Below are 144,179 nucleotides of genomic sequence, written 5' to 3' on the forward strand. Positions count from 1 at the left end.
AAGCACAAAATACTTTTTATTTTGTTTTACTTTAGTTTATTATTTCAGTTATATCACATTTTAAATTATTTTTTCTCTTTTTTTTTTTTTTTCCTGTGTATGGTTTATTTCCAGGGAGGTATTCACATAAGCCTTTTTTTGGCTTCAATCCTCTCCTCTTGCTGTTTTATGATGTGCAAATAAATAAATAAATTAATTAAATAAAATAAAGAAGATAACATTGCAATAAATTTTTAAAAACCGCTTAAGGACAGTACATACAGAAAAAAATGATCTAGATTTTATTTTAGATTGATTTTATTACTCAAAATTAGGCTAAAGTTGAAATGCATTTTGTACTTTTTTTTTTTTTCTAATAAGGCTTTATTAAGAAGGTATTTAACCCTTTCATGCATGAATTATGAGAACCTTAATCATGATTTTTGTCCCCTGTTTTTATTCCTCTTTAGACATAAAAAAAAAAAATGCAATTGACAGCTTTTTATGAACCTAATTTTTCATGGAGCTGCAAAAATGTCCACTCAAATGGATACGATGCATTTAATTTTTGAAGCAAAGAAAGATGTATTTACTGATATACAGTGAAAACTATGAAATATAAACACTTTTAATGCTGCTAATCTGATGTTTTCTCATATTTAAACATACTCTAATACTAGTTCTTACTCCCTTCATGGAGATAATATACAAAAAAAAACATTTTGTTAAAGAAAAAATGATAATTACAGTCTAATAACAATTGATTTACACTCAAACATATTACTGCAGATCAGGTTTATCAAGAACAGCAAAGTTACATATGCATAAGTGTCCACTGTGTTGGCTGATATGGAACTAAAACAACAAAACCCATGAATATACAAGACAACAGCTGGAGAAGAACTGTCCACTGTAGTGACCAGTATGCATGAAAGGGTTAATATCTATCCTTATTTATTTAATTTTTTTTAATTAAATAATTGCCTGTATTGGAAACATCATGATATAGTTTTTTTTTTCAGACACATTTTAAAAAATTTTTATGGAATGTCCTTTGCGATGGACAGCTGTTTTTTGTTTGTTTTTGGGGTTTTTTTGTATAAAGATATGACCCCTGTCTACAAACGTGGACAGAAAACCCATAGATGCGTCTTAGGAGGATAACGTTATGAGATCACAGAGCAGTCCAAATTCTAAAACTAAGATGACACTTGTTTTCATTGCATTGCTTTGGGTCTATGGAGGGGAAACCCATGCGGTTTGGAGAATACTGCCTTTATAAGCCTTTGGAAAATGAGCTTAAACTATGTGTCCACAAATGTGAACGTCATGCATGAAAGGGTTAAATATAGAGAAAAATTCAATTAGGAACTGCGACAAATGTCACACTGGGTCCCTATGGGTTAAGCTGTGTTGTACCTTATACTTGGTGTGCTGTTTTATATCCATATCAGCTCATTTTTTTAGATATTTTTAATCATATTTTGTAGCTTTACATTGGTTTTAATCTTATAAGTGTTTAACTTTAGAGCCAAATAGTATGAAATAGTGCTGATGGGTCAATCTGATGTACACTAATAAGAACAAACCAAAGACTTTTCACTTGATGCATTCTTTCTTGCAGTTGAAAACACAGTGAACTAAGAGCGTGACATCCAGTGCTTGGTGATCATGACATAAGCAGACACATGTGGAGGAACAGCTGTGCCAAGCAGCTTATGAAACCTGCAGGGACAGCGTTCACAACAAAACAGATCAACAGCAGGACAGTGACACCAGGAGAAGTGTGAGGAGCTGCAAAATGTAGGAAGAAACCCTGAAAGCAAAGGCCATTCACTGGAAAGAATGACGGACGGAGAGAACCTTGTTAAATGCTGACAAATAGCTGAAGGAACATCAGGTTCCTCAAAGTGCTGCTCTGCACCCTAACGCCACCTGGTGACCACAACGAGTTATGGCAGTTAAAGAGGGATAAGGTTGAAAAAAAAAAAAAATAGAAGGGAAACTGAATTTTAGCATTTTAAAAGAAAAGATTTCATCTCTTTATTCCACAGGTGCCAAACATGCGGCCTGGGGGCCAAAACCGGCCCGCCAACGGCTCCGATCTGGCCCGTGAGATGAATTTGCAAAGTGCAAAATGCAAAAATTACCCTGAAAATATTAATAGTCAAGGGCATCAAACTCAAAAATAACAGCATAATAACCTAGAAATAATGACTCCAATTTTTCTTCTTGATTTAATGTGAGAAAAATAATATGACATTATGCCGATAAATAATGGCAACACCAGTTTTTTCTCTTTGATTTACTGCAAAGAACATTAAATTCTGATCCTTTAACAATCAAATGTCAATAACCTGAGTAAATATGAACAACCTGAAATGTCTAAAGAAAATAAGTGCAATTTTAACAATATTCTGCCTGTTTTGCACCGTGGTAGATCTGATCTGTAATACACATGTAGAAATCATAAGTTGAGGTGTAATATTGATAAAATTGCACTTATTTTTCTTCAGAAATGTCTTTTTCCCCCCCAGTTATTCACATCATTTTTTGTTTTGGATAGAAATAGTTTCATCATTCAATGTTATTTTTTGCACTAAAAAATTTGGAGTTGTCATTATTTATAGGTTATTCTGCTATTATTTTACTGGTTCCAGCCTGCTGGAGGTCACATTGGGCTGAATGTGGCCCCTGAAAGAAAATGAGTTTGACACCCCTGCTTTATACGATAACTATTAACCCTTTCATGCATGAATTTTGAGAACCTTAGTTGAGTTTTTTTTCCTGAGTGTTTTTATTCCTCTGCAAGCATGAAAAAAACAATGCAGTTGAATTTTTTTTAATGAACCTATTTTTCATGGAGTTACATGGCTTCATCAATCCTTTTTTTTTTTTTTTTTTAAAAGAATATATTTATTAAATTTTCATTTTTTCAAAACAAAACAAACAAACAAACAAACAAACAAACAAACAAACAAACAAACAAAACACAGCTCAGCACCACAGTTGAAACTGAAACAGAAATTCATAGCCAGCATGGAGACAGATACTCATCACATTCATTCATTCATTTTAAATCCCAAAAAAAAGTATAAATACAGAGCTAGTATATCTTCTGCTGATACTATTTCTGTGTATTTATACTCGATTTGCAGGTATCGATTATTTTTTTTGGAACTGAACGGTGTACCGATTATTTTCTTCAATTCTATTAAATTCTTTTTTAATTATGCGAAAATATATATATATAAAAATGTGAAAACATGACAAATAACTTGTCATTTATTCCAGAACCAGTTGAAACAACCACAAAAAGTATAAAAGTAAATGGATATATATAAAAATATCTATATAGAAATAACAACAACAGTATAAAAAAAAATCAATAAATATAAACAACAAACAAGACATCTACAAACAATATGTGCACTGATTTACACACATTTGTACCCAACTAACTATCAACTTGATCCAACATATATATAATTTTCTGTTCATCCTGGCATCATGCGCATCACAATAAGTGTCCCTGTGAAACACAACAGTGGAACCAATATTTAACAGCAATGAAAATTAGGAAACAAAGCTTCGATTTAGGAAAATTGTAATTGAATTTTTTTTTTTCTCATTGATTCAAGTCGATCATCATTTCATTTTAGCTCTAATTTATACTGAGTTAGCTTGTTTTGTTGGTGTTATGGACTAAATTCCCTTATATTTATTCATCTATTTTATCTGTATTATAGTATTTTTTAATAATTTGAGGTTTATCTTTGCTGTTAATATTGTTCTTGCTTTTGCTGCCATAAAATTTGCTTTTGCTGGATTAATATGAGTTTATCGTAAGTAAATATAGTCATTTGTCAGCAAAAATATCAAATTAAATTAAATTAAAGGTAAAATATTTACTTTTAGAACATCTTCAATATGTAGCTATCACAGTTGAATGGCTAATAGACACATTGTTCAGAAAATACAAGGCTAAGGTGTAAATCCTGCCCAAGTGCAATTGATTCATCGTTAATGTAATAAATCACGTATGTTTAAGATACATATAAGACGTGTAAGATACATTTAGGAAAAAACGAGTTTTGTTGTGTTATAATGGGCCTCATGAAAGAACATTGTCTCATTCATTTCAACTCAAAAAGTAATAAATAATTGCTTATTTATTAAAAAATAAATGTTAGAATCACAGCAAAAATAATTACATGATTCCCACAACAGGTTTAGAACACTTGTAAATTGCATTTACTCCTAAAAGAAAAGTCAAAATGCAAAAATAGTGAATGTGGTGAGTTTGTAAAATACTTGTACGAGGCATTTCAGAGCAAATTAAAGTCAACACAACCAGTCACTGACAAAATAATGAACACAGGCTTTATTGCATGAATGTTTTATTTCTATTAGTGCAGAGAACAAAACTCAAAGGCAGCTTTCATGGACATTTAGCTCGTTTTAAACATTTTATCTTCTTTTTTTTTTTTTTTTAAGACATGATTTCTAAAGGCACCTGATGGAGTACAGTTTAATATCTGGCAAAGCACATATAACTGCATGAACTGTCATGAAGTGGTGACAGAAATAATAAATAATGAACAATGAGGGGTGGCGATGAAACTCAGATGAACTCAACTGTCAGAAATCACAGAAATCAGAAAACAGAAGAGTGGCACAAACACACAGACACACACATATACACACACATACACACATTGTACTTGAACATAGTCTGGATCTAACTAAATGCAGATACATTTACATATATCTTCAATGCAAAACATCATATATATATATATATTTATAATGAGAAAGAAAAAGAGATTGTTAGGTCCAACACTCATATTTACACTTAAAACTGTTCAAATGTATATGTGATACCTTTAAGGAGGAACATGTGTTTTTATTATGGCTATCTGTAAGAGATAATGGCACTGGAAACACATAACATCCTGAGCTCTGTGTTTTCTGTATAATCTCAAAATGTCCAAAAAACAAAAATAGAACATCAGACAAAGATTAATACTGCAAAGAAAATACTGCATGTTCAAGAATAACACTGATGTTGGCGCAAACATGCGGCCCGGGGGCCAAATCCGGCCCGCCAAAGGGTCCAATCCGGCCCGCGGGATGAATTTATGAAATGCAAAAATTACACTGACGATATTAACAATCAATGGTGTCAAAATCATTTTAATTCAGGTTCCACATACAGACACATACAGTCCAATTAGATTTCAAGTGGGTCAGAACCTGTAAAATATTATCATTATAACCTATAAATAACACTGGTCAACAACAAATTTATTGTTGAAGTTTTTTGAGCTGATTTAGGATAATTTTGGTGTGCTGAATCCAAAAATCACATTAATTTTGCTCAATCAGGTCAACTTTCTGAACTATGCTACATATTGACTTTTTAACATTTTTGCTTACATTTATGGGCATTTTCACATCATACGATACAAAATTCTTTCATATTTCTTGCAATAAACGAGTTCTGAAGATTTTACTTTTGCCAATTTATGATTAATGTTTTTTTTTAATATTACAGGTCAATGAAATGGCTTCGACTAGAAGATCTTGCAAAAATAAGCCTGACGTATTCTGCTACATCTGCGGTGAATACATCATTGTACCTAACAGGAATCAAGTCACAAGTTTCATCAAGTGTGCTTGTGAAAATGATTTTTTTTCTCTTAAAACCTATTTTGGGTGAGAACTATATAAAAAAATCAACTGATAAAGTCACAAAAATGTAATCAATTTTGTGAGAAGATCAAATTTTTCAAAATCAAATTAGCAAAAAAACCTGACCTGATTGAGAAAAACAGATGTCATTTTTGGATTTAGCGGTGCAAAATGGTCCTAATTCAGTTGAAAAAACCTAGACAACTTGCAAAAAATATTTTTTTGTAACCCAGTGTAATGACAACCCCAAATTCTCTCTTTGTTTTTTAGGTGAAAAAAAGTAAAACTACATGAAAATGTTTACATTGCCAAACTATACTTGTACAAAAAACATGAATAACCTGAACAAAAATGAACAAACGGAAATGTCTTAAGAAAAGTAAATGCGATTTTTTCAATATTCTGCCTGTTACTAAATGTTTTGTGCGATTGTAACGCACATGTGTAAATGATAAACTGATAAACCGAGGCATAATATTGTTAAAACTCCACTTGTTTTTCTTAAGACAATTCAAGTTGTTCATGTTATTCAGATTTTTAAGGAAACTTTGTAGATGTAAACCTGATCATAATAGAATTTTTCTTTTTTTACACTTACAATTTTACTGGTTGGGCCCACTTGAGATCAAATTTGGGTGAATGTGGCCCCTGAACTAAAATGAGTTTGACACCCCTGTTCTACAGTATCCTGAAAATTTACAGCAAATTAATGATTTGAGATCATTTTCTGTATTACTTTCTACTCGGCTTCATTCAACATTCAACAGAATTACTTATCTGTAATGGGTTTAAGTGAAAAAACAAACAAAATAACAAAAAAAAACAAAAACATAAAACAAGTGTAAAGAGTAAAAGAAAAATGTCATGGTTTCAATACATGACTGTTTGTATTGTCAGCTTATGTATGGAGTGCATAATATTGAAAGTAACTCCATTTAAAATGATGGAACCTGTAACCAGTACAGCATCTTATTCACCCCCAAAACAAACTGGTTAAATGAAGACTTAATTGTAGACTTAAAAAACTGGAAACATCCTGCGTAAAGATGACCTAATCCCTGCCTGTCAGCCAGTAAGGATGTGTTAAAGACCAATACGAGTGAATAACGTCCTGACTGTGGTCTACAAATTGCGTACTGTGTCTTTATGCGGTCAGTGCTGTGCCAGTCCAGTGAATATTTACGAGCACTATGGAAGCAAGGAGGAGTAATAACATATTGAAGTTGATGACATTATTCTGAGCTAAATTCATCGTTTTTCATTTTAATTCCTTTAACCGTCTGTTTACCACACAAAACTCAAACTACTGAAATGTTTTCGTGTGATGAAATGAAACTGAATTTAGCCCTGAGAGACAAAATACAATGAAAAACATTAAAAAAAACAAAAACAAAGTAATCAGAAAACACAAAGAGGCAGTTTATCATCTTCTTAATACAGCATATATTTACCTCATCATCTATGTACAGGCTTATCAACTTTCCTGACGCGCCAAAAACTAAACTCAAAACTATTACAAAACCTTTAAATTACCTATCCACTCAATCGAATAATATTGGTCTATAATATCATATGGAATACAATGACAGAGCACACAGAAAATACTTTTTTTTTTTTTTGCAAACACAAAGCATGTTTATGTCTTCATTTGTGCCCTTCGACGAAAAGGAATGATAAAACTAAAATAAATAGACATGAGCCTCTGAGATAAAAAACTGCCTCTTTCTTTGCCAATAGGTATTCAGTGTTTTGTCGCCTGAGAATTTGTCCACAGTTATGTTGAGATAAGTAAATAACCAATAGCATCAAAAATCATTATCATCTAAACGGCTGTGGCAAGAGGTCTTCAATACTGAGAGGAATGGTTTGAGGAGGCCGTGTTCCAAACATACGAGGGTTCACCTCGCTTTGTGTCATAGTATCTCAGACCCAGTACTGGTTCTTTTTCAAGGCCGGGTTCGTTGTCCGACAGTGCTGCAACAACTCTGGGTCTGCGTCTTTGGAGTCCATGTTTGACATTGGAATGTTATTGGCCGGGTCAGTTTTCCGAAAGGTTTCTGCGCTGGCCACTTCTCCATTTTTGGGCTTGGACGCTGCTGTTTGGACGTTGTGCTTGCCTGTCTTGTTTTTACGGATCAGGTAGTAAGCCAAGACCGCTGCCAGGAGCAACAGGAGGAGGATCACAAGGATGGGGATCAGGATGGACCAGATGTTGCTGCGCCGGGAGACGACAGGTTTTCTGTGGGACCCGGTGTCAGAGGAGGCCGTGGTGGGGGCCTCTCCATGGGGCCAGTCCATGTTGCCCCTCCACCGGGGGCTTGCTGGGGTGGCGCGAGGTGACCCTCCAACACCAGGGAGGTCATTGCTCTCTGAAGGAACCCTCAAAAGAGTGACAGGGTAGATGCCGGAAGCATTATAGGGGGCGGTCTGGAAGGAAAGTACGCATTCTGCAGGAGGAACCCCATGAGCTTTAAGCAGGAATCGAGCCTCATCCTGAGCGACGCCACCTTTTGATCCAGAGGGGGTATTCAGGATTTCCATAGCTACGCGACCCTCATCAAGGTCCTGCTGGCTGAATGAATCTACTGTCTGACCTGCTCCACGACCTCCAGATCTCACAAAGCGAGCCCCTCGTGGCTGCTGGATCACAGTGAAGGTGGGTGAGCTCCTGGTCTTGTTTGCCAGGGGGGTTGCATCCAGGAGCTTCCTGTCAAGCTGGACAAGAGCTCCCTGGGGTACGACAGGATCCTGAGCAATGTTGGCCAGAGGCTGGACTGTGATGTTGAGGACAGATGAGACGTTAGCGGCTCGGCTGCGAGCGACAAATGCAACGCTGTCTCGAGGTGAAGTCGACTTGACAAAACGAACACTGACTCGACCTTGTCGGATCTGTTCCTGGGTAAAGGCCGATGTGGGTTGGCGGTCTACCATGACGGCAGCGTACTTCGGAACACTTGTGATCTTGTAAAGGACATCTTCTTTAACAGGGCCACCGGTCGTAGCCTTCAACATCTCTTCTGTCACTAAGGTCTCATCATCCCCTTGTTTCACCTTGATCTCAGGGGCCTTGTCGAGGAACAGGGTGCGAGCAAGGACACCGATGTGGAGTGTGTATGGCTCTGTTTGGTGTTCCCCATCTGACACGGTGAACTCAAAAAAGCCATCTGTGAGGCTGCCGTCACTATAAAAACCCACCTGTCCACGGTTGACCATGTCTTGTGTAAAATCAGAGATTGGGTCCATTGTGAGGGTGTCAACAAGCCGTCCATTACCGGGGGCTTTGGTCACCGTGAAGTGCACCTCATCGGGGGGACTGTCCTCGTCTTGAGTGTTAAGATGTTTCTGGGTCAAAATAGTCATGGAGCCTTGAAGAACCTCCAGGAGCATATCTGAAGTGACCAGTTCAGGGGGGTCAGAGCCCCGCCTTTTAATGGAGATGTTAAAGATCTCCTCCAGGACGACCGACTCAGCGGGAGACGAACTACCTTGACCTGGAGACTTCAGACGGGCCCTGAAGGCAAAGCTATCAAAAGAAGCCCCTGAGTCATCATGAAGATACTCCACCACTCCATTAGTTACATCTTCATGCATGAAGTATGGAGCATCACGAGGCAGATCCTGACCCCCAAGGGTGATACGCCCATGGTCGGGGAAACGTTTCATCTCAAAAACTACATCTGCTCCGCTCCGTTTAGACTCAGGGAGGCTGGCCAGAAGATTAGAGGCATCAAGTATGGAACCGTCGATGGCCTTCCTTTGGCCCTGAACAATTTCTAGACCTAAACAAAAAGAATAAACACAAGCAGAAATTGGAAATGTCAGTGTTGACTTACAGTTCTATCTCCTGGTGCTGTTTAATTATACAGCAATGTGCATTTAGACAGTTGGCTCATATGGAAGGACAGATGGAGCGGGGTGCTTGTTGTTTTAGAAGGGTGATAAATCCCTGTACGACTTTAGACAGTTCTGGCGATGATGAAACACACTGCATGAGGAGAGTTTCATTCTGTAACTCTATGAAAAACTGATGCTTTTTCACTAATGTCTATCAATGACAGTTTGAGGGTTGACTGGTCAAAGGATTCGATGATAATTATAATGACTAATGCACAATTCACAGCAAACAGTCACAGAAATTCAATTAACCCTTTCATGCCTGAATTATGAGAACCTTAATCCAGATTTTTTTCCTGAGTGTTTTTATTCCTCTTTAGGTATGAAAAAAACATGAATAAAGAACATTTTTTTATGAACCTATTTTTCGTGGAGTTGCAAAAATGTCCACTCAGTTGGACACCATGCGTTTAATTTTTGAAGCAAAGAAACATGTATTTACTGATATATTGTGTGAAAACTATGAAATAAAAACATTTTTAATGCGTATTATAGGTAATTCATTTGTCTGACAGGGGTAGTTGTTGGTTTACTTGCTTTAGTCGTTTGTCTGATAAATGAATTATCTACAAAAATTATATGTGGAAGACAGTATGAACTTTTAGCAGACATTTTTAATGCTACTAATCTGAAGTTTTCTCACATTTTTAACATGCTAATACCAGTCATTACTCATTTCATGGAGATAATATGCAAAAAAAAAAAGGTGGTTTTTGACTAATTTTTGGGTGGTTTTTATGTGGTTTTTGGGTAATTTTTGGGTGGTTTTTAGGTGGTTTTTGGGTAATTTTTAGGTGGTTTTGGGGTCATTTTTGTGTGATTTTTAGGTGGTTTTTATGTGGTTTTTGGGTAAGTTTTGGGTGATTTTTAGGTGTTTTTTGTGTGATTTTTGGTGGTTTTTAGGTGGTTTTTGGGTCATTTTTGGGTGATTTTTAGGTGTTTTTTTTGCATGATTTTTGGTGATTTTTAGCTGGTTTTTGGGTGTTTTTTGGTGTTTTTTGAATAATTTTTAGGTGGTTTTAGGGTCATTTTTGGGTGATTTTTAGGTGGTTCTTGAGTAATTTTTAGGCAGTTTTAGGGTAATTTTTGGGTGAATTTGGTGATTTTTGAGTAGTAATTTATCATTTGTACATGTAAAAAAAAATGACAACTTTAAAAAAAACAAACCTGTTAATTACAGACTTACAACAATAATAAGCACTTGATTTACACTTAAACATGTTACTCTAGATCAGGTTTATCAAGAACAGCGTAGTTACAGTAACGGTATGAATGGCAGTGTATGAGATGATGCATAAGTGTCCACTGTGTTGGCTGATACGGAACTAAAACAACTAGATCCATGAATATATGAGAACAGCTGTAGAATAACTGTCCACTGTAGGGACCACTATGCATGAAAGGGTTAAAAAAGGATTTTTTTAGTGACATGTAACCACAATATGTGTCTTTCCTCTTACCTCTTACCACTAGTCAAACCGCAATGTTTCATAATCCAAGTATGTTTTATTGTTTTTCTATATTCTAGAGTTATAATAAATTGCATTATAGATGAACAGTTCAAACAACATTACATTTCTTGGTATTTAGATGTTAACAGGGGTGGCCCTGAAGGAGAGTGAATGCAATTTAAACATAACTGTATAAACAAATGTTGGATAAAAAATAAAACCAGACTCTCACCTCACTGAACTGCAGCTGCAGCTGAAAGTAATACTTCCATATTGTAAGGCTTCATAGCTTCTCAAGCCTGAATTTGAGCAATTTTATTTCCACAGTAATTACAGTTTTACAGCAAATCAGTGCCAGAGTGGGTGTTTTTTTTTGACAGTTGTTTCTAGTGTTGTCATTTCATTTACATGTTAAATGGATAATCACAAACATGTCAGTTTCTCAATCAATACATCATTTACCTTTGTTTTTCCACAGCTGTGAGGAGATGTTGCTGTGGGCGGCATAATAAGAGATGGTGATGGGCAGGATGTGACGGACATCTGGGGCTGGTTGGGATGATAGATTGAGCTCTATGGAGTCCCTCATGACCCAGAAAGGCTCCTCAGGTAACTGGTGCTCATAGTAGACCGCCCCAGACTCCAGCTGTGGGGAAAAGCAAAACCAGAAGATACGGCAAATTCAACATATATTCACACTGTTGGGAGGTTACTGTAAATAAATACATGAATACTCCACAAACTCATTTCAGGGTCTTTAAACAGAAATCAGATAAGTTAAATTACATATACTGTCTACTCTTTTAACCCATAAAGACCCACACATCCACCGGCGACCAAAGTCATCTTCTGATCTAAACTGTTTAATACTTATTGATCCACTAATCCTATCAATACATGTAAATAATTGGTGTAAAATGCAGTTTGTCATCTTTTCATGGTCGTCAGATATGACCCATTTGGACATTCAGGTTACAGTGGAAACCCCGTCATCGTCTACAACATGAATTCACCAGTAAATGACAGTCGATAGAAAAACTTGGTTTATGTTGTTACTGATATCTTTGCTGAAAAAGTCACTTTTTCTTCAGTTTTCTATGGTTTTGATATAATAACCCCCAACTTTAATTTGAGGTGTTATGAACATCCACATCAGTTTTTTTCAACCTTGGGGTTGGGACCCCACGTGGGGTCACCTGGAATTCAAATGGGGTCTCTGTAATTAACAGATTTAGTCAAAACATTCATTCATTCATTTTCTGAACCTGCTTTATCCTCACTAGGGTCACGGGGGTCACTTGGAGCCTATCCCAGCTACATAGGGGTGAAGTGACACCAACTGGTGACAAGTCGCCAGTTCATCGCAGGGCTGAACATATAGAGACAAACAATCACTCTCACATTCACACCTATGGGCAATTTAGATTAACCAATCAACCTATCAGTGCATGTCTTCGGATGGTGGGAGGAAGCCGGAGTACCCGGAGAGAACCCACGCAGACACGGGGAGAACATGCAAACTCCCCACAGAAAGGTCCCACCCCCCGTCGACTGGTGTTGGAATCGAACACAGGACCTTCTTGCTGTGAGGCACAAGTGCTAACCACTGCACCACCATGTTGCCCTAGTCAAAAACAGCTATTAGTAAAGAATTCAAAAAAAGAAATAGACTTATTAGTCACTTCTATATATTTTTAAAAAGCAGCAAAATGCCATTCTCCAAATATAAGGTGTACAACATAATGGAAAAAATATAGAAATATATGATGCTGATTAAACATGCTTTCATTATATTTCACACATACATTTTGGGAAACTGGTATTTGGAATTCAAAACGGACCTTCTGTCATTGTAGTTTTGTGTGTATATGAACTTTAAAATGTCCTTCAGTCAGGTGTACTGAAACTATCATTTATTGCAGTGGTTTTCAACCTCGGGGTTAGGGTCACCTGGAATTCAAATGGGGTCACCTGAAATTTCTAGTAATTGATTAAAAAAAACAAAACAAAACAAAACAAAAAAAAAAACTTACTAATAAAAAAATATATGGTGAGTTGAGAGAGACAGTCACAATATATAAAATACATGCCAAACTGTGAAGCTGAAACTGAAGCACTGTGGTACTGTTTATCATTCAAATGTTCATTGTGGTCAGTTTCAGATGCTGCAGCTCTTTCATAATTCATAGTTTGAGTTCTTGTTTGTTCAGTATTAATTGTCAGCCTTGTAAATCCAAGCTGGACTGACTGTACATATCCTGACCAAGGAAAATCAAATTCTCACTTTGTGCAGTAATCTACACCTGACTTTTCTGCCTCCGTCCATAATAATATACATTATATAGACTAAATGTCGTCTAAAATTAATGTTTATTTGCAACATAGTATAGCAAACTATTACATGATCAAAAACAAATTAATTTTAGCAAAAAACATCTCAGTTTTGAATGTCTGGGGTCACCAGAAATTCGTGATGTTAAAATGGGGTCACGAGCCAAAAAAGGTCGGGCACTACTGATATACATGATCAGTAAATTAAATATAGGAAAACACATTTCATAAAAAACAAAACAAAACAAAAAAAAGCAGAAAATACATAGGGTAATATTGTAATAACAGTGAAAAATTGCTTGAGAAAGGTTAAATAAAGAGAAAAATTAATGTAGGAACTGACATATAAGTGGCACTGGGTCTTTATGGGTTAAAATGTTATACGTTTTATATTGTATTTGCATCCACTAACACAACTTTTCCACTTTATTTATGCTTCAGCCGTTAATAACCCAGTTTTACTTGAGCGGTCTTAAAGACAAATACATTTCAGTTTGCTAAATTATTTCATTGCTGTTTTCCCTCTGACGTCTAAGCACCGCAGTGAAATGGAAGCTCTGCGGTGGTTTGGCTCGGCTGAACTGGGATACGAGTTCGGGAACTGGAATGTGACGGCCTGTATTCGCTCTCTGAGGTCACTGTGTCCTAATTTCAACTCTTCTTGCTCTATTTCTCTCTTGCTTTCCTTCTTTCTTAGACACAAACAAGCTCAGGCAAATTCACCCAAGGACACACACATATAGTACAGACACTGCCACACAACTCATCACATCGGGTTTTCAGCTCAAAGTAGTGTTAAATTCTCTGTCACACTCAAAATGGAGCAGTTTGAAGGGAAAGAATTCGCTCTCATGCTCATCCAAGTGTGGTCAGATGTCGGGGATGGAGACGAGCAGATGCTTGAAAAAGGACAAAGACGACTGCTGCAGACAGACAGTGAGTCTGAGGTGTATTTAATGGGGGAGAATTTTAGAGATTTTATTCGTTTCTTTAACCCGTAAAGACCCAAACAGCCACTGGCGACCAAAATCATCTACTGATCTAACCTACTCAATACTTGTTGATCCACTAATCCTATCAATCCATGTAAATAATTGGTGTAAAATACAGTTTGTCATCTTTTCATGGTCATCAGATATGACCCATTTGGACGTTCAGAGGCTTCGTAGTTACCACTGAAACTCCATCATCTTCTACAACATTGATTCAACAGTAAAACCCATGGAGTTGGACAAATAACAGAAGTTGTAGATGCTTGTTTTTATGTTTAGTAATTGATATCCTTGTTGAGCCGCATTATGTGATAAATTCCCATTATGTAATAAAAGTTCAAAATGTAATAAGAATGTCACGTCATCTTGTAATAAAGCCGCATTATGTAATAAACTGACGCATTTTGTAATAAACTACATCAACGCATTATATAGTAAATTTTTTCACATTATGTAGTAAGTTATCACAATTTGAGAAATTTATTACAAAATGCCCTTGACACATTTTTATTAAAAAAAAAAAAAAAAAAAAAAGTAATAAAATGGTTCATGATGTAATAACAATCCAAATTAATATAATTTCAGAGCAATTTAGAAGAAATTAGTCACAGGAGCTACAGGTAATGTAATCAGAACTTTAACCACACAGTTTAAAGATTAATTTAGCACATTGTTATTATATTGCCGTGTCAGTTGTGTCTAATACAGTATCTTATGATCTTGGAAATGAACCATGTTATTACATTTTCCTGAAAATAAAAATGTGTCAAGTGTATTTTGTAATAAATTTCTCAAATTGTAATAACTTACTACATAATGCGAAAAAATTTACTACATAATACATTGAGGAGGTTTATTACAAAATGTGCCAGTTTATTACATAATGCGGCTTTATTACAAGATGACGTGACATTCTTATTACATTTTGAACTTTTATTACATAATGGGAATTTATTACATAATGCGGCTCAACAATCCTTGCTGAAAAAGTAACTTTTTCTTCAGTTTGCTCTATTGTAAAATAATAACCTTTGACTTTATTTTGAGTTTTCATGAGCATCTACATTCTAAGTAAATTAAATATAAGGAAAAATACCTGATTTACAATGAAAAAAGCAAATTACAGATGATTATATTATAATAAATGGTGAAAAATAAATTAAGACAGGAAAAGTAAAGTGAAAAATTCATTTGGGAACTGCCACTAAAGTAGCAATGAGTCTTTATTGGTTACTATATGACAAATTTCAATAAAAACAGAATCCTCTGGCTAGTAAAATTCATCAGTAAAACCCACGGAGTTGGATCAATGACAGTGGATGGACACACTTGGTTTATGTTCAGTTAATGATAGATTTTACTAAAAAAAAGTCCCTTTTTCTTCAGTTTTCTGTGTTTTTGGTTTAATAACCCTCAACTTTAATCCAAGCTTTTATGAACATCTACATAATCAGTAAATTAAATATAGGAAAATATATGATTTACACTGAGAAAATGCAAAATACAGAGGATGATATAATAATAAATTTGATTTTGTTGAAAAAGTCACGTTTCTTCATTTTTCTCTGTTTCTGATATAATGACAATCAACTTTAATCTGAGCTTTTATGAACAGCTACATGATTAGTGAATTAAATATAGAAAAATACCTGATTTTCATTTTTAAAAAAAAGCAAAATACAGAAGATAATATTACAACAAAGGGTGATAAATAACTTAAGAAAGGTTAAATTGAGAGAAAAATTTATTTGGAAACTGGCACAAAAGTGGCACTGGGTCTTTATGGGTTAATATATAACATATTTCAATAAAACAGAATCCTCTGACAAGTAAAATTAAAATTCTAAAATATAACTAGTTAAGTTACAGAGCAATCTAAAGAAAAGGGAAAGACATAAATATTCACGTTACAGCAAAAAATGGAGTTCTTACCACTTTAATACTTATGTTTAAATGTAGAAACAAGCTGTAAAAATACACAAGGACATTTCATTATACCCATGAGATCTAGATCTAGGTCTAGAGAGGAATATTTATTTTCTTACTTTGAGGGCACTTTGCCAAGACTCCAGTTAAAATGGAAAATCTCATTATTATTATTATTGTACTTTATCCAAGTCTATAACATTTCATGGCCATCAAATATGACCCATTTGGATGATTAGAGGCTCCATATTGAAGGTAGAAACACCGTCATCTTCTACAACATTGATTCAGCAGTAAAACCCATGGAGTTGGATAAATAACAGCAGTCGTAGACACTTGTTTCTATGTTCAGTTAATGATAGATTTAACTGAAAAAGTCACTTTTTCTTCAGTTTTCTGTGTTTTTTGGTATAAAAACCCTCAAGTTTAAACTGAGCTTTTATGAACATTTACATGATCAGCAGATTAAATGTAGGAACATACCTGATTTTCACTGGAAATATAAAATATAAAATATAAAATACAGTGGATTATTTCATAATAAATGGTGACAAATCACTTAAGAAATCTTAACCCTATAATGCCAAATGTATCATATTTGCTACATGGCTTTTGAAGCCCTCTCCATCAGGGGTGTCAAACTCATTTTAGTTCAGGGGCCACATTGAGCTAAATTTGATCTGAAGTGGGCTGAACCAGGAAAATAATAACATAATAATATATAAATAATGTCAACTCCAAACTTTTCTCTGTTTTAGAGCAAAAAAAGCAAATTAATATTATGAAAAAGGTTTACATCTACAAATTGTCCTTTCAAAAGATGTGAATAACATGAACAAACTGAAAAAATAAGTGTAATTTTAACAATATTCTGCCTCAGTTCATCATTTACACATGTACATTATAACTTACAGATCAAAGTGGATCTACAAATACACAAAACATTTAGTAACCGGCAGAATATTGTTAAATTTGTACTTACTTTTCTTAAGAGATTTCAGGTTGTTCATATTTGTTCAGGTTATTCACATATTTTTCCAAATTATACTTTGTTTTAGTGTAAATACATGAAAATATTTACATTTACAAAGAGAAAAATTTGGATTTATATGTTATTATGATAGTATTTGACTGAATCCTGCCCACTTGAGATTGAATTGGTCAGAATGTGGAACCTGAACTAAAAGGACTGTTAATATCTTAGTGTAATTTTTGCATTTCACAAATTCTTCCCAAGGGCCAGACTGGACCCTTTGGCGCGCCGTATGTTTGACACCTGTGCTCTACACGATCAGTGTGATATTTTTTTTCTTGAAAAACCTGACGTATACAATTAGATACATGCAATACACAGATAATCCACCAGGGGGAGGAATTCATTCACCAGTGGCCTTTCCAGTGACACTACAAGATTGTCATTAATGAGGAAGGAGGCAGATGTTTGCCAATTTTGAAAAAGGAATTACCAATTTGTTCGACATGTTTGTGTTATATTATGTTTTTGTTTATTCAAAAATAATATTTGAACATTGAGACCCGATGTATCAAATATGATACAAAATTGAAACTCATGAATGGAAATTGATATCTGAAAAAAAAAAAAATGTTGGTTGTTCAGAAGGACCAATAAAGGCTCCAGTTTAAAAGAACTGGAATTTTCTGTCAATGATTTAATGGCTCAGGCTTTACAGGGTTAAATACAGAGCAAAAAATCATTTGGGAACTGTCACTAAAGTAGCACTGGGTCTTTATAGATTAAAAATGTAGGAAAAGAAATGAGTTAATTGTCTCCTAAAAGACAATAAGTCAATCCCAGAAGTCATTACCTGTGACTGTGAGAAGCGGGTAATTTCCTCATACTGGTTCCTGTCATTGGCCAGGATGAGTCTTCCCAAACGCGGTGGGCGGATGAGTGAGTAGCTTATCTCATTTCCATCTTCATTGGTTACAGCCCCCAGATTGGCACTTGTGATGTGTTGCCTTGTTCCTGTGAAAATAGCAAAGCATATAAAATTAAGCAAAGTCTAGAACTGTCTGAAGATTTAGTGCTTCCAGTAGCTCATGCATTACAGGAAAAGGCTCTACCTGTTAACCCATAAAGACCCAAACATCCATCGGCGACCAAAGTCATTCACTGATATAAACTGTTTAACCCTTTCATGCATAGGTCACTACAGTGGACAGGTATTCTCCAGCCGTTCTCTTGTATACTAATGGGTTTTGTTGTTTTAGTTCCACATCAGCCAACACAGTGATGCTTAAGCACCATCCCATACACTGACATTCATACAATTACTGTAACTGTGCTGTTCTTGATATACCTGATCTGCAGTAACATGTTTGACTGTAAATCAATTGTTATGTGTTAGACAAAAAGTTTTTTGTTTTTTTTGCATATTATCTCCATGAAGTGAGTAATTATTAGCATTAGAATATGTTAAAATGTGAGAAAACATCAGATTAGCAGCATTAAAAATGTTTTTATTTCATTGTTTTCAAATCACTTTCTGATATTGGGTTTTAAACAAATGTTTCTTTACTTCAAAAATTAAATGCATGGAAATTTTTGTAACTCCATAGAAAAAAAAAACTTGATCGATTGTTTTTTTCATGGCTAAGGAGGAATAAAAATACTCAAAAAATAAATCTTGATTAAGGTTCTCACAATTCATGCATGAAAGGGTTAATACCTACTGATCCACTAATCCTATAAATACATGTAAATAATTGGTGTAAAATACAGTTTGTCATCTTTTTATGGTCATCAGATTTGGACATTCAGAGGCTCCGTAGTTACCATGGAAACACCGTCATCTTCTATAACATTGATTCACCAGTAAAACCCATGGAATTAGATCAATGACAGTGGATGGACACACTTGATTTATGTTCAGTTAATGATAAGTTTTACTTAAAAAAGTCACTTTTTCTTCAGTTTTCTGTGTTTTTGGTTTAATAACCTTAAACTTTAATCTAAGCTTTTATGAACATCAACATAATCAGTAAATTAAATATCGGAAAATACATGATTTACACTGAAAAAATGCAAAATACAGAGGATGATATAATAATAAATGGTGATAAATTACTTAAAAAAGATAAATGTAGAGAAAAAATATATTTTGGATCAGCCACAAGAGTAGCACTGGGTCTTTATGGGTTCAACCACATTATTTAAATACATATAAAATGAGCCAGTGTTAGTTTATTTACAGTAATTCAATGGGCTTTACATAAACAACAGGAACATCAACAGGAAAATGAAAGCAAAGCAATTCAATAATAAAGAATATATGGATGGACACACTTGATTTATGTTCAGATTTGTTGAAAAAGTCATGTTTTCTTCATTTTTCTGTGTTTCTGATACGACAATCAACTTTAATCTGAGCTTTTATGAACATCTACCTGATTAGTGAATTAAATATAGAAAAATATACGATTTTCATAGAAAAAATGCAAAATACAGAGGATAATATTACAATAAAGGGTGATAAATAATTTAGATTCACCAGTAAAACCCACGTAGTTTGATAAATGACAGTGGATGGAGATGCTTATTTTACGTTCAGTTAATGGTATATTTTGCACAATAATGTATCTATTTCTTGAGTTTTCTTTGTTTTGGACATAATAACCTTCAACTTTAATCTGAGCTTTAATGAACATCTACATAATTAGTACATTAATTATAGGGAAATACCTGATTTTCACTTAAAAATGCTAAATACAGAGCCTAATATTAGAAGAAATGGTGATAAATCATTTAAGAAAGGTTAAAAATAGAGAAAAAAAAAATAAAAATTTGGGAACTGCCACAAAAGCATCACTGGGTCTTTATGGGTTAATGTGATATTAATATAAAAGACCCCATAGAATGGTCTTGTGCAGCAACACAATTTATTATGTAAACTGACCATACTTCCTGTGAGACTGTCTCATACTCATAATGAACACTAGCACCTTATATTGTACTAATAATATTCGTATTTATAAAGATAAGATAAGCAGCACAATATACATCAAATAAAATAGAAAAATTAAAAGATAAAAAATATAAAAAGTTAAATACAAATAAAAATGAAAATAAAAATAAAAATGATAATAATTAGAATAAACAAAGTAACAAATGTGCAGTAGGTGACGTTGACAGATGTAAAAGTCTGTTCAGATTTAAGCCAAGCTGCTGTTGTACAGTACAGTACGGTATAACAACATTACACATAATTACATAATTACATCTATTTACATCTACAGAAATCAGCTTTGCAAATAAATGCCTTGCAGCTATCTTCAGTGATTAAAATCATCACATAAACCTTAAGTCCTTAAAATCTGCAGAAGACAACATGCAATAGAAACTCTCCTTTCAATCCTTTACGGAATCTTTTGTTTAAAATTGAAGCGAAACCTCCAATGCACATAAATCTGAGAGTGCTAAATATGCAAATGTTTTCTATCAACAAGAGACATTTATAGATTTAATTATGATGATGTGCTCATTCATTTTTTAAGGGGAATAATACTTCAGTGTCATGATCTTGTAATGACCATATTTAGCCACTTGTGGCCCCTGTTGTACCAAACTTACATTGAAATTACATCCCAAAATAATCAGGAATTACTAGTATTATTATTTTTTTGGGTGTGTGTGTCAGGCACATACAAGAATCTTTAGTCATGTTATATTGCCATGTGTTAAAACCTGAAGGATCTTACCTGGAAACACCATGAGTTCCTCCTGTGTTACCATGGTGATGGTGAGAGGCCTGGCTGTGATGACAAATTGGTAGAGAGGAGAAGTGTGTTCTCCGTCTGTCACGGTGAAACTGAAACCGCCAGACTCCTCACCTTAAAGGAGAAAAGAGTTGGAAACATTCAGTTGGATGAGTGGTTTTTCAAGTAACATAACGGAAGAATACAGTGAATTTAATGGAAGAATACAGTGAAATTTAATGGAAGAATACAGTGAAATTTAACGGAATAATACAGTGAAATTTAATGGAAGAATACAGTGAAATTTAACGGAATAATACGGTGAAATTTAATGGAAGAATACAGTGACATTTAACAGAAGAATACAGTGAAATTTAACGGAATAATACAGTGAAATTTAATGGAAGAATACAGTGAAATTTAATGGAAGAATACAGTGAAATTTAACGGAATAATACTGTGAAATTTAATGGAAGAATACGGTGAAATTTAATGGAAGAATACAGTGACATTTAACAGAAGAATACAGGTGGAAATTAACGTAAATGGAATTAATGGACAGAAGACATGAATTTAATGGAAGAATACAGTGAAATTTAACGGAATAATACAGTGAAATTAATGGAAGACTACAGTGAAATTTAACGGAATAATACGGGTGAAATTTAATGGAAGAATACAGTGCATTTAAACAGAGAATACAGTGAAATTAACGGAATAATACAGTGAACATTTAATGGAAGAATACAGTGAAATTTAATGGAGAATACAGTGAAATTTAACGGAATAATATGGTGAATGAATTTAATGAAAGAATACAATGAAGTTTAATGGAATATACAGTGAAATTTATACGGAATAATACGGTGAAATTTAATGGAATAGTACGGTGAAATTTAACGGAAGAATACAGTAAATTTAACGAAATAGTACAGTGAAATTTAACGGAATAGTACACTGAAATTTAACGGAATAATACAGTTTGAACTTTACGGAGAATACTACAGTGAAATTTATCAGAATAGTACAGTGAACTTTAATGGAAGAATACAGTGAAATTTAACGGAATAATACAGTGAAATTTAACGGAAGAATACAGTGAAATTTAATGGAATAGTACACTGAAATTTAACGGAATAATTCAGTGAAATTTAACGGAATAGTACACTGAAATTTAACTGAATAATACAGTGAAATTTAATGGAATAGTACAGTGAAATTTAACGGAATAATACAGTGAAATTTAATGGAATAATACAATGAAATTTAACGGAATAGTACAGTGAAATTTAACGGAATAATACAATGAAATTTAACGGAATAGTACTGTGAAATTTAACGGAAGAATACAGTGAAATTTAACGGAATAGTACAGTGAAATTTAATGGAATAATACAGTGAAATTTAATGGAAGAATACAGTGAAATTTAACGGAAGAATACAGTGAAATTTAACGGCATAGTACAGTGAAATTTAACAGAATAGTACAGTGAAATTTAATGGAATAGTACAGTGAAATTTAACGGAAGAATACAGTGAAATTTAATGGAAAAATACAGTGAAATTTAATGGAAGAATACAGTGAAATTTAACATAAGAATACAGTGAAATTTAATGGAAGAATACAGTGAAATTTAATGGAAGAATACAGTGAAAGTTAATGGAATAATATAGGATAATTCAATGGAAGAATATAGAATAATTCAATGTAAGAATACAGGATAATTAAATGCAAAAATTTACACTTCTATTTGCATTATGTCTTTTATTTCTTTATTTAATTCAGCTATGGCACAAACAGCCATAGTTTATGTGACTGTATGTTTTATTCACTTTCGCAGGTACTGAATTCTTAAGGAAAGTCTTGCAGAAGAGCATATCGTTGCTGTCAGGCAGAAACCTCGTAAGTCCATTTTCGGCCTTTTTTTGTCATAAAACGATTCTATTGGTCAGTGTTCACGTTGGCCCGATGGTTATAGAAATATTTAACCAATGAAAAGTGTTGAAAATGGCTTGTGACTACATCTCTTAACTTCATTCATTTATTTAGAATATATATCATTGTTCCAGTTTCCTAAAAAATAACTGCTTTGGACATAAGAGGTTTCCACTCAACAGTGACGATATATCCTCCTGAGACCCAGCAATGCATTTTTGTTCTCTGTAGGGGACAAGAATTCATAGCTTTACTTATAAAAAAAAAAAAAAAAATGCTGCCCACTGCTAAGGACATTCCAAAAAAAAAATTAAATAAAAATAAAAAATTTGATCTGAAAAATTGTTGCACTATGTTTTTTCTGATCAAAACAAATATTTAATGTAAAAAAAAAAGCCAAAAAATTACTTTCCTGGGTCTCAGGAGGATATGATAGTTTCAGTACAGTTGACTGATTAACATTTTAATTCCACAAGACGTATGGTGAAATATAATGAAAACATATGTTGGATCAGCATCATATATTTCTATATTTTCCATTATGTTGTACATGTTATATTTGGAGAATGGCATTTTGCTCCTTTTTTTTTTTTTTTTTTTTTTTTTTTTTTTTTTAATATATATCATGGGAGTGACTAATAAATCTATGTCTGGCTCTGAATTCTTTATTAACCCTTTCATGCATGAATTATGAGAACCTTAGTCAAGATTTTTTTTTTCTGGAGTGTTTTTATACTTCCTTAGGCGTAAAAAAAAAAATTTGTGATCGAGTTTTGTTTTTTGTTTTTTTCATGGAGTTACAAAAATGTCCATGCATTTAATTTTTTAAGTAAAGAAATATGTATTTAAAACCCAATATCAGAAAGTAAAATGAAAACAATGAAATAAAAACATTTTTAAGGCTGCTAATTTGATGTTTTCTCACATTTTATCATACTCTAATGCTAGTTATTACCTCATATAATAAAATAAAATACAACTCTTTTTGTCTAACAAATAACAACTGCTTTACACTTAAACATATTACTGCAGATCAGGTTTATCAAGAACAGCAAAGTTATAGTAATGGTATGAATTGCAGTGTATTATGGGATGCTGCATAAGTGTCCACTGTGTTGGCTGATATGGAACTAAAACAACAAAACCTATGAATATACAAGAGAACAGCTGCAGAAGAACTGTCCACTGTAGTGACCAGTATGCATGAAAGGGTTAATAGTTGTTTTTGTCTAAATCTGTTAATTATAATATTATTATAATTCTAATCAGGTTCAGTGTGTAATATTTGTGTGAAGTTGCAGATTTCACTGCTCTGTCCTTCCCCTGACTTATGCAGATCACTAAAAAGTCCTTAATTAGAGCCAGTGTTTACTTCGTGTGTTCTGAGGTTTGTATTTAAAGGGTTAATAACGGACAGAAATGCCCCTTAAGCGTCTTTTCTGAGCTGCAGTGGTGGACTCATTATTCTGGGTGCAGGTGGGAACACTCATTGTAAGGTAAAGAAAATACAATGAGTCATTTAATGTAATCACATACTATTTAAAACATACTAATGAATATGATTGTTTCTTATTTCTGTAAAATATTCTATTTTCTATTATGTGTTTTATCCTCAATATTTGTATTGAATATAATATCAAATTAATTTACACTGTTGTATTTAAAGTGTACATTTTGATTGATGAGTCTAGGTAGAGGATAGAAACATTTGTCATTTTATTTCTACTGTATTTTAAATATTGTTGCTATGTAATTCTGAAATACCACACTTTTAGTAATTTTGATAAATCTTTTATGATGCATTTCTCTTTTATTAATACCATACTTAATACTTTATTTTTGTGATATTTTCTGATATTCTTTATTATTGAAATGTTTTGCTTTCATTTTCCTCTGGATGTTCCTGTTGTTTATGTAAAGCCCATTGAATTACTGTAAATGAACTAACACTAGCCCATTTTATATGTATTTTAATGTGGTCGAACCCATAAAGACCCAGTGCTACTTTTGTGGCTGATCCAAAATATTGTTTTTCTACATTTATCTTTTTTAAGTGATTTATCACTATTTATTATTATATTGTCCTCTGTATTTTGCATTTTTTCAGTGTAAATCATGTATTTTCCTAGATTTAATTTACTGATTATGTACATGTTCATAAAAGCTTGGATTAAAGTTGAGGGTTATTAAACCAAAAACACAGAAAACTGAAGAAAAAGTGACTTTTTTTTAGTAAAATGTATCATTAACTGAACATAAACCCAGTGTGTCTATCCACTGTCATTGATCCAACTCCATGGGTTTCACTGGTGAATCAATGTTATAGAAGATGATAGTGTTTCCACGGTAACTACAGAGCCACTGAACTGCATTTTACACCAAATATTGACATGTACTGATAGGTTTAGTGGATCAGAAGTTACTAAACATTTTAAATCAATAGATGCTTTTTGTTGCCACATTACAAAAATCTAAATCTTACCAACTGAATTTTTCTCATTTCAAGTCAAAATATCTCATCACACTTAAAATAAGATATAATCACCTGAAGAGTAACTTGTAAGTGAGATATACGAACTTATTTTTAGACAAATCTTACCAAAATAATTTTCACTTACTCCATTGGCGGAGTTTTTTGCTTAATTCAAGATTTTTTTTTTGCTTAACTCAAGCAAAAAAGCAAAAAAACTCTGCCAATGGAACAAGTGAAAATGATCTTGGTAAGATTTCTTGAAATAAGATTTTCAAGATCTATTGTCTAAAAATAAGTTCTTATATTTCACTGAAAAGTTACCCTTTAGGGGATTATGTCTTATTTTAAGTGTGATGAGATATTCTTACTAGAAATGAGAAAAATACACTTTTGATTTTTGCAGTGTATTGAATATTTGGGTCTTTATGGGTTAAGCTGGAATTTCAGACATATTCCTTTTTTTTATTGTTCCTTTTTATACACATCAATAATCACCTTTAACCCAGTGCAATAATTACATTTTACATTCCATTTTACACTCCATTTTACACTCCATTTTACACTTTATTTTTCAAAAATAAATTACATTTGCCACAATTATTTTATGAAAAGAGGTAAAAATATTGTATTCACTCTTTATGGGAAATAGTGTAAATCGCAGGTGTCAAACATGTGGCCCGGGGACCAAATCTGGGGTCCAGTCCGGCCCTTGGGATGAATTTGTGAAATGTAAAAATTACACTAAGATATAAACAATCCTTTCAGGTTCCACATTCAGACCAATTCAATCTCAAGTGAGCGGGACCAGTAAAATACTATCATAATAACGTATAAATCCAAATTTTTCTCTTTGTAAATGTAAATATTTTCATGTATTTACACTAAAACAAAGTATAATTTTGCAAAAAATGTGAATAACCTGAACAGATATGAACAACCTGAAATGTCTTAAGACAGGGGTGTCAAACTCATTTTAGTTCAGGGGCCACATTCAGCTGAATATGATCTCAAGTGGGCCGGCCCAGTAAAAAAATAATAGTGAAAAAAGTGAAATTAAATCATGATAATGTTAACATCTACAAAAATCTGAATAACGTGAACAACTGGAAACGTCTTAAGAAAAACAAGTGCAATTTTAACAATTTTAACCTCAGATTATTAGTTTATCCTTTACACATGTGCATTACAATTTACATTACAATTACAAACGCACGAAACATTTAATAACAGGCAGAATATTGGTACAATTGCATTTACTTATCTTAAGACATTTCAGGTTTTTCACATTTTTTGTAAAATAACAGTTTTTTAATATAAACATTTTCATGTAATTTTACTTTTTTACACTAAAACAAAGATTAAATTTGCTGTTTTCATTATTTATAGGTTTAATATGATAGTATTTTACTGATCTGACCCACTTGAGATCTAATTGGTCTGGATGTGGAATCTGAATTAAAATGATTTTGACATCCTCGATTGTTAATATCTTCAGTGTAATTTTTGTATTTCACAAGTCCATCCTACAGGTCGTATTGAATCCATTGGCGGGCTGGATTTGGCCCCCGGGCCACATATTTGACACCTGTGTCTTAAGAGAAGTAAGTACAAAATTAAGAATATTCTGCCTTTTACTCAATGTTTTGTGTATTTGTAGATCCACTGTGATCTGTAAGTTATAATGTACATGTGTAAATGATCAACTGAGGCAGAATATTGTTAAAATTACACTTATTTTTTCAGTTTGTTCATGTTATTCACACCTTTTGAAAGGACAGTCTGTAGATGTAAACCTTTTTCATAATATAAATTTGCTTTTTTTTGCTCTAAAACAGAAAAAAGTTTGGAGTTGGCATTATTTATATATTATTATGTTATTATTTTACTGGTTCGGCCCATTTTAGGTCAAATTTAGCTGAATGTGACGCCTGAACTAAAATGAGTTTGACACCCTGGTGTAAATGAAAACACTGCCCACAATAGGAGGTAAAATGTATGAAAACGACTCTTCCACCTCACCTTCATGAATGAACATGACTTCTCCTTTGTTTATGTGCGTTTGTGTGAAATTCAGGATACTCTCATCCGGCGCCTCCTTCAACGCCACAAACCCACTGATTGGCATCTCAACGTGGTAAACCAGTTCCTCTGCTGGGGTATCGTCATCCTCAGTTTTCAGCATGCTGGCGGTGATATCAGCTTCCTCACCAGCGAGAACCTGTGAAATATCAAAGACGTAGGGAAAGAAAGAGATGAAAAGACAATCCGTATTATTCAGGCTTAGCACTGTAATTCAATTCAGGGTTCAGCAGGTTATTGGATCAATGCGATGTCTACGAAAGAGGAACAAAAGAAGGAAACTCATGAGAATAAGCAAAAATAAATAAATATAGACAAAAATCAGCCTGTAAACAACCCCCTCCGTAGTATCAATCCAAAAGGTTAATTATTTCTCTGTGGCGGTCTAGACGCTCCTGTTATCAGAAGACGAAGCACAGCGGCCCAGGCTGAACGACTCTCACCGGGTAGAGGGGCTTTAATGGACTTCTAATGGTTGGCTGCCTGAACGGAGCATTAATTGAAAGAAATGGGCCAGATCCCCAGAAAGACATTCTTAAATAGCTGGAATCATTTGGGAGAGTGAGCTGAGGGTGCCCTGCAGTAAGAGGTACTTATCGATCTTGTAAGCCATTCGCTCCCTGATACCTCTACTTCTTTCTTCTCCGTTCTCAGGATAAAGATCAAGAAGCCTTAATCACTGCAAGAGTGAATTTATAATTAACTTATATAGCACGTATCATCAATCTGCAACATATACTCCAGGAGCTAAGACGGAAATTAACCCTTTATAGCAGGGGTCTCAAACATGCGGCCCGGGGGCTAAATCCGGCCCGCCAAAGGTTCCAATCTGGCCCGTGGGATGAATTTACAAAGTGCAAAAATTCCACAGTCAAGGTTGTGGAACTCATTTTAGTTCCACTTCCACATACAGACCAATGTGATCTACAGTAAAATAATAACAGCATAAAAACCTACAAAAAATAATGACTCCATGTTTTCTTCTTGGTTTGATGTGAAAAAAATGTTACATTATGTCTATAAGTAATGACAACTTTAAATTTTTGTCTTTGTTTTAGTGCAAAAAAAATAACATTAAATTATGAAAATATTTACATTTACAAACTATCCTGTAACAATAAAATGTCAATAACCTGAACAAATATGAACAACCTGAAATGTCTAAAGAAAATTAAGCACAATTTTAACAAATTTCTGCCTGTTACTAAGTGTTTAGTGTCTTTGTAGATCTGATCCATAATGCGCATGTAGAAATGATGAGTTGAGGCAGTAAGAAATTTCCTTTTTTTTTTTTTTTAGATTATCCAAATCTTTTTTGTTTGGATAGTTTACAAAAGTAAGTTTTTTTTTCATAATTTAATGGGGGTTTCTTGCACAAAAAAATCTTCAATCTTCAAAATCTTCAATGAAGCAAAAAAAAAAAAAAAAAAAAAAAAATCTTCAATTAACTAAAAAAAACTTCAGTTAAGCCAAAAAAAATCTTCAATTAAGCCAAAAAAAAATCTCAAATTTAGCAAAAAATCTTGAATTAAGCAAAAAATAAAAAAATAAAAAATCTTCAATTAAGTAAAAAAAAAAAAAAAAAAATCTTCAATTAAGCCAAAAAAAAAAAAAAAAAAAAAATCTTCAATTAAGTAAAAAAAAATCATGAATTAAGCCAAAAACAAATCTAGAATTAACAACTTACATTTTTTTCTTTTAGTGCAAAAAATAACATTAAATTATGAAAATATTTACATTTACAAACAATCCTGTAACAATAAAATGTAATTAACCTGAACAAATATGAACAACTTGAAATTTCTTAAGAAAATTAAGCGCAATTTTAACAAATTTCTGCCCTTTACTAAGTGTTTAGTGTCTTTGTAGATCTGATCCATAATGTGCATGTAGAAATGATAAGTTGAGGCAGAATATTGTTAAAATTGCACATATTTTTCTTAAGAAATTTCCTTTTTTTTTTTTTTTTTTAGATTATTCAGATCTTTTTGTTTGGATAGTTTACAAAAGTAAGTTTTTTCATAATTTAACGGGTTTTTTTTTGCATAAAAAATCTTCAATCTTCAAAATCTTCAATTAAGCAAAAAAAAAAAAAAAAAAAAAAATCTTCAATTAAGTAACAAAAACTTCAGTTAAGCAAAAAAAAAAAAAAAATCTTCAATTAAGCCAAAAAAAAATCTCAAACTTAGCAAAAAATCTTGAATTAAGCAAAAAAAAAAAAAAAAAAAACTTCAATTAAGTAAAAAAAAATCTTGAATTCAGCCAAAAACAATCTTTAGTTAAGTAAAAAAAAAAAAAAAATCTTGAATTAAGCCAAAAAAAACCCAAAAATCTTCAGTTAAGTAAAAAAATCTTGAATTAAGCCAAAAAAAAAAAAAAAAAATCTTCAATTAAGTAAAACAAATCATGAATTAAGCCAAAAAAATTATCTAGAATTACATTATACACACATATATATATATATATATATATATATATATATATATATATATATATATATATATATATATATATATATATAAATATATATATACGTGTGTGTGTGTGTGTGTGTGTGTGTGTGTTTCTTTTTCTGTTGTATTGATCATTTCTTTCTTGCTACTTTTATTATACTTGAATGGAGCGATTGTAATGCCTATTAATTTCCCCATATTATCAGAATAATGAAGTATTTTGATTCTGATCATGACTTTCCTCATTATGCCTGAAAAAACATTCAAATACACTAAGTAAAACTAAACTAAAAAAAAAAAAAAAAAATAAAAAAATAAAAGAAACAGAAGAACTAATACATTATAAGAAGTAACCGTCTGCTTTGTTTCTACAGATAATTCACTTGTGAAAAAACTAAACTACAATGCTTTATATATGTATATATTTTTCTTTTTCTGTTGTAGTGATCATTTCTTTCTTGCTACTTTTATTATACTTGAATGGAGCGATTGTAATGCCTATTAATTTCCCCATATTATCAGAATAATAAAGTATTTTGATTCTGATAATGACTTTCCTCATTATACCTGAAAAAAACAACAACATTCAAATACAGCAAGTAAAACTAAACTGAAAAAAAAACAAACAAACCTAAAATGATACAGGAAATAGAACTAATGAATTATAAGATGGAACCATCTGCTTTGTTTTTACAGATAATTCACTTGTTAAAAAACTAAACTGCAATGCTTTATATATGTATATATTTTTCTTTTTCTGTTGTATTGATCATTTCTTTCTTGCTACTTTTATTATACTTGAATGGAGTGATTGCAAAGCCTATTGATTTCCTCATATTATCAGAATAATAAAGTATTTTGATTCTGATAATGACTTTCCTCATTATACCTGAGGAAATACACAAAGTAAAACTAAACTGAAAAAAAAAAAAACTAAAAAAAACTAAAATGATGACGAAAATAGAACTAATGAATTATCAGTAACCGTCTGCTTTGTTTTTTACTGATAATTCACTGGTTAAAAAAACTAAACCACAATACCTTTAATGAGCCAGAACGTGGTCTTAACACAGAGAAAAACCATGTGAGGTTTCCAGTCTCTTCAGAGAGCTTTATCTCTGGCTCAAAGTATAGGCCTGATTTACTGACCAACAGACAGACGCTGCCATCTGTGGAGATAAGCTACTGCAAAGCTAAAAATAACACATCACCAATTTATCTGTTTTACACTTTCATGTACATTTCAGTCTCCTCACATAGATTCTTTATCAACTAAAACCAACTGCACTGGTGTATTTTTCAATTATCTCCAACACTTATAGTATTCCAGTCCCTTCTCGACTGCTTTAATACATCAAATGTGATCTGAAGTGTATAATGTATTTGTCTTATAGTCCACCGCTCGTAACATCCCACTCAGCTTGACACTCCATCCACACTCCATTGCCGCGACACATTCACAGTTCAAAGCCATAATCCGTCATTACACACTTAATGCTTTTTCACTGGTGATTGCGCACTTGTTTCTCTAAAATGATAACTTTCACAACTGGTGATGAGTTCACAGATAAGTAGACTTGTAGATGAAGTGATGGTCGTGAAGGCACAACTGCAGCTGATACACATTTTATTTCAGTGCTTTGGAGGAGTGGCAGTCAATAAATATGGTTCTTTCACAAAAGTCATGAAAAGATGCAAAAATATTATGTAGTTGTAGATTTAAGCCACATTCATTTTCTATTAATTACACTGGGTTTTTTGCAAGTTGTCTAGGTTTTTTCAACTGAATTAGGACCATTTTGCACCGCTAAATCCAAAAATGACATCTGTTTTTCTCAATCAGGTCAGGCTTTTTTTTTTGCTAATTTGATTTTGAAAAATTTGATCTTCTCACAAAATTGATTACATTTTTGTGACTTTATCAGTTGATTTTTTATATAGTTCTCACCCAAAATAGGTTTTAAGAGAAAAAAAATCATCTGATCACTTGATTCCTGTTAGGTACAATGGTGTATTCACCGCAGATATAGCAGAATACGTCAGGCTTTATTTTTGCAAGATCTTCTAGTCGAAGCCATGTCATTCACCTGTAATATTAAAAAAAAACATTCATCATAAATTGGCAAAATCTTCAGAACTCGTTTATTGCAAGAAATATGAAAGAATTTTGTATCATATGATGTGAAAATGCCCATAAATGTAAGCAAAAATGTTAAAAGCCAATATGTAGCATAGTTCAGAAAGTTGACCTGACTGAGCAAAATTAATGTGATTTTTGGATTCAGCACACCAAAATTATCCTAAATCAGCTCAAAAAACTTAAACAATAAATTTGTTGTTGACCAGTGTTAGCTTTGTATTATCATGTATAGAGAGCAGAGTGCACCTGAAGGGTAGTTTGGCTTTAACCCTCCGGTATCTGGGTGTGCTTTTTAGGCACACGTTTGCACTTCATGTTAAAACATTTCATATTATTTTTCACGATTGCACAATGGCCGCCAACTAAAACTACAAAAGCACTCAGAGAGCGCAGACCTCCGCCAAGGCTGATCAGTGGCCCCCCCCCGTGGGCCCCCCCACGCCAAGGAGGTTATGTTTTTGCCAGGGTTTGTTTCTTTGTTTGTTTGTCTGTCTGTTTGTCTGTCTGTTTGTCTGTCTGTTTGTCAGATTTTGCTGAAATTTTCTGGTCTGCGCCCCCCCCCGTGGGCCCCCCCACCCCCGATCACCACCAAAATTTAATCGTTTCTTCCTTATCCCATTTCCAACAAACCCTGAAAATTTCATCCAAATCTGTCCATAACTTTTTGAGTTATGTTGCACACTAACGGACAGACAAACAGACAGACAGACAGACAAACAAACAAACAAACAAACAAACAAACCCTGGCAAAAACATAACCTCCTTGGCGGAGGTAATTAGTACATTGTAAACAAAAGGAAATTACAAGACTAGCATCTGTCTCCCAGGTGTGCCTAAAACGCACTATTTATTCCATTATAACCACTGTTTTTGATCCAAAAGCCATTAAGGCATAAATCCTGCTTTTACTGATACCTGGGCTTCATTTGAGAGGTGAGGGTCTAAATTAATTTATTAACATTGTTAATGCTGCTGTTAATTATTGACATATGCCAGGCTGCTAAAATCAAATATGTAATCCAATTTTAGGTACTATTTTTAAAAAAAAAAAAATCATATTTTGTGTTTTTTGCATCAAAAAATGTAGTAACATCATGATCAAAAGAGATCATTTAAAGGGTTAAAAAATGTAAAGTGAATGATTATTTGATATGTATGATTAGGGCTGACCTTGATTTACAAAAATAAAATCAAATTAGAGCAGAAAAATAAATTAATATATAATATTTAATAGTTTGATTTATAGATGTGCCTTTTTGGCACACTTGGTGACACATGCTAGTATTTTTGAACATTTGACCTAGTGCCAAAAATAAATAATGTAAATTAACCAGTGTTGCTGTTAATCATTGACATATGCCAGGCTGCAAAAATCCAATAATATGTGATCCACTTTTACTGTAGTAAATCGAAAAAAAAAAAAAAATGTGTTTTTTGCATCCAAAAAAAATGGTTTGTTTAGATTACAAACACAGCATTTAAAGGGTTAAAAAATGTGACAATTATTGAGTATTTGGTATTTTTATTTATGGCTCAAGTTGATGAAATAGAAAAAAAGTGTGAAAGAATTAAAAACAAACTGTATGAAAATTTTTTTGACATTATTCCACAAGTGTGCCAAAAAGGCACACTTGGTGCTTGGTGCTGGACGGGATACCGGAGGGTTGAATAAACAATAATAATCAATATGATAAAAACATACCCATACAATAAGCTTTTTTTTTTTTCACTTTGTCCCTGGGAAGTGTGTTTTCTATGAAGAACTTCACTGACTGAAGAGGGTTTTTTTTTTCAACATAGATTTGTAGTGTTTGAGTCATTATATGTAAAAAACAAAACAAAACAAAAAAAAAACTGCCTCTTTCTTCTTTGTTATTACTTTTCCAATATATTTATATCATTTGAGTAGAGCTGTTACATTCATGACCTAATACAACATTCTATTCAATTCCATCATAATAACCTCTCTTGAGCACATTGTTTGAGTAGAACTGTTAAAATCATGACCTATTCTGTTCTATTAAAATTCATGATAATATCCTCGCAAAGTAGTGATTTTTTTCCCACTTTGTCACAACTTCATTGATTGAAGAGAGTTTGGCACTATGTCAAAAACTACTCATTTCTACATTCTTTTTTACTTTCACATATATTGTCGGAGTAGAGCTGTTAAATGTGTTGCCTATTAACATCTTCTACTGGTATTCATCATAATATCCTCATGTGAGCACAGTTAAATTCCTGACCTAGAGCCACATTCTTTTCATATCCATCTCTACACAGTAGGCATGCATGGATATATCAGGCAAACACTGATTCTCAGTAAAAAAAAAACATTCACACCATGTGCATGTGCAACCACAATGTAAATACGTAAATCATATTTAACTTTAATTCCAATTCTATATTTACTGTATATAAATATTTATATAAATATCAAATTTCTTATTTCTCTCTTTTTATTTCATTTTTCACTCGTTTCACTGTGAAATCTCCCCACGATGGTATAAATAAAGTCATATCTTATCTTAATAAAGTTACTGTGGGCATTCTGCTTTATGCAGATGATGTTGCTCTGCTGGCTGAGACAGAGGAGGACTTACAGACGTTGCTAAATGTGTTACAAAGCTGGTGTTATAGATGGAGACTTACCATAAATCAAGCTAAAACACAAATTATACATTTTGGGAAAAAAACATTTCCCACGAAGCACAAAGGCTATGTCACTTGGTAGTTTCAATGTAGAATACACCTCTCAATATAAGTGCTTGGGTTTTACGTTGGATGAATTCATGAATCTGGAGTTTGGAATTAAAATGTTAGCTGCTTCAGCCAGCAGAGCCCTGGGTTCTGTCATAAACAAGCTGAACATCTGTAAAGACCTTGGTTTTGGAACATATTCACAGTTATATGATGCATCTGTATGTCCTGTCCTAAACTATGCTGCAAGTGTATGGGGGGGGGGGGCAAACAATGTCCAGCTTTAGACGCGGCTGAAAACAGAGCAAACCGCTGCTTTCTTGAGGTTCATAAGTTTGCCCCAGTTTTGGCAGCGCAAGGTGACATGGGTTGGGTTCCTGGTGCAATTCAAAGAAAATGTGAAATGGTTAGATTATGGAATTGATTTATTAATATGCCAGATAATGGAATAACCAAAAAAGTATTTGGCTGGAGTAAGACAAGGTCCCCTTGGGCAGCAGAGGTCAGAGCTGTCTTTGCAGAAGCACAACTACAATATATGTTTCACAACAACCTTTCATGTACAGGGTGGGGAAGCAAAATTTACAATATTTTGAGGCAGGGATTGAAAGACAGTGTATGACCAATTAGTTTATTGAAAGTCATGAGAATCTATTTGCCACAAGAAAATTTACATCATAGAAAATGTTTTTATTCTATGTGTCCTCCTTTTTTCTCAGTAACTGCCTTCACACGCTTCCTGAAACTTGTGCAAGTGTTCCTCAAATATTCGGGTGACAACTTCTCCCTTTCTTCTTTAATAGTATCTTCCAGACTTTCTGGTAATAGTTTTGCTCATAGTCATTCTCTTCTTTCCATTATAAACAGTCTTTATGGACACTCCAACTATTTTTGAAATCTCCTTTGGTGTGACGAGTGCATTCAGCAAATCACACACTCTTTGACGTTTGCTTTCCTGATTACTCATATGGGCAAAAGTTTGTGAAAAGGTATGGATAATAGTGTTAGGTATGATTATGACATCAATATATGTTTGGTTTCAAAACAATTGACGTAGTGCCTGCTGAGAAAAAACAACTAAATGTTCATTGTAAATTTTGCTTCCCCACCCTGTATATATTTTTATTATTATTCTGAGAAAAAACTCAGAATTCTGACTTTAAACTCCGACTTCGGACTGTTTTTTCTTTTTTTTTTTTTTTTTCTCAGAATTCTGACTTTAAACTCAGAATTCTGTTTTTTTTGTTTTTTGTTTTTTATTTATTTATTTATTTTTTCAGAATTCTGACTTTAATCTCAGAATTCTGATGTTAATCTCAGAATTCTAACTTTTTTCTCTGAATTTTGACTTTAATTTCAGAATTCTGACTTTAATTTCAGAATAAGGAATACATATTGGACCCTAGTTTATTGTATTTTTTTTTCCATTGACATCAATATATGTTTGGTTTCAAAACAATTGACGTAGTACCTGGTGAGAAAAAACAACTAAATGTTCATTGTAAATTTTGCTTCCCCACCCTGCAGTATTAATAAGATCAGAACTAACCTAATGTCTGCTATTGAAGAAAAATGGATGAATGGGATCCTGACTAAACCAAAGCTGCAGACATACATTCAACTAAAACACACACACATCAGCCCAGTTCTGAGGTCTCTACACTGGCTCCCTGTCTCTCAGAGAATAGACTTTAAAATTCTCTTGCTAGCATATAAAGCATTGAATGGTTTAGGCCCAAAATACATCAGAGACCTTCTAGTCCAGTATGACCCATCCAGACCACTCAGGTGGTCTGGTGCAGGTCTGCTCTGAGTTCCAAAAGTCAGAACTAAACATGGAGAATCAATGTTCAGTTTCTACAGGGGTTGGACAAAATAATGGAAACACCTTAAAAAATCAACAAAATATAATTTAATATGGTGTAGGTCTGCTTTTTGCGGCAATTACAGCCTCAGTTCTCCGAGGTATTGATTCATACAACTTGTGAATTGTTTCCAAAGGAATTTTTAGCCATTCTTCAGTTAGAATACCCTCCAACTCTTTTAGAGACGATGGCGGTGGAAATCGACGTCTTCCTTGAATCTCTAAAACTGACCATAAATGCTCAATAATGTTGAGGTCTGGGGACTGTGCCGGCCATACGAGATGCTCAACTTCATTAGAATGTTCCTCATGCCATTCTTTAACAATTCTAGCTGTATGGATTGGGGCATTATCATCTTGAGGTGAAGGTGTTTCCATTATTTTGTCCAACCCCTGTAAGCTCTTTATATCTGGAACAAACTACCAGAAAATATCAGGTCTGCTGAGAGTCTGAGTTCTTTTAAGTCCAGGTTAAAGACTCACCTGTTCACTGCTGCCTTTGACTAAAAGGATTTTGACTTTTTACATTTTATATTCTCTTTCAAAACTCTGCACTGCAACTCTTACTTTAACGTGTGTTTTTATTTTATTTTATTTTATTATTTATTTTTTAATTTTATGTCTTGTTTTCTTACTCGCTGTTTTTAATCACCGTTTACATGTTTCTTTTATAATGTTTTAAATGTGTTTCTTTTTCCCTTGTCGTTGTATTTCAATGTCCTGTGTGAAGCACCTTGAATTGCCTTGTTCCTGAAATGTGCTATACAAATAAACTTGCCTTGCCTTAAAAAACACATATAAAACAGAATTTTATATCAGCGCAAATTTGACCAGGAACCAAAGGTCCCTAATTGCTCAGTTGTGAACAGAAATCCTTCCCTCGGCTTTAGAAACTGGGAGATTCACCCAAACCCCAGAAGAAAACAGACTTTGTGGACTGTGTGATTTGGGGGAAGTGGAAAATGAATCACATTTTCTTTTGTATTGTCCTCTACATGATGAACTGAGAGCCCTTTTGTTTGATGATATGTGTATCCTAAATCCTGATATGTTTTGGAGCACTGATGATGACAAGATGAAATGGTTGTTTAGTTCTAATGTATATAAATTAGCATTATTTGTTTGTAAAACCTGGAAAAAGCGGCAAATGTGTTTGTTTAAATAGGTCAGTATTTTGTTTTGTTCATATTGTAACCCTGAAATATTGCTTGTCTCACCAGGGCGGTGGGTAATGTGGGTTACAATGGTATTCTTGGTGTTGATATGTTTTGTTGTCTTCCGTGCTAATAATCACCAAACGGCAGGACAGTTTCAGCCAGCTTTATTATCAGCAGCTCAGCACAACATCCACTGCTCTTGCTCCATCACTGACTTAACTCTCATGTCACGCCAAAACAGGTCGTACTACAACCAATAGGCAGGAACCAAAATATTAAGAAAAGGCAAGAAGAAACATAATAAAAGAATATATAATATAAACTGACTAAATAATTAATGAAATAATATGTAAATTACAACATAACAAATGTCAAAATAATAAACAAAAATTAATGATTTGGAAATAAAATAATATTCAAATTAAATGTTACAATATCTATTGTGCCTATTGTCTGGTGTTTGATTTTTGGTGTTTTATAAGCCCATGTAAGGGCTGGGCATGTTCTTTATGCAAGACACAATAATAAAAACATTTATTCTTATCTTAACTTATCTTATCTTTTCTTTTCTTTTCTTTTCTTATACATCAGTGCTCAAAACACAATATATATGTGTTTTCTGTTAATCACTTTTGCCTGGACTGACCACCCAATACATAATGCATTAGGTCTGTTTTGTCTGCTTGTGTTTTCTTAAATTACTTTGTATTAGCTTGAATTTACTTGTATTTATCTGACAACAATTAATAATGACAATGTCCTGACACAAAAGGTTAATACAAGGGTGTCAAATTCAGTTTCTTCTAGGGGGCCACATTCAGCCCAATTTAATCTGAAGTGGGCCGGACCAGTAAAATAATAGCATGATAGCCAATAAATAATGACAACTCCAAATTGTTTTAGCACGAAAAAATGACATTCAATTATGCCATTATTTACATTTACAAACTATCCAAACAAAAAGGATATGAATAACCTGAAAAAAATGAAATTTGTTTAAAAAATATAAGCACAATCTTATCAATATTTTGTCTTGACTTTTCATTCATACATATGCATTACAGATCAGATCTACAAAAGCATAAAACATTCAGTAACAGGCAGAATATTGTTAAAATTACACTTAGTTTTCTTTAGACATTTCAGGTTGTTCATATTTGTTCAGGTTATTCACATTTTATTGTTAAAGGATAGTTTGTTAATGTAAACAATTTAATGTTTTTTGCAGTAAAAATCAAAGAGTAAAAATTGGTGTTGTCATTATTTATAGGTTATTATGATATAACACTGGTCAACAACAAATTTATTGTTGAAGTTTTTTGAGCTGATTCAGGATAATTTTGGTGTGCTGAATCCAAAAATCACATTCATTTTGCTCAATCAGGTCAACTTTCTGAACTATGCTACATATTGGCTTTTTAACATTTTTGCTTACATTTATGGGCATTTTCACATCATATGATACAAAATTCTTTCATATTTCTTGCAATAAACGAGTTCTGAAGATTTTACTTTTGCCAATTTATGATGAATGTTTTTTTTAATATTACAGGTGAATGAAATGGCTTCGACTAGAAGATCTTGCAAAAATAAGCCTGACGTATTCTGCTACATCTGCGGTGAATACACCATTGTACCTAACAGGAATCAAGTCACAAGTTTCATAAAGTGTGCTTACCAATCTTATTTTGGTATTAATTATTATATTTTGTGAGAAGATCCAATTTTTCAAAATCAAATGAGCAAAAAAACCTGACCTGATTGAGAAAAACAGATGTCATTTTTGGATTTAGCGGTGCAAAATGGTCCTAATTCAGTTGAAAAAACCTAGACAACTTGCAAAAAACAGTTTTTTGTAACCCAGTGTTATTTTTGAGTTTGATGCCTTAACTTGCACTTTGTAAATTCATCCTGCGGGCCGGATTGGAACCTTTGGCGGGCTGGTTTTGGCCCCTGGGTTGCATGTTTGACACCTGTGGGTTAATAGATTGCCACAAAAAAGGCATATTGTAATTGTAAATATTAGTATTATTGACCCAGAGTTCTACCATCCCTGCATCCTGATTATAAACAGATTAACTTCACAATTAATGTCGTCAAACTCTTGACAGTCACTAAACAATTGGAGAATATAATAGGAGACGCCACTATAGTAATCATTAGACGGTATTTGCTTTATTATTACTATGTAGGGTCATATTCTACCGGTAAAACTAGGAGATCAGCCACCACTTTTTCTTCACTGCCTCAATTACTGCTTTCTGAGAATAAGTAAGGATGATCTTCAACATGATTTGCAACCACTTCATGTTATTTATGCTAATAACCAACTGGAATATGTAGTTGCGTAGGTTAATTCTCCTGTCAGGTCTGTTGACCAAGGTACTGATGAAAATCTGGAGTTGGTCCCTGAGGGTCTTCAATGGCATCTCCTAACGTGCTTAAGTGCTAATGCTAATGCTAATGTTGAGTGCTGTGTGTATGAGGATGGGTAAAACGCAGACACTGAATTTCCCTTCAAGGTTAATCAGTTTTAACCTTAACCTTAACCCATAAAGACCCAGTGCTACTTTTGTGGCAGTTCCCAAATGAATTTTTCCCTCTATTCTACCTTTCTTAAGTTATTTTTTCATGATTTATTATAATATTATCCTCTGTAGTTTGCATTTTTCATTGTAAATCAAGTATTTTTCCTTATATTTAGTTTACATAGCATGTAGTTGTTCAGGAAAAGTCAAAGTAAATTCAAAGGTTATTATTTATAATAGAGAAAACTGAAGAAAAATGGACTTTTTCAGCAAGGATATCAATTACTGAACACAAAAACAAGCATCTACAACCTCTGTTATTTGTCGAACTCCATAGGTTTTACTGGTGAGTCAATGTTGTAGAAGATGGTGGTGTTTCCATGTTCACTGTGGAGACTCTGAATGTCCAAATGGGTCATATCTGATGACCATGAAAAGATGACAAACTGCATTTTACACCAATTATTTACATGTATTAATAAGATTAATGGATCCACATCGGCTAAAATTTGCTTAAAGGTCTTATTTATGTCTTTGTGCATAAGAAATCAATCTAAGTGAATCCCCAAAGGAACTTTGTGTTGGTAAATGCAAGTTATGCAAATTTACAGGATTTCAGTTCTGTTCAACATGTTGATGGTCATATGAACTATGTTTTCAGGTCAAAAATGTCCAATTTCATCACAATTAATGCTATATTTTCATGTCACAAACGGCCAAGTTATATTTGAACTGAATTTACCTGAAAAACAAATATTCTGTTCTTTTAGATTCCCCAGTTTTTCTTACAAGATTCTATCCTACATATCACATGTTTTATTTTTACAGGTTGCAATATGGAGTATGGTGCTGATCCATCCTGCTTATGTTACGCCAATACATACATTAAGAATGTCACACGTCACTTTTTAAATCTCTTAAAACTCTTTAGTATGATGATAAACTATACAATAAATAATTACGATACTAGTTTTTACTAGTTTTACAAGTTCATATTTTTAAAAGTAAACTCAAAACTTATCTTTTTAGTCTAGCTTTTAATTAAACCCTTACTGTAAACTTTACTTTGTTGCTTGTATTTTTATTTGCAACCGCGGGACAGTGGGGGGTTTTGTTGTGAAGCACTTTGTGCTACATGTACCATGTATAAAAAGTGCTGTAGAAATAAAGTTTGATTGATTGATTGATAGTTTTTGCACAGGGATCATTTGTGGAAACGGTGACATTACTGCCGAGCATCAGTATGATGGGATCCGTAAGAACCATGTCACATCCGTCCACTGCCACATTTTGTGTTTTTGTGTCAGCTGTTATTGTTTTAGATCCACAATACTAACATTTATGAATAAGAGGAGAATTAGCAATAGTAAGTGTATAAGTTTATTCCTAATAAAGTACTGGTACTGACCAGATCATCATGGGTAATGTCACGTCTGTCCACCAGCAAAAGTTTTCACATACACGTGCTATTCAAAATCCAGTATTTCTGAAAATATAGCTTCCACTGTCAAATAATATCAGTAGTCTGTGCACAAATGTATTAGCATTATTTCAACACAGTTCTATGCATTTCTTACAACTTTTTTTTTTTTTTTTTTTGACAAAAATAGCAACTCATTTGACCCCCTAAGTAAATTTTAGCCGACAGGTATGAAACATTTTATATCAGTAGATGCCTTTGGTCGCCAGCAGCTGTTTGGGTCTTTATGGGTTAAAGTTAGTAATAAATGTGTGTACCCTAATATAAAGCCCCATATGCTGAACCACATAAACATTTAGTACGTCATGTGGTTTGTAAGAATGCTACATAAGATTGGATCAGTAACATAAGAGCCTATAATGTGAAGTATTTTATCTGCTGTGTTGTTCAACTTTGCAAACAGCATGTGCTTTTCGGCCTTGAGGAACCTTTATCTCCTCAGGGCAGTTTACATCCCAGGCCTGCCTATAACCCAGTCTGATAGGTGGTCTAGGGGCATGCCCTCGGTGGAGGAGTGGAGGCTGAACCCAAACATTTCCAGCCAAATCTGGATTCTGTTAGGGAGGGTGGAAGTGGGTCTGTTTGCCTTAAGGCAGAACTCCCACTTTTCCTCGTGAACCGTGGTGGAGACAGCTGCTCTGCTCTGCTTCCCCTCTGTTTCATCCCTTTCCTTATAGAGACTCAGACATGAGATGCTTATAGTCCTTCTGCTGGGCCAACACATGCCATGCAGAGATCACTGAGCCCATAATAGAACCTCCCACCTGCGCTTACTTAGAAGAAAAACTCCAAAATCAGTGACAAAAGTGAGATAAAAGCAGTCGTTTTTAAAGCCTTGGACTTCCTGCTCTTCTCATTAAGACAGGGACTACCTAATAAACATTATGACTAAATAAAGAGCTGTACTTGCTTCTTTGGAGGAGACAAGCATCTTGATAAACACATTATTTCTTAAATTATTTGCATTTGGTGCTTGTGTTATTATTAATGATTTCAAGATCAGTGACATTGTTCGTATAGAATGCAGTTTTTCAAGGATAACGTCGAAATAAAAAGTCTAAAAACTCGTTTGGGATCACCTCAATGAGCATGATAACACTGGTAATCTACCTCAGAGATTAAAAGTGCTAAATTATACATACTTTAATAAGACAAATTGGAAAACAACTGAAAAAAGTGCTGGTCATCTGATGTTTTCAGTGTATATGATAAAGTTATTGGCTTAAACCCATTTATCCTCTAGATTTATAAATGATCCAGAATGACAACCCTGTAAAGTAAAGATATTGTAATACTCGGACAGTGTTTTGAAGTAGATCTTTGAGTAAAAACCATTTTCTCATTAATTCCAGACGGTATCTTGGAAACTACAGCCCATCAGCATATTTCACTTAATTTTTCTTTATTAGTGACTCAGACTTGGAACAATTTCACTATTTATTTATATTCTGGAGGCATTTTACTTGAGTAATGATACCCTCATTATGACTATTTAATCAAAATTCTTAAAAAATATATTAAATTAGCACAATTACAACAAAATTAGCCTTCGCCCATTAGTAGGTGGGATAGGCTCCGGCGACCCCCGTGACCTTAGGGAGGATAAAACAGGTTCGGATGATGAATGAAAACATAATTATGCTAAATTTATCTTAAATAGTGGAAATGGAACAATAGTTGAGTCATCATTAACTCCACTTGTTCCTCTTGATGTCTTTTTACACTGCAGTTCATGCTTTTAAACACTAGATGGCGACATTAGTCCATGCTACTCTCTAGTAAGCATCCACACAATCTAGGGCAGGTACTCTGAAAATGGCTTTGCAAATTGAAGGTTTATATAACAATCAATGCATTTAGCACCTAAAAAGGATGGGCTGGAGATTCAATTTGATCGGACACAATGGCTGATATTTCATTTGGAGCCAGTAATGAAGGAGCTGCCATAGGCAAATGACTTAGTTAGCTGATGACTCAACAGGATACCACTGTCTCTTAAATGTTTGAAACTCTGAGGGGCGCCAGACTTCTGAAGCGCTACTCCAAACTGACACGGCATCCAGACTCATGACCAGGTACGCTGGTGTGTTTCTCTAACTTTATATGGGGGGGGGGGGGACAAATTAAACAAAGATGGAAGGAGATATAACAACAGATGCTTTCCATTTTGGATTTTCAGCGACATTATTTCTTTCTTAGATGCAGATTAATGACGCAAATACCATAAACACCCTCACCTGCTTTGTGTTTTGATGAAGCAAAATTGCTGTCTTCCTGTAACACTTGCTAGCTATGTGTTTAATTGGCAGCAGAATTAGTGTAGGACTCAAAGCAGAAGGGTTTGGGTAGTTATATAATCCTGCAACGATGTAAAATATTCAAAGGAGGCAGAAAGACTGGAAGAAAGATCAGCACAGATAGATAGATAGATAGATAGATAGATAGATAGATAGATAGATAGATAGATAGATAGATAGATAGATAGATAGATAGATAGAATGATAGAACGATAGATACATGGAACAATAGAACGATAGATATACAGAACGATAGAATGATAGATAGAATGATAGAACGATAAAACGATAGACAGAACGATAGAACGACAGACAGAATGACAGAACAATAGATAGAACGATAGACAGAACGACAGAATGATAGATAGATAGAACGACAGAACGATTGAACGATAGAATGAAAGATAGAACGATAGATAGAACGATAGACAGATAGAACGATAGATAGAATGATAGAACGATAGATAGAACAATAGAATGATAGAACGATAGATAGAACGATAGATAGAACGATAGATAGATAGATAGATAAACAGACAGAACGACAGAACGATAGATAGATAGATAGATAGATAGAATGATAGAACAATAGATAGATAGAACGATAGATAGACAGAACGATAGAACGACAGAACGACAGAACGATAGAACGATAGATAGATAGATAGATAGATAGATAGATAGATAGATAGATAGATAGATAGATAGATAGATAGATAGAACGACAGAATGATAGAACGATAGAACAATAAATAGAACGATAGATAGATAGAATGATAGAACGATAGAACGATAGAATGACAGAACGATAGAACGATAGATAGAACGATAGAACGATAGATAGAACGAACGATAGATAGAACGAACGAACGATAGATAGATAGATAGACAGACAGACAGACAGATAGATAGATAGATAGATAGATAGATAGATAGATAGATAGATAGATAGATAGATAGATAGATAGATAGATAGATAGATCAATAAAACCAGGGCTAAAACTGTCCACAAATCTGACTCAGAGGGACAAGTATTCAGACAAAGCAAAGTGGACCCAGTCAGACCCAGGGTAAACACTAATGGAGACCAGCTGTATCCTATAGACTGGGCCAAAGAGGATCAATGCTGAGCTTGAGCAGAGCCTGATCATGACCATGTTAGTCACCATGTCTGATCATCTGCTGCACAGGTCACCAGACACACCTACACACACACACACACACACACACACACACACACACACACACACACACACACACACACACACACACTGTCTTCCTGCTTTAAATCAGCCCTAGTGCTGCTAGGCCAGTCCTGGCTGTGTGGGGAGACATCCACATATTATTATGTTACATTCTGCAGCCGCAGCAGAAGAGGCGCAGGGATTGGATGCCGCCCTCACGCTGCCAGAAAGCCGCGGTCTTGTCGACCATCTTGGTTTTCCAAAAATACGGGTTGCCAGGGAGACGCGGAGCCGCAGGCAGAGCAGGGAGGGCTGAATGACACAGTTGGTTTCCAGTTCTCTGAGCTGATTACTGCTGGCTTTTTCCAACTGCCTGCCTACTCTTACAGCAGAATATACTTCATTGATCCCTTAAAACTTTTCCTTTATGTGTGAAAGACGCAGTTTGAGAGCATGACATAATCGGAGCCAACTGACAATGTTATTGAACAAACACTTTTCTTTTCTTACAATGAAGAGTAAGCGTGTTGCCAGGTAATGAGTTAGAACATTAGTTCAAAGAGGATCTTTTTGCAACGCAGGGAAAAAAAAGTTATTATAATTAATCTGTAAAAGCAAATATTCTGAATTCATTATCCAAACAAATGATGCTGTGATTTCTCTTGCAACTCCATGATGACAGAGAATGCAAAGTGAGCTCACATGACTATGTAAAACAGGAACAGGGAATTATTTATAATCAGTTGCTAGTACTGACTTCAAGGACGCATGACGTGTATTGATGGTGCAAAGAAAATATTAACCCTTTCATGCATACTGGTCACTACAGTGGACAGTTATTCTATACATTTTCTCTTGTATATTCATGGGTTTTGTTGTTTTAGTTCCATATCAGCCAACACGCTGGACGCTTATGCATCATTCCATACACCGACATGCCTGTTATTTCCCTGTTCTTTTATCTAAATCAATTACTAATTGTTATTAGACTGTAATTAACAGAGCTTTTTTTTTTTTTTTTAACAAAAAAGTTGTTTTTTTTTTTACATATTATGTGAGTGAGTAATAATTAGTATTATAGTATGTTAACGTGAGAAAACATCAGATTAGCAGCATTAACCTCCTGAGACCCAGGAAAAGGAAAATTTTAGCTTTCTTCCATTAAACAATTGTCTTGATTGGAATCCGCATAATGCAACAGTTTTTTGTTTGTTTGTTTTGTCAGATACATTTTTTTTTTAACCCTCTGGTATCCGGGTGCACCTTTTACGCACACTCTGCACTTCATTTTAAAAAAATTTCATATAATTTTTCACAATTTAAATAAGGTTAGAATTCAGAAGTTGTTCATTTTTACATGATCTTTAAAATTCTGGCCACCAACTAAAATTTGCACATTGTAAACAAAAGAAAATTATTAGACTAGCATCTGTCTCCCAAGTGTGCCTAAAACGCACTATTTCTTCCATTTGATATGAATGATTAGGGCTGAGCTGGATTTACAAAAATAAAATCAAATTAGAGCAGAAAAATAAATCAATATTTAATATTTAATAGTTTTATTTATAGGTGTGCATTTTACGCACACTTGGTGACAGATGCTAGTATTTTTGAACATTTGACCTAGCGCCAAAAATAATAATGCAAATTAACCAATGTTGGAGTTAATCATTGACATATGCCAGGATGAAAAAATCAAATAATATGTGATCCAATTTTTATGTAGTATTTTGAAAAATTTTTTTTTTGTGTTTTTGCATAAAAAAAAAGGTTTGTTTACATTACAAACACTGTATTTAAAGGGTTAAAAAATGTGACAATACTTGAGTATTTGGTATTTTTATTTACGGCTCAAGTTGATGAAATAGAAAACAGTGTATAAGAATTAAAAACAAACTGTATGAAAATTTTTTGGACATTATTCCACAAGTGTGCAAAAAGGCACACTTGGTGCTTAGTAAGGGCCTTGGATACCGGAGGGTTAAATTATTTTTGTTTATTTATTTTTTTTAAATGGAATGTTCTTTGCAATGGACAGCATTTTTAAAGTAAACTGTCAAACTTTTTTCCCCTACAGAGCACAAAAATGCATTTCTGGGTCTCAGAAGGGTTAAAATGTTTTTATTTCATAGTTTTCACACAGTATGTCAGTAAATGTATGTTTCTGAGCTTCAAAAATTAAACACATGGTGTTCAGCTGAGTGGACATTTGTGTAACTCCATGAAAAATACGTTAATTAAAAAAAAAAAAAAAAAAAAAAATCACATTTTTTTTTCATGCCCTAAGAGAAATAAAAACACTCAGGAAAACGATCTTGATTAAGGTTGTCATTATTCATGCATGAAAGGGTTAACTACATCATGTTAAACGATGAACCATCTACATGTCTAAATGTTACTGAATGGACTCCTGCATACATTTTTATAGGTGTGGTTGAACAGATCCTGTATAGCTGAAACTGCATCCACTGTTACAGAACTGAATCACTGCTGTCTTATTGTTATGTAACTTTTATGATTCACTTTCCACATTTTGGGGCAGACAAGCTGAGGAAATGCTATATCACTTCAGTTTATGGTTCTTTATGAAACATCTATGCTGTGAAGGCCACGGCTGTATGCACCATGCTTCATCGTCTTCTGAGAGGTCAGTGGTGTTCAGTGTTGGAGTAACATTTCTCTGCATTTATTCTACTCACTGCAAGAAGTGAATCTGAGCCTTAGTTCATACGGGATTCATGAAAGTGGACTGCAACTGTGGCGGAGACTATTCGGGACGTGAAGAAGTTCAGCATCCACTGAGTTCACACAGAGTTGAAGGATCATTCGTTCTTAAATCTACAACTATACTTTGTATATTAACATATCGTCGCTGTCGGGTGGAAACCTCTTATGTCCAAAATGCTTACTTTTCAGGAAACTGGAAAAACGATTTATATCCTAAAGAAATGAATGTAGGTAAGAGATATAGTCACAAGCTGTTTTCAACACTTTTCATAAGTTAAATATTTTTAAAACCGTCAGACCAACATGAAGACTGATCAACAGAATGGTTTTATGACAAAAAAAAAAAAAAAAGACGAAAAAAAGACTTAAGTGGTTTCCACCTGACAGCAACGATATAATTGTAGATTAGCCCTTTATTGGGCAAGTGACTATTTTTGGTCATTTCCACATACATTACAAGTCAGTGACAAGTGAGGACAGTGAGTCAACAATCTCAGGTCCAATGTGGTCTACAGGGTCTGTAAGGTCCACCTCTGCATGAACAGTGCACTGTAAAAAATGACTGTAGAATTAACACCAAGGAGTTGTAAAATTGCAACATAAAAAAACTGTAAGTGACAATACGACGCAAAGCTGTTTATCTGAGAAGATTTTTGTGTTAATGATTAAATCAAATATAGCTGTAGTTTTTACAGGCAGAATATGTGAACAAAACCAGATTTGTATGTAGAAATGATGTATTTCTATTGTTTTTAGAAAATAAACAGTAAACTAAACGGCGTATTTGCTTTTTTTTTCTCTTTTTTTTTTTTTTTTTTAAATAAAAAGTTATATAAAAAAGTAAACATTTAACAATGTAACATTTTAAACTTGTAAATTAATGGGTTGGTAGAGTTGGTGGTTCCAATCCTGGCTCCGACTGTCCATATGTTAAAGTGTCCATGGAAGACACTGAACCCTAAATTGTTCCCAGTAGGACCTGGTGGTTTTGGAAAGTGCTTTGGACACCATGAAGGTGAAGAAAATGTGCTAAATAAGTGCAGTCCATTTACCATTTAAATCCAATGTTAAATCTACATGTTTAAAATGTTAAATCTACATGTTACTCCATAAATATGTTTACAGTTGGATGTGTTTTTTACAGTACTGTTCTGGAAACCACAGCTGCCAGTTTTTTTCTGTAAAAACAGGATTTTTTTTTTACAGTGTGAGTGTACCTGCTGTGTTAGGTACCATGAAGTAATGGTACTAATGTAAGGAAAGATGTTCAAAGGGAGAATGTGGATGTGGACAGGTGTCTGGATCAGCACTTATATTGGTCTAATGTTCTAAAATACATGTTCCTTTCACCTTACATGTGTTTTTCTTGTATTTTATATATTTACTAGTTGGATTATATTAGGAACCAAATACAGTAACTTCATTTACCTTGATTATCTATCTATCTATCTATCTATCTATCTATCTATCTATCTATCTATCTATCTATCTATCTATCTATCTATCTATCTATCTATCTATCTATCTATCTATCTATCTATCTATCTATCTATCTATCTATCACTAAGGTTGAAATCTTTAATTATAGATTATTTCTATGAGTGTCCTATAAAGGCTGAATTTAGCAAAACTGCCTTTTTATGCTTGAATCTAAACCAGGGGTGTCAAACTCATTTTAGTTCAGGGGCCACATTCAGCTAAATTTGATCTGCAGTGGGCCGAACCAGTGAAATAATAACATAATAACATAGAAATAATGTCAACTCCAACATTTTCTCTATGTTTTAGAGTGAAAAAAGTAAATTTACATCAGGAAAATAGTTTTCATCTGCAATTTATCCTTTCTAAAGATGTGAATAACATGAACAAACTGAAAAAATAAGAGTAATTTTAACAATATTCTGCCTCAGTTTATCCTTTACGCATGTACATTATAACTTACAGATCACAGTGGATCTACAAACACACAAAATATTTAGCAATAGGCAGAATATTGTTAAAATTGTCCTTACTTCTCTTAACACATTTCAGGTCGTTCATATTTGTTCAGGTTATTTACATTTTTTTGTAAAATTATACTTTGTTTTAGTGTAAATACATGAAAATATTTACATTTACAAAGAGAAAGAATTGGAGTTGTCATTATTTATATGTTATTATGATAATATTTTACTGGTCCTACTCACTTGAGATCGAATTGGAACCTGAACTAAAAGGATTGTTAATATTTTAGTGTAATTTTTACATTTCACAAATTCATCCCAAGTGCCGGACTGGACCCTTTGGCGGGCCGGATTTGGCCCCCGGGCCGCATGTTTGACACCTGTAATCTACACCCTACTTTACATCCTAATAGAGTTCTGTTGTGTTCAGACTTATGAAAGCGTGTCATTTGATCAGAAAATCTATGTAAATTAAGACCAAGGCGCTGAGATTAGTTTTCATAAACTCTTTTCAATACATCAGGATCTTATCAGCTGTTGCAAAATGATTCATACATGCTGTCCTTCTTTATAATTTGTCATTGTGTCTGGAGCATTGGGGAAATGCCTACAGCCTGTCTATAAATCATGCAAGTTTTATGTTTTCAGCACTAGTTTTCTGTTTCTGCACATCACAGCATGTCTACAAAAGTATCACAAAGAAATGAAAACCTGTAGGAAAGCAGATTATTTTCTACGATGGCGTATTAGGGCCACGTAAGAAAATAAAAACGTCGTAAATACAAAATAAAAAAAGGCATTAATTAGCGAGAATAAAGTAGTTTAAAAAACCTCAGTATTTAACAAGAATAAAGTTGTTAATTAACGAGAATAAAGTCGTTAATTAACAAGAATAAAGTCGTTAATTAACAAGAATAAAGTCGTTATTTAACAAGAATAAAGTCGTTAATTAACGAGAATAAAGTTGTAATATTTCGAGAATAAAGTCGTACCCACTCATCGCATAATGTAGAACTTGGAACATTTAGTGCAGTTCTCCTTTCATTTGGGGTTTACGCACAAAGGCCAAATACTGAGTCTACCCTCCAATCAACACATTATAATTATTCTAAGGACTTTGAGGGGAGTTTGCACACATTTGGGTTTGTTGTAAGAACTGAACTGATTTGTAGTAAATTGCCTCTTTTGTGGAGGAGAAACTGATGAAGTGTTCAGCTGTAGGACTATCAGTGGAAACACCAGAGAACTAAACACAGAGGGTTTGTGTTTCTGAACAAACTGTGAGGATTCTACTGTGAGTTTTTGAGTCCAACAGAAGGAAAAGTTGCTGCTTCGCTTGTTGCCTTCGCTGTAAAACCGGAAACTGTCGAATTGTCAAAATATTACGAGTTTGATCTCATAAAAGTACGACTTTATTCTCTTTAAATAATGACTTTATTCTCGTTAATCAACGACTATTTTCTCGTTAATTAACAACTTTATTCTCGTTAAATAATGAGTTTTTGTTTCTAAATCTATGACTTTATTCTCATTAATTAACGACTTTCTCATTAATTAACGACTTTAGTCTCGTTAATTAACGACTTTAGTCTCGTTAAATAATGACTTTAAAAAAAAAAACTACGACTTTATTCTCGTTAAATAACGTATTTATTCTCGTAGTGACAAGCGTTTTTTTTTTCTTATGTGGCCCTAATACGCCGTCGTAATTTTCTCCTTGACTTCATCTATTTTTTTTTTTTTTTAAACTTGGTTTTTAGTATTGAATTACTAAAAGTTAAAAGTTTATGTCATCCTCCTTCGAATAGAATGATGGCTGTCGGTGCCTTGGATTATGACGAGATTACATCTATGTTGCAACAAGAAAAAGGATCCTCCTAAAAGTTATTCATTTCCAGGATCCCAAATGTTCACAGCAGCAACATTCGCAAGGTGTTTACAGTCAAACGTGTTAGAAAAAAGTAACACTAAAAGTGCCTTTAAAGAGCAAAACATTACCTCCATTCCTGTGTTTCGTGTCAGGTTTGGCGGCTCATCATTGACTGCTATGACAGTCACTGAGATGGTGACAGAGAGGCTCCGGCGCTCAATCTCATAAGCCGTGGCAGAGAGTGTAAAACTGTCCTCTGTGCTCTCGGTGCTGTCATGCATGTAGTAGATGTGTCCAAGTTTCACCTAGAGAAGACAAAAACGACTCAGTTGTCACTCAATTGTGAATCACACCTAACTGGTAGGAAACATCAGAAAATGCAGAGAAACTGGGTGAGCTTAAATGGTGGAATAACATTTTTTTTTAATTTTTTTTTTCGCAGTTTGACTGTCTCTTTGCACAGATAAACAAATAACACTCAAATCCTGGTTAACCTGGGTAAACTTGACTATATAAACAAGGATCTGCCATTTTTGGAGCTCGACCTTTTTGGGTGAAAATGTGCACATCTTGGCCACTGCTGCTGCTACTTACATTTTTAGCATTTTTAACCCTTTCATGCATAGTGGTCACCACAGTGGACAGCTGTTCTTTTGTATATTCACGGATTTTGTTGTTTTAGTTCCATATCAGCGAACACAGTGGACGCTCACACTGCAGAAATCTAAATCTTACCAAGTGTATTTTTCTTATTTCTAGTCCAAATATCTCATCACATTTAAAATAAGACATAATCACCTAAAATACAGGTGTCAAACATGTGGCCCGGGGGCCAAATCCGGCCCACCAAAAAAGGGTCCAGTGTGGCCCCTGGGATGAATTTGTGAAATGCAAAAATTGCACTGAAGATATTATTTTCGTTCAGATTCCACAAACAGACCAATTTAATCTCCAGTGGGTCAGATCAGTAAAATACAATCACAATAACCTATAAATACTCACAAGTCCAAAATTTTCCCTTCGTAAATGTAAACATTTTCATGTTATTTTACTGTATTTACACTAAAACAATATTTTGCAAGCAAAAACAAATAGCTTCAACAAATATGAACATTTGGAAATGTCTGTAGTGTTATTTTAACAATATTCTAACTGTTATTAAATGTTTTGTGTATTTGTAGATCCACTGTGATCTGTGCATTGCAATTTACATGTGTAAATGATAAACTGAGACATATTGTTAAAATTGTACTTAGTTTTCTTGAGAAATTTCAGTTTGTTCATGTTATTCACACTGTTTTAAAGCATAGTTAGTAAATGTAAACATTTTCATTGTATAATTTTACTTTTTTTCACTCTAAAACATAGAAGAAAGTTTGGAGCTGACATTATTTATATATTATTATGTTATTATTTCACTGGTCTGGCCTACCGCAGATCAAATTTGACTTAATGTGGCCCCTGAACTAAAATCAGTTTGACACCCTTGACCTAAAGAGTAACATTTCAGTGAGATATAAGCACTGATTTATAGACAATAGATCTGCAAAATCTGATTTCAAGTAATCTTAACAAGATAATTTTCACTTGTTCCACTGGCAGATTTTTTTTGCTTAAATTAAGCAGAAAAAAAAAAGTTACTCTTTAGGTGGTTAAATCTTATTTTAAGTGTGATGACATATTTTGACTAGAAATGAAAAAAAATACACTTGGTAAGATTTAGATTTTTGCAGTGCATGTACCATCCCATACACTGCAATTCATACTGTTACTGTAACTTTATTGTTCTTGATAAACCTGATCTGCACTAACATGTTTGAGTGTAAATCAATTGCTAGTTATTGTTATTAAACTGTAATTAACAGGTTTTTTTTTTTTTACTTTTTTTTTTTTTTTTGCATATCATCTCCATGAAGTGAGAAATGACTAGTATTAGTGTATGTTAAAATGTGAGAAAACATCAGATTATCTGCATTAAAAATGTTTTCATTTCATGGTTTTCACACAGTTTATCAGTAAATACGTTTCTTTGCTTCAAAAATTTAAAGCATGGCGTCCAGCTGAGTGGACATTTTTGCAACTCCATGAAAAATGGGTTCATAAAAACAACTTCTATTGCATTGTTTTTTTAATGCCTCGAGGAATAAAAAATCTTGATTACGGCTCTCACAATTCATGCATGAAAGGGTTAATATGTCTCTTGAGAGTTTCCCTGTTTACAGAATGCAGCATAAAACTTCTGGACTTCCCCCTTATTAACTCTTTACTTCACATCATGTTTATATTCTTAACATCGAGATTAACTCTGTTTATTTTCACGAATATAAACATTTGTATATAAGAGGCTGCGAGAGAAGGAGAGACATACATTTGTACTGGGCTGTATGTATAGTTTCTTGCATTTGCAAGATTTATCTTTTAGACAAAGGCTATAATCAGCACTTAAAAGTCTAGCAATACAAAGACGAGGAGAATCTCTCTTGTGAGACGAAACCTTGAGGGAAACCAGATGCACAAAGGAATCAGTCATCCAGTGTCAAGTGAGCTAGATAGAAAACAGCACCTGCGGCCAGGCCAAGCCAACACTGTTGACTTTCTGCATACAGAAAAGGAAATCTCAGCACCCAGCGTCGGGTGTTCTTGTCCTCCAGTCTTGTATTCCTATCTGGATCAAATAATCTGCTGAGCTAACATTTTCCTTTTCCTTATGCATTTTGACAAATTTACAAGCGGTTCTTTTCTCCCAAGTACAGCACAGATAAAGCTTTGTTCACACAAAACCCAGTTTCTGCTATGATGAGAAGACCTGCTTCAGAGAACAGGAAGTGCCAAATGGATCCCATATGACTGGCATCCTTCTGGAATAACAACCCCATCATTACTGATCAGGGGAAAGTCAACGAGACAATCAGTCTGTTCGCCTTGACGATAAACAGAGGCTGGTTTTAGACAAGTGGCCATCAGTTTTACTCACGGACTAATGTGTGTGTCACTACAGGAATCAAGATCCATAATTTGTACTTTAACCCTTGATATCCTGTCCAGCAAGGCCCTTACTAAGCACAAGTGTGCCTTTTTGGCACACTGTCGAATAATGTCAAAAAAAATTTCATACAGTTGTTTTTAATTCTTTTACACTTTTTTCTATTTCATCAACTTGAGCCGTAATAAAAATACCAATACTCAATAATTGTCACATTTTTAACCCTTTAAATGCAGTGTTTGTAATGTAAACAAACCAATTTTTTGGATGCAAACAGCACAACAAATTATTTTGTTTTCAATATACTACTAAAAGTGGATCACATATTATTTGATTTTTGCAGCCTGGCATATGTCAATGATTAACTCCAACATTAGCCAAAGAAACAGCTCTGAGCGTGTCACTGGAGGCTCTGGCAGAGGTGACTGTGTCATTCCTCTGCGTAGGAGCACTTTCAGTCAGTCGGCCTGGTCAGTGAGGAGTGCTAGTGAGTGGAACTCAGTACCTGAGGAGGTTAAACTGCTTACAACATACAAGGCCTTCACCAAAAAATTGAAAATGTGGCTTATCAACACCTATAGCTGCCAACACTAAAAGACAAACCTGTTGTGATGTTTTGATGTTGTGATCAAATGTTGTCGTGATATGTTGTGAGGTCTTATTCTCTTTTAATTTTATAGTAAGTGTTTGAATATGTATCTTGTATTATATTGTACAGGTATTGTGTGTTTTGTGCTCCCCTAACAGTCTGTTATCTATATGATATTTGTTACATTAGTGCCCTATCAAGTGTCTAACCATGTCTTTCTCCTGTAAATGTTTTTTTTTTTTTACTGCCTTTTTAAAACTTGGCCAGGGGACTACAGATGAAAACTAGCCTTCTGGCTAATTCTGTCTTTTTTTAACCATGTGTAACCATGTGTTTTATGAAATTGCATTGTCCCCTTTCAACTAAACTAAACTAAACTAAACTAAACATTGGTTAATTTGCATTATTATTTTTGGCGCTAGGTCAAATGTTCAAAATACTAGCATCTGTCACCAAGTGTTTCAAAAAAGGCACACCTATAAATCAAACTATTAAATAATGTATATTCATTTTTCTGCTCTAATTTGATTTTATTTTTGTAAATCAAGGTCAGCCCTAATCATACATATCAAATGGAAGAAATAGTGCGTTTTAGGCACACTTGGGAGACAGATGCTAGTCTTATAATTTTCTTTTGTTTACAATGTGCACATTTTAGTTGGTGGCCAGAATTTTAAAGATCATACAAAAATGAACAACTTTTGAATTCTAACCTTATTTAAATTCTGAAAAATAATATTAAGTTTTTTAACACGATGTGCAAAGTGTGCCTAAAAGGCGCACCTGGATACTGGAGGGTTAATACAGGATGGATGCATAATCATCAGTTCATGAGTCATTACTACAAGTTAGAAAGTGACTAATAAAAAACTCAGAAACCATCTCACTTTCTTCTAAAATATTTGTTCTCTGTGAAGAAAAACAGACACTTAATAGGTTTCCACAGATGGAAGACCTAATGGAGACCTGATGCAGAGCTGAATCTGATTAAAGCCAGTCTTTATTGGAACAAAGAGCTACAGATATTCTATATTTCCCCCAACTTGGATCCCACGCTGCATGGCATATGTTTCTCAAAGTTGACACGACTTTATTGTTCAGAAAGTGAGTAAATCATACTCTGTGCTGTGGTTAGAAAAAGCCCATACACTGACACTGATTCTATGCTTACATGACACATCTGGACCACAAGCACATAAAGTTCCTATACATTTTTGTGGTTGATGATTTTGGCATGAACTGCTCTCAATGTTCTCACTGTACCCCTTTTTACATGTACTGTTCGTGACCTTAGTAAATACAACAAATATGGCCCCCAGTGTCCATTCACATAAACAGGATGGTTTAGCCAAGAAGAAAAGCATTGAAGTGATGGAAAAAATACACACAATACAATACAGAAAAGCGCGCACACATCGACTTTAATTTGAGAACAATTATAGTGTGGTTTTAAATGCTCGGCTGACTGAAAGTGTGGACGTTTTATCCTTCAATATGGTCCTCATTTGGAGAAGCCACTTTGTTGTATTCTCCAAGAGGAAAACACAAACAGAAAAGCACACATATCGAGCAAATTTTAAAAAAAATGTCTACGCCGTTGTCTCCTCGCTACAAATGTAATCGTTGCTCTGAACTAACCCGTTGGAGTTTCGCACAAGGGATGTCTGAGAGACACTGGAGGGGGTATGGCAGTAGCGAAGCACGAGAGGTTTGTGTGCACCTCCCACATTATTATAGGAATATACTGGGCCGGTTTATTTTGGCTTCAGGCAGTCCAAGGCAATCGTCAATTTTTCCACAATGCTTCAGCAAAGAGAGAGGAGCAGAGGCAGACCTGAGCTAGATGTAGGAGCTTATAAGATATGTGTCTAACTATCTCCAGTAACTATGTGGTCCATTCAGATGCATGAGGTTTTTTCCACCAGTAACCAACTCATGCATTTTTAATATTTTCCTAAAGCTGTGGCCTCTGAACCTCACGAAGAGGGACCAGATATCTGCAGCAGCTCCCAGAATGTTTCTCCTTTCCTTTCTATTTGGTGCAACATTAAAAAAAAAAGAACTGAATAGTAACTGGGGAAAGTTCCATAGTGACGCCCTGGTTTGGAATCCTCTTGAACAACCACCGCAATCTGGTCGAGAGAGGAAGATGTCATACTCCCCCGGAGTTATGTAAAACGGGATAAAAAAAAAAAAAAATGGATTATTGGGGTTTTTTGGGGGGTCCTTAGGGAAGCTTTTGGTCCCTGATGAAATTCAAATGAATCTGAAATGCAAAAATCATATTCAGCTACTGGCACTTCTTTGCCTTAGAGAACGAAAGAATAAACAAACTCAATAATCCTCACAGTATTAGATTGAAGATCACATGTTTAGGTGGATTTGGCTTTACATGCCGTACACACCATTTGAAAGCAACCATTTGGTAAATAAATAGGCGCAAGCTTTATTTTACAGCTCGTGTTTATGCCAGTGGATGGAAAACATTACTCTTGGGGATTTTAGGATGACATCTCTGCAGGTACGTCTCTTTGAAATGCCAGGATCATCAGAAAAATAAAAGGAAAATATGAAAATTTGACAGAAGGAAAGAGAAAATTTCATGCATGAACTGGAAATAATGTTAGAATAATTCATGTGAAGAAGCGCTTATTCAGTAGTAGCAAAAAGCCGGTGCCCTGCTAACCAGTTGTTTATCCACAGAACGATGATATTTGACTTTGTGATTTTATATGATTGATATCAAACCAAGATGAAACAAGAATTCACACCAAAACGGAGAAAAGGGCTGTGTAATTTGATCAGTTGTCAACACGCTTCTGATTTTATTTTTGTTTGGATATGACATTGAATTTTTACTTGAATTAAAGTTAGAATAAAACTTTTACCTCTTTTCACAAAATGATTGTGACAATGTGATTTATTTTTGATAATAAAGTGTAACTTGGACTCAGTATGTACAGGGTGTTTGCTCTTTATCCAAATAAAAATTCCAAACTTTTTCCCAAACTGCCATTTTTCCCCAGACCTGGACTTATGTACTTTTATATTTGCATGCCTACTTTTTTTGGTTTGAGGACTGTACCTGTTGTGTACAGTAGAAAAGTTCAGTATAATAAATGCATGAATGAACGAATGAATAATCACCAGTAAATTACATTTTACCTGACAGAAATGTTTTTCAAAACATATGAAAATCGTAAAAGTGCATGAATATCACACAAACAGTTTCACTGGAAATCATTCCAGTGTCGACTGTTAGCGAAATCATATTAAGTTTTTATATACTTTCCTCATGTATTTCTTATCTTTACAAGATTATGTGCCTTTGAGCAAACATTTTTTCCATACTTTTAAAGACATTCACGACCTGGACAAGCACCCTGATGTAATCATTGGCTCTGGTCAAAGGTGATTACTCATTTGTATTAACCCATAAAGACCCAGTGCTACTTTTGTGGCAGTTCTCAAATGCATTTTTCTCTCTATTCAACCTTTCTTAAATTATTTATCAACATTTTTTATAATATTACCCTCTGTATTTTGCACTTTTAACCTCCTAAGACCCAGCTATGGGTTTTCTGTTGCTGTTGCTGGATTTGGCCCCCGGGCCACATGTTTGACACCTGTGCTTTATGGGTTAAATACGATAATAATAGGAAAGTAAAATTATTTCCAACTTCATGGACAACAGTGTATAAATAAAACCATGCCAGGACATACCTCTTCCCATGTAAAATATGAAAGTTCGTCCTCCATCCAGGTATCGGATTTTCCCCGTGTTGGGGAGGGTCTTCTACGACAAAGTCAATGTTTACTGAAGAGTAGAACGGATGTGAGATGTTGATAACGTCGGCGTTAACCGCTCTGCTGAGGCCTTCCTTCACAGTGAAGTTGAACGTTTGGAGGGGGATGATCCGGGGAACAATGTTTACAGCGACACGCAAGTCCTCCACGGTGGTAAAACCATTACTGACATCCACTGTGAAGGCATCATCACCCTGCAAGACATCAGTGTGAAAATAAGTTATTGATATACTAAAAATAAACCTTGAACCACAGGCATATTAAAGTCAGAGGCTGCCTTTTGTCTGATTTTACTCTCAGTAGGAATTTGAAGGGAATAAGCTGCACTATTGATTTATAACAACAGATTAAATTAAAGGCAACAGCCCTGGATAGATGCAGACACATAGAGAATGCGGCCTGATCCACATCCTCCTGGGTGAAGGAGTGGATGTAGTCCAGGATAGGGGACGCTCACTGTCGGAAGTGTTTGTTAGCTTGACTACATGTCCGAGACGAGGAGGCTCTTTAATGGTAAACACCATTCTGTAGGCAGGATGTCTGCTTGGTCCACCTACGAGGAAATAACACAGCAAATGGAGATGGAGGGGATTATTGTTATTGTAGTCCATGCTTGATCACATGTAACATTAACAGCTATCTATCTATCTATTCTACTATCTATCTATCATATCTATCTATCTATCTATCTAGCTATCTATCTATCTATCTATCTATCTATCTATCTATCTGTTCTATCTGTCTGTCTGTCTGTCTAGGTCCGATTCTTTTAACTAACTCGATTCTTTCGATTCGTTCATCTGTTGCAAATCAATTCCGAATTGATTCATCAGTTTAAAAAACACTCTGCAAGTGTTGGACACGAAATTGAAATGAGTGTCAACCATGTGCTTATTTCATTGTGCCATATACCATATTAAACAAGCAGGAGGTTTAACACTTGATATATATCTGTTCCATCCATTTATGAATAATCTTGTTGGCAAATTACAAAACTTAATATAACTTTTCCATTAGTTTATCAACATAGTAGTACTTTATCAATAGTTAATTATATTTAATATGCTTTCCACTTTTTAAAAAAAAAATCTGTCTGTCTGTCTGTCTGTGTATGTAGTCCGATTCTTTTAACTAACTCAATTCTTTCGATTCGTTCATCTGTTGCAAATCAATTCCGAATCGATTCATTTGATTCACCAGTTTAAAAAAACACCCTGCAAGTGTTGGACCCGAACTTGAAATGACAGTGTCAACCATGTGTGCTGCGCCACGTGCCATGTTAAACATGCAGGAGGTTTAACACTTGATATGTATCTGTTCCGTCCATCTATGAATAATTTTGTTAGCAAATTACAAAACTTAATATAACTTTTCCATTAATATATCAACATAGTTGAACTTTGTCAATAGTTAATTGTATTTAGTATGCTTTCAACTTTTTTTTAATCTGTCTGTCTGTTTGTGTATCTAGTCTGATTCTTTTAACTAACTCAATTCTTTCGATTCGTTCATCTGTTGCAAATCAATTCCGAATCAATTCATTTGATTCATCAGTTTAAGAAAACACCTTGCAGGTGTTGGATGCGAACTTGAAATGACAGTGTCAACCAAGGTTATAATAGTTTTGGATTTTTCATTATGGTTTAGTTTTATTTAGTTTTGACTTTTTTTCTAATTCAGTTAGTTTTAATTTGTTTTTAGAGCAGGTTTGCTAGTTTTAATTAGTTTTCATTTTTTTCCTAAATGCTTAGTTTTAGTTTAGTTTTAGTATGAATTTTAGTTTTGTCGTATCTTTTATCTTCTTCGCCGTCGTATTCAAATAAATCCCAGACAGGACTCTGCTGCTTTCTCCCAACTTCAGTCTCCATGTTTCCAGGTAGAGTGGGGACAAGGAGACGACTAAATGACAAGTGACGAGAAGAGACAAACCATGAAGTATCCTATGGTGCCACTAGCTAAAATTGCTAGAGCGAAATAAATCGCTTCCGTATCAATCAGACGTTGACAAAGACGAAAACTTGAATTTGAATTTTATCCATAATTTTTATACGTTTTAGTTAGTTTTGTAAGCACACAATACAGTTTCAGTTAGTTATTGTTTTTTTTCTTTTAATTATAGTTCTTATTTATTTTAGTTAATGAAAATGTTTTTTCAATTCTAGTTTTCATCATTTCGTTAGTTTTCGTTAACGATAATAACCTTGGTGTCAACATTGTGTGCTCACATGCCATGTTAAACATGCAGGAGGTTTAACACTTAATATCTATCTGTTCCGTCAATCTATGCATAATCTCATTAGCAAATTACAAAACTTAATGTAACTTTTCCATCAGCATATCAACATAGTAGTACTTTATCAACAATTAATTGTATTTAGTATGCTTTTGACTTTTTTTTTAATCTATCTATCTATCTATCTATCTATCTATCTATCTATCTATCTATCTATCTATCTATCTATCTATCTATCTACATACTTAAAATGTGCTTCAAAATCACAAAAAGTAGCATTTACATACTGTACACAGTTGCTGAAAATGGATAAACTACTCACAGCTGGCAAAGCTAGCTGAGAGTCATGCAACTGCGACAGTGACAGTTCACAGAACAAATCAAATAGACTAATAAAACTTTGGCAAACAACTTCTCTTTTGATATCGGAAGTAATATTTCATGTTGACGATCGGAGCTGGCTGCCTTTAATCTTTTCTTCGTGGCAAATGAACTGCATAATATGTTCATTTCAGCACAACTTACTACATTTATGTCTACAAACGGCCGAAAAGTAGAGTGTCTGTGTTCTGTATTAGTACTAGCGTGGCATAAACTATAGACATTGGGCACAGTGTGAAAGTTAATGGTAAACAGAGACATTTGAAATCAATGTTGTGACTTCTGGAACCTCTTCTAGACGCATTACAGATTTATACACGCTCTGATTTATGCTCAAGTTTAATCGACTCTTTGGAGCTCGGAGCCTTGGAGTGTTTCAAACTCTTTCTGCAGGAGGATATTTTGAAAATACTGCTGCTTTTAGTTTACTAGTAAGGACCGACAATATGCCTGCACCCAGAAACTAAGTCAGTAAGTTACCTCTATAAGCCATGGTGACCAGGATTGGTTCACTTTATACCTCTACCCATGTGTATGCATCTCAATCTTCAGTCATTATAACAGATTCAAAATGGGAAATTTAACTAAGTACCAGACAGCTTTATTGTTTTGAATGCCAAAATCCTCACAGTAGATGTAATGTGTTATGAATGGACCAACAATTTAAACCTCTTTAATTGTGTTCACGATGAAGTGCAGGCAAGCTCGTCTTATAAATTACAGTGGGCTTCAGGAAGCTCCTCCGGGGATACTTAGTGCTCTGTTTTCCACACTTAATAGACTGTAATTTAGTACATAAACTAGATTAAAAGCAGCAACTGCACAGTCATATTTAGCTCTGCTTTCATGTGGTTATGATGTAGATTAGAGACAGGGTTACAAAACAGGCCCGTATTCAGGAATGAGTCATGTGAACGATCTATTCACAAAGAAAAAGTAAACTCGAGGAAGACAACAAAAATATTTTGTCGAATTACTGCCAAAGTGTATAAATATTAAATGTTATCTTATTGAATAAAAACAAATGTGTGCTATGCAGATTAAATGTCAAATGCAAATGAATTCAAATTATAGGTCTGTCAGCTGTATCTGAAACACAAGCAAACATCAGTTTTGCTCCATGTATTTTAATTACAGATTCAGTGAACATTACCTTGAGATGATCCTGGTTGATTACGGTGTGCTCCCCTTCGTAGGAAAAATGACGTCATTGGTTATCACCTCAGGTTCAGACAGGTAGCCTTGTTTGAATATTTTAACTCTGAATGTTCCCTCCTCAGAATGTCCTTTTGCTTGTACGGTGAAACTGAAGGAGTCCTTTGACCTCAGACTCTCATAATTATGTTCATATGACACAACACCCTTTTTCAGGTCCTCTTGGGTGAACTGTGTTGCTTCAATACCACTCACAATAATTCTGCCATCACTGGGAGGGGAAATGATTTGGAACTTGATCTCACTGTCGTCCCTGATGTCCATGTTGGAGTCGGCGCTCAAAAGGGTGGTGTTAAGGGTCTTCGTGCTTCCGTGGTCAATGACGATGATTGTGTTATTCACCACTCGCAGGTAAGGTGAACCTGCCTGGATTTCAAGTAACGTAGTGGTTTTATGGAACCCGTCTGACACTTGCAAAGAGAACCGTTCCCGGTCTGCTCCGTGGTGAATGAAGAGAACTTTCTTATCTCGAAGGTCAGCTTGTGTGAAGCGGAAAAGAGGTTGAGTGGGATTTGATGTTAAGACGATGTTGCCTGAGAGGATTCCCTCACGGGCGTAGACAATTTGGGTGTCGTTAAAGCCTGAGTCATCATCCTTAAATTGAATCACGTCAGTTGTTAGCAGACGCTTACCGTATCGCTCCACATTGAAGATTTTATCCACAACCCTCACAGGAGCATGCTCATTTTTAGATTGCACAGATATTCTGAAAACACCTCTCAGAGTTTCTTGATTATTTGAACTTTCTGCTTCTTGATCGAATGCTATAAATTGAAACTCATCGCTGCTTGTCTTGGACCCATCATGCTTGTAAATGAGCCTGTCAAGTTCAAGATCTTCGTTGCTGAATACTTTAATCGCCCCCTCGAATCTAGGTTGGCCCGGTGGAGAGTCCCTTATAATTCGTCCATACCTTGGTACCTGTGTGATCTGGTACATAAAATCTGTAGAATGTGGTGAATGTATCCACAGATAGTTTTTGTTCAGAGTTTGTTCACCACCCTGCAAGACAACCAACTGCTCATTGGTCAAAACAGGAGCATCTGCATTGGCAAGGATGGTTATTGGGAAGGTGTACAAAGGAGAGTACTGATCATCGGCCATGACTCGGAACTGGAACTGGTCTATACTATCCACAGCTCTTTGTACCCGTACCTTATAGCTAACGCTACTATCCATAATGTCCTTCTGGGTAAAAATGTCACCCTCAGCTAGCTGGGTGTCTAACAACTGTAGAATTCCTAGAGTTGGAGGCTTGACAAGGATGTATTTTACAGTTTGTGGATCTGGGTTTTTCCCTTTCACTTCAGCCAGAAGTTCTGTGTGTCTGATTTTCACTTCACCACCATTGACGTCCAGCGGAACCAGGTTAGACACTTTAACTTCTGCAGGTACAATTTTGACCATAAAGGTGTTGTTCCAAAGGGAAAACTGCCCCAAGTGTACATTGAACTGAATCCTCTCAACCACGATATCTTCTTGATCACTTGAGTCTGTGCTGAAGTACCTAAGGCGATGTTGATCCAGGTCAGATTGATGAAATGTTGTCACCTGCTTGTACATTCCATAATCGGTCAGAATCTGTAATTCTCCATGCATCAAAGGCTGAGTGACGTTAAACATGATATCTCCATTACGTGGATGAGCAAGGACAGCCAGATTTTGAATACTAATGGATGAGTTGCTCCCTTGAGACAACATAAGACCGGTGTTGGTAACGATAGTCACATGTGGCTGGGTCACCGACAGCTTAAATGTAGATGAATGACTTACAGACTGTCCATCAGATACTTTCAAAGTCATAGCAGAAGGACTACCTCCTCTGTGCACAAAGTAGATATTTCCATCCTTCAGCTCTCTGCAGGTGAACTCTGTGATGCTTCTGCCTGGCTGCTGCCCATTTTCTAAGTAACCAACTTCCGTGGAGGGTTCTGAGGTTACAGTTACTACTAATTCATCGCACCGGGTGTCAGAGTCCATGATTTTGATAAGGCTGGGGCTCAAACGAGTTCTGCCCTTTTCTGTAATGGTAATTTCTCCTCCACTAAGTTGCGGTATATCGTTGACTGGAATAACTTCAACCGAAACCACATACACTCTGGGCAATTTCAGACATTCTGGAAGGTATCCGTCACTGTGAGCAGTTACCTCGAGCTGAATTTGATCTGCATACCTTTCATTTCCATCATGCATATACTTAATTTTCTTATTGATGACATCGAGGAGAGTAAACTTCTGTAATCGCTTTGTGTTAACATTTATATCAACTATACCATAGAAGGGTTCATTCCTCAGTGTAAATATTATCTCGGACTGACGCATTCCTGCAGCATTGAGGTCAAATGTAGGAAGGAGGTTCTTAATGTCGAGGAAAACTTCGCCACCTTCAGGCACAAGAAGTGGAGTGATGTCAAGAAGTTTGGTGACATTTCTGAATATCTCTGGCATGTCCTCTGTTGGGAAACAGTGCTGTTCACTTAAATCCACATCATCATATCTAAAAATAGGTGGAGAAGTTGTAGTTGTGTCCACATCATAATAACTTGAGTAGTCATAGTCTTCTCCCTCGCATTTGACGTGGACATCTTTGGTCACCAAAGCATCCTGCAGACTTCTGTCCTTATTATTCACTTTGATTTCCCCCAAGCACCCTATGAATGATTCAGCTGTCATTTCCTCTTCTACGCGATTTAAGGACCCACTCTCACGAAAGACTTCCTTCATTTTTGCCTGGACACCTCCCAAATACAGGTTTCCAACCAAGTCCAATTTTTGTGAGGGGTCAAGAGGAAGGGAGGCAGTCTGGCTGTCAATGTGAATCTCAAAAGAATCCTCGCTGACCAGAACCTTAACTCTATGCCACTGATCATCATCCAGCTGGACCTGGGTATTCTCCAGTAATTCCATGCCATCACCGAGGTCCACCGCACCTTTGAGGAACCCTCTCACAACACCAATAGCAATAAAGTCAGACTCTCGGCCAGGATGAAAAACAAGTAGCGCATCCTCAATGGTGGTTTTCATTAGGAACTCTAGGACCCTTGGACCGCCACTAACTCCACTCCAAGTAGGAAAGGATATGAATGAATCAGGGGTGCTGAAACTTGTTGTCTCTCCATCACCAGCCTCAAACTCACTGCTGCAGGATTCCCTTGTGTCATGGCATTCTTTAAATGCTGTGCTGAGAATGTCAAATTGATGGGACTCAAATTTGACATCAGTCATGCAGCCACGGAAAGGCGGAATGGCATTACTGAGGTACGAAGCGTCTAAATTTCCTGTTCCTCCCAGCCAAACTCCTTGGTCAATGTTGAGCTGTTCCCCGTTGTTGTTTAGAGGGGTGTAAGTGGAGAAGAGCTCATCAATCGTCATCGTGAGTTTGTCATCCTGCATTGTGAGCGACACTTTGTGGTCCAGAAGGTTGTTCAGCTGCACTCCTGATGACGAGGACAGCGTCACCTCACCAGCACCCAAGTTCATCCGTACCTACAGGAAGAAAACAATTTCATTATTCTACCCATACACTGTGGTTTGCAGTTTAATAAATATATTTTGGTGTGTCTTATTCTTGTGAACTGCACCACGGGGCCAAATAAGAAATGTATTACAGCTGTAGTGCAAACTTGGGAGCACCTACCCTTAAATGGAGTGAATCTTTCAGATATTATTGTGACAGTATTTATGAAACTTTGTCCTGGATAGTACCGCCAGTGCTCTAGCATATGCTCATCACTATTCCTGGACTCGCTTTCCATTCAAAATCAAATTTGTTGAATCATAAAAAACGTAAGCCAAGGATGATTTCATTACAAGATTATGATGTAGACAATTACAGAAAATACAGAAATTGGCTCAGTTATGCTCACGATTTTTTATGAACTGCATGAAGTTTCACAGATAAAATACCAGATCTGTGTCACACTGAAATAAAGTATTAAGTCCTGAGTCTTTCACATGCCTGTCATGTTAGAAAATATAATTTCTGTAAAACCTTGAGTCTATTTGTTCAGTGTATCAACTATAACAGTAAAGTGCAAAATGGAAAAGACTAAGAAAGGCAGTTTTTCTTTTATTACATTTACCCTGAGATTTCACTTCATTGAGAATGCAAGGATATTGTCATTTCTGATGAAAATCCTTCAAAATCTCTAATAACAAAACTCAGTGCTTTTGAAGCTGACACATCCATTCTATGTTGGTAAGATGTCTTGAGAATTAAAAAATAAATTTAGAGCCATGTGTAGTAAGACTAAAAAGAGTGTCAAATGCATGTCTTGATGTGGAATGAATCTCAAAAGTCAAAGTCATTCATTTTCAATAATGTAGTTTGGCACTGAATACAATAGACTGTACACATTTGTAGTTAAGAAGTTTCTGATAGGATAAGAAATTTCATGAGTGCTATATTTTTTTAGAGTATATATCAAAATAAATCAAGTATTAGTTATTATTCAGGTAAAATAATCAAACTCATGTAAATTTAATTATCTTATTCCGGAACAACATGGACCAAGTCACTACATGACATTGCATTGGAATGTTAAAACAAAACACAAAAATGACAATAACATATGCATTGGGCAAAATTTGTACATAAGCAAGCTACATACTAATATACAAACCTTTGTTTTTTTCTACGTATACTCATTCTCTTTAGGCATAAATAGCACGTGACTTAGTTAACAATTACAATTTAACAATTAAGAATTTATATTTTGGCTTCTAATTTATCCTTATTATCTTATGTCCTTGACTTGTATTGTAATAAAGGGATTTCTGTTTAGGTTTTTATTTTGACCAAACTAACAAATAGGTGTAGTCCAGACAACTTCTTCTTCTACAGTTTGTTGATCTATTCACCTGTATTTTCCCATTTTGAAGCTCGAGAAACAGGTAATCATCTGTTCCTGCAGCCAGGAGCAACAGCCCACTCCGCCGACTCGTCTTGATCTGCAGCGATAGGTGGAAGGTCGACACATCTTGGAAGGGTTTTAAAACACAGTAGCTGTCCCAAAGTAGGATTCTGAAAGGAGAGAAATGAAATTATAGCACATAACGATAAAGAGGCATCACACTCATAACTGAAGCAATCAGTGATTTGTAGTTTATCACCTTAAACAAACAGAAATGTTGTTTTTGACTCTGAAATTTGCCAGAGCACAGGCTGTGGGTACAGACTAAATTACATTTTTGTCTTTTGTGCAGTTGAGACAGTACAATTATTGCTGTAGTAAAATATAAAATTGCCCGATTTGACAGTTTGTTGTGCATAAACATTATGTTTACCTACTATACTGAGGCTATAAACCCGTCATACAAGTGCTTACCAGCAACTCTGTGAATTTTAAATGTGAAAGTTGGGAAAAACCAATTAGATGTGCATTTTTCCAAGTCTAACGTTACAGTGCAACTTGTTCAGGACTGATTCTATATTATCAGGTGCCCTCCAGCTGCTCCTGGCTGAAGAGAAGCCTCGTTAGCCTCAAAGGGATTCTCTCTCTGAGACATCAGTCATTACCCCTGCGGAAGTTTTCCGGGCATGTAGAGTCTTGGGTTGTAGGATTTCCCAGGCTTGGGCTGCCTCATTTCCAATGATATGCAAATTTAGCCACCTGCTTCGGACTGTGCTCTCTAAGGCCCTCTACAAAATGTAAAACATGGAGGAAGTCAATTATTTCCTAGCACACATGCTCTGAAATTAGACTGGATCACCTCCAAGACCCAGTTTCCGAAGCAGGGTTTTCCATGGTAATAGCCAAATGGTATAGAAAGGGGGCTTTCCATTAGTGAACCACTTGCCCTGGTGGGGCCACAGACACTTTAACTCATAAACACCCAAACATACACCAGGGACCAAAAGCATTTACTAATCTAAAATGTTTAATAACTTCTGATCCACTAATCCTATCACTACATGCAAATAATTGGTGTAAAATGCAGTTTTTCATCTTTTCATGGTCATCACATATGACCCATTTGGACATTCAGAGGCTCCGTAGTGAACGTGGAAACACAGTTATCTTCTACAACATTGATTCACCAGTGAAACTTACGGAGTTTGACTGAAAAAGGGACTTTTTCTCAAGTTTTCCCTGTTTTTTTTACAGTAACCCTCAAATGTAATCTCAGCATGATGATAAAAGCACATTCTCAGTAAAATAAAAATACCGGATTTTCACTGAAAAAATGCAAAATGGAGAGGACAACGTTATGATAGATGTTGATAAGTCACTTAAGAAATGCACATCATGCACATGTGTTTTGGTTATGTCCTAAACTTGCATCATTCTGGGATAATGTATGTTCAATAATTGCTAAGATATTGGGTTATGCAAGTCCTAAAACATGTTTGGTGATGTATTTTGGATGTATTATTGGTAATAACATAAGAAAAAATAGTAGATATTTGTTTAAAATATTATTAGCTGCCTGTAAAAAGGCTATTACCAAAAAAACGGTGCAGATTAGAACCACCTACAACTAATGACTGGATACAAACTGTGAATGGAATATTTGAGATGGAGATTCTGACCCCTAGACTGAGGACTGAAGAAGAACAGTGTCACGATAAATGGAAGAAATGGACAATTTTCACTTCAGCGTCACACTACTAAAAACAATTGTTAGTCACAAGGTCTATTATAGTCGATGTATCCCATATGTCCCCCATGTTTGTCTTGTTTTGTAATGTACAGAAAATAAACAATAAAAATAAAGTAAAAAAAAAAAAAAAGTCACTTAAGAAAGGTTAAATAGAGAAAAAAAATAATTCGGGAACTGCCACAAAAGTAGCACTAGGTTTTTATGGGCCATAATAATAAACACAACACAACGCTAATACACTGGAACATTTGGAATAGTGAAGGAAAAATAGACTTTGCTGTGTCAAAGCTTGAACATTCCTATGAGATCATAAGAGCCAAAACATTCTTTCAAAATCAACACTAACATCCTTCAGCCTAGCAGGGAAGTGGGCTTGAAGCCACATGGCTATCTCTCAGAGAATAGCCCCAGACATGACTCAGGCAGAAAAAAGAAGAGGACAAAATGGGATACTAAACATTCACATTCATAGCTATAAATGGAAAAAGTATTTTCTCAAGAGTGTTCGAAGGTGTCTGTGTGGGGAAAAATGTGTGTGTGTGCTTTTAAAGGGCATCCTGTGTCTGTGTTGCATCTGCATTAATAGCATGCTGGCAACTTCAAAACACTGAAGGGTACATTTGTCCTTTGGTTTTTCATCCTGTAAATGAACCCCTCTGTCTCAGATCTGCTACAAACATTGGAAATGTGAACGAAGATAATCATTTTGATGTCAGCGAGGACGGAGGCAAGGCTTTTATCATTTCGCCCATGCTTTTGTGATTTCACTAAGAGGCATTTGCTTTTGGTTCCAAGGCTGCTCTGTCATGAACAAAGTTAGTGATGAATACGCACAAGGCCTTTTGAATACACATTTATGCATAGCAACAGTCTCATGAAGCCAAAGAAATGCCTCTTTGATGACTATAAAACTATGACTGCGAAAAGAAAGATGTAAGCAGACACAGAAACACACGAGTGTTAACATAATCACATGACGAAGTCCACAGAATTATTAAACAGTTCAGTTAAATAAAGCTGAGAAAGTTAGACAACCTTAAATAAATAAGCCATTTTTGGTAAAAGCAAACAAACAACTGTGCAAGTATCACTTGTTTTACTGAATAAAAAAAAAATGGTTTCACTTTTTGAAGCTTCTATCATGCTGTGGTGGAGTTTCAAGTTTTTTTCTGGTAAGTAGAAGGTATTCCTAGTAAAAGGCTATTGCTAATTGCACAGGAGCCTTCAGGCTGAAACTGAAAAATGGGGAAACAGAATCTTTTCTTACAGGCAATTGCATTAACAAAGAAAATCGCAATGAGCTCCATGGTTCTTAAACCCAAGCTTTTGTTGGATTGTTCACTGAGCATGGGGATAAAAAGCTGAAGAAGAGAGTGATGCCAAGACAATTCTGCCTGGGGATTTTCTGGTTTGAATTCAGCTTGCTGCTGTTGCCTTCAGCAAAAGGAGCACATTTTCTAATGATACACACAATAGTGTTACCCTCTGCAGTGTACCTGGACCTGGAATTCATTAGTTCCCCAGCTAAGCTGTGTAAAGCTGTGTATAGAAAAGGCTTCACCAACGAAAAGCACATTTTCAATACACTATCTCTACAAATGAAATGTTTTATGACACTTTGGGTCTGTGCAACCTTTTCCCAAACCTGTCTGTGTTCATGTGTTTGTACTGTATGCAGAGAGTGTCTAACACCCAAAGGATAAAAGAAAAAGCTTTTAGATCTTTTGTGAAACGTTATGTACATTGCAGGCCTTCTACTTTCGACAGAAAAAACAACTGTCGGCTGTTTTCCATCTTCCTGAGACTTGAGGCTCCTGTTAGATTGGATCTTGCTAAGGTGATTTCAGTGACAGCAAATCATTATCTGTAAAGGATCATCCGTGCTCCTTAAGAGTTTAGAGCTGTGAAACCACTGCCACACACACTGACAGTCTATGGGTTGTGTTTTATGCAGTTCCCTAGAACTACCACACCCCCTTCTCACACTACTCTATTGTGCACACTACTTTATCAAGCAGAATGCTGGTCTTATGCCAATGCAGATGGGTATAATTTGATGACTGACTGCTTGTATTTATAATGCATGGAGGAAACCAAGTCCTCGTCTCTTTCATGCATGACTGAATGAATTAGCCTGTTGTCTGTCTTTCCTGCTCCTCTTCTCCATCCTCTTTTGGTCTCAGTGTAGCGACACATGTCCGGAAAAGCGATGGGGAAGAGAGGCGAGCTGACCACAAGTGCAGGAAGATTGGAGACATTCAGTCGACTTCATGTCCTGTGACTAGTCTGTGCAGATGAGTCAGCCTCACCCTCTAGTTATTTTTCAAAAGAGCACAGTAGCACTGGGATGCACGAAAATATTTAAATCACATGCACAATTTTGTCAATTTGTGAAATAGTAGGGGTCCAGATTAATTGGCTTTGGCATTTGAGTTAAGATAAACGAATCATTTCAGAAACATGACAGTGCAGATTTCATATTAAGTTTTATACAGCACGTCAGTCCGCAGTGTGTGTTCCTCTACTACATTTTTACCATGGTAACAGAGCCTGGAATCCAAACAAACCACCTACTTACGTAGCCATGGTTAAACCGCGGTTAGTCTGACTATAAATAGTGGTTATGTTGGTCATTTGTTTCCTTTGCAGGGCTGCGCCTACTACAACAGGCCATAATAGCTACTGGGAATAATTATATGAAGGATAGGGTGTTGCTACTCATAGATAGAACTGGAGAGTTTTTAAAGAGGGTAAAGACATACGCCATATGGCAACACAGTCGTTAGAATGATGAACAATTATATCTCTCAACAGGGTCAATGGCACTTGTGCTCCTGATAAACATTAGTTTATTAGTAAGACAGTTATGTGTGCAGATATCGTGCTGCTGCACAACACTTTTACACACTCCTCAGTAAACGGTGGCTCTTCAAAATTAATTGACAACTATTTTAATAACCTCATTATCATTTTAAACTGTTCATTTCAAGCAAATTCACATGTCAATGTTGAATATTTATAGTTTGTTTTTTTCTTTTCAACTGCCAACCATCATCCTTTTAACGGTCCAGTGTGTGGCTGTAGTGGTATCTAGCTGTGAGGTGTCACTCAGCTGAAAACCCCTCACATGACCCTCCCCTGAAAATACCAAAAACCCAAAAAAAGCCCTTGTTAGAGCCAGTGTTTGATTTTTCTGTTCTGGGCTAAGAGGATGTTACCTCTGGTCCACACTCCAATGTAGTAGGATGAGGTAATGGCCACCTTGAATAAAATGGAAAAAGGAAGAAGAAGAAAAGAAAGTCTGATCTGAGCTACTGTAGAAATGTGACATTCAACATAACAGACTTTGAGAGTGGACCTAAAGGAAAACGGCCGATTCTAAGGTAACAAAAATTCTACCAATCATATTGTCTACCAATGAAAGCAGTATTAGGATTATTATATTTCCTTTCCGCAGAATCTTACACAGTGGATCTTCAACAATACTATCTATGAAGCACTTTGACATGGTGATATAATTTTTTTCTATATACTTTTTATTGTAAGCAGTTTCCAAAAACTATTCCCCTATTAATCAATGATCTCTACATTTAGTATTCACTGAAAAGGTCAATTCACATTGAGAAATAAATTAAGTATGTCTCGATTTGATTGAAACATGCTGTAAAGAAATGTATAGTCACTAAAACATCACATTCACATATTTTCCACAGAAACTGGAGCTGGACCCAGTCCCAGCAGACATACTGGACAGGTCACCAGTTCATTACAGGGCTGACATACGAAGATAAACAACCAATGACACCTACTGACAGATTAGAGTAACTTATTATTTGTTAACCCTTTATCGGGCAAGTGACTATTTTTGGTAATTTCCAAATGCATTACAAGACAGTGACGTCAACAGTTCCAGTGAGGACAGTGAGTCAACAATCTCAGGTCTAATGTGGTCTACAGGGTCTGTAAGGTCCACCTCTGCATGAACAGTGAGTGTACCTGCTTTGTTAGGTACCATGAAGTAATGGTACTAATGTAAGGAATGATGTTCAAAGGGAGAATGTGGATGTGGACAGGGGTCTGGATCAGCACTTATGTTGGTGTGATGTTCTAAAATACATGTTCTAAAGTTCTAAAATACATGTTCCTTTCACATTAAATGTGTTTTCTTGCATCTTTTTTTATATATACGTCTTGTATGTATTTATTTATTTGTAACCCCGTCCCCCAAAAGGGAGGCAAGGGGTATCATTTTTGGTTTGGTTTGTTTCTTTCTTTCTTTAAGACTCTAGCAGCAAAACTACTGGTTGAATTCATACCAAATTGAGTTTATAGATTACCAGTGACCCAGAATAGATGTGGTTACATTTTGGGAAAAGTAGGTCAAAGTTCAAATTTTAAGAATTTTTAAAATCTTTTTTTCCTTCATTTACTTATAATGGGCGAAATTTCACGTCTATAAAAACCTCAATTTTGTTTCAATTTACTTCAAACTTGGCACATATATAGAGGCAATTGATATGCTGACATCAGCCACACATAGACATGATGACATCAGTTGGATCGATGCCAAAATAAGCAACAATACGTGTGAGGGGTGGGGTTTGTTGTACCTGGGACCACTTGTTTATTTTTGCCACGTACAGGCAAGGAACCAAATATGGTAACTTCATTGAACTTCAATCTCTACATGACAATAAAAATGTTTTGAAATACTTCGTGAAAGTAATAAAGTCTTGTTCGGTCCTCCAATAACACACTAAGATTGAAATGTTTGATTTCATATCTATGCCCTATAAAAGGTTAAAGGTGCAGTACGTAGGAATTATGTTCTAAGTAATTATAAAATGGCCTTGACTGTCACCAGACATTAAGGAATCCTGTTCATTTCAAATACTGATATCACTGACAGTAGTAGTCCAGCCAGAACATTTACGTTTGAAAAGCTCAGTGTCAGCCCCGAAATTATGTTTATGTCGTCATTATGTGTTTTGATCTGAGGCTCCGCCCACCACCTGTCTTCCAGTCACCAAGTCAGTAGCCTTTCAGCAGCCGGGTTGCCAGTTCCCACGTTAGCGATCTGTGCTGCATGTACTTTGCGGAAGTAAAAGTGAAACTTTAGGCTCATTTCCCTTTGACCTATCTCCTGAATTGTCACAAACTTTAATTTGAGAAGGCAGGATGTTTGTCCTGTTCTATTATATATTATACTTATGTATAATAAGTCTGGTGATGATTATTTTATGTGAAATTTATGGTGTGGTGGCAAGGATTAGTGGAAACGCTAGTAGTAGACGCTCATGCTGGATCTGGCAACTCCTAGTCTGGGGGGAGACGAAGAAGATACTACGCTCTACAATATTTTGAATGTGATTGCGGTACCAGTTTTGGCCACAATCCTACATACAGCACCTTTAACCCCTTTAGCCCTCTCGGCCTGCAGGTGGGCCGAGAGGGCTAAAAAATTATATTAGGGCTAAAAAATTATATTAATATTCATCTACTATAAAAATATAATAAATCGGGACAATGGATGTTTTTTTCAACTTTTGCTCAAAGTTTAGACCCTAATGTTAATAAAAGTACATCAAAAGTGTATTTTAGTGCAAACTTTAATGTTCAAACATGATTTTTAATCTTTATGGGGTGAAATATACGCTATTAAAAATCTCCGACACGAACAATTAATTTATGCATATCGTCGTCAATCCAGCCGAAAAAAAACAGGCGAGGATAAAAAAATTATAATTTCTCTTTTAGTTTGTTACAGTTTACTCAGGCATAGTAATAGATACAATATTTTAGACAATGGGAATAGATTCTGTGAGGTCTCTAAATGTCCATAGACACCAAGAACATCCATATGAACCTTATTATTGTGAAGTAATTCTTCATTTACTTTGGGTATGTCTTTTCAGGCGTTTTTCCCCTGAAAATATGGTCAGGGTTAAACAGGTTTTAAGGTGCATGTTTTTGACTGCATATCCAGACAGAACCCAATTCACACATAGGCAGAACATGCAAACTCCACCCAGGACATTGTTTATGTGAGGTGACAGTACTAACGTCTGCATCACCGTGTTGTCTTGTGATTAATATTTCCAATCGCTTTAGGAATAAACACTTGGTATTTCAGTTTTTATTCATTAATTTAAGTCAACATAAATGACCAGTTCCTACGTTTTCTGTCTTCTCTGTACAGCACTTTTATCTCTGTGTTTGCACTTAAGATATAAAACCGCCCTGCCTTTGCTAACACTGAAGGGTAACATTAGAGACAAATGTTATTACCACACTAATCACTGCACACAAGCCACCCTTAAATGGGAGTAATCATGTTAGTGCAACATGTTTACAGACCTGTATATAGGAAGGCACTGCTAACTCCAGCACTGTTAAACAGCAGAAAGCAGAGCCACAACTTTAAATACCTTGACAGCACTGCTTTAAAAGACCCCCCCTCCTCCTCCCCCCTTCCCCTACTGACTTTTCAGAAGTCCCCAGGGACACGCTTTTACAGGCTTTATGGAGCCATTTCTCAGACCAGACTATGTCAGTGTGAAAGCAAACACAGCATCATTTTCTCTCCCTTTCAAATCTACATCTACCTCTGAGACACTTCAATGCCGGCTAAAGTGTAGAAATACAGTACAATACATTTAAAAAAAAAAAAAAAAAACATGCTTGTGGAGTCACAGCGGGTGGCATCGTCCCTGGCAATAATTACAACTTTTCAGGCTCCTTTTTCTGTAAAACTCACAGTTACACAACAGACAAGGGGTGGTGGCAGAAACGAAAAATTATGACCTTTCCCCGTGAAAGGAGAATGGTAGTGTAATGTAATTTCAGCTTAGGAAAATGGACTTGTGAAAAGGGAGGGACAGCATGGAAAGTGGGATGTGAAAGACTCAGTGTTGTCTGGGTTTGTGCTTTTAATGTGAGAGAGGGTCTGAAAGGCTTGGTTTCAATACTAAATGAATAGGAAAAGCCCACATTCTCTCGAGGGATACAGAAAAAGGCTGGGGCTTTTTTTTTTTTTTTTTCTCCAGCGAACTTGTTTTGTTGCGGAGTAATGACATTGGTGGAAAAAAAAAATTGTCAGACGTGTTTGCATCTGTTTCTGTTTTCTTGCTTCGTCGTTACATTGAGATCCGAGCAGGAAATCAGGATGGATCAGGGAGGTGAAAGGTTACGGGGGTGTAACCAAAGACCACACAGCATCTTATACAATGCTGGAAAAAAAAAAAAAAGACTTATAATATACTTCAGAAGCACAACATGAAGTCTCTTAAGGAAAATGGTGTGCCTGCTGTTTTGTGCAGTTGCCAGGGAAAATATTTCCATCAAATGTTAGATGCATTTCAGTTTCACATTACATATATTACAGTGTATTCCAAGGCAGCGGCTAACAAAGACATATTGTGCTATAGTTCAAAAGTACACAACGAGACATTCTCAAGTTTTATGGAAGACTTCAACTACAGCATAAACATCGACTGTTCCAGACCAATAAGGGAAATTCACAGTTTGTCACACTTTTCTAGAAAACACGACAGATTTAACCCTTTCATGCATGAATTATGAAAAAAGTATCTGATTTCTTTTTTTTTTAGACTGATTAGTGATAATAATAATAATAATAATAATAATAATAATATAATAATAATAATAATAATATAATGGATTACATTTATATAGCGCTTTTCTATGAACGCATACTCAAAGCGCGCACTGGATCCATTATTCATTCATTATTCATTCACTCTCACATTCTCCCTCTGGTGGTGGTAAACTACATTTACCATTGACCACCACCGAACATTCATACGGATTCATACACCAGTGTGAGTAGCAGCACTGGAGGCAAGGAAGGTGAAGTGTCTTGCCCAAGGACACAACCACACATGACTGGGACAGAGCGGGATTCAAACCGCCAACCCTTCGGTTATCGGCTCTACCATCTGAGCCATGGCCGCACCGTTACGACTTCTTTCCAGATTCAGTTTTTTTCACGTCTAAAGAGGAATAAAAACACTCAGTAAATAAATGTTGATTTAGGTTGTCATAATTCATGCATGAAAGGGTTAAATTAATTGGAATTGAACTTTAATTACCTCCGCCAAGGAGGTTATGTTTTTGCCAGGGTTTGTTTGTTTGTTTGTCTGTTTGTTTGTTGTTTGTCTGTCCGTTAGAGTGCAACATAACTCAAAAAGTTATGGACAGATTTGGATGAAATTTTCAGGGTTTGTTGGAAATGGGATAAGGAAGAAATGATTAAATTTTGGTGGTGATCGGGGGTGGGGGGGCCCACGGGGGGGGCCACTGATCAGCCTTGGGGGAGGTCTGCGCTCTCCGAGTGCTTCTAGTTCATGAAGAAATGTAAGGCCGTGTATCACTCAATTTGTATTTGATGATTTGTAATGTGGATTACATTTTTATTGTTTTTACTTTAGTTTATTTATTTCAGTTATATTGTATTTTTTAATTCTTTTTTTTTGTGTATCGTTCATTTCGGGGGAGGTATTCGTATAAGCCTTCTTTTTGGCTTCTTACCTCTACTGCACAATTTTGTTACTTGTTTGAATGTTGTTGTTTTTTCTATTGCTGTTTTATTTTGTGCAAATAAATTAACAATTAACAATTAAATAACTGCCTATATTGGAAACATCATGATGCAACAGTTTTTTCAATTTGGCATTACATAGTGTATTCCAAGGCAGCGGCTAACAAAGACATATTGTGCTGTAGTTCAAAAGTACACAATGGGACATTCTCAAGTTTTATAGGAAGACTTCAGCTACAAGGTAAACACCGACCGTTCCAGACCAATAAGGGAAATTCACAGTTTGTTGGCTCATCGCACTCAACTGAAAGGCCTGCTGGTCATAATGACTTTGGACTGATGATCTCACTTACCTAACAACATTGTAAGACAAACACAGCCATGAACAGAAGCATTGTAGTGACTCAGGGTTCTGCTGTAGTTTACGACTCGCTAATACAAAGCGTGGCTCTGTCAGGGCGGCCGAGCCACGGAAGCCCGCCAAGGTCCCAGTGGGTGGGTTCTGTTAAAATAACCCCCTGTGACATCAGAGGACTGACCCCCCCCCCCCCCCTTGTAGTATTTCAACACCAGCTGACTTCTCTACACCTATTCACACACACACACATACACTTTCCTTTTTCTTTTGCGCAGTCGTCCTGTAACAAGTGACTGTTTATACATGTAGTTGTGACTTTCTCTGCTCTCCCTCATCTCGATCTGGGCTGTTTATAGGCTGTGTTGAAGGACATTTTAACACACCGGTAATGAATTCCAGTGTGAAATTTCACCATGTGTAAAGTGGGTAGAAAAGGGTGCCGAGGGAGAAGACAGGAAGGAAGAAAGTGGTGCCAAATAACGATGGAAGTCACGTATGAACTATTAATCTAAGGCTTTTACAATGATACATTTCTCTTCTTGCGCAAGTGTCCTGTTTTTTTTTTTTTTTTCTCCTTTACACCTGACATACGCTATAAATGTAATTAAAGCTCAATAAAAGATTTTCATTATCCTATGTAGTTCATTTAAAAAAAGCTGAAAGGTGAAAGAGCAAAGTGAAAGCGCAGCATGTAATGCACGACTGACTGGACCGTTCTGGCGTCGTTCCACGGCGCTGATGGTCGAAGATAATAGCGGGGGGAAATTTGCTAGTAGTTAAGCACAGCCACTTAAGTTTCTAATACAATGTCAACACAAAGTGGGAGCGCAAAGAGGTTCTGTGTCCTGTTGCTACATCCACTGATTACTTCGGATAATTAAACCAAATTATTCTAATGTCGGTTATTTAAGGCCACCGAGCATGATACCACATCCTGCCATGTAGTGTTAAATTCTAATCTGAATTAACGGACACCGACGTTGACTCATTTTCCTACGTTTTTTTCCTAAATACTAAACTATCCAGCAGTTTCCAAAACTTCAGCATTTGTTTAATGTTTTGCATCTAAGCTGGCGACCAAACTGTAAACACATCAGCTATTCTCTAACAACTCTCAAATAACCCTTTAAAGCACAGGTGTCAAACATGTGGCCCGGGGACCAAATCTGGCCCGCCAAAGGTTCCATTCCGGCCCTGCAGGATGAAAGTGCAAAAATTAACTTGAGCAGTCAAAGTTGTCCAAATCATTTTGGTTCAGGTTCCACACACAGACCAATGTGATCTACAGTAAAAATAACAACACAATAACCCATAAATAATGACAACGACAAATTTTCTTTGGGAAAAATTATGTGGAAAAAATTTAAGAGAAAAAAATAACATTAAACTGTGAAAATATTTACATTTACAAAACTATTTTTTCACAATAAAATGCAAATAAATACATAAACAAAGATTAACAACCCGATTATGCCTGTTACCAAATGTTTTTGTAACATTGTGCATAATGTACATGTATAAATAATAGTCGAGGCATAATATTGTTAAAATTGCACTAATTTTTCAAATGAAATTTCTGTTTTTTCAGGTTATTCACATCTTTTCTTTCAAATGTAAATATTTTCATCATTTCATTGGGGTTTTTTTTGTACTAAAACAAAAAGAAAAACTTGTATTCGTCATTATTTATAGGTTATTAAGTCATTATTTTACTGGTTTGGCCCGCTTGAGATCAAATTGGGCTAAATATGGCCCCTGAACCAAAATGAGTTTGACAGCCCTGATATAAATAATGACGACAAATTTTCTTTGTGAAAAATTATGTGGAAAAAATTTAATTGAAAAAAATAAGATTACACTGTAAAAATATTTACATTTAAAAAACTATTTTTTCCACAATAAAATGCAAATAAATACATAAATAGAAACAAAGATTAACAACCCAAAATGTGCTATTTTAACAATATTCTGCCTGTTACTAAATGTTTTGTGCATTTATGGATCCACTGTGATCTGGAGTTGTGTTAATAATAAGAGATGTAATATTGTAGAAATTGTTCAAGTTTTAGTTCCAAAGTCCAAAATTTTTACAATATTATACCTGTTACCAAATGTTTATGTAACATTGTGTGTAAATGTACATGTATAAATAATAAGTCGAGGCATAATATTGTTAAAATTGCACTAATTTTTCAAATGAAATTTCTGTTTTTTCAGGTTATTCACATCTTTTTCGAAAATGTAAATATTTTCAACATTTAATTGTTTTTTTTTTTGTACTAAAACAAAAAGAAAAACTTGTATTTATCATTATTTGTAGGTTATTAAGTCATTATTTTATTGGTCTGGCCCGCTTGAGATCAAATTGGGCTAAATATGGCCCCTGAACCAAAATGAGTTTGACACCCCTGCTTTAAATTAACGAATGCATGCCGAAAAGTTTCAGATTTCTCATTTTCTCCACAACAAAGCTAAATTCCACTTCTGTGCCATGTAATTACAGGCTTACAGATCCAATGCTGGTCCAGAAGTGGTGAGTTCAGCAATTAACGCAACAATGGAGAAAGTGCCTCAGCTTCTACTGACACTTTGATATGTTTTGACACGTTCGCTGTGTCTTTATACGGTTATAGTCTGCCGCAAACTTTGGGAAATGAGCTTTAATAATTCTAGTGATTTGCTTTGTTGCAAAAACCATAGATGTGAAGGTCAAGTACAGATCTGGAACCAGGGGAGTATTAGCTACTGACATCCTGAAAAATCTGTATTTTTAAAATGCATCAGAGAAAGGTTTCCAGAAGTCAAGTCGTCCTTTTTCGAACACTAAAACTCAAAAGAAAAACGTTTATTCATTTTTAACATAATATAATGTATGAATTTATGCACCTCCAGTATGTTTTTTTTTTTTTTTTTTTTTTTTTTAATCATTATTATTTGGGTTTTAGGTTTCATTTTTAACATGACACACACATGATACACTAGTTGTATTTTTTTCTGATATGTTGCTGGAAACGCTACAGATTTAACCCTTTCATGTATGAATTATGAAAAAAAAATCTAGATTTTTTTTTAGCTTGATTGTATTACTCCAAAATTAGGCTAAAGTTGAAGTGCATTTTCTTCTTTTTTTTTTTTTTTTTTTTTTTTTTAAATATGGTTTTATTGAGAAGATATTTAAGCTCCTGAGACCCAGGAAAGTGTAAGTTTTGCTTTTTTTTTTTTTTTTAAATCAAATAATTGCTTATATTGGAAACATTATGATGCAACAGTTTTTTCAGTTTCACATTCAGAGGTGGCAAAAGTACTCAGAATAGAGTGATTACATTTTGAGAAAAGTAGGTCAAAGTTCAATTTTAAGAATTTTTAAAATCTTTTTTTCCCCCCATTTACTTATAATGGGCGAAATTTCACGGTCTGTAGCAGCAAAACTATTGGTTGAATTCATACCAAATTGAATTTATAGATTGCCAGTTACCTAGAATAGATGTGATTACATTTTGGTAAAAGTAGGTCAAAGTTCAAATTTTAAAAAATTTTTAAATCTTTTTTTTCTCCCCATTTACTTATAATGGCCGGAATTTCACATGTCTATAAAAACATCAGTTTTGTTTCAATTTACTTCAAATATAGAAAAATGGATATGATGACATCAGCTGGATCGATGCCAAAATAAGGCTACAATACGTGCGAGGGTTTATTAAGAAGATATTTAATCTCCTGAGACCCAGGAAAGTACAAGTTTTGGCTTTTTTAATCAAATATTGCTTACATTGGAAACATTATGATGCAACAGTTTTTTCAGTTTCACATTCAGAGGTGGCAAAAATACTCAGAATAGATGTGGATTACATTTGGGAAAAGTAGGTCAAATTCCAAATTTTAAGAATTTTTAAAATCTTTTTCCCCCCATTTACTTATAATTGGTGAAATTTCATGTCTGTAGCAGCAAAACTATTGGTTGAATTCATACCAAATTGAGTTCATAGATTGCCAGTGACCTAGAATAGGTGTGATTACATTTTGGGAAAAGTAGGTCAAAGTTCAAATTAAAAAAAAAAAAAAATAAATCTTTTTTTCTCCCCATTTACTTATAATGGCTGGAATTTCACATGTCTATAAAAACATCAGTTTTGTTTCAATTTACTTCAAATATAGAAGAAATTGATATGATAACATCAGCTGGATCGATGCCAAAATAAGCAACAATATGTGTGAGGGTTTTATTAAGGAGATATTTAATCTCCTGAGACCCAGGAAAGTACAAGTTTTGCTTTTTTTAATCAAATAATTGCCTATATTGGAAACATTATGATGCAATAGTTTTTTCAGTTTCACATTCAGAGGTGGCAAAAGTACTCACATTTTGTACTTAAGTAGAAGTACAAGCTACTTGGGTTAAAAAAAAAATACTCTTGTAAAGCAGAAGTACTGATTCAACTACTTTGCTTAGTAAAAGTGAAAACTACTACTTCTCAATTTGTAATAAAGTACAAAAGTAAAAAGTAAACTGAATATTTTGCAATGAATGAAACAATACTAATTTAACCAGGCAAAACCATATAGAGCACAGGTGTCAAACATGTGGCCCGGGGGCCAAAACCGGCCCGCCAAAGGTTCCAATCCGGCCCGTGGGATGAATTTGCAAAGTGCAAGTTAGGGCATCAAACTCAAAATAATATCATAATAACCTAGAAAATAATGACAAAACCAATTTTTTTCTTGATTTAGTGCAAAAAAAACATTAAATTATCAAAATGTTGACATTAACAAACATAAAATGTGAATAACCTGAACAAATATGAACAACCTGCAATGTCTAAAGACATGAAATGCAATTTTAACAATTTTCTGCCTGTTACTAAATGTTTTGTGCCTTTGTAGATCTGATTCTGGAATGCATATGTATCAATGATAAGTCGAGGCATAATATTGATAAAATTGTACTTATATTTCTTAACAAATTTCATTTTTTTCAGGTTATTCACATCCTTTGTGTTTGGATAATTTGTAAATATAATACTGGCATAATTGAATGTATTTATTGCACTGAAACAATTTGGAGTTGTTATTATTTATTGCCTATCATGCTATTATTGTACTGGTCCGGGCCCACTTCAGATTAAATTGGGCTGAATGTGGCCCCCGGAAGAAACTGAGTTTGACACCCCTGATATAGAGAATCATGTAATCATAAGAATTTTCACAGATATAGGCACAGGTAATTTTTAAGAATTATTTTTATGAAATGTCCTTTGCGGTGGACTGTTCTTTTGTTTGTTTGTTTGTTTGTTTATTTTTGTATTAAGCTGTAAAACTCTCGTCCACAAACATGGACAGTAAAACCCACAGCTAGGTTTTAGGAGGTTAACTTTATGAGATCACAGAGCAGTCTAATTCTAAATCTAAGATGATCCTGTTTTTTTTTAAACTAATTTTCAAACTCATTTTAGTTCAGGGGCCACATTCAGCTAAATTTGATCTGAAGTGGGCCAAACCAGTATAATAACATAACATAATAATATATAAATAATGCCAACTCCAAAATTTTCTCGATGTTTTACAGTGAAAAAAGTAAAATTAAACAATAAAAATGTTTACATCTACAAACTATCCTTTCAGACAATGTGAATAACATGAACAAACTGAAACAGTAAGTGTAATTTTAATAATATTATGCCTCAGTTTGTCATTTCCACATGTTCATTATAACTTACAGATCACGGCGGGTCTACAAATGCAAAAAACATTGAAAATCAGGCAGAATATTGTTAAAATTGTACTTACTTCTCTTAAAATATTTCAGGTTGTTCATATTTGTTCAGGTTATTCACATTTTTTGTGAAATTACACTTTGTTTTAGTGTAAATACATGAAAATATTTACATTTACTAAGAGAAAAAATTTGGAGTTGTGACTATTTATAGATTACACTGGTCAACAACAAATTTATTGTTGAAGTTTTTTGAGCTGATTTTGGATAATTTTGGTGTGCTGAATCCAAAAATCACATTAATTTTGCTCAATCAGGTCAACTTTCTGAACTATGCTACATATTGGCTTTTTAACATTTTTGCTTACATTTATGGGCATTTTCACATCATATGATACAAAATTCTTTCATATTTCTTGCAATAAACGAGTTCTGAAGATTTTATTTTTGCCAATTTATGATTAATGTTTTTTTTTTAATATTACAGGTGAATGAAATGGCTTCGACTAGAAGATCTTGTAAAAATAAGCCTGACGTATTCTGCTACATCTGCGGTGAATACACCATTGTACCTAACAGGAATCCTGTTAGAAAATGATTTTTTTTCTCTTAAAACCTATTTTGGGTGAGAACTGTATAAAAAAATCAACTGATTAAGTCACAAAAATGTAATCAATTTTGTAAGATCAAATTTTTCAAAATCAAATTAGCAAAAAAACCTGACCTGATTGAGAAAAACAGATGTCATTTTTGGATTTAGCGGTGCAAAATGGTCCTAATTCAGTTGAGAAAACCTAGACAACTTGCAAAAAACATTTTTTTGTAACCCAGTGTAATTGTGATAGTATTTTTCAGCTTTGACCCACTTGAGATTGAATTGGTCAGAATGTGGAACCTGAACTAAAAGAACTGTTAATATCTTACTGTAATTTTTGCATTTCACAACTTCATCCTAAGGGCCGGACTGGACCTTTGGCGGGCCAGATTTGGCCCCCGGGCCGCATGTTTGACACCTGTGGCTTAGGGTTTATAGAGGCTGCCCCCATGTGGTTTGGAGAATATTACCTTTATAACCGTTTGGAAAGTGAGCTTAAACTGTGTCCACAATTGTGGATTTCATGCATGAAAAGGTTAAGTATAAACGATGGTAACCTCATTTTCAACATTCCATTTTTATGACGCTATTGAAAAAAAGTATAATGAATATTTTGTGTCATCCTGTTCCTTTTTGCGTTTGCTTTATTCACTGTTACATCCACGGACAAATCAAAAGCTTCATTCAGCTTTCACTGTGCCTTTATGACTGCAGTTATGAGTACGAGTGCAGGCATCAGTCAGTCTACCGCTAATTATCAGCATGACATTGGCTTTTCAGTGGGCTGGAAAACACTTTGCTGAGTTGCAGTCACTGTCATAAATCACTCCACTTAAACATCAGCACAGGGGAAGAGATTTAAGACCTGGACCCTGAGAAACCCTGCTCAGCTGGGGTCCTGTGCAGGGGAATACTTGATAGAGTTGGTGTTTTAGTTGGGCTTGGCGGCTGTAGGGGATCCAAATACTTCCCACACAGAGCTCATAAATTAACATACTCTCTTTTTTTTATTATTATTTTTTTTTAAATTCTTGCATTTATCTCTCATTTGGGCCTCATCCATTTTTAAGATGCAAAGACATTTGTAGACTTTAAGCATTTGTCCTGCTTTGTGTTTATGTTTTTTTTTTCCATGACATGGATATGGTATCTTTATTTTTTGGATACTAAATGATCATAAACTTCTGAAATAATAAAATAAATGATGTCCCTATAGAATGAATAGACATTTGAAATGCATTTATTACTCAGTATTATTACAATATACTTGCTGTTAATGTATCATGTGGTGGCTCAGAGGTGCAACAGTCCAAAAAATGATCCACTATAAGAAAAAAAAAGAGATTGTGATTTATTTAAAAAGAAGTTTCTGAAAAAATAAATGTACACCTTAAACAAAAATACACTTGCATGAAAAAAAAAACAACAAAAAAAACTTTGTTCTAAAAAAAATGTAATAATAATAATAATAATAATAATAATAATAATAATAATAATAATAATAATAATAATAATAAATTGTACATAGAAATAAAATAAACTTGTATGATTTTTTTTTAAAAATAAAATAATTTCCTAAAAAAAATACACCTCTATTAAAAAAAGTGTCTCAAAATAAAACTGAGCAACATCAAAAATTATACATTTACCAAAAAAAAGAATGTTTGAAAATATAAAATTCATATGCCTGAAAAAGAACACCCCTTCACTTTTTAAATAAGATTCATAAAAAAAAAAAAAATAAATAAATAAATAAATAAACATCATTCACCTTTTCATTTAAGGGGGTGCTGTTTACCCGACAGGTCTCTTGCTTTAAAATTAAAGCCACCACAAAAAATAAAAGCATGTTTATCAGCAATTTTAAGGTTTTCAGCTAATGTGGCTAATGCTAAGGAAGTAACCCAGAGGAAGTGGAGGTCGGTGCGCTAAAAATAAAGTTAGTTTAAAAATATTTACACATATAGTTTGCAAAATAAATCACAATCTCCTTTTTTTTCTTATAGTGGATAATTTTTTGGGCTATTGCCCCTCTGGGCCACCATAGTAGAGGAAGTGAGAACAACATATATATTTTTTGTGGATGAACCTGAATCGTCCATAGACAACATGAGATTAGTTAATTCCATCAAACTATCTCACAAATTTAACTAAAACAAAGACAAATATTACAGCTTTTAGTGCTAGTGAATGCTTCATTTGCTTATTTGTTCCCTGTGTCAAGATGGACATTTTAGATTAACCCTTTCATGCATGATTTATGAGAACCTTAATCCAGATTTTTTCCTGAGTGTTTTTATTCCTTAGTCATGAAAAAAACATGAGTAAAGAATATTTTTTTATGAACCTATTTTTCATGGAGTTGCAAAAATGTCCACTCAGCTGGACACCATGCGTTTAATTTTTGAAGCGAAGAAACATGTATTTACTGATATTTTGTGTGAAAACTATGAAATAAAAACATTTTTAATAATATTATAGGTAATTCATTTGTCAGACAGGGGTAGTTGTTTGTTTACTTGCTTTAGTTGTTTGTCTGATAAATGAATTATCTACAAAAATTATATGTGGAAAACAGTATGAACCTTTACCAGACAGTTTTAATGCTACTAATCTGAAGTTTTCTCACATTTTAACATGCTAATACTAGTCAGTACTCACTTCATGGAGATAATATGCAAAAAAAAAAAAAAAAAAAAAAGGTGGTTTTTAACAAATTTTTAGGTGGTTTTGGGGTCATTTTGGGGTGGTTTTTAGGTGGTTTTGGGTAATTTTTGGGTGATTTCTAGGTGTTTTTTTGCGTGACTTTGGTGGTTTTTGGGTAATTTTTGGGTGATTTTTAGGTGGGTTTTTTTGCGTGATTTTTAGGTGGTGTTTATGTGGTTTTTAGCTGGTTTTTGCATAATTTTTTGGGTGGTTTTGAGGTGGTATTTGGGGTGATTTTTATGTGGTTTTTGGGTAATTTTTGGGTGATTTTTGACAAATGTTTAGGTGGTTTTGGGGTCATTTTTGGGGGATTTTTAGGTGTTTTTTATGTGTTTTTTGGGTAATTTTTAGGTGGGTTTTTTGCGTGGTTTTGTAGGTGGTGTTTATGTGGTTTTACCTGGTTTGTGGGTAATTTTTGGGTGGTTTTTAGGTGGTTTTGGGCGATGTTTATGGGTTTTGGTGTAATTTTTGTGTGATTTTTAGGTGGTTTTGGGGTCATTTTTGGGTGATTTTTAGGTGTTTTTTTTATGTGGTTTATACGTGGTTTTTGTGTAATTTTTGGGTGATTTTTAGGTGGTTTTTTTGCGTGATTTTGGTGGTTTTTGGGTAATTTTAGGTGTTTTTTGTGTGATTTTTAGGTGGGTGTTTATGGGGTTTTTACCTGGTTTTGGGTAATTTTTGGGTGGTTTTTATAGGTGTTTTTGAGTAATTTTTAGGTGTTTTGGGGTCATTTTTGGGGGATTTTTAGGTGGTTTTTGAGTAATTTTTAGGTGGTTTTAGGGTAATTTTTGGGTGAATTTGGTGATTTTTGAGTAGTAACTTATCATTTGTACATGTAAAAAAAAAATGACAACTTTAAAAAAAACAAACTGTTAATTACAGGCTTATAACAATAACAAGCACTTGATTTACACTTAAACATGTTACTCTAGATCAGGTTTATCAAGAACAGCGCAGTTACAGTAATGGTATGAATGGCAGTGTATGAGACGATGCATAAGTGTCCACTGTGTTGGCTGATATGGAACTAAAACAATTAAATCCCTGAATATATGAGAACAGCTGTAGAATAACTGTCCACTGTAGTGACCACTATACATGAAAGGGTTATAGCATGATTTTTGTCATAATTACTCTGATAAAAAAAAGTGTGAATATAAGAGTTGAAATTTTGCACTGACACATTTCCGCAAAAGTAATGAGGTTTGAAACTCAGCCCTAATTTCATGTTGAATTAAATTTCAAATGAGGCGCAAACAGGAAAAACAAAATATAAATTTCAAAAAACATCATAAAGTCATAGGTGCGATTTGTCATTTTGTCCTAATTTCTGTTTCATCTTGATCAAATGCACAAGCAGAATCCTTCGTCACATCACTTTCAATCTTCGTTCCAGAACACTTTTTTTTCCATGACTAAATCTGATAGTGAGGCCTTTCTATAAATGAGGCCCTTAGTCTCGTCGTGCTCCAATGAAGGAAACTGTGATACAGAAGCTGCAGTGAAGGGGGCCTCCCAAAACCCATATCCGGCTTTAACCTGGGTCTGCAAAGTCAGTGTGTGTTTGAGATCAGAGCGTCACATTAGGCCTGTAATGAGAACCAGCTGAAGGCACACTCTACCAGACTGACCCTCTCTGGCTACAAATGACCCTCCTCTCACCACCCCCCACCCCCTCCCCCTCCCCTCCAACCCTGGAGACAACCTTCTTGTGCTTAACTTGCTGAATTTAGGTTCAGATAATGCCTTATCCAGATGCTTGCTCTCAAACCCTTCCATCATCCAGTGATACTCTAAACCATTCCAGTGCACACACCCAAAGACTGAAAGAAAGTACACGCTGCAAACATAAACACCCACGCTCGCCTGTGCACATATTATTCGCCTTACACACACACACTTTTACTATTTCCGCCGTGAGTTAGACGTCTCACAGCCTGACAGTCTTTTCTCCGTTGCCTGCCGGCTGAGTCAGCCCACCCGTCTGTTGCCGTTCACCTAACCGTTTTCCACCACGCTACTGTTGAGGAGGCCCGCCCTGCCCCACCCATCCATCCAATCCAGCCACTTTCCCCCTAAGAACAGCCCAGCTCCAGAACGCCCCCACCTCTCAAATCCTTCTCTAACCCGCCGTTTCTGGCCCAAAATAAACAACTTGGAAAAGCCCGGGAACACAGAAAAGAAAAAAAAAAAAAACCTCAAACAGCACTCCTTATGTTCCATCTCCGACTTATACATCCAATTTATTTTTCCACAGTTTGCACGGTTCGGTCTCATTATTGAGGTACTGACTCGAAGATGGATAGCACTGGTTTCAATGAAACATTTGGCAGCTGGTAGAAGAAACAGGAAGAATTGTCTGTCGATTTGAGCCTGATCCAGGCTCCTTTCTCACTTCTTGGTTTGACTTCCTTAAATAAACAAATGTATTTCTCATGCAAGTCGATTTTATTAGCAACAATAAAACTGCGCTATAAAAAATGACTGTAGAATTAACACCAAAAAGTTGTAAAATTGCAACGTAAAAAAAACGTAAGTGACAATACAATGCAAAGTTGTTTATTTGAAAAAAACAAAACAAAACTGTGTTAACGACTGAATCAAATATAGCTGTAGTTCTTACAGGAAGAGTATGTGAACAAAACCAGATTTGTATGTAGAAATGATGTATTTCTATTGTTTTATTGTTGAAATAACAGTGTGTTTACTGTTTTTTTTTTTTTTTTATAAAAAAAGTTATAAAAAAGTAAACATTTAACAATGTAACATTTTAAATTTGCAAATGAATGGGTTAGTAGAGTTGGTAGAGCGGCTCATCCAATAACCAACGGGTTGGTGGTTTGAATCCTGGCTCTGACTGTCCATGTGTCAGAGTGTCCATGGAAGACACTGAACCCTAAATTATTCCCAGTTGGACCTCGTATGTTTCACATTATCTCTTACACTGTACGAAAATGACTGTAGAATTAACACCAAAAAGTTGTAAAATTGCAGCATAAAAAAACTGTAAGTGACAATACGACGCAAAGTTGTTTATTCGAAAAGATTTTTGTGTTAACGATTAAATCAAATATAGCTATAGTTTTTACAGGAAGAGTATGTGAACAAAACCAGATTTGTATGTAGAAATGATGTATTTCTATTGTTTTTAGAAAATAAAACTGTAAATTGATAAAACAGTGTGGTGCCGTTTAAATTGCAAAGACCATAATGTTGAAAAAACGGCATATTAGCTTTTTTTTTTTTAACTAAAAAAGTTATTAAAAAAAGTAAACATTTAACAATTTAACATTTTAAACTTGTAAATTAATGGATTCGTAGAGTTGGTAGAGCGGCTCATCCAATAACCAAAGGGTTGGTGGTTCGAATCCTGGCTCTGACTGTCCATATGTTAAAGTGTCCATGGAAGACACTGAAGCCTAAATTGCTCCCAGTTGGACCTGGTGATTTTGGAAAGTGCTTTGGACACCATGAAGGTAAAGAAAATGTGCTAAATAAGTGCAGTGCATTTACCATTTAAATCCAGTGTTTAATCTACATGTTTAAAATGTTAAATCTCCATGTTACTCTGTAAATATGTTTACAGTTGGATGTGTTTTTTACAGTATTGTTCTGGAAACCACAGCTGCCAGTTTTTTTCCATAAAACAACAGGTTTTGTTTGTTTGTTTGTTTTTTACAGTGTGAGATATATGCATTCCTGAGGATTTTTTAGTTTTATATTAATAGCCTGCGTGTTTCAGACTAGTTAATTTATGATGCTTCTGTATTGTGAATGATTATATATAAACAGTCACATGTGGGATCTTAGTCCAGTGTAAAACGTTGTGCTTTGTTGAGTTAACCTTTCCTTAAACAGAGTATGATTCAGTGAGTGTGAATGTTCTTTTTCCACAAAGGCCCTGCCCCACATTCACTTAACACCTGGAAGCGTCTTCACTGGAGGAATCTGCCCTATATATATATATATATATATATATATATATATATATATATATATATATATATCTTTTTACCTAACCTCATTCTATGGCAATGGAGAAACAAATGCAACTTTTTAGCTTTTCCTTTCTCACTTAAAAGGTCTGTAAAACCTTACAGTGACTGGCCAGATGCTTTTGTACATTTTTTTTCTTCAAAAACACCCATAAAGTGCCATATGCTCAGTCATTGCAGCCCTGCCCACATAAGGTACACAAGGCTTTAACATAGAATGCTCATTTAACGTAAACACTGGTTTTGTTGGCCTTAAATGTTCATGCCACATCTGTGGTAATGGTTTAAACATGTGGTGACAAAATTGCCTCAGGGGGAAACAAACTCAGCATCTCTGCCAAATCATTCACTGACTTCAGCCGCTCTGCACACCGCAGTGTGCCTGGAGGTACGTCGTGGCAACATGCATCCTCTCACACAAGCCACTGTTTACTGTACATCACTTACACCCTTTGGCAGCTGTGTTGTCTACAGAAACAGCAGAAGTCCAGCACTGTAATGTATGAGTCTTACTCCAACCTCCAGCTCTATGGTACAAAACAGAAAAAAGCAGCTCACCCCTAACACCCGTTTATCATTGTTTTGTTGGTGTTGTTAACAAAATCGTAGGACATTCGTTTTACGCTAGAAAACACATGCGCAAGACCTACAACACAAGTACTGCCAGTATAATGACTTATCTCTCACCTGGAAGCACTTTGTTCACTTCCTCTTGGCTAAATTGAATAAAACTGTTGTCCTTGGCCATTGTAGTGCAGCAGGAAAATGAAGGGAAAATTCAACATCTGTGTCCTATTCAAGTCCTCAGTGTATTATAAGAGAAGATACTGTGGAACAATGATGTTACGCTTCCTCATAGATGTAAAGTAGTAGTCGTTTTCCAAATAAGACAGTTACAAATGAGCTCATGTAAGTAATTTTTGGTGTGTCCATCAAGGTTGGTTGTATAGTTAAGTAGGGAACTAAAACTAGAAAATTAAAATCTAAGAAATACCACCGTCTCTGTAAAATGAACCAAAGCTGAGTTTTGTTTGACAAAGGCTGCAAACAACAAACTGTGTCAAACTTGATTTGTGTTAACACCACTCCGCATCAGCCTAGAGGCTTTTATATATAACATGATTTGATTTTGCTACTGACAAAATGTCATTATTTTCATGACTGCAGGAGACTATTTTTCTGGAAAACTTCAACACACACATCACACACATTTAGACAAACAACAAATGTAGTTGTTTATTCGTTGATGACAGACATAAAGTCCCAAAACAGAAGGTAACGTGATAAGGGTCATGAGTCAGATGTGAAGAACAGTGCCACGAGTTCATGTGCATCAGAGCTTAATGTGCCACAAGGATGCGTCAAAGAAAGGAGGCAAAAATAAATCAATGAATAAAAGAGGTGGGGGAAGAATTATGAAAAAACTGAATGTGATCTTTTGATTCAGGAAGAACTCCTACACTGTAAAAAAAAATCTTGTTTTTATGGAAAAAAACAGAGAACATTCACACTCACTGAATCATACTCTGTTTAAGGAAAGGTTAACTCAACAAAGCACAACGTTTTACACTGGACTAAGATCCCACATGTGACTGTTTATATATAATCATTCACAATACAGAAGCATCATAAATTAACTAGTCTGAAACACACAGGCTATTAATATAAAACTAAAAAATCCTCTGGAATATATATATATCTCACACTGTAAAAAAAAAAAAAAAAAAATCCTCTTGTTTTTACAGAAAAAACTGGCAGCTGTGGTTTCCAGAACAATACTGTAAAAAACACATCCAAACATAACATATTTACAAAGTAACATGTAGATTTAACATTTTAAACATGTAGATTTAACATTTTAAACATGTACATTTAACATTTAAACATGTAGATTTAACATTTTAAACATGTACATTTAACATTTAAACATGTAGATTTAACATTTTAAACATGCAGATTTAACATTTAAACATGTAGATTTAACATTTTAAACATGCAGATTTAACATTTAAACATGTAGATTTAACATTTTAAACATGCAGATTTAACATTTAAACATGTAGATTTAACATTGGATTTAAATGGTAAATGCACTGCACTTATTTAGCACATTTTCTTCACCTTCATGGCGTCCAAAGCACTTTCCAAAACCACCAGGTCCGACTGGGAGCAATTTAAGGTTCAGTGTCTTCCATGTAAACTTTAACATATGGACAGTCGGAGTCGGGATTCGAACCACCAACCCTTTGGTTATTGGACGAGCTGCTCTAGCAACTCTACCAACCCATTAATTTACAAGTTTAAAATGTTAAATTGTTAAATGTTTACTTTTTTATTTAAAAAAAAAAAAAGCAAATATGCAGTTATTTCAACATTATGGTCTTGCAATTTAAACGGCACCACATTGTTTTTCAATTCACAGTTTTATTTTCTAAAAACAATAGAAATACATAATTTCTCCATACAAATCTGGTTTTGTTCACATACTTTTCTGTAAAAACTACAGCTATATTTAATTTAATCGTTAACACAAAAATCTTTGCATTGTATTGTCACTTACAGTTTTATTTTATGTTGCAATTTTACAACTTTTTGGTGTTAATTCTACCGTCATTTTTTACAGTGTAAGATAATGTGAAACATACGAACTACACCGGACTGACTTTTTCTTTGTTGCTGTTTCCGTAAGTTGGCAGAGAAACTTCAACAGATAGACACACAAGGTCCTTATTACATCAAATTTGCATTTAGATGATAACAAGAGCAGGGAGTTTGAATGGGCTGTTGTTCCAACAAGTTCTCCGTGTATCCAACAGATGTAATTACAAGTAATGCACCTCATTGCCTCTGACTGATTACAGTGTTATTTCCTCATTTGATCTGAGAGAATTGGTTCATAATCCTCCTTTGTGTAACCCCCAAATGTGTACGACTGACTCTGAAAGGAGCATATGCCGTGCAGACAATAGCGGAGAGATCAGACTTCCTAATATACTGTACCACCCACCTCAAGGATGACAGCAGATCAGGACCGCTATTGTTAAAGGTTGACTGCGCCTCAACTACTGAACTGATTTACGGGGGAATTCATCGTGAAAGTCAAAGCATTGTACCGCAGTAAAAGACTCGTCTAAAAAGCCAGAACACTGGATACAGGGCTTAATAGTGCGTGTCAGCTAAATGCAGCCTTCAGGTATATTCAGAAGCGATGAGGCGTAAAGTATAATCGAGATCTTTAAAAGGAGAACAACAACTACTCTGGTGATTATAACTTATGGTAAAGATGGACCTGTGAATATTGTGCATCTACTGTTTGATAACAGGCACTTGTTATCAAGTATAAAACACTGAATGTGGGCAACAAGTTTCAGCCATCATAGAATTCTGATATAAATGTCCTGTGCATCTACAGACAGGTGACAAATAAATGGAAAATGGATCATTGAAATGGGTCACTGAAGGGTTTAATGCAGGGGTGTCAAACTCATTTTAGTTCAGGGGCCACATTCAGCCTAATATGATCTAAAGTGGGCCGGACTAGTCAAATAATATAAATAATAGGTTAACAGCTTATAAATAATGTCTACACCAAAGTTTTCTCTATGTTTTTGAGTGAAAAAAGCAAAATTCAGTAATGAAAATGTGGTAACACTTTACTCGAAGGTCTAGTTTATAATGCATTAAGCGCACATTCATAAGACATTATAATGCATTTATAACGCATTATAAAAGTCATTACAACAGTTTATGATCATGTATAACAACTTATACCTAGGTTAATAAAGTATTATAAGTGTTAGCATAATGTATTATAAATTCAGCTTTCATAATGTTTTATACATCCACACCAAAGTGACAACAGTGTTTGTAGGAAGAATCTCAAGTCCTGGGTTACAATACGCATTCTAACCATCATAACTCTAACCAGTTATAAAGACACACAAAACTGCTCTGACGTGTAGTTTCTGAAACTGAATAATGCCTTAGAAACATCAGTAATAAGTTACAGGATGACTGATGATATTATAACACAAGTATGATGGCATATGAGCAGTATGTTTTGGCTCTGAGTAAAGTGTAAGTCAAAAATTATACATCCAAGTGTTCTTAATAACTCTTTATTTTGCAAAAACAAAACATTAAAAGAACAGAGACAGTAAATAGAAGTGTTACATGTTGCTTTATACATAAATAAAAAATAATGTGGCAGCTCTAAATCTTTGTTAATTCAAACACATACTTTTTTTTTAATAAATATGAAATCCCTTAAATAGATGGATATGGGGACCGGTGACAAAATCTAACAAAAGTTCCCCACCTAAAAAAATAAATTCCTTCACACTGCTTTGGTATGGATGTATAAAATATTATGAAAGCTGAATTTATAATACATTATGTCTACACTTATAATACTTTATTAACCTTGGTATAAGTTGTTGTACATGATCATAAACTGTTGTAATGACTTTTATAATGCATTATAAATGCATTATAATGTCTTATGAATGTGCGCTTAATGCATTATAAACTACACCTTCAACTAAAGTGTTACCAAAAATTTTTACATCTATGAACTGTACTTGAACATAACATGAACAAATATGAACCTGAAAATTCTTAAGAAAAATAATTGCAATTTTGACAATATTATGCCTCAGTTTATCATTTATACATGTGCATCATAACTTACAGATCACAGTGGATCTACAAATACACAAAATATTTGGTAACAGGCAGAATATTGGTAAAATTCTACATACGTCTCTTAAGACATTTCATATTGTTCATATTTGTTTGGGTTATTCACATTTTTTGTAAAAGTATAGTATGGAAATATAAATATTTTTGTGCAATTCAATTTTTTTTTTTTTTTCCACTAAACCATGACAAAAAATAGCATTTTTCATTATTTACAGGTTATTATGATTGTTTTTTACTGGTCTGACCCACTTCAGATTGAATTGACCTAAAATGATTTTCACATACTTGATTGTTAACATCTTCATTGTAATATTTGCATTTCACAAATTCATCCGAGGGGCCAGATTAGACCCTTTGGCGGGCTGGTTCGCATGTTTGACACCTGTGGTTTAATGAGACTGAAACGATGAGGGTCAATACGGCTTTATGTCATCATTTCCATTCCAACAGGTTTATATACAGTCGTGGAAAAAAAATATTAGACCACCCCTTGTTTTCTTAAATTTTTTGGTTATTTTAATGCAACTAAAGGTACATTTGTTTGGACAAATATAATGATAACAACAAAAATAGCTGATTAGAGTTTTTAATTTCAGAGCTGATATCTATGTATTTTCCATGGTTTTCTTGATAATAACCAAAATCACTTCAGTTCTTACATCAGGGGTGTCAAACTCATTTTAGTTCAGGGTCCACATTCAGCTAAATTTGACCTGAAGCGGGCCGGACCAGTGAAATAATAACATAATAACATATAAATAATGACAACTCCAAATTTTTGTCTTTGTTTTAGTGTAAAGAAAAAAAACCCCATTAAATTATGAAAATACTTACTTTTATGAACTATCCAAACAAAAAGATGTGAATAACCAAAAAAAAAACTGAAATTTCCTAAGAAAAATAAGTGTTTTGCTGGGGATAAAACTTGTAAACATACAGCACTTCAGAGTCACACAGCTACAGATCGAACATTTATGTAAATTTGGCAAGCCGAATGCATTCTGTACTGTAGAGGAGACACGGCACGGAGGAGACTGATTGACAATGGTCTACAGTCCCTTAGCCAATCAGGACGCAGAACACAATGGGCGTTCATATGCTGTAAAACAAAAAAAACAAACATGCAAAATTGCACCAAAAAAAAATCTGCGAAACAGCGAGGTGAACCGCGTTATAGTGAGGGACAACTGTACTTGAGTTTAGGTGTTTATATTTTATATTAGGCCTGTAACGGTACACGTACCGAACCAAACCATTTCAGTACACACCTGTTTGGTTCAGTACACAGCTGTACCGAAACAGCACAGTATGATGAGAAAAAGAAAAAGGAATGAAAGATGTTGTTCGATGCAGAACTTTAAATCCGTGTAAGTTTCACACGGACATATGGAAGGACGCACACATTGACCCAAAATATGAAATAGCAGCTGATATAAGGTTAAAAAAAACCAACAAATATGATGTGAACCTGGAAGGAAGAGACTGAAGACCCTCCACCATCAGTCCGGTCCAGTTTGGATCAGTTCGGGTTCAGGTGAAAGACAACAACGAAGAAAGAGACGTTAATAAGACGGACGTTGTTTGGCCCCTAGGAACTTTGGTAGTTGTAAAACACTTACGCTAGCTCTGTCTGTCTGTCTGTCTGTCTGTCTGTCTGTCTATCACACACGCTGTATAATAGAGGAATAAATAGAACGTTGAAAGTATGTAAAGTTTCACTTTCGTTTCACGACAGCATTCGTTACGTTAGTTATGGAACGCACCCCCAGGTATATAACTGTGCCCCCCCCACCCCCACCCCCCGGCTCCGACAAAAAAAAAACCAAAAAAAAAAACAATCCCCCGTGCACACAGGCACACACAAATACACACAGTGTCGTGAACAGTTTGTTCTCTGTCCTAAAATAAATAATTTGGTTCATTGTGTTGTCGAAGTTTCTCTTCAGTTTGTTTAAACAGAATACCAGTTTGTCCTCTTGTTAATGTTGCACTTCATGTGGACTGTTTTTGTTATTTTTATGCAGAATGTGAACTGACAGAACTGTGATTAGATTTTTCTTGTTTGTTCAAAACTACCTTTCAGGGAAAAGTGCTTAAAAAGTGTTTAAAATACATTTAGTAACATTAATAATTTGCTTTATTTTCTATTTGATTTGTAGCGGCAGAATTATATTATTCCCTTTTTTCTGTATTCTGCTGTCTCCAAAAATTGGGGGGAAAATGTTAAAAAAAATTCATAAATGCATTAATAGACATTTTGAGGGGTTTTCTTTCTTCCCGTACCGAACTGAAAAAAACCGAACCGTGGCTTTGAAAACCGAAAACCAAAAATTTTGTGTACCGTCACAGGCCTATTTTTTAAAGTGGATACCAGAGTTTTTCTCAACACATGAAAAGTGCTCTTGGTTTACGAATTAAAATCCTGGAAACAAAAAGTGTTTGTATTTTACACAATCCATCCCTCAACGCCGTAGAGTCATTTGTGTCTTACGTGTTCCTTCCTGTGTTAATGTTTATTGACCTTCTGAGTGAACAAGATTGAGTGGGTGAAATCGTTACCTTCAGAGCTCAGTCTCTTCAAATCTCTATACACTATGTAGAAATGTGCTGGCTAATCTACATCTTGTGCGCTCCCCCATCCATCATAGAGTATCTTTAATCTCAGTGCAGGACAATTAGGTTTACTGATGTAGATGCCACATATGGGTGAGTAATTTGATGCTATATAACATGCCATATGCACAGATGGCTCCAGCACATCTTGCGCATAATACCCACATCACTGCACACATTTTTACATGCATTCATGACAGCTCCACTGCAACATTTAGATTTATGAGCACATTTCTTCATCTTTTCAAGGCTCTAGATGGCTTTTTGCCCACTTTAGGGGGTGAATATTGACAATGCTGTCAGACTTGGATGGATACAGGAGTCGGAGGAGAGCAATGTTACAGTGTCAGTGAGTAAGAGAGAAACAGATTACCAACAGGGTGAGTAACTGAGCGCTGCCGAAAGAGAAGGTGAGGAATGTTTTTTTATTCACCGCTGGAGGCGAGGTCTCCAATGAGACAGAGTCACTGTCTTGACTGAAAAGTAAAACAAAGTCCATGATGGATAAAATCAATACCTGTCTTCAAAAAAAGCAGGTAGCTGAAAACAGAAACGCACAGAGGCAACTTTTGTAAACTTTGAGGTAGTGAAAAGAATAAACCCCACAAGGTATAACATAGCTGATTCAAAGAAATATGTTGTTTAGTCTGTAACTCCAAACTATTCATCTGAACCTTATCTTTAATATTTTAATAAAAACACCTTGTAACTTCAGCGGAAATGAAATACAGAACCATACTGCCTCACCACCTGGATTTGACTAAAGAAAAAGGTCAAATCGTTCCGTTTACTGCAGTGATTAATATGTTTCAACGGCCAACAAGATCTTTAACTGATGCGGTGAGTTGCTTCTCATATCGTAAACAAACAACCATTAGTTTCATAGAGCCAGGGCCAGATTAACACTTCATTGTACCCTGGGCAACAATATTCAAGGGCCCCATCATCACAACCCCAGGATCCCTATAATCTGGCAAAATACAGAATAAGTTCCAGGAACATATGTAAATATACCTCATACTTCAATATCTAACTATCATCCAATGCATTTTGATGTACAAATGTGTACATGCTCGTAGAGCTACAAGTGCACCACTATAGCCTCTTGTCAAGGCCACTCACATATGATGATATGAAAAAAAAAAACACATTAGCATCAGTATAATCTAAAATTGATCCACTACACGACGTTCTTTAAATTTTCAGCTTTTTTAATGTCCCTCTCCTTTTTTAATTTTCGTTTGGCGCTCCCACTTAGCTGCTTCTCCATGTTTGCAATGTTTTGATTCGCGTACATCACGTAGTTCTTGACGTCTCACATCCCGCTCAGTGCACGCACGTTGATTTGTGTCACCGCTGATTCGCTTTTTGGACTGACCAATGAGGAGAGGGTCTCAGCTCATGGTCACAGACAGCAGGAGCAGGGTTTCTGTGCAGTGCAATGGCTCCGGGCAGCGGACAGTTTCATTTATAAGCGAAAGATAACCAGATATTTTCGTTATGCCCGAGCTACCCAGGGCCCTTCAGAGGTCGCGGGCCCCTGGGCAATTGCCCAGTTGTCCATATGGTTAATCCGGGTTTGCATAGAGCGTATAAAGACTGGATTTTAGAGTTGATTTTTTTTTCTTCCCTCATGACAGAACCGTATTCCAACAGGACGATAGCTATGGAGAGAAATTAGTTTCTTTATTCATCAATCAAAAAGAATGGATTTGCAATTAAAAAGAATAGATTTGCAACCAAAAAAGAGATTTGAGAGCAAAAGACAGTAAGTGGCAATCAAAAAAACAGATCATTTTGCTGATAAATCAGTCCTCATTGCTAGTGAGTTAAAAACTTTTGTTTAAGACTTCAAAAGTTTTGCTTGAAAATCACTCCTCTTTGTTTGCAACTTCAAAAGCTTTGCTTGCGAATTTAACTGCACTTAATGGGCGTGGCCTACACCGATGGATGAGAGAAGAGTTTCTATTGGTGGGTTATTTAGTGTAATTCATTACTTATGGGACACATTTAAATTTCAAAGAGCAGCAGACTATCGACTGACCTCCCAGTAACGTAACACAATGGAGAAGTAGGTTTAACCCTTTCATGCATGAATTATGAAAACCTTAGTCAAGATTTTTTTCCTGAGTGTTTTTACTCCTCTTTAGGCATGAAAAAAAAAAACAATGTGATTGAAATTTTTTTTAATGAACCTATTTGTTATGGAGTTACAAAAAATGTCCGCTCAGCTGGACACCATGCATTTAATTTATGAAGCAAAAAAAGCATGTATTTACTGATGTACTGTGTGAAAACTATGAAATAAAAACATTTTTAATGCTGCTAATCTTATTTTTTCTCATATATTAACATACTCTAATACTAGTTATTACTCATTTCATGGAGATAATATGCAAAAAACCCTAAAACTTTTTGCTTAAAAAATAAACTTTTAATTACAGTCTAATAACAATCAGCACTTGATTTATACTCAGACATGTTAATGGAGATCAGGTTTATCAATAACAGCAAAGTTACAGTAATGGTATGAATTACAGTGTATGAGATGATGCATAAGTGTCCACTGTGCTGGTTGATATGGAACTAAAACAACAAAATCCATGAAAATACCAGAGAACAGCTGTCCACTGTAATGACCACTATGCATGAAAGGGTTAAGGTGGAAGCTGTAGCCAGGACAAACCCAACTTAACGGTGCCCAAAGCGTTTTACAATTCACATTCACTCACATTCGTATACCAGTGGGCGGAGCCAGGATTCGAACCACCGATCCTTCGGTCAAAGGACGACTCGCTCTACCAACTGAGCCACAGCTGCCAATTAGGCAAGACACTTCACCCACCTTAGCTCCAGTATCACTCACTGGTGTATGAATGCGTGTGAATGTTTGGTGGTGGTCGGAGGGGCTGTTTGGCGTGAATTAGCGCGCCCCAGGGCAGCTGTGGCTACATATGTAGTTTACCACCACCAGAGTGTGAATGTGAGAGCGAATGAAGAATGGATTAACCCTTTCATGCATGAATTATGAGAACCTTAATCAAGATTTTTTTTTTCCTGAGTGTTTTTATTCCTCTTTAGGCATGAAAAAAAACAATGTAATTGAAATTTTTTTTTAATCAATTTCATTTTCATGGAGTTACAAAAATATCCACTCAGCTACACCATGAATTTTATTCTTGAAGCAAAGAAACATGTATTTAAAACCCAATATCATAAAGTGATATGAAAACAGTGAAATGAAACCATGTTTAATGCAGCTAATCTGATGTTTTCTCACATTTTAAGATTTTCTAATACTAGTTATTACTCACTTCACGGAGATAATATGCAAAAGATAAATATTAACAATTGATTTCCTCCCAAGAACCAATCAAGAACAGCAAAGTTACAATAATGGTATGAATTGCAGTTTATGAGATAATGCATAAGTGTCCACTGTTTTGGTTGATGTGGAACTAAAACAACAAAACCAATGAATATACAAGAGTAAAGCTGTAGAGTAACTGTCCACTGTAGTGACCACTATGCATGAAAGGGTTAATAATGTACAGGGCTTTGGGTGACTTGAAAAGCGCTATAGAAGTCTAATCTATTATTATTATTCATCAGGCTCAAATAGTGAAAGAGAAGTAGTTCAGGGAACACAAGACATGGATTGACCATTTGAAGGAGAAGAAAAGATCTTGGTGAATAATTAATCCAGTGTAATAATTAATACTCTGGAAATGTACAAGAATGTTGTGACTTTCGTGTGTTGTAAAGGACAGTGAATTTGCTAAAGGAGATGCAATGAAATATCATGTGTGGGACTTTTTCTTTCTTTGTCCAGGCAATGTATGTTGGAGAATGTCAAGAAATTAAAACATTTATAAGGTTTTGAAACTCAATGTTACTTTTGTATAATGAAATGTGGAGTTTTTTTAGTTAAAAGCTTATCAAACTAAACATGAATGATCCCTATAACAGTTCGGGATGTTTCACAAACTGTGTTTTTTCCTGAATTTTGTAAGGACAATTTTTTAGCACACATAAATATAAGCCATTTAATGTGGTATTTGGGGAACAGGCATAAGTCATTGCAACAGCCCCGTTGTGAAATCGTTAATGTCTGCAACTGCCAGATTTTGCTCCACACTATCTCTGGTAACAAGCAGTGGTTTTCTGAGAACCTCTGTTATAATGTGTCAAGACCACCTTTAAGGAGCTTCAACCAGCCACGTTTGGTCCAGGTTCACCCAAATTGGCACCAGGCTTATTACATACTTATGGTCATTTCACTAAATTTGCATAGTTGTTTTTTTCAGCATAACAAATTGTCAAATATTTAAATAATCTAATGATTCTTTGTTATATTGAATTTTTTTGACCAGCTGTTAGAACACATATTTATTAAACTTAACCATAAAGACCCAGCACTATTTTTATGGCTGTTCCAAAATCTATATTTTTTTTCTATATTTAACTTTTCTTAAGTGATTTATCACCATTTATTATGACATTATCCTCTGTATTTTGTGTTTTTTCAGTGAAAATCATGTATTTTCCTATATTTCATTTACAGATTATGTAGATGTTCATAAAAACTCAGATTAAAGTTGACCGTTATACTATCAAAAACAGAGAAAACTGAAGAAAAAGTGACTTTTTCTGTAAAATATATCACCAACTGAACATACAACAAGTATCTCCATCCATTGTCATTGATCCAGCTCCGTGGGTTTACTGGTGAGTTAATGTTGTAGAAGATGACGGTGTTTCCACGGTAACTATGGAACCTCTGAATGTCAAAATGGGTCATATCTGATGACCAGGAAAAGATGAAAACCTATTTTACACCAATTATTTACATGTATTGATAGGATTAGTGGATTAACAGGTATTAAACAATTTACATTAGTAGATGGCTTTGGTCGTCGGTGGTTGTTTGGGTCTTTATGGGTTAAAGAACTTTAGAATATAAACACTTAAAATGGAGCTATTATCAAAAGTAAAAGGGTAAAACTTTTACTCAACATTTAAGGGTGTGACTATAAAGTAACCCATAAACACCCAGCGCTACTTCTATGACAGTTCCCAAATTAATTTTTCACTATATTTAACCATTCTTAAGTGATATATCGCCATTTATTATAGTATTATCATCTGTATTTTGTATTTGTCAGTTAAAATCAGGTATTTTCCTACTGATTATGTAGATTTTTATAAAAGCACATATTAAAGTTGAGGGTTATAATATCAGAAACAGAGAAAACAGAAGAAAAAGTGAGTTTTTCAGCAAAGATATCAATAACTGAAATGTGTCCCCATCCACTGTCATTTGCGAAATTACACTGGTTTAACTGATGAATCAATGCTGCATGTTCACTATGGAGCCTTTGAATGTCCAAATGGGTCAAATCTGATGCCAATTAAAAGATGAGAAACTGTATTTTACTTAAATTATTTCAACGTATTGATAAGTTTAGTGGATCAGAAGTTTCAAACATTTTAGATCAATCGATGATTTTGGGTCTTTTAGGGTTAAAATAGTCAAATATGGAAATACTACATAAAATATAGACTAACATTTGATGATCCATCCAGGAGCCTTTGTTTAAAGTCATATACTGTATATTAGAGTCCAGTATTTTGACACTGAACGAACTGACAGTGTGTCTTGTTTAAAATATGCAAATGAATGTCATTAAAGAGCTGACCCGTTGCTCCTACTCCCTTTGAACGAGTGAAGGCATGTTATGATGGTGCTATTACGGATAATGGCCCCACCTGGAGCAAATGTTCTGTCCTTCACCTACTTTCTTCTCCATTTCCCCCCTAATGTTTTATGAACATGTGCTCAACATACTGTAATATGGCAGACTTCACAACCCTGACCACATGGCTTGTTCAGCAGTCTTACAGGTCAATTATATTATTAACTGCGTTGGGTGTCAGCTTTCACTACTAAAAACCACCTTTAGGTAAAAAAAAAAAAAAGGCTACAAACATGTCAAATTCACTGCTTATAAATGTCTTTGTCCTATTCCATCCTATGATACTCAAAGTGATTTTCAGTATCATAGGATGGAATAGGACAGGGGTGTCAAACTCATTTTAGTTCAGGGGCCACATTCAGCTAAATTAGATCTGAAGTGGGCCGAACCAGTAAAATAATAACATAATAAAATATAAATAATGTCAACTCCAAACGTTTCTCTATGTTTTAGAGTGAAAAAAGTTAATTTATATTATGAACAGGTTTACATCTGCAAACTATCCTTTCAAAAGATGTGAATAAAATGAACAAACTGAAAAAATAAGTGTACTTTTAACAATATTGTGCTTCAGTTTATCATTTACACACGTACATTATAACTTGCAGATCACAGTGGATCTACAAACACACAAAATATTTAGTAACAGGCAGAATCTTGTTAAAATTGTACTTACTTGTCTTAAGACATTTCAGGTTGTTCATATTTGTTCAGGTTATTCACATTTTTTGCAAAATTATACTTTGTTTTAGTGTAAATACATGAAAATATTTACATTTACATAGAGAAAAATTTGGAGTTGTCATTATTTATATGTTGTTATGATACACTGTAAAAAATGACTGTAGAATTAACACCAAAGAGTTGTAAAATTGCAACATAAAAAACCTGTAAGTGACAATACGATGCAAAGTTGTTTATTTGAAAAGATTTTTGTGTTAACGATTGAATCAAATATAGCTGTAGTTTTTACAGGAAGAGTATGTGAACAAAACCAGATTTGTATGTAGAAATTATGCAGTTCTATTGTTTTTAGAAAATAAAACTGTAAATTGAAATACAATGTGGTGCCGGTTAAACTGCAAGACCATAATGCTGAAATATTATTATTATTATTATTATTATTATTATTATTATTATTATTATTAATAATAATAATAATAATAATAATAATAATAATAATAATAATAATAATAATAATATAATTTTATAATATATATAAAGTTATTACAAAGTAGACATTTAACAATGTAACAGTTTAAATTTGTAAATTAATGGGTTGGTAGAGTTGGTAGAGTGGCTCGTCCAATAACCAAAAGGTTGGTGGTTCGAATCCCGACTCCGACTGTCCATATGTTAAAGTGTCCATGGAAGACACTGAACCCTAAACTGTTCCCAGTTGGACCTGGTGGTTTTGGAAAGTGCTTTGGACACCATGAAGGTGGAGAAAATGTGCTAAATAAGTGCAGTGCATTTACCATTTAAATCCAGTGTTAAATCTACATGTTTAAAATGTTAAATCTACATGTTACTCTGTAAATATATTTACAGTTGGATGTGTTTTTTTACAGTATTCTTCTGGAAACCACAGCTGCCAGTTTTTTTCCGTAAAAACAATAATTTTTTTTTTACAATGTAGGAGTTCTCCTTGAATCAAAAGATCACATTCAGTTTTTTTTTACAGTGTAGTATCTGACTGGTCCTGCCCACTTGAGATTGAACCGTTCTGAATGTGGAACCTGAACTAAAAGGATTGTTAATATCTTCAGTGTAATTTTTGCATTTCATAAATTCATCCCAAGGGCCGGACTGGACCCTTTGGCGGGCCGGATTTGGCCCCCAGGCCGCATGTTTGTCACCTGTGGAATAGGAGCATGATGCAAGATCTAAGCAAATTTCCTTTTCATTTCCTTTTCTTGTCTGCGTAGCTGTTATTGTGTAAAACATGTGGTAAAACCTTCTAATTTAGCAGTAGTTTCCCTGTGGAGAAAACATCACAAACTCTAACCATGTTTTGCACGGTCGCTAAGCAAAGAGAAGTTCCATATACTTTATGCAACATCAAAATTTCACTTCTGCAACTATAAAGGAACAATTTGACATCTGTCTGTAAAATTAGAACACTTCTCTGTGTTAAAAAAAAAAAACCCTGCTTTAGTTCAAGAGGAAATTGATATTTTATTATAACATCATGCCCAGTGTAGCTTCAAACAATACACCGATTTCACAGTGATTTACTTTAATCAGTGTCTATTGATGTATGCCTTTAATTCTTCCTCTTCTCATTCATAATCACAATGTGTGAATTAAGGACTGTAACAGAATAAATGATTGTTAAAATAGACTGAAGTACTCTTAAATGTATTCCCCCAGTAGAGACAGAGGAGCACTTCAATCTGTGTAAAACCAAAAAAAAACCAAAAAAAAAAACCTTGATCCCAGTCATGGAGCCAAGCGTGATAATCCCTTTTAAGGGTAGATTTTTGTGGTTTATAGGCTTCAGGTGGGCTTTCTTTGTTATACCTGCTCCTCTTTTAACCTTGTGCATAAATCCCTCCTGCACACCTGAATATGAGGTGTTCACTTTAACATTATGTCTTGTTGTTTCTTGAATGTTGTTCATATAAATGTAAGGCTCAGAAGTCAAAATAATTTATGTTGAAGAAATCTAAGGTTTAACAGTGGAATCAATTACAGGGAATAAGTTCATTCATAGGTGCCAAATCCGGCCCGCCAAAGGGTCCGATCCAGCCCATGGGATGAATTAGTGAAATGCAAAAATTACACTGAAGATATTAACAATCAATAGTGTCAAAATCATTTTAATTCAGGTTCCACATACAAACACATACAATCCAATTAGATTTCAAGTGGGTCAGAACCAGTAAAATATTATCATTATAACCTATAAATAATGACAACCCCAAATTTTCTCTTTATTTTTTTGGTGTAAAAAAAGCAAAATTGCATGAAAATGTTTACATTACCAAACTATACTTTTACAAAAAATGTGAATAACCTGAACAATAATGAACAAACGGAAATGTCTTAAGAAAAATAAATGCAATTTTACCAATATTTTGCCTGTTACTAAATCTTTCGTGCGATTGTAATGCACATGTGTAAATGATAAACTGATAAACCGAGGCAGAATATTGTTAAAATTACAAATGTTTTTCTTAAGACAGTTCAAGTTGTTCATGTTATTCAGATTTTTAAGGAAACTTTGTAGATGTAAACCTGATCATAATATAGTTTTACTTTTTTTTTTTTATAGTTATTATTTTACTACTCTGGCCCAAGGTTATAAAAGTTTTGGATTTTTCGTTCTAGTTTAGTTTTATTTAGTTTTGACTTTTTTTTTTCTCTAATTCAGTTTGTTTTAATTTGCTTTTAGGGCAGGTTTGCTAGCTTTTATTAGTTTTCATTTTTTTCTAAATGCTTAGTTTTAGTTTCGTTTTAGTATTAATTTTAGTTTTGTCATATCTTTCATTTTCTTCTCCATCATATTCAAATAAATCCCAGACAGGACTCTACTGCTTTCTCCCAACTTTAGTCTCCATGTTTCCAGGTAGGGTGGGGACCACAAGACGACTCCAAACCACAAGTGACGGACTGTGAAGTACCGTATGGTGGCGCTAGCTAAAATTGCTAGAGCGAAATAAATCGGTTTCATATCAATCCGACATTGACAAAGATGAAAACGAAGGGAATTTTATCCATAATTTTTATACGTTTTAGTTACTTTTGTAAGCACACAATACAGTTTCAGTTAGTTATCATTTTTTTCTTTTAATTATAGTTTTTATTTATTTCAGTTAACGAAAATGTTTTTTCAGTTCTAGTTTTCGTCATTTCGTTAGTTTTCGTTAACGATAATAACCTTGGTCTGGCCCACTTGAGATCAAATTAGGCTGAATGTGGAACTGAACTAAAATGAGTTTGACACCTCTGAGTTAATTCATGTTTTTGTTAAAAATATATTGACAGTGTTTACCCAAATAACTATTTAAATTTATGTTTGCAGAATGATTATTTACACAATTTACACATTTAATTATTTTCTATTTGCAGCTAAAATAATCTGTTGAATGTGCTTTTCTAAATCACTTACATTTACCGATCTAAGTACTGTTAGCTTCTGATTGGTTGGTTCGGTCATGTGAGGTTATGTGTCAGGAAGTGTTGTGGCAGTAGTTACGGTATGTGAAAAGTAAAGCACTGTTTAAGAAGAAATCTGTCTCCATCCTGCTGTCTCATTTTAGAAAGAATGAACCATTAACCACCAACAAACCCTCACATTACATTAACTTTTATTCTTCACCTTTTATAGTTCACTCATAGAAATACTCTGAAATTCAACATTCCAACCTTAGTGTGTTATTGGAGGACCTAACAAGACTATTACTTATGTGAAATTTTTTCAAATTTTTTTATTGTTATGTAGAAAATCAAGGCTAATGAAGTTACCAAATTTGGTTCCTTACCTGTAAGTGGCAAAAAAACCCCGAACAAACAAGAAAAACACATGTATGGTGCTAGGAACATGTATTTTAGAACACTAGAACATTACAACGACATAAGTGTTGATCCAGACACCTGTCAACATACACACTACCGTACTTTTCGGACTATTTGCCGCACCTGACTACAAGCCACACCCACACTTCACGCTGCCGTCTCCAAAATCTTACCATCAATTCATTGATGCCAAGCTTACGTACAGCAGTTCTATTTCCTTCTTCGACAGCCGGATTGATTGTAACATAAATTAGCCGCATCATTGTTTGAGCTACGGGTTCACATATGAGAAAAAAGTAGCAGTTTATAGATTGGAAATGATATTATCCCTTTAAACATCATTCCTTACATTAGTACTATTACGTCATGGTACCTAACAAAGCAGGCACTCTCACTGTTCATGTGGAGGTGGACCTTATAGACCCTGTAGACCACATTGGACCTGAGATTGTTGACTCACTGTCCTCAACTGGAACTAGTCGCTTTTCCATTGACCCTCAAATTGCGCGAAAATAACTTGCGCATAAAAATTTACCTAAGGGAAAAACGACAATTTCGCCAAAACTCTTGTTTGATTAAAAGTTTTTATGCCAGCAAGAGGTGGTTTTTCGGGCATAGCGAAATTGGTATGTCTTTTTCTTTCTTTGTCCAGCCAATTGCAGTGGAAAAACCTTTTTCTGCAACTAGAGTCACGTGAGTTGAAAAAAAAACGGATGTTGATGGACATTACAACGAGCGAGCACTGTATGTGCGGAAACACCAGGAACCCAAATAATTTTTTTTTTTTTATTTAGTACGGGATAGAGAGGTAATATATAATAATAAGACTGGTCAACAACAAATTTATTGTTTAAGTTTTTTGAGCTGATTTAGGATAATTTTGGTGTGCTGAATCCAAAAATCACATTAATTTTGCTCAATCAGGTCAACTTTCTGAACTATGCTACATATTGGCTTTTTAACATTTTTGCTTACATTTATGGGCATTTTCACATCATATGATACAAAATTCTTTCATATTTCTTGCAATAAACGAGTTCTGAAGATTTTACTTTTGCCAATTTATGATTAATGTTTTTTTTAATATTACAGGTGAATGCAATGGCTTCGACTAGAAGATCTTGCAAAAATAAGCCTGACGTATTCTGCTACATCTGCGGTGAATACATCATTGTACCTAACAGGTACAATGGTGAAATGATTTTTTTTTCTCTTAAAACCTATTTTGGGTGAGAACTATATAAAAAATCAACTGATAAAGTCACAAAAATGTAATCAATTTTGTGAGAAGATCAAATTTTTCAAAATCAAATTAGCAAAAAAAACCTGACCTGATTGAAAAAAACAGATGTCATTTTTGGATTTAGCGGTGCAAAATGGTCCTAATTCAGTCGAAAAAACCTAGACAACTTGCAAAAAACATTATTTTGTAACTCAGTGTAATCAATATATTTGTAAATCAACACAATATTTATGCTTGTTGCCATGGTTATAGCATGACTTCTTGTGTCATCTCGTGATAATAAATAAACAAATAGAATCAAAAAGAATAGAATAGAATAGAATAGAATGTCTTTATTGTCATTGTACAGGTACAACGAAATTTAAAAAAGTGCAATCGTCCTAGGTGCCATAAAAAAAAAAGTATAAATAATGTATATAAAATAGTATAAAAACCAAAATATAAAAGAAAAACCCTGACGGCATAAATATCTAAAAAAAACAAAAACAGCAGCATAAAAAAACAATGTTACTAGAAGTATAGAAGACACATAAAACATCATCATATACTCTGGACAACATTCAGCATTCCACATCAACCAAATCATCGCATTTGTGATTTAATGGAAAAACCGACGTTACGAACTTCTGTTTTTTTTTACATTTACAAAATATCGGTAAAGTTTTGCGCATATGTCCAATGGAAAAGCATCTACTGTTGATGTAAGTGACTTGTAATGTATGTGAAATTACCAAAAATAGTCACTTGCCCAATAAAGGGTTAAATAGAATATATTATAGTTGATTACATTGTTTCTGAGGGACCAGGACCTGAGTCATTCTGGTCTCAGTCGATTTATTTGGACCCTCTGATAAATTCAATTAGTTCTTTATTAATCATATTGTAGGACTAATGCAGGGCTTTGATTGACAGCTTATTCCCTTATTTGCCACATCAGACTTTCAAAGCCTCTGTTTATTGAATTACATGTATTTCTTGTGGTCTGACACTGGAAGATACACTCACAAGACCGGCAAATCGTTCAGTCAGTGTCAGCTGAAGTTTATTCTGTGACCGTATCGGTAAACTCGTGTTTAGCATTAGCTCCACCTTTATCAACTCCATCAGATTTTGCTAAAGGGCTGTTCCAGCATCCATGATCCCTCTAAGGACTGACTCTGTATTTTGGAGAAATTTCGAGGTTTCAAATGCATCGTAGGATCCTCTGCGTCCTTGGTGCCATTTAACTACCCATAATCCTCTGCGTGAGTCTTTCCAATCCCACTAAATGACTGCAAGTGCGAATAAATCCTCAAAGAAGAAGAATATAGAGCTGATGAGATGATCTTATCAAGACGAGACAGGTTTATGGACATTATATAGAGCAATTCTCACATAGAAACAGTTAAGTGATGCTTAGAAATGAATAATAATAATGGACTGGATTTCTGTAGCGCTTTCCAAGGCACTCAAAGCGTGAAGCGTGGCTGTCGATCTTCGTCAAACAGCCCCTCCGACCACCACCAAACACTCATATACAACTGTGAGTGACACTGGAGGCAAGGACATAGGGACACTCGCCCAAGGACACAATGGCACATAACTAGGACAGAGGGATTCAAACTGCCAACCCTCTAGTTACTGGATGAGACGTTCTACGCATAACGTTGCCTCATAAATAAATGTAAAAACAAAAGGAAAATAAAATGAAAACATGAAATTATATGGAGAAAACACAGACATATAGAGTGGCGTAACTGAAAAATCTTTACAACGATTAACAGAAACTAGCGCACTGCCAACGGGTTCGAGATCCTCTGATCCAGTTCATTTCGTTACTTTCTTGGCAAATTCCACTAGCATTTTCAGGTGAATAACCTCTCAGCTGGCATGTCTGTTTCTGCACATGAAATATGACACCATGGCAACGTGGCCCTATTGTTTATCTGTTGCTAGGTAACTCACTTCAATGCAAGGTTATTATCGTTAACGAAAACTAACGAAATGACGAAAAATTAGGGCAACGTGGCCCTATTGTTTATCTGTTGCTAGGTAACCCACTTCAATTCAAGGTTATTATCGTTAACGAAAACTTTACGAAATGATGAAAACTAGAATTGAAAAATAAATTTTCGCTAACTGAAATAAATAAAAACTATAATTAAAAGAAAAAAAAAAACAAAACGATAACTAACTGAAACTGTATTGTGTACTTATAAAACTAAAACGTATAAAAATTATGGATAAAATTCCCTTCATTTTCGTTTTTGTCAATGCTGGATTGATATGAATTTGATTTATTTCACTCAAGCTATTTTAGCTGTTGGCACCATATGGCTCTTCATGGTCCGTCACGTGGTTTAGAGTTGTCTTCTGGTCCCCACTGTACCGGGAAACATGGAGACTAAAGCAGCAGAGTCCTAATAATAACAATAATAATAATAATAATAATAATAATAATAATAATAATAATAATAATAATGAAATGAAATTATACATATTCGAAAAGGAGTAGGATGAAGTAAAAACTTATGTACTCCTACCTCCAATTTCTATTCCTTATGATCATTATATAGCAATTATTATTTTGTATGAATATTAATACAATAATAATAATAATAATCATCATCATCATCATTATCATCATCATCATCATAACAACAATAATTATAGTATAGCAAGAAGAAAAGATATGATAAAACTAAAAAAAAAACTAAACTAAAACTAAGCATTTAGAAAAAAAATCAAAAACAAAAACTAATAAAACTAGCGAACCTGCTGTAAAAAACAAATAAAACTAACTGAATTAGAGAAAAAAAAAGTCAAAACTAAATAAAATTTAACTATAATGAAAAATCCAAAACTATTATAACCTTGCTTCAATGATGATTCTATGATTCTGGGCATAGCAGCGAGATTGTAAGGCTATTGTGTTCCAAAATTACTAATATCTCCCAAAATATCGGTCCTATCAACTTGCCGTTTTCACTAGTCTCTTCCTTGACCAAAAATACATAAATATGCCAAACTGCAGCAGTCAGCCCTTTCTGGATTTTGTGTGATGCCCAAGACACACAGACCCAGAGTCCTTTTCCCTTTTATTATATAGATAAGAGTACTCCTATATTTACAATAAGTCATAAAGTGATATAAGAATAAAGAAAGAAAATGCTGGATTTAAAATTATCTGCTTTTAGGATCAATGCACATGAAGTGTGTTTTTTTGTTTCAGCAGAACACATAAATGCTACTTCAGATTTATTACTGTCCTTGTAAATGTATTTATTAGTTTTTCTGTTAAATCGTGTGTGTGTGAATGTGCTACTGATTCACTGTTTGGAGGATGGAACTTTTTCTGCTTTTCTGAGACTGATTATTATTGAGTGAATTGATCAGAAAGAAAGGACTTGCAAGAAAAGGATCCTTGAGACTGAGAAAGGGCCACAGACTATTTCAAACACTAGTGGTTGACGTCACGGTACCGCTATCCACTAATTATATACAATCTATGGGTTTATCTGTCTCTTTGGGAGTTTGTGAAGATTCATGTTTTCCATTCTGTGTTTGCATCATTAACAGAGAATGATACTTTCACCTGCATGGGACAGGATTCCTCCTACACTACAAAACCCAAACCTAAACCATCTGCAGATGTGTTTACTGGTGCTTACCCACTAAGTAAGCAAACCCTGCAGAATGTGAGAACTGATGCGCCACATGGTTAGAACATGCACGTATTACATGTCATACCTCGCCTGAAAATGTCATTCTGTGCTGGTGGATATGTTAGACATAAATCTGAGGATTAGCTTTTTGTGTCTATCACAGATCTGGATGATCTGTCAAGATGGCAACATGCTTTGTGTAAAAAGTCTCAGATTTCCCAAAGCTTCTGCATCAAATGTCAGCAAAACTGCAATAAAAGCTCTTGTAAAAACACATTTCCACAACACTTTAACTTCTGAAGAATGGAGAAATGCAGCCTCTTCCTTTTAAAGGGGTCATATTTTGCTAAACCCACTTTTATTAGTCTTTGGTACATTTATTTGTGTATTTGGGGACCATAATAGTTCCAAAAGTTTGAATATGAACCCTCCAGGAGCTGCAAAGCTATGTTTATATTCATTTTGTCAACAATTGAGTGGATTTCTACAGCCTGTTTTAATTCCTGCTTAATTTGTTATGTTTTATAACTAGTTATGTTACGACATTTGCACGTATCAGACTTCGGATGAACTTTTCTCTGAGTTCAACATAATTGTTTGTCAGCTGCAGCGGTTGTAGTAAAAACTGAAAATATGTCCAAAATTTGGTTGAACGGGACAGAGCAGCACAACCAACAACCTGGAGGGGGCGGGGCACGAAGTGGCTCATTTGCATTTAAAGGGCCAGCGCTCAAAACGACCTGTCTGGTGTCATCAGGGGTGCCACTACCAATTATGGGCCCCATGAAAGCATAATCGTTGTGCACGGTAAAAAAAAAATTCCTGTTGTTTTTACAGAAAAAAACTGGCAGCTGTGGTTTCCAGAACAATACTGGAAAAAAAACATCCAACTGTAAACATATTTAAAGAGTAACATGTAGATTTAACATTTTAAACATGAAGATTTAACATTTTAAACATGAAGATTTAACATTTTAAACATGCAGATTTAACACTGGATTTAAATGGTAAATGGACTGCACTTATTTAGCACATTTTCTACACCTTCATGGTGTCCAAAGCACTTTCCAAAACCACCAGGTACAACTTGGAGCAATTAAGGGTTCAGTGTCTTCCATGTAAACTTTAACATATGGACAGTCGGAGCCAGGATTCAAACCACCAACCCTTTGGTTATTGGACAAGCAGCTCTACCAACTCTACCAGCCCATTAATATACAAGTTTAAAATGTTACATTGTTAAATGTCTACTTTTTTCTATATATCTCTATCTATCTATCTATCTATCTATCTATCTATCTATCTATCTATCTATCTATCTATCTATCTATCTATCTATCTATCTATCTATCTATCTATCTATCTATCTATCTATCTATCTATATATGCTGTTGTTTCAACATTATGGTCTTGCAATTTAAACGGCACCACATTGTATTTCAATGTACAGTTTTATTTTCTAAAAACAATAGAAATACATCATTTCTACATCTGTATCTGGGTTTGTTCATATACTCTTCCTGTAAAAACTACAGCTATATTTGATTTAATCGTTAACACAAAAATCTTTTCAAATAAACAACTTTGCATCGTATTGTCACTTACAGTTTTTTTATGTTGCAATTTTACAACTTTTTGGTTTTAATTCTACAGTCATTTTTTACAGTGTGGACCTACACAAAGTGACTATCTTCTCAATCTGTTGGGCTGGGAATGGGCCGGGGGGGGGGGGGGGGGGGGGTATATGTAAAAAGGGGATGTGGTCCACAAACAACATCACTTACGACACCGTCAAAATGAAAACAAACCTTGACATGCTTTCAATATTCACCTCCCAAGTTCTACACCTCTCCTCTTATACGAAATTGTCACAACTTCTATGTCCACTGGACCCCCTCCACTGCTCTATGGGCCCCCCACAAATACTGGGCCCCATTAATTTGTCATATCCGCCCCCCCCCCCCCCCCCCCTTATCGGCACCCCCTTATCGGCACCCCAGTGTGTCATTAGTCAGAAATAGTGTTGAAGATGGACCTGTGGAGTTGAATTAATGAAGAATTCAGACCCAAGTATAGCATTTACAGTTTATATGTCCACAGGGGAAATGTTTTATAAAACATAATTCCTTTTAAAAAAGCAAAATATCACTTCCTTAATCCACAGAGGAAAAACTGACTGGGTTCCTTTTTTGTTAAAATGCTGTCACACACTGCCTCAATCACAGACTATTCTGTTACATGTTCAGCTCCATCAACTAATCTGCCAATCAACCAGTCATAATCGGCGGCACACAATAATTAAACAGTCTTAAACATGCACTGGAATTTCTGTGACATTTGCTTGACTTAAATGGAAGCTCAGGATATAAATGTAGAAGATGGAGCACTCAGGAACCTCCTAATGGATCATTTTAAAAGTCACCGGCATCACCTGGGGTGTTTTTGTCTACTTGTTTTCTCCTATCTGAGTGGTTGTATGACATGAAAACAGATTACAAAACCATTAATTTGCCTTCCGAAGAACACAAGCTAACCTAGTTGAAAGCTATCTGAGTGTAATTAAAATTCCTCAGGATTTAAATACGTTCTCGAGTGTGCATGTTAACGGCCCTTTTGGGAGCTTCTTGGACTAATCGGAGAGACTGAGAAGTGTGTTCCTTTTGCTAATGGGTGAACACATGATTTCACAGCTCCCAATGCGATTATACTCTTATTAGGGTCAGACATTCATAAAGACTCATTTGCAATTTTTCCCATAATGTGTGTGGGTGATATCGTTTCTATCTCTTCTGGTGTGTGCCGTCTTTTTGCTTTGATTCCAGTGACTCAATCCCTCTGAACCAATTTGCATGCCACTGAGTGCTTGCACTCAAACTTAACCCAGTCTTAATAACAAGCAAAAGTCGAACCAAAAAAGACAAAAAGGATAAGAGCCTCTTGTAGCTGTTCGGATGTTTCAGGTTCATTTTCAACAGCCTTTGAGGGATAAATACATGAATAATTTCCTGACGAAATAATAAAAAAAAAAAAAAATCTAATTTTGTACACACAGCTTGTGCATGCTCCACTTAGACTAAACATCACAGAAGTCGGTCGTTGGTAAAAGTTTCCCCCCCTATTAGAGTTTAAAACAGCCATTATCTGAGATGGTAATACTACTAATTTTTTGCATTTTGTTGTTCATTAAAAAAACAACAACGAAAAACTAACATTGGCAGCCGACCTGCAGAGATTGCAGAGATGTTTTCATCGGAGTTAATTGAATAATATGCAGTGTTCAGCGAAGACAGCATAATTAATGGTTAACAGGCTAATGCTATAGTTGGCCGTCTCTTTCATACAAACAAGACTTGGTATTTTAAGCACGTATAACACAGTTAAGTCAGCAGTTTGAGGAAAAGCAGCGTGACATTTTCTTTCCTTTCTCTGAGTCATATGAAGGGTGTGGTTCTGGATCTGACACAAATAACTAGAAGCACTTGGAGAGTGCAGACCTCCGCCAAGGCTGATCAGTGCCCCCCCCCCCCCCCCGTGAGCCCCCCCATGCCAAGGAGGTTATGTTTTTGCCAGGGTTTGTTTGTTTGTTTGTTGGTTTGTCTGTCTGTCTGTCTGTTTGTCTGTCCGTTAGTGTGCAACATAACTCAAAAAGTTATGGACAGATTTTGATGAAATTTTCAGGGTTTGTTGGAAATGGGCCCCCCCGTGGGCCCCCCCACCCCCGATCACCACCAAAATTTAATCATTTCTTCCTTATCCCATTTCCAACAAACCCTGAAAATTTCATCAAAATCTGTCCATAACTTTTGGAGTTATGTTGCACACTAACGGACAGACAAACAGACAGACAAACAAACAAACAAACAAACTAGAAGCACTCGGAGAGCGCAGACCTCCGCCAAGGCTGATCAGTGGCCCCCCCCGTGGGCCCCCCCACGCCAAGGAGGTTATGTTTTTGCCAGGGTTTGTTTGTCTGTCTGTTTGTTTGTTTGTCTGTCCGTTAGTGTGCAACATAACTCAAAAAGTTATGGACAGATTTTGATGAAATTTTCTGGTCTGCCCCCCCCCCCCCCCCTTGGGCCCCCCCACCCCCGATCACCACCAAAATTTAATCATTTCTTCCTTATCCCATTTCCAACAAACCCTGAAAATTTCATCCAAATCTGTCCATAACTTTTTGAGTTATGTTGCACACTAACAAACAAACAAACAAACAAACAAACAAACAAACAAACCCTGGCAAAAACATAACCTCCTTGGCGGAGGTAATTATCTGAAACATTTTATTTCAATCGTCTGTTATATAACATTGGTCAACAACAAATGTTTTGTTTAAGTTTTTTGAGCTGATTTAGGATAATTTTGGTGTGCTGAATCCAAAAATCACATTCATTTTGCTCACTCAGGTCAACTTTCTGAACTATGCTACATATTGGCTTTTTAACATTTTTGCTTACATTTATGGGCATTTTCACATCATATGATACAAAATTCTTTCATATTTCTTGCAATAAACGAGTTCTGAAGATTTTACTTTTGCCAATATATGATTAATGGGTTTTTTTTAATATTACAGGTGAATGAAATGGCTTCGACTAGAAGATCTTGCAAAAATAAGCCTGACGTATTCTGCTACATCTACACCATTGTACCTAACAGGAATCAAGTCACAAGTTTCATAAAGTGTGCTTACCAATCTTATTTTGGTATTAACCCTTTCATGCATTAGTTATGAGAAGCTTAATCAAGATTTTTTTTTCCTTGTTTTTGTTTTTTTTTTAAATTCCTTTTTAGGCATGAAAAAACAAACAAACAATGTGATTGAATTTTTATGAACCTATTTTTCAGGGCGTTACAACAATATCCACTCAGCTGGACACCATGCGTTTAATTTTAGAAGCAAAGAAACATGTATTTACTGATGTACTGCATAAAAACTATGAAATAAAAAACATTCATACTGTTAATCTGATGTTTTCTCACATTTTAACATACCTGCATGGAGATAATTTGCCAAAAAAAACAACATCAAAACAACCTTTTTGGTAAAAAAAAAAAAAAAAAAAAAAAAATATTACAGTCTAATAACAATTAGAAATGTTTTACACTCAAACATGTTTCTGCAGATCAGGTTTATCTAGAACAGCAAATTTACAGTAATGGTGTGAATTACAGTGTATGGGATGATGCATAAGTGTTCACTGTGTTGGCTGATATGGAAATAAACCAACAAAATCCATAAATATATAAGAGAACAACACCTTTGAATAGCTGTCCACTGTAGTGACCACTATGCATGAAAGGGTTAAACTTGGTGACCAAGATAAAGTTTGGGCGCCACACATGGTATGCAAGTCATGCACCGAGTATCTGCGTCAGTGGACCAAAGGCAAGAAGAGTTCTCTGAAGTTTAATAAATACATCCTGTTAGAACATGATTTTTTTTTCTCTTAAAACCTATTTTGGGTGAGAAATATAAAAAATCAACTGATAAAGTCACAAAAATATAATCAATTTTGTGAGAAGATCAAATTTTTCAAAATCAAATTAGCAAAAAAACCTAACCTGATTGAGAAAAACAGATGTCATTTTTGGATTTAGCGGTGCAAAATGGTCCTAATTCAGTTGAAAAAACTTAGACAACTTGCAAAAAACATTTCTTTGTAACCCAGTGTAATCAATATATCTGTAAATCAACACAATATTTATGCTTGTTGCCATGGTTATAGCATGACTTCTCGTGTCATCTCGTGATAATAAATAAACAAATAGAATAGAATGTATTTATTGTCATATGATACAAAATTCTTTCATATTTCTTGCAATAAACGAGTTCTGAAGATTTTACTTTTGCCAATTTATGATTAATGTTTTTTTAATATTACAGGTGAATGAAATGGCTTCGACTAGAGGATCTTACAAAAATAAACCTGACGTATTCTGCTACATCTGCGGTGAATACACGTACAATGGTGAAAAAAATTTTTTTTTCTCTTAAAAGCTATTTTGGGTGAGAACTATATAAAAAAATCAACTGATAAAGTCACAAAAATGTAATCAATTTTGTGAGAAGATCAAATTTTTCAAAATCAAATTAGCAAAAAAAACCTAACCTGATTGAGAAAAACAGATGTCATTTTTGGATTTAGCGGTGCAAAATGGTCCTAATTCAGTTGAAAAAACTTAGACAACTTGCAAAAAAAAATTTTTTGTAACCCAGTGTAATTGGTCTTAACTTATAACATCACCCACTGAATAACCTGGTCTAAATATACCATGAAACACTACAATTACTATGTTTTCACTGGCTTCAAGCAAAGATAAACTGAACATTTATAATGCGGAGTACCAAAATGACTACTAACATCATACTTTTTCCTCCATATACGCGATAATTGTCGCTGTTGTTACTGTTAAAAATCTACATCAAATCCATATCCTAACAATATGCTTTGGCGAACAGGGTTATTAAAAGTTTTTTCACGGAACAAAGAACAAAAATATGGATAAAAATAAAACTGAACGGAATGTATTGCCAACAACACAAGTGAGAAGCTTAAGATGTGTGACTCATCCATCTGCTTCATGCTTCAGAAGGCCACACACATGCAATCTCACACATACAGTACGCGCATAAACACTCAAGCATCCTCGTTTCCTGCTCTCATAGAATCAGCCACAGACATGCTAAATTCTACCCACGAAAAGGGCAAAAACAGAGACAAACACACAGCTTTCCATGCAGATAAAGGACCTGATTAAAAGAAAAGCATGTGCTGGTGGCATGAAGGTTACAGAGGATGCTGTATAACTGCAGGGGTGACAATCGGAATCCTTAAATGAGCTCAAGGTTGTGTAACGCCGTTTCCTCCCACTGAAAAGGTCCAATGATGTACCCTTCAGGAAGACACATCACAGAACGGAGGCTTCTCAGTGTGACTGTGTATAATGGCTTGATTGTGAAGTTGTTTTTTTTTCTTTTTTTTTTAAAAACACCAAACATTTTCATGGATATCTGGCTTTTAAACACTGAAAAACTCACTTGAAATAATAAGAGACTGACACTTTTCATGGTGGCGACAGATATATTTGCCTTCAAGTATTTTTTTTTTTTACATGTATACAGGGTGGGGAAGCAAAATTTACGATGAACATTTAGTTGTTTTTCTTTACTTTTCGCTCTATTTAACCTTTCTTAAGTGATTTATCACCTTTTTTTTTTTTTTATTGATTTCGAATATGGATATGATACAAGCTTCCTGATTACTACTATTTGACTTCTTTGCACAACATAATATAGAAATGAAAATTCAAGGAAGCATAAAATAATGATACACGAAAAAGAAAAGAAAAAAAAAAAAGATCATATTCAAAAAGGAGTGAGAAGAAGCATAGCTTATTAGCTCTCACCCCTTTGTCTAAACCAACAATATATACATATATACATACATACATACATATACACCCATATACGTACACGTCTATCCATCTATACACATATACATATATGTATATACACATATATACAGGGTGGGGAAGCAAAATTTACAATGAACGTTTAGTTGTTTTTTTGTCAGCAGGCACTACGTCAATTGTTTTGAAACCAAACATATACTGATGTCATAATCATACCTAACACTATTATCCATACCTTTTCAGAAACTTTTGCCCATATGAGTAATCAGGAAAGCAAACGTCAAAGAGTGTGTGATTTGCTGAATGCACTCGTCACACCAAAGGAGATTTCAAAAGTAGTTGGAGTGTCCATAAAGACTGTTTAGAATGGAAAGAAGAGAATGACTATGAGCAAAACTATTACGAGAAAGTCTGGAAGATACTATTAAAGAAGAAAGGGAGAAGTTGTCACCCGAATATTTGAGGAACACTTGCACAAGTTTCAGGAAGCGTGTGAAGGCAGTTATTGAGAAAGAAGGAGGACACATAGAATAAAAACATTTTCTATTATGTACATTTTCTTGTGGCAAATAAATTCTCATGACTTTCAATAAACTAATTGGTCATACACTGTCTTTCAATCCCATTCAATCAAAATATTGTAAATTTTGCTTCCCCACCCTGTATATATATATTCTGTTGCGCCACGTTTGATGTCACAAACCTGCCGGAAATCAGGGAACTGCATATTTCACTTAAATCAGGGGTGTCAAACTCATTTTAGTTCAGGGGCCATATTCAGCTAAATTTGATCTGAAGTGGGCCGAACCAGTAAAATAATAACATAGTAACCTATAAATAATGGTTTATATACAGTCGTGGAAAAAAATTATTAGACCACCCCTTGTTTTTTTTTTAATTTTTTGGTCATTTTAATGCAACTAAAGGTACATTTGCTTGGACAAATAGAATGATAACAACAAAAACAGCTCATTAGGGTTTTTAATTTCAGAGCTGATATCTATTTATTTTCCATGGTTTTCTTGATAATAACCAAAATCACTTCAGTTCTTACATCAGGGGTGTCAAACTCATTTTAGTTCAGGGTCCACATTCAACTAAATTTGATCTGAGGTGGGCCGAACCAGTAAGATAATAACATAGTAACCTATAAATAATGACAACTCCAAATTTTTGTCTTTGTTTTAGTGTAAAAAAAAAAAAAAAACTAATAATGAAAATACTTACTTTTATAAACTATCCAAAAAAAAAAAAAAAAAAAAAAACCTGAAAAAACTGAAATTTAAATTAAAAAACCTAAGAAACTTTAGTGCAATTTTAACAATATTATTCCTCAACTTATCATTTCTACATGTGCATTATGGATCAGATCTACAAAGACACAAAACACTGAGGAACAGGCAGAAAAATTGTTAAAATTGTGCTGAATTTTCTTTCGATATTTCAGGTTGTTCGTATTTGTTCAGGTTATTGACATTTTAGTGTTACAGGATAGTTTGTAAATGTAAGTATTTTCATAATTTAGTATTATTTTTTGCACTAAAACAAAGAAAAAAATTAAAGTTGTTAATTCTAGATTTTTTTTGCTTAATTCAAGATTTTTTTTACTTAATTGAAGATTTTTTTTTTTTTTGACTTAATTGAAGATTTTTTTTTTTTTTTACTTAATTGAAGATTTTTTTTTTTTTTTTTGGCTTAATTGAAGATTTTTTTTTTTACTTAATTGAAGATTTTTTTTTGGCTTAATTCAAGATTTTTTGCTAAATTTGAGATGTTTTTTTTTTTTTTTGGCTTAATTGAAGATTTTTTTGGCTTAATTTAAGTTTTATTTTCTTTAATTGAAGATTTTTTTTTTTCCTTAATTGAAGATTTTTTTTTTTACTTAAGTGAAGTTTTTTTTTTTTTTTTTTTTTGCTTAATTCAAGATTTTTTTCTTAATTCAAGCAAAAATTTTTTTTGTTTAATTCAATTCAAGACTGTGGAATTTTTGCACTTGGCAAAAACATCCCAGGGGCTGAACTGGACCCTTTGGCGGGCCGCATTTGGCCCCCGGGCCGCATGTTTGACACCTGTGACTTAAATTAAGAGTAGATCGCTCAACTCATTGTCTTGCCTAGAGCTGTGCAATATATCGTTTGAGTATCGTCATCGCGATGTATGTGTGCGCAATAGTCACATCGCAGGTCCTGCAATGTAGGAGGCAAATGAACTCAACGTGTTCTCATCTAATTTTAAGGGTACCTGACGCACATTACATGCAGCGATCCACCAATCACAATCGTTCTTAATCAGTTTGGAGCGAGGTTATTATCGGTGACGAAAACTAATGAAATGACGAAAACTAGAATTGTAAAACCATTTTTGTTAACTGAAATAAATAAAAACTATAATTAAAAGAAAAAAAACATAACTAACTGAAATTGTATTGTGTGCTTACAAAGCTAACTGAAACAGATAAAAATTATGGATAAAATTCCCTTTGTTTTCGTCTTTGTCAATGTCGGATTGATACGGAAGCGATTTATTTCACTCTAGCAATTTTCTCTAGTGGCACCATACGACACTTCACATTTCGTCACTTTTCGTCACTTGTCATTTAGAGTCGTCTTTTCATCCCCACTTTACCTGGAAACAATGTTTACTAAAGGTGGGAGAAAACAGCAGAGTCCTGAATGGGATTTATTTGAATACGACGGCGAAGAACAGAAAAGATATTAAAAAACTAAAAGTAATATTTGAACTAAACTAAAACTAAGCATTTAGAAAAAAATGAAAACTAATACAAACTTGCAAACCTGCTCTAAAAACTAATTAAAACTAACTGAATTAGAGAAAAAAAAGTCAAAACTAAATAAAACTAAACTATAATGAAAAATCCAAAACTATTATAACCTTGGTTTGGAGTTAGTCGCTGGTAACAACATTGAAAATCCAGCAACGAACGAGAGAAAATGACTGTAAACGAAGACTTGGTGCCAAAAAGAAAACCAATGTCAGTTATCTGGAACTATTTCGGCTACGAGACGGATGATATTGAAACACGTGTTCTGTGTCGATAGCACAGTGTTTTTCAACCTTGGGGTCAGGACTCCATGTGAGGTCGCCTGGAATTCAAATGGGGGTCACCTGAAATTTCTAATAATTGATAAAAAACCAAAAAACTTTGTAATATAAAATCTATGTTGAGTTGACAGAGACAATCCCAATCCATAAAAGACAAACTCTGAAGCTGAAACTGAAGCACTGTGGTACTGTTTATCTGTCAAATGTTCATTGTGGTCAGTTTCAGATGCTGCAGCTCTTTCATAATTCATAGTTTGAGTTCTTGTTTGTTCAGTATTAATTGTCAGCCTTGTAAATCCAAGCTGGACTGACTGTACATATCCTGACCAAGGAAAATCAAATTCTCACTTTGTGCAGTAATCTACACCTGGCTTTTCTGCCTCTGTCCATAATAATATACATAATATAGCCTAAATATTGTCTAAAATTAACCTTGATTTGAAACATAGTATAGCAAACTATTACATGATCAAAAACAAATTAATTTAGTAAAAAAGAATGTCTGGGGTCGCCAGAAATGCATGATGTTAAAATTGGGTCATGAGACAAAAAAGGTTGAGAACCACTGCGATAGTGCCTTGCAATTGTTGCCACAATTAGAGGTAACATAACTAATTTGTTTGACCATTTACATCAGCACCACACAGCTACTATATCCTCCTGAGTAGTTTTTCATATCACAATTTATATCGGAGGGTTAAAAAAAAAATCACAATGTCAGTTTTTTCCAATATCGTGCAGCCCTAGTCTTGCCAGTGTTGCATCTTGTTCAATACAAAGCACAACATCACATTTGCACGTTGTTCTCGATTGTAAAAACTAAAATCATGTTCCTGCCAGGCTTTTTACCTGCTATGTATTTACTCGGATCAAAGATAGAGTCGATAAGTACCCTTTACTACTGCCGTGTTATTAAACCTGGGAATGAATGCCTATTATTGCCTTTTGCACCCTTTCACATTGAAGACTAAAACCAGATGTTGGTGTTTTTTGTCTACTGTGAAAGAGGTATTGTGTTAAAAATATCTGTTCATGTAACACGTCGCGCTGTAGTCTATACAGTATATTTACATTCCTGAAACGCTGCCATATAAGAAGCAAACCGTAATGAACTGGCAGCACATAAATCTATAGTAACAGCTAAATCTTACTGTTGGGAGCTTGGATAGAAAGTGACAACGACCTTGCACCCTCATTCGGGGTGTGGTAGGCAAACACAAAGTGTGGCATTTGTACTCAGTTGACAGAACATTGGAAAAGTGAACTGCACACGTAGGTTCTGCTCAGACATACATGCACAAGCAGCGTTGTAAGGCTGAGGACATGGAATGTGTTTTCTACATTTTACTGCATTCGTCCTTTAAGTCTGCCAAGCTTTGAGGTGGTTTTGGATGGAGGAGAAGAAGGCTCTTTTTTTAAACATTTATATGCTGCAGGGTGACTCCGTTGCAGAAAGGGAGGGGACAACGAAGCCAGGCTGTGGAGGAAACCGCCTCCCCCCAAAAAAGCAAACCAAACAAATGGTACAAAAAGTTATTTTTCAGATGGCTACTGTAAAAGGAGTCTTTGTCCTCAAAAATCTGCTCCAACCGACAGTTGACTAAGTACAGCAAAGGAAAGGACAAATGGAAAGAAAGACTCAAACAGAAAGTACGCAATGTACCCAGTGGGAGGAGGGGATTTTCTGGTGAGAGGCAAAAGATGTATTTTTGGGGAAAAGCGCTCCTGCAAAAGCGTCTGATCCGCTGTTTCACCAGAAGGCCTTGGCGTAGTGTCAGGGCGTTGGTCTTATTTCCAACAACATCACTTTCTCTGCAACAGCTTTGTACGACCCTAATAATGTGTTTTATTTTTAACTGCGTCAGTTTTCTGATGTGGCAGCGCTAACTGCAACTGTCACTACCAATGGGAAGTTGGGTTTAAATTAAGGCACATACAAACTACCGCTGCCAAATGTCAGATAATACAGTGGAGAAATGTGTTCATAGGCTGCACTAATAGAACGCCAAAGCAGGGTTGTATAAAGTACTGGGAAGTCATACTTTAGTACAAGTACAGGTACCAAAAAATGACTTCGGTAGAAGTTTAATGCCCCGTTTCCACTGTGTGGTATCGACTCGACTTGACTTGACTCGATTCGGCATTTTTTGCATTTCCATTACGAAAAAGGACCTGGAATCTGGTACTCTTGTACTCTGGTACTCATCTGGTAATCTTGGCTTTAGATGTCAATAAAAAAAAAAAAAGAAAAGAAAACTATGAAGCATATGTGGCTCCTCAGAACATGAAGTCTACATTACACTTCATAAACAAGAAAACCATTAATGTAAAACCAGCCTGTTTTATGTCACAGCTTCATTCAACCCTCCCTCACATTAACAGATCACCCACAGGTTGAGTGTGGACCATTGTTTGCATTTGCGCATTACGCAATTAGGAACAATAACCAATCAGATTCTTGACTGTGTTGCGGTCACTGGTAATCTCAGCAGTAAAACACCACATTTCCTTCAGTCTATTTTTTGCAACAAGTAACGATACTGTGCATTAAAGATGTATACAGGGTGGGGAAGCAAAATTTACAATGAACATTTAGTTGTTTTTTCTCAGCAGGCACTACGTCAATTATTTTGAAACCAAACATATATTGATGTCATAATCATACCTAACACTATTATCCATACCATTTCAGAAACTTTTGCGCATATGAGTAATCAGGAAAGCAAACGTCAAAGAGTGTGTGATTTGCTGAATGCACTCGTCACACCAAAGGAGATTTCAAAAATAGTTGAAGTGTCCATAAAGACTGTTTATAATGGAAAGAAGAGAATGACTATGAGCAAAACTATTACGAGAAAGTCTGGAAGTGGAGGAAGCAACAAAAAACGTACCAAAGCTTTTATTAAAGCTCTCAAATCCAAAATCCTAAAGGATCCAACCAAATCCATGAGAAAAATGGCAATTGAACTTGAGGTAGACAACAAGACCGTTAGAAATGCAGTAAAATATGATTTGAAGTTAAAATCTTACACAAGAACACCAAAACACTGGTTGACAACAGCAACAAATCCAACTTTAGCAATTTTTGGGAATCATGTTTATGGCCGCCTTCTAGCCCAGATCTAAACCCTCTGGATTCTGCTATTTGGGGCGTTTTACAACATGCTACCAATAGAACATCACACAGCAATGTGGACTTTCTTAAAGATACTATTAAAGAATAATAATAATAATAATAATAATAATAATAATAATAATAATAATAATAATAATAATAATAAACTTTATTTGTATAGCACCTTTCATACAGAAATTGTAGCCCAAAGTGCTTCACATTGATTGAAAAAATACAATATTAAAATACATTAAGATTTGATTAGAAATACAATAAAATAAAAATAAATATAAAAACAGCGCACATTAAAATATTTGATTATGCATAGAATTTTTGAAGTGCAAGAAATAAGATGAAATTTGAGAGAAATACAATAAAATAAAAATAAAAATAAAAGCAGCGCACATTAAAATATTTGATTATGCATAGAATTTTTGAAGTGCAAGAAATAAGATGAAAAGAATGGGAGACGTTGTCACCCGAATATTTGAGGAACACTTGTGCAAGTTTCAGGAAGCATGTGAAGGCAGTTATTGAGAAAGAAGGAGGACACATAGAATAAAAACATTTTCTATTATGTACATTTTCTTGTGGCAAATAAATTCTCATGACTTTCAATAAACTAATTGGTCATACACTGTCTTTCAATCCCTGCCTCAAAATATTGTAAATTTTGCTTCCCCACCCTGTACATGGGAGTAGAATTATGTGATTGAGGTAGGAAATGTAGTAGAATACAAGTGAAAGTAAACAGAATAAAAAATACTCAGTAAAGTACAAATTCTCCCAAAACATACTTGAGTACAGTAGTGAAGTATTATTACTTTGTTAGTTTACAACACTGTACCAAAGTGCCTGTGCTGAGCAGCTTTCCTTTAGGTTTAGTTACAGATGGGTTTAACAGCTGGTCATGGTTGTCTGTCTGTCTGTCTGTCTGACTGACTGTTGACACACGACCATAGAAAACCACTTTAAAGCATTTAACCTATTTACAACAACATGTTATGTTCATATCTTTAAGCTCTAGGTCACAGGTGTCAAACATGCAGCTCGGGGGCCAAAACTGGCCCGCCGAAGGGTCCAGTCCGGCCCTTGGGATGAATTTATGAAATGCAAAAATGACACTAAGATATTAACAATCCTTTTAGTTCAGGTTCCACATTCAGACCAATTCAATCTCAAGTGGGTCAGACCAGTCAAATACTATCATAATAACATAAATAATGGCAACTCCAAATTTTTCTCTTTGTAAATGTAACTATTTTCATGTATTTACACTAAAACAAAGTAAAATTTCGCAAAAAATGTGAATAACCTGAACAAATATGAGCAACCTGAAAAGCCTTAAGATTTTTTTTTTTTTTTTTCCAATTTTAACAATATTATGCCTGTTATTAAATGTTTTTTGTGTTTGTAGATCCACTGTGATCTGTAAGTTATTATGTACATGTGGAAATGATAAACTGAGGCAGAATATTGTTAAAATTACACTTATTTTTTCAGTTTGTTCATGTTATTCACATCTTTTGAAAGGATAGTTTGTAGATGTAAACCTTTTCATAATGTAAATTTACTTTTTTCGCTCTAAAACATAGAGAAAAGTTTGGAGTTGACATTATTTCTATATTAGTATGTTATTATTTTACTGGCTCGGCCCACTGCAGATCAAATTTAATTGAATGTGGTCCCTGAACTAAAATGAGTTTGACACCCCTGCTCTAGGTCATGTGGCTCGGGGGCCAACACTGGCCTGCTGAAGGGTCCAATCCGGCCTGTGGGATGAATGTGTGAAATGCAAAAAATTATACTGAAGATATTAACAATCAATGACGTTAAAGTCATTTTAAGTCACTTCAATCTAAAGTGGGTCAGACCAGTCAAATACTATTATAAGAACCTATAAATAATGAAAAATGCTAATTTTCCTCTTTGATTTAGTGTAAAAAAAAAAAAAAAAGTACAATTACACAAAAATGTTTACATTTAGACTAGCCTCTTGAGCTGCATTATGTAATAAATTCCCATTATGTAATAAAAGTTCAAAATGTAATAAGAATGTCGCATCATCTAGTAATAAAGCTGCATTATGTAATAAGCTGAAGCATTTTGTAATAAACTACGTTAGCGCATTATATAGTATTTTTTTCACATTATGTAGTAACTTATTACAATTTGAGAAATTTATTACAAAAAAGAACTTGACACATTTTTATAAAAAAAAAAAATTTAATAAAATGGTTCATTATGTGATAACAATCCAAATTAATATAATTTCAGCGCAATTTAGAAGAAATTAGTCACAGGAGCTACAGGTAATATAATCAGAACTTTAACCACACAGTTTAAAGATGAAAATAAAAATGTGTCAAGTGCATTTTGTAAGAAATTTCTCAAATTGTAATAACTTACTACATAATGCGAAAATATTTACTACATAATGCACTGAGGTAGTTTATTGCAAAATGCGTCAGTTTATTACATAATGCAGCATTATTACAAGATGACGTGACATTCTTATTACATTCTGAACTTTTATTACATAATGGGAATTTATTACATAATGCGGCTCAACATAGCCCTTTTACAAAAATTGCGAACTAGAGCAAATATGAACAACCTGAAATGTCTATAGAGAAGGATGTGGAATTCAAATAATATTCTGTTTGTTATTAAATGTTTTGTGTATTTGTAGATCCACTGTGATCTGTAAGTTATAACATAAATGCGTAAATGATAAACTATGGCGTGATTTTGTTAACATTGTACTTACGTTTCTTTAGAATCTTGAGTTTGTTCATATTTGTTCATGTTATGTTCAAGCACAGGTTGTAGATATAAACATTTTCATCACAGAATTGGACTTTTTTTTTTTTTTTTCACTCAAAAACAGAAAACTTTGGAGTTGACATTATTTATCAGTTCTTATCCTATTATTTATATTATTGTACAGGTCCGGCCCACTTTAGATCATATTAGGCTGAATGTGGCCCCTGAACTAACATAAGTTTGACACCCCTGAGTTAATTCATGTATTTGTTAAAAACATATTGACAGTGTTTATCCAAATAACTATTTACATTTATGCTTGCAGAATTATTATTTATACATTTACACATTTAATTACCTGTCCTCCTTCGAACTAAAAACACTACCCAAAGGAAACCTGCTGGAGGAAAGGCTTCCAGTTAATGTATATATACCACACAGCATTACTCAAGAGAATACTTCTCACTGTAAAATGCAGTTCACATCAAGGTCATTCCTTGTTTGCAAACTTCTGAAATTAAAACTTTTTCTCACAAATCATTAACAGCCTCTCCTATTCTGTCTCCAGTGGTTGCATCCTAGATATTGTAATGCATATGAAACATGTATGTAACACAGCATATGTTGAACCTTTTTAGAATTCATAACATTAGAAATCCAATGTAAATGAGTTCTGGCCTTTAGTTATGAATATATTTACAGTTGTTTATTAGAATTTAAATGAGATTGAGGGATTGGATTCCACGGCCAAATGAAGCATCCCATATATTTCTCATTACTAATGAATGCTGTTCCAAAAGGCACTTTCTTGATTCTCGATAATCCTGCCAAAGGCATCCAATACCATCCAGCTGGCGTTCAGATGTTGTACAGATGCGCTTCATTCACACAGTTTAAGGCCTGTGGAAATGAATGCATGCATGATACACTTTCAGAAACATGCTTAGCTGTGTGACTTTGGAGCCAAATGTTTGGATGAGAGTAACACTGTGGGGAAACAATGAACGTCTTTTAAGCACTCGAGTCAAATGAGGTCAAGTGTTTTATGTGACGTCTACACGTTTGTTGTCCACTGTGTATACTAAAATACACAAATCATGTGATGCCTTTGGAAAACATACACATGATCTGCATATGCAGTACGCACATGTGCAGCTCTGCTTAGAATTAATTAAGCACTTATTCATTTGGGTCTTTCTATGAAACCGGGTTCATTTCGGTACCTGGGGCTTTGTCAGCTTTTTAGACCCAATAATAAAGCAGAGATGTAGACATATTTCTCCCCGGGATGTACCTAATGATAACCTTAGATAAAGGCAAAAAAATTATACTCTTTCTCTGAGCCATCCTAAAATAGATGAACTTTTAATAAAATATTGGGGCCAAAAATTGGACCAAAATTCAGACAGGAAAACCTACCTATGTGTCAGTGCAGATCATCTTGAAAACATGGCTTGAAATGGTCTTATATACGCTATAAATAAAGACATTGTGTTAAATTTGATAATCCTAGTGGTTTTTCTAATCCACACATGCTGGTTTTTCATCAATCCTCAGTCTCATTCCAGGTTTCGCGTGTAACCCATCGTGTCTACTGATGTTACATGTGTAACCTGCCCATTTAAACGCATATAAATTGTGAGTGATTTTGCAACATTTTTGTAAAACACTCTGCCTGGCATATTTACTTCAATTCCCAAAATGTACAGGGTGGGGAAGCAAAATGTACAATGAACATTTAGTTGTTTTTTCTCAGCAGGCACTACGTCAAATGTTTTGAAACCAAACATATATTGATGTCATAATCATACCTAACACTATTATCCATACCTTTTCACAAACTTTTGCCCATATGAGTAATCAGGAAAGCAAACGTCAAAGAGTGTGTGATTTGCTGAATGCACTCGTCACACCAAAGGAGATTTCAAAAATAGTTGGAGTGTCCATAAAGACTGTTTATAATGGAAAGAAGAGAATGACTATGAGCAAAACTATTACGAGAAAGTCTGGAAGATACTATTAAAGAAGAATGGGAGAAGTTGTCACCCGAATATTTGAGGAACACTTGCACAAGTTTCAGGAAGCGTGTGAAGGCAGTTATTGAGAAAGAAGGAGGACACATAGAATAAAAACATTTTCTATTATGTCAATTTTCTTGTGGCAAATAAATTCTCATGACTTTCAATAAACTAATTGGTCATACACTGTCTTTCAATCCCTGCCTCAAAATATTGTAAATTTTGCTTCTCCACCCTGTACCTGTGAGAGAATAAAAAGACATTCAAAAAATAGTCGTTTGTATATTGTATTGTATGTTGTCAACTTCCAAAAAAAAAAAAAAAAAAAAAAAAGAGTTGTGACCTTGTTTGGACGATTCCAAAAAGACCTTTAGTTCAGCGATTAACAACACAAATCATACGGAAAAGAAATAATTTGTGGTCTAACAACAGAGCTAAGCAAACAGAGCTACAATGTAAACTATCAGCTGACTATAAGAAACAACAGTCGCTTTTCCATTGGACTTCTGCGCAAAACTTTACCGATATTTACTAAATGTCGAAAAAACGTCAATTTTTCCATTAAATCACAAATTCCATGATTTGTTTATTATTGTGAGATGACACGAAAAGTTATTCCATAAACATGGTGACGAATGTAAATATTGTGCTGATTTACCGATACTAGCGGCATTGTACCTGTGGTGCCATTGTGCGGTAGCGCCCTCCCGTGGTGCAACACTGGCATTGCACCCGTATGCCCTCCCGTGTTGCAACATCGGGACACCGGGACACACGTAGGACACAGAACGTCCATTATAGTAGGATATTCATTATTATTATTATTATTATTATTATTATTATTATTATTATTATATATCACCCCTCTATCTCGTACTAAATTAAAAAAAGATTGGGTTTCCTGGTGTGTCCATACATGCTGCGACATGTTTCTTCTTCGTCTTCGCTTGTTTTAACATATGTCAGCATCCATTTTTTTTAATTCACCTGACTCTAGTTGCGAAAAATGGTCTTTCCATTGCAGTTTTGCGTGATATACCATTTGCACTACGCCCGAAAAACCACCTCTTGCCAGTGCAAAAAATGGGACTTTTAGTGAAATTATCATTTTTCCATTTGGTAAATTTTTATGCGCAAGTTATATTTGCACAATTTGAGGGTCAATGGAAAAGCTACTAGTGTTATTTTTACCGACTGACTATGAGTTTTAGTTTGAAGAAGAAAACGAGATGACATCATAATAAAGATGTGTGTAAATAATGATCTTTATATTTTATACAGTGAGTGATACAGTCTGTAGATACATAGGTGTGTTCTGGTATGAGACTTCCCCCTGTGGCAGAGAGTTTTGGAAATAAATATTTGATAGAACCACTTTAGGTAAAAGTACCATGCTGTGAAAATACTCCATTGGATAGTTCTGTATCCAGAAAGGTAAAGAGTGCAGAAAAAAAATAGTCCTTGGCAGTGTTTTACTATTACATTATATACAGTGTTTTTATATTTGATACTTTATACACTGTGTAATCTACACCAGTGCATCATGTTCTATAAAATTGCCATATGTTTGTAGCGTTTCTGTCCAGTGAAAACTATGTGTCTGTAAGGAGTCAACTTTAATGTGCTCAGGGAAACAGCCCCGTTTTTACTAGTCGATGTAAATAAAGATAAATGCAGCGGTGTAAAAATATACAATATTTGCCTCGGAGATGTAGTAGAGTAGAAGTGTAAAACTGAATAAAATTAAATCTTAAGTAGCGGTACCTCAGATTTGACTCAGCTACAGCACTGTAATAGCTGAAAAATTAAACATAAAGTGTGCTTTAAATTATTCAAAAGCCTCTCGGATGCAAAAAAAAAAAAAAAAAACTATTTTAGTAACTTGAATAGAATATCAGTAACAGTAAAACAGCCTGTGGGTAAAACTGTGTCATGGGATCAGTTAGTTTTCATTGTGAAATCTGCCCCTCAAAGCCTCGCACAGATAGTACACTGACACATCTGTCACTATTAAAATGAATAATATTAACCCATAAAGACCCAAACAGCCACCAACGACGAACACCGTGTACTGATCTAAAATGTTTAATCACCTCTACACCAATAATCCTACTAATACATGTAAATAATTGATGTAAAATACAGTTTATCATCTTTTCATGCTCATCAAATATGACCCATTTGGACATTCAGAGGCTCCGTAGTTACTATGGAAACACCATCATCTTCTACAGCATTGATTCACCAGTAAAACCCATAGAGTTGGATCAATGACAATGAATGGAAACGCTTGTTTTATATTCAGTTAATGATAGATTTTGCTGAAAAAGTCACTTTTTCTTCATTTTTCTCTCTTTCTGATATAATAACACCAGGGTTTAATTTGAGCTGGATCAGGATCCGACACCTCCAACATCAGATCCGGTACCTATTTCATTAAATCTGGCACCTCTTTTAATAACTAAACAGGCTAAATGATAGCTAAAAAAAAAAAAAAAAAAAAAAGAAGTTTATTATTCACTATTGTTGTCTGTCTTTTTAATCTTTTGTCCCCATATAATTTACACAAAAATCTTGTGTTCAGATTCATTTTAAGGTATATTCTAAGGTAAACACAGAACGAGGGGACAGCCTAAAACACTTAAAAAAGCTTAAAGTAGCTTAACGTCCAAAAACGGTGATCAGTCATCACAAAATTATGCATTGATATCTCTGATCATATCCACTTTCACCTCTGCAAAAATCAAAATGACATCCCAGAATTATGAATGCTGTCCATGTTAAGACTTTTCTTCTCCATAGACGCAAATTAACCCTTTCATGCATGAATTGTGAGAACCTTAGTCAAGATTTTTTTCTTCAGTGTTTTTATTCTTCCTTTGGCATGAAAAAAAACAATGTGATCGAGTTTTTTTTTTTTTTTTTTTTTTTTTTTTTTAATGGAGTTACAAAAATATCCATGCATTTAATTTTTGAAGTAAAGAAACGTGTTTAAAACCCAATATCAGAAAGTAATATGAAAACAATGAAATAAAAATATTTTTAATGCTGCTAATCTGATGTCTTCTCACATTTTAACATATTCTAATGCTAGTAATTACTCACTTCATGGAGATAATATGCAAAAAAAACCTTGTTGTCTAACAAATAACAATTGATTTACACTTAAACATGTTACTGCAGATCAGGTTTATCAAGAACAGCAAAGTTACAGTAATGGTCTGAATTACAGTGTATTATGGGATGGTGCATAAGTGTCCACTGTGTTGGCTGATATGAAACTAAAACATCAAAACCCATGAATATACAAGAGAACAGCTGGAGAAGAACTGTCCACTGGAGTGACCACTATGCGTGAAAGGGTTAAAAAAAACAAAAACAAAAAACAAAAAAAACTTAACATACTTTAATCTTAGTGTATTGTTTTTTTCATTCATTCATTCATTCATTCATTCATCTTCTGAACTGCTTTTTCTTCAAGAGGGTTGTGGGGGTGCTGGAGTATATCCCAGCATCAGACATGTCCACACATAATTTGGTGATGATTAATCGCAATTTTTGGACATTAAGCTATGTTAAGCTTTTTTACATTAAGTGTTTTAGACTGTCCCCATTACCTCAACCCCTGTTTTGAGTCGATCCACCCCTCCTCTACATTCCGGCACCTCCCACTTTATAAAATTAATCAGAGCTTTTATGAACATTTACATGATCAGTAAATTAAATATAGGAAAATACCTGATTTTCACTGAAAAAATGCAAAACACATAGGATAATGTCATGATAAATTGTGATAAATCAAATAAGAAAAGTTAAATACAGAGAAAAAAAAAGTAACACTGGGTCTCTATGGCACTGTTTTTCAACCTTGGGGTCACCTGAAATTACTAGTAATTGATAAAAATAATAATAATAAAAAAAAAAAAAAAAAAAACTTGCTAATAACAAACATATAGTGAGTTGAGAGAGACAATCCCAAATACATAAAAGACATGACAAACTGTGAGTCTGAAACTGAAGCACTGTGGTTCTGTTTATCTGTCAAATGTTCATTGTGGTCAGTTTCAGATGCTGCAGCTCTTTTATAATTCATATTTTGCGTTCTTGTTTGTTCAGTATTAATTGTCAGCCTTGTAAATCCAAACTGGACTGACTGTACATATCCTGACCAAGGAAAATAAAATTGTCACTTTGTGCAGTAATCTACACCTGGCTTTTCTGCCTCCGTCCATAATAATATACATTACATAGACTAAATGTCATCTAAAATTAATGTTTACTTGCAGCATAGTATAGCAAACTATTACACGATAAAAAACAAATTGATTTAAGCCAAAAAAAAAAAAAAAAAGTCTCCGTTTTGAATGTCTGGGGTCACCAGAAATGTGTGATGTTAAAATGTGGTAATCAGCCAACAAAGGTCGGGAACTACCGCTCTATGGGTTAAAAATGAAATAAAAAGCCACTGCGTTTAGAATTTCTGTGCATCTGTTGGCTTACATGTTATTATGTCAAACGGTGATTTGTTCGGTGGGTACGAGGAGGAGCCGTGGCTCCCAGGAGGGCGTGGTAGGGTGGAACAGGACTGGATCTGTTACATTTGGAAGGAAAAAGATCTGTTCTGCACCACCACTGTGTGTACTTTTTTGCTGTCACAGTCATAAAATCAGACCATGTGTAACACCTGCGGTTTGGCGCTTTGACCCTTTCATGCATGAATTATGAAAAAAAGGTATCTAGATTTTTTTTAGATTGATTTTACTACTCAAAATTAGGCTACAGTTAAAATGCATTTTGAATTTTCTTTTAAAAATATGGTTTTATTCAGAAGATATTTAGCCTCCAGAGACCCAGGAAAGTACAAGTTTTGGCTTTTTTTCTTTAAATCATTGCCCATTTTGGAAACATCATGATGCAACATTTTTAAAAATGTTTTATGTAATGTCCTTTGCGGTAGACAGTTTTTTTTTTTTTTTTTTTTATAAAGTTGTGAAACTTGTCCACAAACATGAACAGAAAACCAATAGCTGGGTCTTAGGAGGTTAACTTTATGAGATGATGATGATGGAATTCTTTATTCAGTCTTTACATAATAATAATAATAATAATAATAATAATAATAATAATAATAATGTGTCAACAACACTTCAAATATTACAAACATTACCAACAGGTTAATGACTGAAAAGGCACAGGCAGAAGCAAAATGCTAATATTAATGCCTGTCCTACAGAACAAATTCAGCTACCCAGCACCCAATATAGGAAAAGAAAAAAAAAAACAAAACGACAACAACAATACATCCAAGCAAACAAACAAGCAAAACATAAAAAGGTGAAAATAAACCAGAGAAATAGATAACTTAACCACCAAATTAATGGCAATGTAATGTAGAATCAAAAATAAATTATTTACCTATTACTAATTAGAACTTAACAATTGTATTCTTCATAAATTGCCTTTCGGACCATTTTTTTAAATATCAAAAATGGGCTACACATTCTTAAATCCATGCTGGCCTCATTCTATAGTTTAATAACAGATATACATCTTCTTTTTGTCTCTGTTTTAGCTTTTTGTACAACAAATTCACATCACAGTCAAAATTCTAAAACTAAGACGATCCTTTTTTCATTGTATTGCATAGGGTCTATAGAAACTGCCCCCATGTGGTTTGGAGAATATTGCCTTAATAACCCTTTGAAAAGTGAGCTTAACCCTCCGGTATCCGGGTGCGCCTTTTAGACACACTTTGCACTTCGTGTTAAAAAACTTCATATTATTTTTCACAATTTAAATAATTGTTAGAATTCAAAAGTTGTTCATTTTTGCATGATCTTTAAAATTCTGGCCACCAACTAAAATTTACACATTGTAAACAAAAGAAAATTACAAGACTACCATCTTTCTCCCAAGTGTACCTAAAATGCACTATTTCTTCCATTTGATATGTATGATTAGGGCAAAAATAAAATCAAATTAGAGCAGAAAAATAAATCAATATGTAATATTTAATAGTTTGATTTATAAGTGTGCATTTTACACACACTTGGTGACAGATGCTAGTATTTTTGTACATTTGACCTAGCGCCAAAAATAATAATGCAAATTAACCAGTGTTGGAGTTCATCATTGACATATGCCAGGCTGCAAAAATCAAATAATATGTGATCCACTTTTTATGTAGTATATTGAAAAAAATTATTTTTTGTGTTTTTACATCCAAAAAAATGGTTTGTTTACATTACAAACACAACATTTAAAGGGTTAAAAAAATGTGACAATAATTGAGTATTTGGTATTTTTATTTACGGCTCAAGTTGATGAAGTAGAAAAAAAGTGTAAAAGAATTAAAAACAAACTGTATGAAAATTTATTTTACATTATTCCACAGGTGTGCCAAAAAGGCACATTTGGTGCTTAGTAAGAGCCTTGCTGGACGGGATACCGGAGGGTTAAACTATGTGTCTACAAATGTGTACGTGATGCATGAAAGGGTTAACTTCATTTATCTGCATTGATAATCAACAACGCCAAAGGGTCTCCGCTTCTAAACAAAAATATTTTGAAGCTCCTGATTCACAGGGAGGAAGTACATCTCTAACACGGGACACCTGGTCACTGTTAAAGCCCTGTTCATAAATCTGCAGCACATTCTTTTAAAAGCCTGTTATAACTCCTTACTTCTGTACATAGACGCGGTCGTTTTTTGGGGCCACTAAGTTCGTTTCCAGATGACCTCACTCTTCTGAGATGTGATTCAGAAGTTAAAAGTGAGTTCAGATAGAGACCACCATCAATAGTTTATGACCCGCATTTAAACGGAGTCTGAGCTGGTGTGTCCTGGTCAAGGTAAAACCATTATCCACTGTGAATGAATCATACAGCCGGTACTGGAACCCTCCACATGCGGGACTAGAAAACCACATGCTTTGAGAAAACAGCCGCTTGATAATCAGCAGGTCGCCGTGTTTTAAATCACGATGTAAGTGGTTCAGAGAGAATTTTTGATAACGTGCGAGAGCAGCAGTTTTCCTTAAAGTGAGTGCGGTGTAAAATCCTGCCTGAAAAACTCTAAACTCTGTTGTAGGAAACGACACCTCACATGCACAGGATGTTCTATCACTTGTCACATCGCGAACAAAATATGCAGCCGTAGATGACATTGTTAAGTCGTGTGACATCTTGGGAGTTGTCATTTTCTATCTGATGTGACTGAGGCAGAAATCATGTTTATAGATGAGGTAATGTATTAAAGTTGTGTCCGCTTTACATTCATTCATATACACTGCTGCCCTTACAGTTGTCACAAAATATTTTTTACCTGTTCTCGTGGAATTAATGTGATAATGTGATTTATTCTTGACGGATACAGTGTAACTGGGAGTCAGTATGTAATCATGGTCAAAAGTCATTATTGATGTGCATCAGTAGGAACAAAATTATTCTGATTTTATATGTGTAGAGTTGTCCCTCACTATAACGCGGTTCACCTTTCACGGCCTCGCTGTTTCGCGGATTTTTTTTAGTGCAATTTCGCATGCTTTTTTTTTTTTTACAGTGTATGACTGCGCATTGTGTTCTGCGTCCTGATTGGCTAAGGGACTGTAGACCATTGCCAATCAATCTCTTCCGTGCCGTATCTCCTGTACAGTACAGAATGCGATCGGCTTGCCAAATTTACATTAATTTTCGATCGCTAGCGGTGTGACTCTGAAGTGCTGTATGTTTGCAAGTTTTCTCCCCAACAAAACCCACAATGTCGACGAAACGTTCTTCACCGACAAAGGCACCTGTGGTCGCACCGAAAAAGCAGAGGAAGATGCTAACCATCGCACAAAAAGTTGGACTTCTGGACATGCTGAAGGAAGGTCGAAGTTACGGGGCTGTATAATACTGTACTTATTTTTAAAAATCTACGAAGGTTTGAACTTTGAGAGTGTTTAAATGAGAGAAATGTGAGAAAATGTTAATGCCTGTCTGAGAAAAGTGTATAAAATGTGTGGTGAGGGGTTTTACGGCCTTAAAACATATATAATAATTGTAAAAATTAAAGCTGACTACTTAGCGGATTTCGCCTATTGCGGGTTATTTTTAGAACGTAACCCCCGCGATAAACGAGGGACCACTGCACTCAAATTTAATTCTAATGAAACAGTCATAACGTCGAAAGTAATGATGCAATGTTAGTGACAGGTGGGACAATGAAACCTGGAGTTGAATTCCTTGAATTTAATGTGGTGATATTTTGCTTTTTTAAATGTAATTATGCATTTTAAAACATATCACTGTGGTCTACATACACTGTAAATGCTATACTTGGGTCTGAATTCTTCATTAATTCAACTCTACAGGTCCATTTTCAACCCTATTTCTGAGTAATGACACAAGAAAGGACGTTTTGAGCGCTTTAAATGCAAATGAGCCACTTCATGCCCCACCCCCTCCAGGTTGTTGACTGTGCTGCTCTTTCCCGTTCAAACAACAACTGAACATTTTAGGTAATCGGCTCAAAATTTGGACATATTTTCAGTTTTTACTACAACTGCTGCTGCTGATAAACAATTGTGTCGTACTCAGAGAAATGTTCGTCAGAAGTCTTGAACTTGCATGTGCAAATATTGTGACTTAATTAGTAATAGAAATTCACTCGATTTTTGCTAAAATGAATATAAAAATAATTTTGCAGCACCTGGAGGGTTTAAATTCAAACTTTATGAACTATTAGAGTCCAAATACGCCAATAAATGAACCAAAGACAAATAAAAGTGGGTTTAACAAACTATGACCCCTTTAAGACACATTTAATATAATGTAATAATATAAGTACACAATTCAATAGAGTATAACTTAGGGATGGTCATTTATAGCTATTGCTAGAACAATATATGAATATTTTGGGTCTGAAAATGTATTATTCGTTGTATAAATTAAAAATACAGTTGCAAAGAGTCAAAATGATCGTTTCTGTTACAAACATGAAATTAATTTTGTTATTTTTATATTATTTCTACTGTGCTCTTCTGTCCCGTTCAGTTTCTTATGTTCGTTAATACAACCAACAACTGAACATTTTAGGTAATCGGCTCGAAATTTGGACAGATTTTCAGTTTTTACTACAACTGCTGCTGCTGCTGCTGAACAATTATGTCGTACTCGGAGAAATGTTCTTGACCTTATATGTGCAAATGTCGTGACGCAATTAGTTATAGACGCAACATATTTAGCAGGAAATGAAACAGGTTGTGGAAATCTACTCGATTTTTGCCAAAACTGAATATAAAAATAGTTTTGCAGCACCTGGAGGGTTCAAATTCAAACTTTATGAACTATTAGAGTCCAAATATATCCTGGAGGATTCTGTTGGGTTTCTGTAGAATTGACTTAGAGTCTGGTTTTGACCAACTCTATTTATAAAATGTCAAGAGATAACTTTTTTGTGATCTGGCGCTACATAAATAAAATTTGATTGATTGACTGATTTAATTGGTTTTCCCTTGTAAGTCGCTTTGGAAAAAAGGCGTCTGCCAAATGCGTAAACATAAACATAAACATAAACAAATATACCAATAAATGAACCAAAGCTGAATAAAAGTGAGTTTAGTAAAATATGACCTCTTTAAGACACATTTAATATAATGTAATAATATAAGTACACAATTCAATAGAGTATAACCTAGGGATGGCCATTTATAGATATTTTTATAACAATTTATGAATATTTTGGGTCTGAAAATGTATTATTCGTTGTATAAATTAAAAATACAGTTGCAAAGAGTCAAAATGATCGTTTCTGTTACAAACATGAAATTAATTTTGTTATTTTTATATTATTTCTACTGTGCTCTTCTGTCCCGTTCAGCTTCTTATGTTCGTTAATACAACCAACAACTGAACATTTTAGGTAATCGGCTCAGAATTTGGACATATTTTCAGTATGGACTACAACCGCTGCTGCTGATGAACAATTATGTCGTACTCGGAGAAATGTTTGTTGGAAATCTTGACCTTATATGTGCAAATGTTGTGATGTAACTAGTTATGGATGTAACAAATTAAGAAGGAATTAAAACAGGTTGTAGAAATCTGCTCGATTTTTGCCAAAATGAATATAAAAATAGTTTTGCAGCACCTAGAGGGTTCAAATTCAAACTTTATGAACTATTAGAGTCCAAATACACCAATAAATGAACCAAAGCTGAATAAAAGTGAGTTTAGTAAAATATGACCTCTTTAAGACACATTTAATATAATGTAATAATATAAGTACACAATTCAATAGAGTATAACCTAGGGATGGCCATTTATAGATATTTTTATAACAATTTATGAATATTTTGGGTCTGAAAATGTATTATTCGTTGTATAAATTAAAAATACAGTTGCAAAGAGTCAAAATGATCGTTTCTGTTACAAACATGAAATTAATTTTGTTATTTTTATATTATTTCTACTGTGCTCTTCTGTCCCGTTCAGCTTCTTATGTTCGTTAATACAACCAACAACTGAACATTTTAGGTAATCGGCTCAGAATTTGGACATATTTTCAGTATGGACTACAACCGCTGCTGCTGATGAACAATTATGTCGTACTCGGAGAAATGTTTGTTGGAAATCTTGACCTTATATGTGCAAATGTTGTGACGTAACTAGTTATAGACGTAACAAATTAAGAAGGAATGAAAACAGGTTGTAAAAATCTGCTCGATTTTTGCCAAAATGAATATAAAAATAGTTTTGCAGCACCTGGAGGGTTCAAATTCAAACTTTATGAACTATTAGAGTCCAAATACACCAATAAATGAACCAAAGCTGAATAAAAGTGAGTTTAGTAAAATATGACCTCTTTAAGACACATTTAATATAATGTAATAATATAAGTACACAATTCAAGAGAGTATAACCTAGGGATGGTCATTTATAGATATTTTTATAACAATTTATGAATATTTTGGGTCTGAAAATGTATTATTCGTTGTATAAATTAAAAATACAGTTGCAAAGAGTCAAAATGATCGTTTCTGTTACAAACATGAAATTAATTTTGTTATTTTTATATTATTTCTACTGTGCTCTTCTGTCCCGTTCAGTTTCTTATGTTCGTTAATACAACCAACAACTGAACATTTTAGGTAATCGGCTCGAAATTTGGACAGATTTTCAGTTTTTACTACAACTGCTGCTGCTGATGAACAGTTATGTTGTACTCGGAGAAATGTTTGTTGGAAATCTTGACCTTATATGTGCAAATGTTGTGACGTAACTAGTTATAGACGTAACAAATTAAGAAGGAATGAAAACAGGTTGTAAAAATCTGCTCGATTTTTGCCAAAATGAATATAAAAATAGTTTTGCAGCACCTGGAGGGTTCAAATTCAAACTTTATGAACTATTAGAGTCCAAATACACCAATAAATGAACCAAAGCTGAATAAAGTGAGTTTAGTAAAATATGACCTCTTTAAGACACATTTAATATAATGTAATAATATAAGTACACAATTCAATAGAGTATAACCTAGGGATGGTCATTTATAGATATTTTTATAACAATTTATGAATATTTTGAGTCTGAAAATGTATTATTAGTTGTATAAATTAAAAATACAATTGCCAAAAATCAAAATAATTGTTTCTGTTACAATCATATTATTTCTGTTAGGCTGAATACAGGAAAACATTTTGTTGTGGAGCAGCTTCAGGAATTCAGTTAAAACTAAAAACAACAGCGAGTGATATTAACATGAATTTATACAAACGTGTGGTTGAATGTAAATG

The 144,179-nt window shown here is 34.6% G+C and overlaps 1 protein-coding gene across 1 annotated transcript; it reads right to left on the reverse strand.

The window, feature by feature from the left end:
* Window positions 1-7,220: 7,220 nt before the first annotated feature.
* On the reverse strand, window positions 7,221-68,608 carry cspg4 (chondroitin sulfate proteoglycan 4). Its single transcript, XM_030135616.1, is given in 17 exon segments — window positions 7,221-9,452; window positions 11,481-11,664; window positions 18,094-18,254; window positions 20,987-21,118; window positions 27,412-27,610; window positions 51,943-52,119; window positions 59,110-59,140; window positions 59,142-59,164; window positions 59,166-59,390; window positions 59,564-59,595; window positions 59,598-59,648; window positions 59,651-59,719; window positions 59,722-59,746; window positions 62,961-63,007; window positions 63,010-66,508; window positions 67,883-68,045; window positions 68,541-68,608. Coding segments are annotated over 17 exon segments (6,942 nt in total). The 3' UTR covers window positions 7,221-7,596.
* Between the last annotated feature and the right edge of the window lie 75,571 nt (window positions 68,609-144,179).

Source organism: Sphaeramia orbicularis, chromosome 6 (genome assembly GCF_902148855.1).
Source record: "Sphaeramia orbicularis chromosome 6, fSphaOr1.1, whole genome shotgun sequence".
In the NCBI taxonomy this organism is placed as follows: Eukaryota; Metazoa; Chordata; class Actinopteri; order Kurtiformes; family Apogonidae; genus Sphaeramia; species Sphaeramia orbicularis.